At 41.9% G+C, this 144,179-nt stretch overlaps 2 protein-coding genes across 2 annotated transcripts in view; one reads left to right on the forward strand and one right to left on the reverse strand.

The window, feature by feature from the left end:
• Nucleotides 1-249: 249 nt before the first annotated feature.
• On the reverse strand, nucleotides 250-98,241 carry LOC109908679 (forkhead box protein J3). The gene is made up of 13 exons (XM_020507331.2): nucleotides 97,986-98,241; nucleotides 55,319-55,428; nucleotides 54,504-54,950; nucleotides 42,678-42,752; nucleotides 32,703-32,786; nucleotides 27,363-27,464; nucleotides 23,948-24,070; nucleotides 14,476-14,674; nucleotides 12,094-12,426; nucleotides 10,975-11,076; nucleotides 9,114-9,317; nucleotides 5,348-5,449; nucleotides 250-5,093 (listed from the first exon to the last, which is right to left on the reverse strand). The coding sequence occupies exons 3-13, from the start codon at nucleotides 54,852-54,854 to the stop codon at nucleotides 4,981-4,983; spliced, it is 1,788 nt and encodes a 595-aa protein (XP_020362920.1). The 5' UTR covers nucleotides 54,855-54,950; nucleotides 55,319-55,428; nucleotides 97,986-98,241; the 3' UTR covers nucleotides 250-4,980.
• A 45,861-nt stretch (nucleotides 98,242-144,102) lies between these two features.
• The window catches only part of LOC109907955 (sterile alpha motif domain-containing protein 11), a 91,595-nt gene continuing 91,518 nt past the window's right edge, over nucleotides 144,103-144,179 (forward strand). Inside the window, exon 1 of the mRNA XM_031794125.1 lies at nucleotides 144,103-144,179. This exon is cut by the window's right edge and continues 1,123 nt beyond it. The gene's annotated coding sequence lies outside the window, so the exon portion shown is untranslated.

Consider the following 144,179-nt stretch of genomic DNA (forward strand, 5'->3'; position numbering starts at 1 on the left):
AAACATGTTTTTTATGAAGTTGAACATGCTATTCATGACAATGTTAAAATGTACCAAGTTACACTTCCCAAAAGGCACCGAATTGATGGAACAACCCAGTTGTCAACATTTTGTCAGCTCAAGAGAGAAAGGGCAGGAGGAGCAGGAAGAAAATACAAGGGGAAACATTAATTTATGTAACTGTAGCACCCACGTATTTTGTGTAGCACATTTTTTATCACTTTCTACAAAGAACAACATGGAAGTGAATGAAGAAAAAAAAAGGTTCACTTGACATTTTAATAAACATTGAAACAATTATATCGGACTGCAGTACACGGAAGCGTCACACAAAAAGCCAATGCATTTGATCACATATGATATTTACAGTATATAGGTATATACATACTGTGTTTCTCTTGGAGGAATACTGAAATACTTTCCCTCTCTCTGTTTTCTCTCATTCATGAGTCCCATTGCTGAAGGGTAAAGAGATGACTGAAATGACATACAGTATTTACAGTAAGCACAATAACACAGACATACAATATACTGTATATGCTAATCATTCTTCTTCAATGAAATGCTGTCTGAAACCTTGCGACTCAACTGAGTAAGTGTATTCAAAGACACAAGAGCACTTTAGGGTCCCGTTTCAAAATCATCATCATCATTACAGTATATATTCGTTAAATACTGATTTACATTGTTGAATGTATACGATTTCAATTCTGTAATTGTAGGTATACTAACGGGATAGCGAGAGGGAAAAACACACTCGTACACAATGACAAATGTAAGTAACGCAGTTAATTTGATAAGTTTGTCTGTTCATTCCTTATTTATCCTGCATTATCTACCATTCTCTCTTTCCCTCACTGAGCTCTTTTTATGATTCAATTAAGGGGGAGGTTAGACCTTGAAGTCCAAACATTTGATTGATGCTACCATACCACATTGTCCAGCAATGTGCAAAAACTGCTTACCCTCTCCCACCCAATGACGAGGCACCTTGGAATCATTGTGTGTCCCCATCCAATGCCCATGACTGGATTTCACCTGTGTTTTGAGGGGTCAAGAGTGTTTTAAGAGTCAATGGCTGCATTACGATTCTCTACCCCACTGAATACAGATGTCAATTCAACGTCTTCCACGATGGTTCAAACCTAATTTCATCGAAATCATGTAGAAACAACATTGATTCAACCAGCGTGTTCCCAGTGGGTACCCTTCTCCAGCAATGTTCACTCAATCACTCCTCCTCGATTAAAAGCCTTGGATTGGTGCAAGCATGGCTGGAAGAGTTTCCACCATATTCCTCACACCAGTTGATTCCTTTTAAAGCTATTAGGGGCTAGTGCACGATTGCACACGTCGGTAGAAGGGTAGAGAATCGGAATGTAGCCAATCTGTAACCGACTCTAGCCCAGTGGTCATTTAGTGAACAGGATAACATGCCACTTTCTTTTTGCAAGAGACAGGCCAAATGAATCTAACCCTCAACTGAAGTCAAGTTCTAGTATTCTTATTCACCAGCCGAATTCACCTGGTACAAGAGACTTAAGTCCTAAATCCACAGCATTTCACTTAAATGTACAGTACCTTCAGAAAGTATTCACACCCCTTGACAATTCCCACATTCTGTTGTGATACAGCCTGAATGTAAAATGGATTTAATTGAGATTTTTGTGTTACTGGCCTACACACGATACCAAAGTGGAATTAGGTTTTCAAAAGCTGAAATGTCTTGAGTCAATATGTATTCAACCCCTTTGTTATGACAAGGCTAAATAAGTTCAGGAGTAAAAATGTGCTTAAGTCATATAATAAGTTGCATGGACTCATTGTGTGCAATAGTGTTTGACATGATTTTTGAATGACTACCACATCTCAATACCCACACATAGTTATCTGTAAGGTCCCTTAGTTAAGCAGTGAATCTCAAACAAAGCCCAGGAAGGTTTTCCCAATTCATCACAGAGGACACCTAATTGGTAGATGGGACATTTTTTTGAAAGCAGACAATGAATATCCCTTTGAGCATGGTGAAGTTTTTAATTATACTTTGGATGGTGCATCAATACACCCAGTCACTACAAAAATACAGGCGTCCTTCCTAACTCAGTTGCTGGAGAGGAAGGAAACCGCTCAGGGATTTCACCATGAGGCCAATGGTGACTTTAAAACCATTACAGAGTTTAATGGCTGTGATAATAGAAAACGGAGGATGGATCAATTACATTGTGCTTACTACACAATAATAATCTAAGTGAAGAGAAGGAAGCCTGTACAGATGAAAATATTCCAAAACATCCCATTTGCAACAAGGCACTAAAGTAATACTGCAAAAAAAATGTGGCAAAGCAATTCAGTTTTTGTCCTGAAAACAAAGTACTATATTTGGGGCAAATCCAATACAACACATTACTGAGTACCACTCTCCATATTTTCAAGCATAGTGGTGGCTGCATCATGTTATGGGTATGCTTGTAATTGTTAAGGACTGGGGAGTTTTGCCAGTTTAAAAATAAGAAACAGAATGGAGCTAAGCACAGGAAAATCTGGTTCAGTCTGCTTTCCACCAGACACTGGGAGATTAATTCACCTTTCAGGAGGACAATAACCTAAAACACAAGGTGAAATCTACACTGGAGTTTATTACCAAGAAGACAGTGAATTTGGCCCAGTTATAGTTTTGACTTAGATCTGCTTGAAAATCTATGGCAGTAACAATGATAGTGGGCAAATGTTGCACAATCCAGGTGTGGAAAGCTCTTAGAGACTTACCCAGAAAGACTCACAATCGCTGCCAAAGGTGAGTCTACAAAGTATTGACTCAGGGGTGTGAATACTAATGTAAATGAGATATTTCTGTATTTCATTTTCAATACATTTGCAAACAATTCTAAAAACATGTGTTCACTCTGTCATTGTCGGGTATTGTGTGTAGAATGGGTGAGAAAAAAAATCTATAGACTTCATTTTGAATTCAGGCTGTAACACAAAATGTGGAATACGTCAATGGGTGTGAACACTTTCTGAAGGCACTGTAGATTATAATGTGGTACATTAGGCGCATATTTCGACCACAGTGGTCGAAACACCCGCCAACAGGTACAGTAAACGAGACACAAACCCATGTGACCTTCCAGTAACGTACAAAAGGAAATAGGGGTTATTCGGAAATCAAAAAAGAGGAAACAGGGACCCTGAGGACTTGGTACCATGGACTTTCTAACAGGACAGTCCTGATGAACGCTAACACACACGTGCGCTATCACACATAGGCGCATGCACTCACACACGCACAGACACGCACGCACGCACGGACGCACACACACACTCAGAAAAAAACACAGAGATAGCGAGAACAAAATAACTGTAGACACCACAACAATACCAGATAGGGATTAACAGGAAATACATACATAACATTGGCCCAGCACCACCATTTTTTCATGATCACAGAGTTAAGAAAGTGGCGAAGTACTAAACACGAAACTTGTTACACTGGAAGATTTTTGTTCTCATCAAACCATTGAATGTTAAAGCAAGTTACATAGATTTCAAATAGAAATTTAAGTGTGCAATGCAAATACTATGAGAAATAATTTCAAAGGTCTCCCGAGTGGCTACACTAAAGACCCGGGTTCGATCCCAGGCTGTGTCGCAGCCGTCCGCGACCGGGAGACCCATGAGGAGGCGCACAACTGGCCCAGCGTTGTCCGGGTTAGGGGAGGGCTTGGCTGGCCCGGGATGTTCTTGTCCCATCGCACTCTTGCGACTCCTTGTGGTGGGCCGGGCACATGCACGCTGACTTCGATTGTCAGTTGTATGAGGTTTCCTCCGACACATTGGTGTGGCTGGCTTCCGGGTTAAGCGAGCAATGTGTCAAGAAGCAGTGCGGCTTGGCATGGTCATGTTTCGGAGGACGCATGGCTCTCAAACTTCGCCTCTCCCGAGTCCGTACGGGAGTTGCAGCGATGGGACAAGACTAACTACCAATTGGATATCACGAAATGGGGGGAAAAATAGGGGTAAAAAGTACAAAATATATTTTTTGAATTTTGAATTTCAAAAAAATTCAGCTGTGCTTGATTAAGACTTTTTTAACCAATAGAAACATCTCAAAAGTGCAAACCCCATTAATCTCGCACTCAAGGCGGGAAAGATTTCAAATAGCATTTGAACCCAGGTGTGGTATCATGTGATTTCTCCTCTGTCAACATACGGTCACTTCTCTTTGCAATATAAGCCTACACCAACAAGATGGCATCTGAGTCAGTCAAAGAGATAGGCCACCGTACCCCAATGTCATTCCCTTATTAGCGTGAGCATTCTTATCTAGTCTACCCCTATTGTAACATTCTTAACGACCTGTATTTCTTGGAAGTGGAGCAAATATAATTCTGTGGCTTTCTTATCACTTCTGCCAGATAGGGGAGTGGTGCTACGGGGAGGAAAAGTCACAATACTTTGTGGACTAATTGGCATGATGCCGGTTGTTTGTTCCGACGTATAATGGCACTATCTTTTTCATCCACGCCCAGTCCTTTCAGTTCAGTGGCAGGTGGACGTGTCTTGAAAAAAAGCTGTCGGAAAACACAAAACGCTACTTTCCACTCCGAGTCTTCAGTGGAAAGAAATGAGAATCGAAGCATGTATTAAACAAAATACTTCACCATTGCTTGTCACAATTTATGGCGACTTCTAAACCTGTTGGCACTTGGAACATTGAGACGAGACCGTTCCAAATGTCATTTTTTTCCTGACAAAATGACCATAACTTGTCCAGTGGTAAACGTTGACTAGTCTCCCTCTACATTTGATTGTCTTCAAAGTCACTCTACACTCTTGTAGAAAAAGACCAAAATCAGGTGATTGACACTCCTCTTCTGTAATGTCTCTCTTTCTCCAAAGGGCATGTGGCCGGTCCCAATCCTCTTCCACTCTTCTGATCCTCTTTCCCTATCCCTCTTTCTTCCTCTCCTTGGGGCAGTTCTAAACGATGGAGTCCCAGTCAAAGTCATCCTGGATGTCTTCGGTAGGCAGCCTCCTCATCTGGTAGTGCCCAGGCGGCATCATGTGCTGCTGGTTCATCTGGCCATGGTGCCCTGAAGATGGAGGTAAAAGTGTAAGGCAGCTGTACGCAGACATATAAACAGTACTATTATTTTAGCAGGATCCCCATTAGCTATTGCCAAGAATCTTCCTGGGGTCCAAAATGACATCAAACAAAACATTGTGCATTATACAAATGCACCATTATTACATTACAATACTACATGACATTACTAAGAATAATGTGTACACACACACACAGACACAGACACACACACACGAGGGGGCGAGTAGTTAGCATTAGTACCTGTCATCGTGGAGCCTGCGGTGCTCATGGGGGTCATGTGGGGGTAACCCGGGGGTCCCATCATTGAAGACATGTTCTGTCTGGAGTCCATATACGGATTACCTACAGGAGATGAAGACAACCAACAGGAAGCAACAGTCATTCAGTTACCTACACTAACTCGTTTGACTCATCACACACTGATGCTCCCATTTATCATCTGTCCTGTTACATACAGTATAGTGCCTTAAGAAAGTATTCAGACCCCTTTACATTTTGTTACGTTACAGCCTTATTCTAAAATTGATTCAATAAATAAAAAATCCTCAGCAATCTGCGCACAATACCCCATCATGACAAAGTGAAAACAGGATTTTAGAAATATTTACATAAGTATTCAGACCCTTGCTTTGAGACACGAAATAGAGCTCAAAAAAGTATTTAGTCAGCCACCAAGTTCTCCCACTTAAAAAGATGAGAGAGGCCTGTATGTTTCATCATAGGTACACTTCATGACAGACAAAATGAAGAAAAAAAACACCAGGAAATCACATTGTAGGATTTGTAATGAATTTATTTGCAAATTATGGTGGAAAATAAATATTTGGTCAATAACAAAAGTTCATCTCAATACTTTGTTATATACCCTTTGTTGGCAATGACAGTGGTCAAACGTTTTCTGTAAGTCTTCACAAGGTTTTCACACACTGTTGCTGATATTTTGGCCCATTCCTCCATGCAGATCTCCTCTAGAGCAGTGATGTTTTGGGGCTGTTGCTGGGCAACACGGACTTTCAACTCCCTCCAAAGATTTTCTATGGGGTTGAGATCTGGAGACTGGCTATGCCACTTCAGGACCTTGAAATGCTTCTTACGAAGCCACTCCTTCGTTGCTCGGGCGATGTGTTTGGGATCATTGTCATGCTGAAAGACCCAGCCACGTTTCATCTTCAATGCCCTTGCTGATGGAAGGAGGTTTTCACTCAAAATCTCACGATACATAGCCCCATTCATTCTTTCCTTTACACGGATCAGTCGTCCTGGTCCCTTTGCATAAAAACAGCCCCAAAGCATGATGTTTCCACCCCCATGCTTCACAGTAGGTATGGTGTTCTTTGGATGCAACTCAGCATTCTTTGTCCTCCAAACACGACGAGTTGAGTTTTTACCAAAAAGTTATATTTTGGTTTCATCTGACCATATGACATTCTCCCAATCTTCTTCTGGATCATCCAAATGCTCTCTAGCAAACTTCAGATGGGCCTGGCCATGTACTGGCTTAAGCAGGGGGACACGTCTGGCACTGCAGGATTTGAGTCCCTGAAGGCATAGTGTGTTACTGATGGTAGGCTTTGTTACTTTGGTCACAGCTCTCTGCAGGTCATTCACTAGGTCCCCCCGTGTGGTTCTGGAATTTTTTCTCACCGTTCTTGTGATGATTTTGACCCCACGGGGTGAGATCTTGCGTGGAGCCCCAGATCGAGGGAGATTATCAGTGGTCTTGTATGTCTTCCATTTCCTAATAATTGCTCCCACAGTTGATTTCTTCAAACCAAGCTGCTTACCTATTGCAGATTCAGTCTTCCTAGCCTGGTGCAGGTCTACAATTTTGTTTCTGGTGTCCTTTGACAGCTCTTTGGTCTTGGCCATAGTGGAGTTTGGAGTGTGACTGTTTGAGGTTGTGGACAGGTGTCTTTTATACTGATAACAAGTTCAAACAGGTAATAAATAAATGAAATAAATTCATTAAAAATCCTACAATGTGATTTTCTGGATTTCTTCTCCCATTTTGTCTGTCATAGTTGAAGTGTACCTATGATGAAAATTACAGGCCTCTCATCTTTTTAAGTGGGAGAACTTGCACAATTGGTGGCTGACTAAATACTTTTTTGCCCCACTGTATATAATGTCCCACAGTTGATAGTGCATGTCAGAGCAAAAACCAAGCCATGTGGTCGAAGGAATTGTGCTTAGAGCTCCGAGACGGGATTGTGTCGAGGCACAGATCTGGGGAAGGGTACCAAAAAATAATTCTGCAGCAATGAAGGTCCAAGAACACAGTGGCCTCCATCATTCTTAAATGGAAGAGGTTTGGAACCACCAAGACTCTTCCTAGAGCAGGCCGCCAGACCAAACTGAGCAATCGGCGAGAAGGGCCTTGGTTAGGGACGTGACCAAGAACCTGATGGTCACTCTGACAGAGCTTCAGAGTTCCTCTGTGGAGATGGGAAAACCATCCAGAAGGACAACCATCTCTGCAGCACTCCACCAATCAGGCCTTTATGGTAGAGTGGCCAGACAAAAGCCAACACCCCTCTCCTTAATAAAAGGCACATTACAGCCCACTTGGGAGTTTGCCAAAAGGCACCTAAAGGACTCTCAGACCATGAGAAACCAGATTATCTTGTCTGATGAAACCAAGATTGAACTATTTGGCATGAATGCCAAGCGTCACGTTTGGAGGAAACCTGGCACCATCCCTACAGTGAAGCATGGTGGTGGCAGCATCATGCTGTGGGGATGTTTTTCAGTGGCAGGGGACTGGGAGACTAGTCAGGATTGAGGCAAAGATGAATGGAGCAAAGGTAGCCTAGTGGTTAGAGAGTTGGACTAGTAACTGAAAGGTTGCAAGATTGAATCCCCGAGCTGAAAAGGTAAAAGTCTGTCGTTCTGCCCCTGAACAAGGCAGTTAACCCACTGTTCCTAAGCCGTCATTGAAAATAAGAATTTGTTGCCTAGTTAAATAAAGGTAAAATAAATCAAATTTAAAAAAGGCTGAGAGATCCTTGATGAAAACCTGTTCCAGAGGGCTCAGGACCTCTGGAGCAGAGATTCACCTTCCAACAGGAGAACGACCTTAAGCACACAGCCAAGACAACGCAGGAGTGGCTTTGGGACAAGTCTCTGAATGTCCTTGAGTGGCCCAGCCAGAGCCTGGAATTGAACCCGATCTAATATCTCTGGAGAGATCTGAAAATAGCTGTGCAGCAATGCTCGCCATCCAACCTGATAGAGCTTGAGAGGATCTGCAGAGAAGAATGGGAGAAACTCCCCAAATACAGGTGTGCCAAGCTTGTAACGTCATACCCAGGAAGAATCTATGCTGTAATTGCTGCCAAAGGTGCTTTAATAAAGTACTGAGTAAAGGGTAGGAATACTTATGTAAATGTGTTATCAGTTTTACATTTTTTATACATTTGCAAAAATGGTTTAAAAAAATGGTTTTTGCTTTGTCATTATGGCGTATTGTGTGTAGATTATTGATGGGGAATTAACTATTTCATACATTTTAGATTAAGGCTGTAATGTAACTGAATGTGGAAAAAGTCAAGGGTCTGAATACTTTCCGAAGGCACTGTATCTATCTTAATTACCTCGTACCCCTGCAGATCGACTCGGTACTGGTACCCTGTGTATATAGCCAAGTTATCGTTACTCATGGTGTATTTATTCCTTGTGTTATTATATTTTTCTTTTTTTCTCTCTGCATTGTTGGAAGCAAGCATTTCACTGTTAGTTGACACCTGTTATTTACAAAGCATGTGACAAATAACATTTGAATTGAACTCCACTGATCTATAGCCTACCTGATTAGATCAGTAAAGGAAGTTTCGCTTAAATCAATCAAACCCTTTCAGATCTATATGGGAGGCACGGTAGAGACTGCGCTTAGGCACAGACCTAGGATCAGGATTCCATCCATCCTCGAAGCCTAAGCATAACCATTGTTAACAACTGACTTTAGACCAGTATCTAGAGGGGCAACTCCATCCTACTGGCCACTGACCTGTGTTGATGTGCTGACTGGGCTTGCTGGTGTGCATGGGGCCGTGACAGGCAGACGGGAGTGGCTGTGGTTGCAATGGGCCTTGTGGTGGGATGACCCCAGTGCGGGTGAAGAACTGGTTGATGGAGGAGCACAGGTCTGCTATCTGGGCCGGGTCCAGGGACCAGTTGTTCAGCTCCGCCTGCCTCATGCTTTCCTTTAGTCCTGTCAGACACACACAGACGGGGTCATTTTAGTTTCACTAGTCCTAGGTGCCTTCCTCTTGTTCTAGTCTTTTTTTCCCTTACCTGCACTGGTCTGAAAACTGGTGTTGCAAAACTATGGTAACTTTCCCAGAAGATTTCAAGAAACAGGAGGGAAAAAGCAGGAAATTCAAACATACTCCAGCTGGAATTTCTGGAAAACCTGGGAATTTTGGGAAAGTTAACGTAATTTTGCAACCCTACTGAAAACACAAGATGGATGAAAGCAGTATGCTAATTAGGGTAGAAGGAGGATTGGGTTCCACCATTGCTGCTCGACTGTGAAGGAGGTCAAGTGCTGTGGGGGCGAGTTGCATCTAAACATTCAGCACTGTCATCAATCATAAATAGATGTGCAGCTTTGTGCAATGACCCTGATAAGAGTGCTCCACAGCCAGGGATAATTAGATTATTCACACTGAGGCAGTGGCCAAGCAGACCAGAGATTAGGGCTGCAGTTACCGCTGCAACCCTGTTCCCTACGTTGTCCACTACTTTTGACTAGGGGGCCTCTGGTCAAAAAGTAGTGCACTACATTGGTAATAGTGTGCCATTTCAGATGCATTCTAGGATAGGCCTTTTCTACCTCGGAAACTATCATTGACATTGGGCTACATCCATTTAACAGATGCTCTGTATCCAAAGTGACTTACAACCAACACATAGGGTCTAACATATTGTGATGTCACCTTTTCATACAAAACATTAAGAACACCTTCCTAATATTGAATTGCATCCTCCACAGGAATGCTGGCCTATGTTGACTCCAATGCTTCCCACAGTTGTTGTCAATTTGGCTGGATGTCCTTTGGGTGTTGGCCCATTCTTGATAGACACAAGAAACTGTTGATAGTTAAAAACCAAGAAACGTTGCAGCTGTTGACACAAACCGGTGAGCCTGGCACCTACTACCATACCCTGTTCAAAAGCATGTACATCTTTTGTCTTGCCCATTCACCCTCTGAATGGCACACATACACAATCCATGTCTCAAATATCTCAAGGCTTAAAAATCCTTCTTTAACCTGTCTCCTACGCTTCATCTACACTGATTGAAGTGGACTTAACAGGTGACATTAAGGGGTCATAGCTGTCACCTGGATTCACCTGGTCATTCTATGTCATGAAAGAGTTTTGTGTCAAAGGGAGACAAGAAAAATTATTTGACGGTAAGTGACATTTTTGTACATTTCAGTATAATTTCCAAATGAATAACCTGTGCATAATGATGAATACATAAAATGTATTTAAATTCAGTAATAAGGCTACAATAAGGAGTAGGAGATGATTGTGACAGAAGGTTTAATAATAGCATTATACACGTGATGTTACCACCATTTTTTACATTTAGGATATGCTAGTCGGTGGTTTTGGCGGCCTAGAGGTTAGAGGGGTGGGCTTGCTACCAGAAGGTTTCCGGTTCAAATCCTGGAAGAAAATTTGAGCCGACTACTAGAGTGTTGTTAGTGACAAATCTAAGAAAGATAACCTCACCTGCTGTTGTGCAAGGAACAACACTGTTGTGGCTCCCACTGCTCCAGCCTCTCCAACCTAATGTGTATGTGTGTGCGTGTAATCAATGGTTTGGTCCGTCTTAATAAAGCATTCCTTCTTCTTACCTTGGAATGGAGAGAGGTCCACGTCAGCCCAGTTGTAGCTGCCGGCGATGCGACAGCTCTCCTTCAGCCAGTCCAAGTTGGGGTACCAGTCGGCTGACAGACCTGCACAGACATACAGAAGTTTTCCCCCTAGACTTCTTCCTGGTGTAGCACCAGGGCCCCAAAACCAGTTAGGCATCTAATAATTCTATTGAAACAAGCCTAAACAAGAATTATTTTAGGTAGGGGGAGTGGGCAATAGAGCGAGGCAGGGTCAGTGCTAGGGAGGAAGGCACAACTAAGTAACGGTAGGAGAAATGTTGGTCTTGTTAGCCCGGGAACACGATTAGGGAAACGTTGACACAAGAGCACAGTGCTGCAATCAACAGAGTGACAGCCAAGCACCAACAGAAGTCATGTAGTTTGAGTAGGATGCAGTGACGCTTTTGACCACAAGATGTCATTTTTTTCACAGAGTAAATTCAAGTCACAGACGTTAGTGAAGAGGAATGATTTTCTGCCTTAAACCACAAACGGCAACACATTTGAAGCTGTGGATCAAAGAGGGGATTGCTTTCATTCATCCCAGGCGCTGTAGAGAGGGAAATAACCTAGATAATGCAGCGTCTATTTGTACAGGGCTTTTCTCTGAGCCTAGAGCCCAGTGCAGAGACACAGGAAAAACAAAGAGTAGCCCAGGCAAATGAGAGACCTCGGCGAGGTTCAGAAATGCCTGTCTCTATGAGTTTAAGTCTGCTTCACACGGTGTAACACGCTTTGAGGAGTAGTGGGAAAACAAACTACATAGCTAATACAATGCAATCCATGAGTCCTTGCTGAGCATGTAGGGAGTAGTATTTATGGATAGCAGCTGAACCCGAGTCCTGCCTTAAGCTTCAGACACACCACCACAACGAATGGCTAAAAGCAGCGGGTGGCCGTCCTATCGTTTGTTGTCGCCGCAGTGTGTTAAAGTGACCGCCTGCTGGGTGTCGCCGAGCGGTTGCTGTTTGTGCGGATTCAGCATGTGGAATCGTCGGGAAATTAACAGAAAATGACAGACGATATTCTAGTCAGAGGCACTCGGCCATCCATTGTTTAGGTGCGTTTTGTCTCAGACAGTACACTCGTGGGTCTTACCAGTGTTGGTGCAGGGCATCTGTGCTGGCTGGCCAGTATGGCTCTGGAGGTGCTGTGACTGCTGCTGCCCACTGTTGGGGTGCTGGCGGTGTTGAGGGTGCTGTGAGTGCTGCCTGTGCTGAGTGTGTTGATGAGGTTGGTGTTGGTTGTGTGTGGCGTGGGGAGAGAGGTGCTGCGAGTGGGGCGGGTGGTGATTATGGCGGTGACCGTGGTTGTGTGCGTGTTGGTGGTTGTGGGCGTTGATGCCCCTGCTGCTGCCCCGGCCAGGGGAGTGCTGGTAGGAGCACAACGTCCGTGGCTGCTGGCTCGATTCGCTGGGCATACCCATGAGACCTGCAGGGCCAACCACAGTCACAGACAGACAGACAGGACAGGAAAGGTTAGAAGCACTACACCTATGCCACTACAGTGCAGCATGCGACTGCTATTGATACAGAGATGTTTTCTCATTAAAAAAATACTCACGCAAACCTGGAGGGATTTCATTCTGATGGGTTTGATGAATTTGACTCTCTTGATGCATGTGTGTTATTTAAACTGATATCTGCCTTACTACATCAGGAATCCTCACTGAAGCTCCGAGGGTGCATTTCAATAGTCTAAAGTGGCTTCCTCTACTCTCCTTGTGTCATTCACCTTCATTTGCACTGGCAGGCTTTCATCAGTCTTTCACAACACAGATGAAGGAAAGGAGACGGGAGACGAGAAGCCACTTTAGTCTATTGAGATGCACCCTGACTGAGTCAGTCCATGTGGTTTAGACACGCTTTGGTTTTCTAGGGAGGGTGAGGAGCTTGGCTGCTTGGGTGACTCACAGCATTTCAGCCCCTCAAAGGCAATGACTACTGACGCCATTCCTTTGGTAGAAGCATTTAAAAAAAAAATATATATATTTTTTTTTATTTATTTAACTAGGCAAGTCAGTTAAGAACAAATTCTTATTTACAATGATGGCCTACCCCGGCCAAACCCAGACGACGCTGGGCCAATTGTGCACCACCCTATGAGACACCCAATCACGGCCAGATGTGATACAGCCTGGATTTGAACCAGGGACTGTAGTGACGCCTCTTGCACTGAGATGCAGTGCCTTAGAACGCTATGCCACTCAGGAGCCCCAAGCATGCAAGGCAGTGAGCTTCACTTTGCCTAGGCTGTGGGGGCCATAGAAATAGAATGGAACACATATTGTAGGATGGCATTTTCACAATGCAGGAGAGCACAGATTGGTGCAAAAAATACCCGTAAACATCACTATAATATGGCAGCGTGATTTAATGACATATAACAATGTACGTTATATGGAGGCGATTATTTAACTAGTCTAGAGTTCCCTAAACTGAGCAAGGCATAAATAGTCGCCTTCTTAAATGAACACACATTGAAAAAAAAAAATTGTGCAGTATTTTATGCACAGATGTGGGGGTTTTGCATGATGAGAACTTTGCCCATACTGTATGGTGGGAGTACAAAAAACTGCCAACTCATAAAAGAGGTGTTGGGACCTCATACACTGTGGGATTAAGTGCTATGGTTACAGTGCCACTCCAGCCATTGTACACCTGCTAAAAAGCAGCAATCATAGCCATGGACTTTCAATGCCCTAGGCTTTGTCATTGTTATTTATTCTCGTAGTGATGTATATTTCTTACGTTTTTATATTTCATTGTACACAATTCAGCTCGTTTGCTCCTCCTTGTACAATATTTTTTTAACAATAAAAAGAAACTGTCATTAAAGAATTGATTTCAAGCAACAGACCGACAGAGCGCATCCATGTCTGGGGTTAGAGAAGGTGGATGGTATAACAAGCAGGAAGAGGCCCTGTTGACCCAATAGGAAGCTACAGGAAGCAATTAGCGAGAAGCTTCACAATCTAATTAGCAAGTATCAAAGCTAGTCACACAGCCCTGCACTTTGCTCCAATCATGTGTGAATACAATGTTTAGTTTTTTCTGAGAATTCCCCTTGATTGCCTGGCTCGTTTGACTAAGTGACGCAAAGATTTTAGATCTTTAGCACAATTGATTATTTGTTTATGCGAGTTCAATAGAGGAATACAAAGAAATAATTGTATTACTGGTTAACGTAATTAACCATCCAAACTTTGGTGTAGGAGATCGCCATGATGTTGTGGTGTGTGCTTTTAGCTAACCAGTAAAATAATCAGTAGAAAAAGCATGTTTCATTCCCACTTGTGTTCCCCATGCAGCTCTTCCTCTGTTCTCTCATCAACCGGGTATGACGGTACATTGTTTTCTTTCAAATACTTCAGCTGTGTTCGATTTAGCTAGCCTGCTGCAAACCGCAGCGTATTTTGATAGAAAACAAAACATTATATGAACCCAGGTCTGCATCAGAGTGCTTCTGCCCATGACTCACCATGCTGGCTGAAGGACTGCTCAAAGACAGACTTGTAGAGGCTGCGGAAGGAGGCACTGAGGTCCTCGAAGTCGGAGAAGAGGAGCTGCTTGTCCCCCTCGGCCACGTTGTACTGGGGCTGGGGAGGAGGAGGAAGTGGAGGGGGAGGATGCAGCTTTAAACTCAGAGACTGGGAGGAGGGTTCTGAGTGACTACTGACCTACAGAGAGAGAGAGAGGCAAAGGGTATTTTCATTACTTTGGTTAAAAAGGCTGGATGCTAACTTGAGGTATCCACACTGTGCCTGTTTAAGGCATGGTAGTAAAAGGCATGGTAGTAAACATGTTTTCTTTTTCCCTGTCTTCTGCTGGTCATTCCCTTCTAACCCGAGAGCCCAGGCTGATTGTATCTATACTAAGCCAGCACCTCTTTCGGAGACCACGACAACCAACAACATTTTTTGCGTTACGAAAATTCTCATGTTAGGATTCTGCCCTAATTACCTTCAAGGCCATTTACTGAGGGAATAACACATAACACTACAGCGGTTTATACAATACAGTCATTCTACTTCTATAAAGTCCATCATATACAGTGCCTTCAGAAAGTATTCATACCCCTTGACTTTTTCCACATTTTGTTGAATTATAGTCTGGATTCAATAGTTTTTTTCTGTTGTTATTTTTTAAAATCACCCATATACAAACAATAACCCATAATGACAAGGTGAAAACATGTTTTTTGTAAATGTATTGAAAATGAAATACAGAAATAATTCATTTACATTATTCACACCCTTGAGTCAATACTTTGTAGAAGCACCTTTAGCAGTGATTACAGCTGTGAGTCTTGAGGTGAGTCTCTAAGAGCGTTCCACACCTGGATTGTGCAACATTTGCCCATTATTCTTGGCAAAATTGTTCAAGCTCTGTCAAATTGGTTGTGGATCATTGGCTAGACAACCATTTTCAGGTCTTGCCATAGATTTTTGATTTAAGTCAAAACTGTAACTAGGCCATTCAGGAACATTCACTGTCTTCTTGGTAAGCAACTCCAGTGTAGATTTGGCCTTGTTTCTCAAGTTATTGTCCTGCAGAAAGGTTCATTCATCTCTCAGTGTCTAGTGGAAACAGACTGAACCAGGTTTTCCTGTCAGATTTTTACTTGTGCTTAGCTTGATTCCATACATTTTTTATCCTGAAAAACTCCCCAGTCCTTAACGATTGCAAGCATACCCATAACATGATGCTGCCTCCACTATGCTTGAAAATATGGAGAGTGGTACTCAGTAATGTGTTGCATTGGATTTGCCCCAAACAGAACTTTATGTCCTAAATACAAAGTTTTAATTGCATTGCCATGTTCTTTGCAGACTAACTTTAGTGCCTTGTTGCAAACAGGATGCATGTTTTGGAATATTTTATTATATACAGGCTTCATTCTTTTCACTCTGTCAATTAAGTCAGTACTATGGAGTATCTACAACGTTGTTGATTCATCCTCAATGTTCTCCTTTCGCAGCCAACTCTGTAACTGTTTTAAAGTCACCATTGGCCTCATGGTGAAATACCTGAGTGGTTTCCTTCCTATCTGGCAACTGAGTTAGGAGCGACGCTTGTATCTTGATATTGATTGGGTGTAGTGATACACCAAACAAAGTGTATAACTTCACCATGATTAAAGGGATATTCAATGTCAGCTTTAAAAAAAAAAGGTTTTATCTACCAATAGGTGCCCTTCATTGCGAGGCATTGGAAAACCTCCCTGGTCTTTGTGGTTGAATCTGTGTTTGAAATTCACTGTTCGATAGAGGAACCTTGTAGATACTTGTATGTGTGGTGTACAGATATGAGGTAGTCATTTAAAAAATCATGTCAAACACTATTATTGCACACAGAATGAGCACATGCAACTTATTAAGTGACTTGTTAAGCACATTTTTACTCCTGAACGTATTTAGGCTTGCCATATCAAAGGGGTTGATTACTTATTGACTCAAGACATTTCAGCTTTTCATTTTTTATTAACATAATTCCACTGACATTCTGGGGTATTATGTGTAGGCCAGTAGGAGATCTAGATGTAATCCATTTTAAATTCAGGCTATAACACAACAAAATGTGGACAAAGTCAAGAGGTGTAAATACTTTCTGAAGGCCCTGCATGTATAATATTTTCACCCTTTCACCATCCTAATTGTGGCTCTGCCATGTGCATTGGCCTCAAATATACAATTAGAAGTCCAATCGGCATGGCACCTCCCTGAAGTTGATCCAACTGAAAACGACACATTCATCCCTGCCGACGTGGCCTTTCTATCCAGCGATCTTGGCAGTGCTGGCACTTGAGACTTCAGCAGGAGACGCCAGGAGTAATCACCTTCAATGAGGAGGCGTCACTTGGGTGGACTAACGAAGCAGAACTAACCCTGATCCCACATGACTGGCCGTAAATTAGGTCTGGGGATTACCCCTGGAACGAGGGATGAGAGGAAAACAGAGGATGGCCTCGAGAATAGATAGATTAATTTGATGAAATTGTGTTGACCTTTTGTATAATGCATGTGCAGGGGGGGGGGGGGTGATTGATAAACAAATGGCAAACAGTTCATCCTCATCTACCCCAAAAATATGTCCAACTATAGGTAACTAACAAAAAATGTAAATGAGGGATAAAAAGTATATAAACTCAGCAAAAAAAGAAATGGCCCCTTTTCAGGACCCTGTCTTTCAAAGTTAATTGGTAAAAATCCAAATAGCTTCACAGATCTTCATTGTAAAGGGTTTAAACACCGTTTCCCATGAACCATGAACCATAAACAATTAATGAACATGCATCTGTGGAATGGTCGTTAAGACACTAACAGCTTACAGACGGTAGGCAATTAAGGTCACAGTTATGAAAACTTCGGACACTAAAAGAGGCCTTTCTCTACTGACTCTGAAAACAAAAACAAATGGTGTCTGCTCCTCTGCATGAACGTGCCTTAGGCATGCTGCAAGGAGGCATGAGGACTGCAGATGTGACCAGGGCAATAAATTGCAATGTCCGTACTGTGAGAAGCCTAAGACAGAGCTACAGGGAGACAGGACGGACAGCTGATCGTCCTCGTAGTGGCAGACCACGTGTAACACCTGCACAGGATCGGTACATCCGAACATCACACCTGCGGGACAAGTACAGGATGGCAACAACAACTGCCCGGGTTACACCAGGAACGCACAATCCCTCCATCAGTGCTCAGACTGTCCGCAATAGGCTGAGAGATGCTGGACTGAGGGCTTGTAGGCCTGTTGTAAGGCAGGTCCTCACCAGACATCACCGGCAACAATGCCACCTATGGGCACAAACCCACCGTCGCTGGACCAGACAGGACTTGCAAAAAGTGCTCTTCACTGACGAGTCGTGGTTTTGTCTCACCAGGGGTGATGGTCGGATTCGCGTTTATCGTCAGATTCGCGCTTATCGTTGAACGAATGAGGGTTACACCGAGGCCTGTACTCTGGAGCGGGATCGATATGGAAGTGGAGGGTACGTCATGGTATGGGGCGGTGTGTCACAACATCATCGGACTGAGCTTGTTGTCATTGCAGGAAATCTCAATGCTGTGCGTTACAGGGAAGGCATCCTCCTCCCTCAAATGGTACCCTTCCTGCAGGCTCATCCTGACATGACCCACCAGCATGACAATGCCACCAGCCATGCTGCTCATTCTGTGCGTGATTTCCTGCAAGACAGGAATGTCAGTGTTCTTCCATGGCCAGTGAAGAGCCCGGATCTCAATTCCATTGAGCACGTCTGGGACCTGTTGGATCGGAGGGTGAGTGCTAGGGCCATTCCCCCCAGAAATGTCCGGGAACTTGCAGGTGCCTTGGTGGGGTAACATCTCACAGCAAGAACTGGCAAATCTGGTGCAGTCCATGAGGAGGAGATGCACTGCAGTACTTAATGCAGCTGGTGGCCACACCAGATACTGAATGTTACTTTTGATTTTGATCCCCCCTTTGTTCAGGGACACATTATTCCAATTCTGTTAGTCACATGTCTGTGGAACTTGTTTAGTTTATGTCTCAGTTGTTGAATCTTGTTATGTTCATACAAATATTTACACATGTTAAGTTTGCTGAAAATAAATGCAGTTGACAGTGAGAGGACGTTTCTTTTTTTGTTGAGTTTAGGTCCTCCTACGCAGGTTTGGTTCCGGAGTTAATTAAGCAATTAACATCCCATCATGCTTAGGGTCATTTATAAAAATGCTGGGCAGGCCATTATTTTGTCTACCATGGCTATGCCCCCATAAGATGACAATGGACACGAGTGGTCACTGAATGGTTTGATGAGCATGAAAACAATGTAAACCATATGTCACGGCTGTCTCAGTCACCAGATCTCAACCAAATTGAACACTTATTTGAGATTCTGGAGCGGCGCCTGAAAAAGCATTTTCTACCATCATAACAAAACACCAAATTATGGAATTTGTCATGGAAGAATGGTGTCACATCCTTCCAACAGAGTTCCAGACACTTGTAGAATCTATGCCAAAGTGCATTGAAGCTGTTCTGGCTCGTCGTTGCCAAACACCCAATTAAGACTTATGTTGGTGTTTCCTTTATTTTAGCAGATACCTTTCTATGTCCATTTTAGCACTTTCTTCCGATGATACTAAAGCATAGAATTCAGTTAGGACCACATTGTCTACTCACAGTCACAGAGGCCCGTATTGGTTCCCACACTGCACCCACATTTGACCCATAGCACATAGTGGACTAAGTCTTTGGGGTTCTTTGCTTTGGCCCGACACTACAGACCATGAAAAAGTAGACGCTACAACGCCACAGGAGTGCCTTGGTTTAAATAAACCATTTGTGGCAATCCTAGGTGCCCGGTAAGGATTAGGTTGAGAAAAGAGGTGGTTTCTAGTTTCCACTGGAGAACAAACCAAATGCCCTGTGATGAACAGTAAGACACAGGCTCTTACAAAGCAAATGTTCAGTTTTGTTTCTACTCTACCCCTTAATTCCCCAAAGAAACAACCCTTTAGGTACGAATTTAACCCTCGCCTCAGTAGTGTGTTCATGCACACCACCCTACTCCAGGTATTTCCACAGTGTTTGTGGTATACCTGGAATAGTTAAGGGGCTGTGTGTGAGTAGTGACTGTGTTACACAGCCGTGGCCTCAGACACAAACAATAACACAGCCTCACATTGTAGTATGATCTAAAATAAGGACACGCGACAACAAGGTTCTACTCCAGCATGTTTATTAACCTAACCCTCGCATGTCCTACATACAGTGGGGCAAAAAAGTATTTAAATCAGCCACCAATTGTGCAAGTTCTCCCACTTAAAAAGATTTTGTTCATAGGTATTTATTTGCAAATAAATTCATAAAAAAATCATACAATGTGATTTTCTGGATTTTCTTTCTCATTTAGTCTGTCATAGTTGAAGTGTACCTATGATGAAAATTACAGGCCTCTCATCTTTTTAAGTGGGAGAACTTGCACAATTGGTGGCTGACTAAATACTTTTTTGCCCCACTGTAGGTACGGATACCCCCAAGGGACTACATCTTCCCCTCTCCCATGAACAAGAACTCAACATGCATAACCACTGAAGCATAACTGAAATGCAATTTGGAAACCAGTATTATTCTCTAACATGCTACTTCCCATCCTGAAACAGTATGAAAGCATTAAATCACACAGTATGAACATTAACTTAGGTACAGTCTCTTTTTGCTGTATATGGTCCCCAACAGTATGTTTTCTCTTCACGTAACAGTCTTTCAGCCACTCTGGTGGCTTCACATTCCGTTTTGGGTGCGCTTGTGACTCTGTGAGCATTCTCTCTCCTTCACCCTCTTGTTGTGCATTTTCTGTGGCCTCAGTCTGTGTGGCTGGTAGATCTGGAAGAGCTGTGAGGTGTGTTTTGTTCCTTCGTACCTCTTCTGAGCCTGTGTCCACCACATAGGAGCGTGGGGCATCCGCTTTCCTCAGCACTATTGCTGGTGTCTTTGAGTTTGTAATCCACAACATATCCGCCCCTACCTTTTGCCATGGCCGTTTTGGCAGTTCCGTTGCCATCATTGGCTCCGGATGACAAGGTTGACATTTTGTACAGACCTCACACTGGGCCACTAGCTTGGCAATCTGGGTACTCAGACCAAGCCACCACACTGACTGTTGAGCCCTCAGTCTGCATTTGGTTATCCCCATGTGTCCATCATGCACTCTGTCTAGCATTTCTGGTTGTAGAGTCTCTGGGATAACTATCCGTTATCCATTCATGAGAAGGTCTCCTTTACAGTGGAAGTCACTTTGGTGCACCCAATAGGGCTTCAGCAGCTGAGGCAGTTCCTCCTGCCTGGGCCATCCCTTTTTGCACTGCTGCACTATCTGTTGGCAGATGTGGTCTCATTGTTGAGAGGCAAGTCGTCCAGTGCTTTTGTCCCTAGCAGAGCCAACAGTGGCTTGTGATCAGTCTCTGCTGTAAACTGCAGGCCAATAAGGTATTGGCTGAGCCTTTCACATGCCCATGTGAAAGCCAACGCCTCCTTCTCCAATTGAGCATATCTTTGCTCTGTCGGATAAGCTTCAGGAGATGTATGCTATTGGACACCACTCCATGTTGTCCTGCATCTGTGTGAGGACCGCCCCTAGCCCAAAGGATGATGCATCTGCTGATACTTTTGTCTTAGCGTGGGGACGGTACTGGGCCAGCACTCTCTGTGAGGCCAGATCTCCTTTGATTTTGTCAAACGCTACCTGTTGCATGTGACCCCATGACCAGTCATTCTCTTTGGCTAGTAAGACTCTCAGAGGTTTGGTTGTATCTGAGAACTGTGGGAGGAACTTACCCACATATGTGGCCATGCCTAAGAAGGTCCTGACTTCAGCCACATTCTGGGGTCTGGGCATATCTGTGATGGCGCTGATCTTCTCTGGGTCTCTATTCCAGCTGCACTGATTTTGTGTCCCAAGAACAAGACCTCTGATTGTGCAAAAGTGCATTTTTCATTGAGTGTCCGGCCAGTCTTCTGGAGTAGGGTCAGAACTGCTGTGAGCCTTACATCATGTTCTGCCCTGTCCCTTCCTCACACGAGCACATCGTCCACGTGGACTATGACACCACTCAGCCCCTCCAACAGCTGGGACATGCGTCTTTGGAAATGCTCAGGACCGGAAGCGATTCCAAATGGCAAAACATGAAAACAGTAACGGCCAAACGGTGTTATAGACGTTGTGAGCGCCCTACTCTCTGATGACAGCGGTATCTGCCAGAAACCTTTGTGAAGACTTGTGAGCCATCCAACTGAGCCAGTGACTACTCAACAGATGGTAAGATGTGTCTCTCCATGCAGAGTGCCTCATTCAATTTAGTCATGTCCACACAGATCCTTATTTCCCCCATTGGCTTTTGGCACCACTACCATCCCTGCACACCAGTCTGTGGGACTCTCTATTTTAGACACCGCTCCAATTTCTTCCATCCTCCCCAACTCTTCCTTTACTCTGGCCAATAAAGGGATAGGCACCCGGCAGGGGGTGGTAAGGGCATACAGGACAGCATCCTCTTTCAGGCAGATTTTGTAGTCACCTTCTATCCTTCCTAGACCAGAAAACACTTTTGGGAATTTCTTTTTGAAAACCTCACCTGGGTCCTTCAGTTCGCTCACTCTCTCAATGAGTTGCATTGCATCAATTGCTGGCAGCCCCAGCAACGGTCTGGCTAGAGAGTCAATGACGAAGACAGGCTGGATGGCACTTTTGTCTTTACTCTCCAGTTTAATCACCAAGTGCCCTACCACTGGTAAAATGTTATTACTGGGCCCATACAGTTTTTTGTTTGTAGAGAGCAAAGGGCCATCTCTGCTATAGCTATACAGCCTAGTTGGGATAGCTGTCACTGCTGCCCCAGTGTCTAGTTTAAATGACACAACCTCCACATTGAGTTTAATGTCTGAATGCCAGCCAGTATTGTTTCCCTTTACTTCTCCCAGAAAGATGCTGTCCTGCTGTACCTCCTCTGAAACCTCATGCATTTGCTTTAATCGACAGACAGCTGAAAAGTCTCCTCTCCTGTGACATTTCCTGCATTCCGCATCCTTTGCTGGGCAAACCTTCCATCTGTGGAAAGGGGATTTCCCACATTTGCGATTTCTCCACGTCTGTCTCTGTTCTGTGTTCCCCTCTGTTGTTTTAGCTCTGTATGAAAATGCATGTATTTCCCCACTCTTCGTTCTGCAATGAGCTGCTGTCGCGCAGTATCGTCTGCTGTCTTTTTACTGTCTCACTCTGCCTAACCTGGTTTACAACTTTGGACAAGGTAAGCTGGGAATCCAACTGTAACTTTTCAGAAAGTGATATATTTCTTATTCCGACTACAATCCGATCTCAGATCAGCTCTTCCCTGAGCGCGCCAAACTGACAATGGTCTGCTAGTTTGTGAACAGCTGTGATAAAACTGTCAGTGGTTTCACCCTGCTCCTGTTTGCGCATATTAAACCTAGCTCTTTCAAAACAGTCTTTAACGGCACTGTAGTTAAGTTTCTCTTCCTCGGTCAACGTTGAAGCATTTAATATATCCTCGGCTTCATCACCCATAGAGTAGATCAGTGTATTAACTTGAAATGCCTCATTTTTCACGTTTAAGCCTGATGCTACCCTGTACCTTTCAAAGCGCCTGATCCATTTCGGCCAGTTTTGAATGTCCATACAAAGACTAATGCGAAATCCGTCAGCACTTGCCACTGGCCTGTCCGTGTCTGCGCCAGAGCCCGTTGAACTTGGAGTCGCAAACCCTGAAATCCCGCCAGCTTCTTCCTCTTGCAACATGTTGCTTAGCAGTAAGTCCTTGCTCGTTAGCTAGCACAATAATGATATGCGCTGTTTTATCTCCAACACTGTTCCCTCCCTGCTTTGAAACAGCCTGAATGTATGATTTACTTGGTACGTCCTTCACGTTTATGTGAATTTTAAAACCACTTCTGACACCATGTAGTATGATCTAAAATAACCCCCAAGAGACATCCTACTACACACATGAGCAGCATTGCCCCAATAACCACTGAAGTAATGAGCCAGCAAACACTGTCTGGGAAAAGTCCACTCTGAACCAAGACTGAAGTCGTGTACAGCAGTAAAGGTCGACCAATAGCAACAATGGCAGATTCCCACTAAGACTTCTAATGACAAATAAAATAAATATAATTGTTCAAGCAAAGGTCACTCAAATCTATATAGATGTTCCCTACCTCTACCATTTGACACAAAACTTATTCTCTGCCCCAAATGGCACCCTATTACATATAGTGCATTACTCTTGACCAATCATATGGGTCCTGGTTAAAAGTAGCAATATAAAAGGGAATAAAGAGCCCCATGGGTCACAGTCTTAGTATAGCTGTCGTTCTCCTCAAGCCGTTGGACATGAAACGTCCTGTTGCGGCAGTGTTAGCGGTGTTATTAAGTGAGGTGCGTGACGTACCGGCGTGTAGCTGTGCACGATGCTGTTGAGGTTGACTGAGGCCAGGCTCTGGTCAGAGAGGCTGTTATTGAGGCTGCTCCTGGGGCTGTCGCTGTCCTCCTGCTCCGTCTTGTACAACACTACCTGGAACAAAGATGGTGGTTGTTAATATCCCCAACTGGAACAAAGATGGCCAATGTTTATATCACTTGCTGGAATAACAGACCTGCCATGTTTGAAGAATTGTTATGAGTACCAATTCAGCGTGGCGGGGGCACCCACACTGCTCAAATCAAAGGCAAATGCACTTTTTTGGCCTAATATTGATGTTGGCAGAAGACTTATGGGTACGTGGTAATTTTCTGCTCTTCAGTAGCTAACTAGAAATACATTTAAATGTACAAATCAGGGTTCTCCCTAGGATTTTCTGACAAAGTGGTGCTGGTCTAAGGCTGGGTAGGGGGAGTTACGGAAGGGGTCAGTCAACTCCCCCCTCAGGAGGTTGGAGCATTTTGCATTTGAAAAACCTGTAAATGCCATTTCTAAAAACCTAGAGTCTAAAAGGTACTTTGGGATTTATCTACTTCCCAGAGTCAGATGAACACATGGATACCATTTGTATGTCTCTGTGTACAGCATGAAGGAAGATAGAATTGGCTCGCAAAACTACCTCTAACTAGCGTTAGCACAATGACTGGGAGTCTATGGGTATCTGCGAAGTCTATGGGTATCTGCTAGCATGCTATTTCCAGTCATTGCACTAAAGCTAGTTAGCAATATCTCTAGCGCTAGTTAGCAACTTCTTTCACACTACATGCAGAGACATGAACATGGTATCCATGAGTTCATCTGACTCTGGGGAAGTCCCTAAGTATCCATTGAAATTATAGCAAACAATGTAGCCAACACAGAAGTATTCTGTTTGATTCTACATTAAATTGAGGTGGTCTCTATGAAACTTTCAAATGTTAAACTTAGGGGTAATGATTATTCTAATTAATAGGTGTCTTAATGTGGATAGTCTAGTGAAAAAGTAAACTGTCTTCATTTTGTTTGGGGAGACAATTCTGACTAATTCAATTACTGGATGCACTGGATGTAGTAGTCTAGTTTACAGTAGGCTATTTGGAATCCCACAGGATAGCTCCCTGACTATATGAGCTTGTTTCAGATCTCCATCCCTGACATAATGCATCAAGTTAGGTCTGACTACTAGGCTACCATTTATTCAACATGCCTTGTTGCCAACTATTATCACATCATTAGCAGCCTACTGTTAGACATTTAGATACAGATCGTGAACTGATTAACCCTTAAAAGCCTTTGGGAAGGGGTTCTACGAAGCTAACATATGGGATTATTTTAAGATGGTCATACCATGGATCATTTAGGTATTTGATTTAGAATTTTAGGACCCCTGTAGGTATAATTCATTGATCAAATATTGAATTTGACCTTTACTGCTATAGCCCATAGAAATGCATTGAATAACACAATCATAAATGGCAAAACAGACATTCAAAAATGAAACAATAAGGAATAAGGTTTTGAAGTGTCGTTCCTATATCTAGAAGATAAGAAGGCTAATAAATTATCCCCACAAAAATTGACATATTTAATCCCATTTTTTTGCTGGCACAAAACTACTTCCATACTTCCCTTCACATTTTAAACCGGTACCGGATTACCTTGAGACGAGTTCCGTGACGCTTGTATCTGTCGTAGAACACCATCGTGTTCGTGAGTCTCCCCTTTCCATTGTGGGGTCATATTAGTTTGTTGCCCAAACGGTTTGATGCTCCAGACAGAAGTTGGCACATCAGTGGAAACAACTTCAAACGAGTCCCGTAGGGCTTGTGGGGTTCGTGGAACAAACAGAGAAAACCAACGTGTAGGCCAAACAGTTCGCCCGCTACAAATGTTTTCCTGAGAAGAGCAATTTTAGGGATGTCTCTTGGACTGACAACGCAGGTGCGGAAGGCCGACACTAGCGACATAGATTGCGACGCAGCCCATATACAGTGGGGCAAAAAGGTATTTAGTCAGCCACCAATTGTGCAAGTTCTCCCACTTAAAAAGATGAGAGAGGCCTGTAATTTTCATCGTAGGTACACTTCAACTATGACAGACAAAATGAGAAAAAAAATCCAGAAAATCACATTGTAGGATTTTTAATGAATTTATTTGCAAATTATGGTGGAAAATAAATATTTGGTCAACTACAAACAAGCAAGATTTCTGGCTCTCACAGACCTGTAACTTCTTCTTTAAGAGGCTCCTCTGTCCTCCACTCGTTACCTGTATTAATGGCACCTGTTTGAACTTGTTATCAGTATAAAAGACACCTGTCCACAACCTCAAACAGTCACACTCCAAACTCCACTATGGCCAAGACCAAAGAGCTGTCAAAGGACACCAGAAACAAAATTGTAGACCTGCACCAGGCTGGGAAGACTGAATCTGCAATAGGTAAGCAGCTTGGTTTGAAGAAATCAACTGTGGGAGCAATTATTAGGAAATGGAAGACATACAAGACCACTGATAATCTCCCTCGATCTGGGGCTCCACGCAAGATCTCACCCCGTGGGGTCAAAATGATCACAAGAACGGTGAGCAACAATCCCAGAACCACACGGGGGGACCTAGTGAATGACCTGCAGAGAGCTGGGACCAAAGTAACAAAGCCTACCATCAGTAACACACTACGCCGCCAGGTACTCAAATCCTGTATATATTAAAAAAAAACATATATCTCTAGCACAAACAGACAGCTTTTAATGGGGATTTTTCAAATGTTAATTAGATCGTCAATCGACCCTAGGGGGTTAATTAACATAGGCCTACTACTGTAATAGTTTATCATAACTTTCTGTGAAGGATGGTATTAGCGTAACATCTCTGTATGCCTTGTCTGTTTCCATTTACGCAACGCCGCACGTTTCCCTGCTCGTCAATGCACTCGCGCCTACTACCGCTGTGGAGATCAAAGCATGTGCGGGCAACAAAGTGTTCTTGCTTAGTTGACTAAACGCTGTAGCTAACTACCTTCGTCGTAATAACGACGTAGCTAAGGAGCTAACTACAAAATAACACGTAGTTATGTGCTTTACTAACACATACAATTTGGGAAAATGTATTTGGCAAACAGCTCGTTCTCCATTTTTCCCTACCCCTTTTCCTCATCGTTGGTATCAAAGGAAAAAGTGGAGCGCTACCAGAAGAGGAAAATAGTAGGCTATTACGACTATAGAGATTCTCTCCTCGCCCACAATGTGCCAACTGGAAACCTATTTTTTGTACTAATAGTTTTTCGTACTAATACGTTGACTTCAAATTGTGTGCGGGTTGGCAGGTCGGTAATAAAGATGGGCGCCATTAATATCACTACCTTGAACAAAGGTGTATGGGTTTGCATGTCATTACGACAGACAACTACCTTGTTAGTCACAGTGTTGATTGCCAGAGTGGGAGAGGCATCTCCGTACATGATACAGTCCATTCGCAGGGACTCCGATTCCAGGCTGTAGGGGGTGGAGGCCTGGAGAACAGGACAGAGTAATATAAGGGAGGGATGGGAGAGGGCTGTCTCTTGGTCTCTCTCTACAGCAGTGGTGGAAAAAGTACCCAATTGTCATACTTGAGTAAAAGTAAAGATAACTTAATCGAAAATTACTCAAGTGAAAGTCAACCAGTAAAATACCATTTGAGTAAAAGTATTTGGTTTTAAATATCAAATGTAATTGCTAAAATATACTTAAATATCAAAAGTAAAAGTATAAATCATTTAAAATTCCTTACATAAAGTAAACAAGACAGCACTATTTTCTTGTTTTTTTAGCCAGGGGAACACTCAAACACTCAGACATAATTTACAAACAAAGCATGTGTGTTTAGTGAGTCTGCCAGATCAGAGGCAGTAAGGATGACCAGGGATGTTCTCTTGATAAGTGTGAATTTGACAATTTTCCTGTCCTGCTAAGCATTCAAAATATAACAAGTACTTTTGGTTGTCAGGGAAATGTATGGAATAAAAAGTACATTATTTTCTTTAGGAATGTATCGAAGTAAAACTTGTCAAAAAAATAAATAGTAAAGTACAGATAACCCCAAAAACTGTAAAGTACTTAAGTATTTTTACTTAAGTACTTTACAACACTGCTCCACAGAACATTGATGGGATAGATAGCATATAATATTGAGCGAAAGCATTTGCCAAGAATGTTTTCATTAATCAGTAAACCATAACATAATATTAATAATTATTACAGACACAAAATGTATCTTTCACCATTTTGTCTACCCTCACTTGCCTGGCTCCCAAAACTGCTTACTGAAAGAGGATTGGTTTGCAACAATGCAACTTTAATTTATGATAAACTCCAAAAGAGGGGAGAGAGTTGCAAAATCCATGACAGAGGTCTGTGTATTTGGGAAGAATGGCTTGATTCAAGAGTGTATGAGGAGAGATGAATTAGTCCTCCTGTATGCCTACAAGAAAGAATAGTTGGTGCCTCGGCCCTAACAACATTTTACTTGCTATTTGACCACGTTATATACCACAGAAGAACAGTTAGATGGACTACTCACCTTACAGACAAACAATGGCTATGATATGTGCATCAAAAACAGAAATACCTTATTACACAAGTATTCAGACACTTTGTTATGAGACTCGAAATTGAGCTCAGGTGCATCCTGTTTCCATTGATCATCCTTGAGATGTTTCTACAACTTGATTGGAGTCCACCTGTGGTACATTCAATTGATTGGACATGATTTGGGAAGGCACACACCTGTCTATACAAGGTCCCACAGTTGACAGTGCATGTCAGAGCAAAAAAAAAGTCATGCGGTCGAAGGAATTGTTCGAAGAGCTCCATGACAGGATAGTGTCAAGGCACAGATCTGGGGAAGAGTAGCCTAAAAATGTTGCAGCATTGAAGGTCCCCAAGAACACAGTGGCCTCCATCATTCTAAAATGGAAGAACTTTGGAACCACCAAGACTCTTCCTAGAGCTGGCCACCTTGCCAAATTGAGCAATGGGGGAGAAGGTCCTTGGTCAGGGAGGTGACCAAGAAGCCGATGGTCACTCTGACAGAGCTCCAGAGTTCCTCTGTGGAGATTGGACAACCTTCCAGAAGGACTACCATCTCTGCAGCACTCTACCAATCAGGCCTTTATGGTAGTGGCCAGATGGAAGCCACTCCTCAGTAAAAGGCACATGACAACCCATTTGGAGTTTACCAAAAGCCACCTTAAGACTCTCAGACCATGAGAATGAAGATTCTCTGGTCTGATGAAACCAAGAGTGAACTCTTTGGCCTGAATGCCACTGGCACCATCCCTACGGTGAAGCATGTGAGACCTGAGAGACCAGTCAGGTTGAGGGAAAAAAATAACAGAGCAAAATACAGAGAGATCTTTTATGAAAATCTGCTTCAGAGCACTCAGGACTTCAGACTGGGGCGACGGTTCACCTTCCAACAGGTCAACAGCCCCAAGCACACAGCCAAGACAACGCAGGATTGGCTCGGGACAAGTCTGAATGTCCTTGAGTCGTCCATCCAGGGCCCGGACCTGAACTGGATCGAACATTTCTGGAGAGACCTATAAATAGCTGTGCAGCGACGCTCCCCATCTAACCTGACAGAGATTGAGAGGATTTGCAGAGAAAATTGGGATAAAATCCCCAAACACAGATGTGCCAAGCTTGTAGCATCATACCCAAGAAGACTCAAGGCTGTAATTGCTGCCAAAGGTGCTCCAACAAAGTACTGAGTAAAGGGTCTGAATACTTATGTAAATGTAATATTACATTTTTTTGTTTGCAAAAATGTCTACAAATCTGTTTTTTGTTTTGTCATTATGGGGTATTGTGTGTAGATTGAGGGGAAAAAATAATTTTTAATCCATTTTAGAATAAGGATGTAATGTAACAAAATGTGGAAAAAGACATGGGGTCTGAATACTTTACAAATGCACTATACTGCATTGAAAACCACATACTAAAATGCTTTGTCTGTTGCCAATAGATCTAGAGAAATAATATGGAACACACACTCTTTTGACAGTGAAAGACGGCTATATTTCTGTGAGCCAATCTGACAACTCTTGCAAATCTGCCAGCAATGCAACCGAAGCGTACTAAAAGGGTCATAGGGCTTACGCGTAATAAAAAATGACTAGGTTCTGAATTAATGTTTGTGATTTTTAAAAAAACAGAAGAAAATATGTTTAACGGAAGCCTAGGGCCTTGTGTGTTAATTAACTGGAAAAGAAGCCTAGAATACTCTACCTCTTTTCTCTCCACTCCCTCTCGCTCTTCCTCTCTCTCTTGTTCTCTTCCTTCCTGCTCTTTCCCCTTTCCATTCTCTCTCCCTCTCATTCACTATTTTGCTTTCTTTCCCCCTTCCTGTCGCTCTCACCCTCTCCCTTCCGTTCTTCCCCTCCCTCTCTCTTCTGCTTGCCCTCCCCTCTTCTCATTGGGCTGTGATGATTGTGCACTTTGGTGCTCTATGCCTGCTTTGTTTCCGTGGTGATGGGTAGGGCAGTGGTAGATGCGAAGGGGGAGAGTAGGCTTGCTGCTGCTCAGGGCTCAGTGAGCTGCAGCGCCGTGTTCATTCAGGCTCTCAGGTCACTGAATGCCAGTGGTATAGTGATAATTCTATAGGGGCAGAAGAGACGTGATTTTTCACAGCATGATATCACCATCTCAAAGTAGATAGGTGATAACTGTTGGCCGAAATGAGACAGGATCATGAGACGTTTTACATTAAGCATAGAATGCAAAACTCAATGTCCATACACGGTAGCCTAGAATTTGTTTAGGAATTTGTTAAATTTATATTGATCTGACGAGGAACAATTGATTATCGTCTCTTATATACACTGAACAAAAATATAAATGCAAAATGTAAAGTATTGGTCCCATGTTTCATGAGCTGAAATAAAATAGCTTCTTGATATAAAATAGCTTCTTGACACCTGTCAGGTGGATGGATTATCTTGGCAAATGAGAAATGCTCACTAACAGCGATGTAAACAAATGTGCGCACAACCATTTGAGAGAAATAAGCTTTTTGTGCATATGGAACATTTCTGGGATATTTTATTTCAGCTCATGAAACATGGGACCAACACTTTACATGTTGCGTTTATAGTTTTGTTGAGTATACAGTACCAGTCAAAAGTTTGGACACAACTACTCATTCCAGAGTGTTTATTTTTACTATTTTCTACATTCTAGAATAATAGTGAAGATGTCAAAACTATGGAATAACACATATGGAATCATATAGCAACCAAAAAAAAGTGTTAAATAAATATATTATATATATATATATAAAATATATTTTATATTTGAGATTGTTCAAAGTAGAAACCTTTTGCCTTGATGACCACTTTGCACACTCTTGGCATTCTCAACCAGCTTTGAGGTATTCACCTGGAATACATTTCAATTAACAGGTGTGCCTTGTTAAAAGGTAATTTGTGGAATTTCTTTCCTTCTTAATGTATTTGAGCCAATCAGTTGTGTAGGGGTGGTATACAGAAGATAGCCCTATTTGGTAAAAAAACACATAATGGCAAGAAGAGCTGAAATAAGCAAAGAGAAACAACAGTCCATCATTACTTTAAGACATGGAAGTCAGTTAAAACTTTGAAAGTTTCTTCAAGTGCTGTCGCGAAAACCATCAAACACTATGATGGAACTGGCTCTCATGAGGACTGCCACAGGAATGGAAGACCCAGAGTTACCTCTGCTACAGAGGATACGTTCATTAGAATGAACTACACCTCAGATTGCAGCCCAAATAAATGGTTCAGAGTTCAAGTAACAGACACATCTCAACATCAACTGTTCAGAGGAGACTTCATGAATAAAGTCTTCATGGTCGAATTGCTGCAAAGAAACCACTACTAAAGGATGCCAATAATGAGAAGAGAGTTGCTTGGGCCAAGAAACACGAGCAATGGACATTAGACTGGTGGAAATCTGTATTTTTTTTTATGATGGTGTGGGGTGCTTTTCTGATGACACTGTTGGATATTTATTTAGAATTCAATGCACACTTAACCAGCATGGCTACCACAGCATTCTGCAGTGGTACGCCATCCCATCTGGTTTGCGCTTAGTGGGGTGTTTTCAACAGGACAATGACCCAACACCCCTCTAGGCTGTGTAAGGGCTATTTGACCAAGATGGAGAGTGATGGATTGCTGCATCAGATGACCTGGCCTCCACAATCAACTGATCTCAACCAAATATAGATGGTTTCGGATGAGTTGGACCGCAGAGTGAAGGAAAAGCAGCCAACAAGTGCTCAACATATGTGGGAACTCCTTCAAGACTGCTGGAAGAGCATTCCAGGTGAAGCTGGTTGAGAGAATGCCAAGAATGTGCAAAGCGGTCATCAAGGCAAAGGCTGACTACTTTGAATAATTTGTTTTAACACTTTTTTGTTTACTACATGATTCCATGTGTTATTCATAGTTTTGATGTCTTCACTATTATTCTACGGTGTAGAAAATAGTAAAAAAATATATTAAAAAATAACCTTGAATGAGTTGGTGTGTCCAAACATTTGACTGGTAGTGTATATATGCTACATTTGTGCAAGCCGCAGATGACCGTTAACAGGAGCAGTGTAAATTGTATGTCAGCCCATGTGAGGAAAATTCAGCGGTGTCGGAAGCTGTTGCTTTCGTCCTGACTCCTGATGACCGGTCTTTTGGGATCACCTGGTCCACTCTAATTTGAAATCCAGTACTCACCATTTCTCCAGAGCGCGGCCTCTTCTTTGGTCTGGTGGGCAGTGTGTCCTCTTTAGGGTTGGTGTCTATAGCCCAGTAGGACCCCTGGAAACCAAAACAAACAAGATATTAACACTACCCACTGGGTAGAAACTGGTTGAATCAATGTTGTATTTACATGGAAAATACATTGGATTTGAAAAAAAGTCATCAAATGTTGTTTTGAGGGTGAAATCGGCGACAGGGTTTCATGTGAATATTATAAAATCTGCATAAAAATAATATTTTCCCATCAGAGATGTTTTTCCATCAAATTGATTGGTTGTGGATAATAGGCTTTGTGTGATGATGTAGTGCACCTAAATATAACTTTTGTGGTTAAATTCATGTATCGAATAATGAATACAAGTTAAATAGGTTTGCAGCCATTTTCAACTCTACTGATGGTTTTGTCACAAATAAATGTGTGCGTTACATAGCGAATGTGCCCACTCTGGTCTTGGCATGTGCACTCTAGCCAACAGCTGGCAGATACTGTATACAATGCGGGTAGGCTAGCCTACATGATGACATTATTATGGATTATTTTTGTCAAATGGCAGCCAAGAATCGATCATCATGTCACCAGAATAAGACCATCAATATTTATTGGAAAGAGCCTCAAGCTCATCACTGTGCGCTTTCACCACCATGTGAAGTTCATCATTTATTTAATCTGTAGAGTAAATAACTGCATGCTTTCCAAGTCATCACATTGTCGCGGGACCACACAACATATATCATCGTGTGACTCCAAGTTTACTTTTACATGATGGTTATTATATCAATATTTGCATAAATGCATTTCCACCGCCATCTCTCACATAATGAATTTAACCAACACAAAAACGATCCCACCTTGTCTAGTGTATTTTGTTAGTCGATATTTGGTAAATTTACAGACAAATTTTCCATCAGGCCTCTAGTTACATTTTTTATGTACTTTACGCACATAAAAAGGTTGGACCTGTTTACAGTAACCAAATTTCAATGTTTTCTACCTTTATATTACTCCAACTACCCCAATTCATGTTCTTAAGTAAAAAAAAATATATATATAAAAATAGATGACACCATTAAAACCAATTAGGGTTCCGAACATTAAAGCCAATTATCTCAGAATCATCTTTTTGCTGATAGAACCTTATAGTCCAAGCACTCGATATGTTGAATTTGTACCTATAAAATGTCAGATCTTCAATGTTATATCCAGCACAGAAAAAAAACTATAGGCTGGGCAGCACCTCCTACTGGAGCAGTGATCTACGTACAGCTACCCTTTGGTATCTTATCCAGGGTTTTTACCAAGCCCAGCCCTGCTTAGCTTTGATATTTGTCATTGACTATTACCAACCTGCTATCGTGAAAATTACTGTTGCGAGATCTCCACTTAGAAAACTAAATAGATTCACTATCAAAGTCACACCAAAGGATAGGTTTCGTTCTGCCCCTGAACAAGGCAGTTAACCCACTGTTCCCCGGTAGGCTGTCATTGTAAATAAGAATTTGTTCTTAACTGACTTGCCTAGTTAAATAAAGGTGAAATTTAAAAAATCACTTGTACAGTGCCTTCAAAAAGTATTCACATACCTTTTCCAAATGTTGTTGTGTTAGTCTGAATTCAAAATGGATTAAATTGAGATTTTGTATCACACAATATCCCATAAAGTCAAAGTGGATTTTTATTTTTTTAAATTCAAAATCCATTTTGAATTCAGGCTGTAACACGACACCTTCACTTTTTCCACATTTTGTAACGTTAAAGCCTTATTCTAAAAAAAAAAAATCCCTCAATCTACACACTATACCCCATAATGAAAAGCAAACGTTTTTTTTTTACATAATAGCAAATGTATAAAAATGTTAAAAACAGAATTACCTTATTTACATAAGTATTCAGCCTTTGCTATGTGACTTGAAATTGAGCTCAGGTGCATCCTGTTTCCATTGAAAGGCACACACCTGTCTATATAAGTTGACAGTGCATGTCAACCAAGCCATAAGGTCGAAGGAATTGTCAGTAGAGCTCCGAGACAGGATTGTGTCGAGGCACAGATCTGGGGAAGAGTATCCGAAAAATGTCTGCAGCATTGAAGGTCACCAAGAACAGTGGCCTCCATCATTCTTAAATGGAAGAGGTTTGGAACCGCCAAGACTCTTCCTAGAGCTGGCCGCCCCGGCCAAACTGAGTAATCGGGGGAGACAGAGCTCCAGAGTTCCTCTGGGGAGATGGGAGAACCTTCCAGAAGGACAACCATCTCCATCAATCAGGCCTTTATGGTAGAGTGGCCAGACGAAAGCCACTCCTCAGTGAAAGGTACATGACAGCCCGCTTGGAGTTTGCCAAAAGGCACCTAAAGGACTCTCAGACCATGAGAAACAGGACTTCAGACTGCGGCGAAAGTTCACCTTCCTACAGGTCAATAACCCTAAGCACACAGCCAAGACAACGCAGGAGTGGCTTTGGGACATGTCTCAATGTCCTTGAGTGGCCCAGCCAGAGCACGGACTTGAATCAGATCGAACATTTCTGGAGAGACCTGAAAATAGCTGTGCGGCAACACTCCCCATCCAACCTGACAGATCTTGAGAGGATCTGCAGAGAAGAATGGGAAAAACTCCCCAAATACAGGTTTGCCAAGCTTGTAGTGTCATACCCAAGAAGAATCGCTGCCAAAGGTGCTTCAACAAAGTACTGAGTAAAAGGTCTGAACACTTAAATCCATTTTTTTAAATACATTTTTACAAATGTACACCTGTTTTTGCTTTGTCATGTAGATTTGTGTCTTGATTGATAAAACATTTTCTTATCCATTTTAGAATAAGGCTGTAACGTAACAAAATGTGGAAAGGGGTCTGAATAGTTTCCAAATGCACTGTATACTCAGTCTCTCTGTGCATATCTGAGCTAAGGTTAACGCAATAATTGAATGCTAAGACAATGATTGCAAGATATTATCTCCTTGTTTCTTAGCCTCTTAATACTTGCATAACGGTAAACCTAGACATGTGCATCTCATAGTATTCCGAGGGGTGATGCGAGGCTCGTAACCTTGGCTATGCGCACTGGATACGGTTATGGGCCTATCGCATTCACATAGTAATGGAGTCAGATTGATAAATGTAGTTTATTATTAAAATATTCAACATCATTTTTACACATCTACATAATGGAGACCCCTCATCCTCAGTTGATGTGGATTTCCGCCAACCTACATAATGGTTAGATCATTTCCACCAAACAAAATTGTGACATCCAGTTGATGGTGATCTTCTATATTACACTACAATAGTTTCTAGTCTAGTGGATAAACCGTATGGTTCAAGAGAAAATAGCCTAATTAATTACAAAAGCATCTCATCAACAAAGGCATTATTTTCAATTAAAGCTTTATTGAAAAAAGCATCTCATCAACAATGGCATGATTTACAATTAAAGCTAGAGTCCTTAATTGAAACAATAACAAAGCAGGCAACCCGCCTCTGTTTTGGTAAAAAGCTGAGATGGGCCTGGAGAAATGTAATCATTCTCAAATTCATACACAGAGCTACGGATGCAGGGACTGACCATGCTGTACATTAAAAAAATCTAAATGATGGTTTTAACCATGTTTTGAGGCTATAGAGTGTTTGTTTACATTTACATGGTTTACAAAGTTTGGAGGAAAACAAACCTCTGTTTTGGGTTTTGATGGGGTTGAACTGAGCTCATTTATAAGTTATCACTTAAGCAAAATCTGGTAACTTGATAAAGCACTCTAACTTCAATGACATCTTATTTTGACATTGCGTTGTTTTTAGCTGTATAGATAATGTACACTGCTCAAAAAAATAAAGGGAAAACTTAAACAACACAATGTAATTCCAAGTCAATCACACTTCTGTCAAATCAAACTGTCCACTTAGGAAGCAACACTGATTGACAATACATTTCACATGCTGTTGTGCAAATGGAATAGACAACAGGTGGAAATAGGCAATTAGCAAGACACCCCTAATAAAGGAGTGGATCTGCAGGTGGTGACCACAGACCACTTCTCAGTTCCTATGCTTCCTGGCTGATGTCTTGGTCACTTTTGAATGCTGGCGGTGCTTTCACTCTAGTGGTAGCATGAGACGGAGTCTACAACCCACACAAGTGGCTCAGGTAGTTCAGCTCATCCAGGATGGCACAACAATACGAGCTGTGGCAAGAAGCTTTGCTGTGTCTGTCAGAGTAGTGTCCAGAGCATGGAGGCGCTACCAGGAGACAGGCCAGTACATCAGGAGATGTGGAGGAGGCCGTAGGAGGGCAACAACCCAGCAGCAGGACCGCTACCTCCGCCTTTGTGCAAGGAGGAGCACAGCCAGAGCCCTGCAAAATGAGGCCACAAATGTGCATTTGTCTGCTCAAACGGTCAGAAACAGACTCCATGAGGGTGGTATGAGGGCCCGACATCCACAGGTGGGGGTTGTGCTTACAGCCCAACACCGTGCAGGACGTGTGGCATTTGCCAGAGAACACCAAGATTGGCAAATTCGCCACTGGCACCCTGTGCTCTTCACAGATGAAAGCAGGTTCACACTGAGCACATGTGACAGACGTGACAGAGTCTGGAGACGCTGTGGAGAACGTTCTGCTGCCTGCAACATCCTCCAGCATGACCGGTTTGGAGGTGGGTCAGTCATGGTGTGGGGTGGCATTTCTTTGGGGGGCCGCACAGCCCTCCATGTGCTCGCCAGAGGTAGCCTGACTGCCATTAGGTACCGAGATGAGATCCTCAGACCCCTTGTGAGACCATATGCTGGTGCGGTTGGCCCTGGGTTCCTCCTAATGCAAGACAATGCTAGACCTCATGTGGCTGGAGTGTGTCAGCAGTTCCTGCAAGAGGAAGGCATTGATGCTATGGACTGGCCCACCCGTTCCCCAGACCTGAATCCAATTAAGCACATCTGGGACATCATCTCTCGCTCCATCCACCAACGCAACGTTGCACCACAGACTGTCCAGGAGTTGGCGGATGCTTTAGTCCAGGTCTGGGAGGAGATCCATCAGGAGACCATCCGCCACCTCATCAGGAGCATGCCCAGGCGTTGTAGGGAGGTCATACAGGCACGTGGAGGCCACACACACTACGGAGCCTCATTTTGACTTGTTTTAAGGACATTACATCAAAGTTGGATCAGCCTGTAGTGTGGTCTTCCACTTTAATTTTGAGTGTGACTCCAAATCCAGACCTCCATGGGTTGATAAATTTGATTTCCATTGATCATTTTTGTGTGATTTTGTTGTCAGCACATTTAACTATGTAAAGAAAAAAGTATTTAATAAGAATATTTCATTCATTCAGATCTAGGATGTTATTTTAGTGTTCCCTTTATTTTTTTGAGCAGTGTATTTTTGATGTTTTTAGTGTTTTGAACACTTTGAGAAAAAAAAAATGGTGCACTAAAATTACAAAAAGTTGAGTTAACTGATTAACTCTGACAGCCCTAATAGGAACACACATGGATTATCCGCTCTCAGTCTCATAACCCAAAACAAGTTGATCATGTGAATACATACATGATTTAGCTATATTTATGTCTCTAAGGTGGCCAATCACAGTAACAAGAGAGATGTATTGCTACCTTTGTTTTACACAGTGGTTACCCCCCGAGTTTAGGCTCTGGCCAGGTCCAAGTAGAGCTAAATCAGGTGAAAACCTCTATGTGTCAAACTACAGGCCTCGGCCGAGGATTCCAGTTGAATTATTAAGTTGATTCATTTTTCAAACAGTTCATATCCCTATGGCGGAGCTCAACACTCCTTGGTCAAAACAATATTGGTAAAACCGAAAAAGAAGGGTAGCCTGGAATCCAAATTGAACATATCATTTTTGTTTCACCATTGTTACACTTCACTGATTCAGTCTGGCCATGCATTCATTGTAACAATTTTTGCCTATATGTTTAATGAGGGGCATTATGCAAAATGTGTCAGCAATTGCACCACCTTCAACCAACCAGATGACCAAGACTTTAGGCATAATTAATAAATCAGCAATTGACCACGTGGGATTTGGGGTTAAATCGGAGGTAGAGTTTATTTTTTGCAATATTATTACATTCACTCGACACAGATACAGTACACTTAATAATATTGCAAAATTATGTTCACGTAAAAAAGGGTTTCATCAATTGTTTGTTTTTACATTAAGTCTAATCAACAATTTTCAACCTCATTGGTAAGCAATTTGATATGAAACACACTGAAACACAGACTCTGCTTTCTCATACCAAAACAGGTGGCTATATAAGTTAAAATTGGAACCATGAAAAACTGTCATTTGGACAGCTCATGAATTTAAAAAAATAAATAATATTACTCTGCACATTTTAAGTCATGCCCCACTCTGTCCTTGACAGTGTTTTAATGAGTTTTAGGAGGGCATGTCATTTTTTGAATGGTTTTCCACGGTTGCCCCGGTGCCATGCCCAGTTGATAATCACCCCAAAGGTGCCGTGCACATTTGATAATCACCCCGATAATTGCCTCAACTGAACCTAAACTATACCAAAACTAATTTCACACATATAACAGATGAAATAAATTAAGGAAAGTATGATGGGGGAGAAAGAGGGGGAAAAGGGGGGAAAGTGGGTGAGTTGATGAGCGAGGGGAGGTGAACGACGCATAATTGGGTAATCACCAATTGTGAATGAAGAACAGGGTGACCCATTATATTGTATTGATCTATTCTAATTATAATCTCAAAATGGTAAACCCTATATCAGTCGACCGAATCCAAGCAGTCCTATCTGTCTACTCTGCCCATCTCGGAGTACAACAGTGAGAACGTGCGTAATTTACAATGGCAAGAAGATCAAGATGATTGGATGCACATACTGTGTTAGCGATGCTACAAAATCTGAATGAAAACAATTCAAATGGTTGGAAAGAAATTAATCATGACATCTATGATGATTATTCTTCTGATTCTGAGCCTCAGCCTGAATCTACAGTGCCTTCAGAAAGTATTCATACCCCTTGACTTATTCCACATTTTGTTGTGTTACAGCCTGAATTCAAAATGGATTAAATACCAGTGGTGGAAAAAGTACCCATACTTGAGTAAAAGTAAAGATACCTTAATAGAAAATGACTCAAGTAAACATCACCCAGTAAAATATTACTTGAGTAAAAGTCTAAAAGTATTTGGTTAAATATACTTAAGTATCAAAAGTAAAAGTATGAATAATTTCTAATTACTAATATTAAAGCAGACACGTTTTATTTATTTTTATTTCCAGATAGCCAGGGGCACACTACAAAACTCAGACATCATTTACAAACGAAGCATTTGTGTTTCGTGAGTCCGCCAGATCAGAGGCAGTAGGGATGACCAGGGATATCTTCTTGATAAGTGCTTGAATTGGAAAATGTATGGAGTAAAAAGTACAAAAAAAGCTGTCAAAAAAAGCTGTCAAAAACATGAACAGTAAAGTACAGATACCCCAAATAACTACTTAAGTAGTACTTTAAAGTAGTTTTACTTAAGTACTTTACACCACTGTTAAATATCCCATAATGACAAAGTGAAACCACATTTTTAGAAATGTATTCACACCCCTGAGTCAATACTTTGTAGAAGCACCTTTGACAGCGATTACAGCTGTGAGTCTTCTTGGGCATGTCTGTACTGTGTCAGCTTTGCACATCTGGATTTGAAAATGTTCTCCCATTCTTTCTTGCATATTTTCTCAAGCTCTGTAAAGTTAGATGGGGAGAGGCAGTGAACAGCAATATTCAAGTCTTTCTACAGATTTTCAATGGGTTTCAAGTCTGGGCTTTGTCTAGGCCACTCATGGACTTTCACATTCTTGTTTTAAAGCTTTCCAGCATTACTTTGGCTGTATGCTTGGAGTCATTGTTCTGTTGGAAAGTAAATCTCTGCACCAGTCTAAGCTCGTTTGCACTCTGAAATAGGTTCTCATCAAGATTTTTCTGAATTTGTCTCCATTCACTGTTCCCTCTATACTTACCAGTCTCCCAGTCCCTGCCGCTGTAAAGCATCCCCATAGCATGATGCTGCCACATGCTTCACAATAGGGATGTGTTAGGCGGGTGATGAGCCTGGTTTTCTACAGACATAACACTTTGCATTCAGACCAAGGAGTTATATTTTTCTCATCAGAACACAAAATATTTTGTGAGTTTTTCACGTGACCTTTTGTCAACTCCAGGCGTGCTGTCATGTGATTTTTTTTCTCAGGAGTGCCTTCTGTCTGGCCGCTCTCCCATAAAGCCCAGATTGATGAAGTGCTGTAGAGACTGTTGTCCTTCTGGCAGGTTCTCCCATCTCAGCCAAGGAACTCTGTAGTTCTATCAGTGGTCATTGGGGTCTAGGTCACCTCCCTGACCAAGGTCTTTCTTGCCCATTTGCTCAGTTTGGTCGGACTGCCAGCTTTAGGCAGAGTCTGGGTAGTTACATATTTTTTTTAATTTCCCAATGATGGAGACCACTGTGCTCTTGGAAACTTTCTACATAGTAGAAATTGTTTTAAACTCTTCCCCAGATATATGACCTATGAACAGTTCCTTGGACTTCATGGTATAGTTTCTCCTCTGACATGCGCTGTGGGACCTTATGGAAAGGTGTATCTTTCTAAATCATGTCCAAACAATTGGACACAAGTGGACTCCAATGAAGTTGTCGTGACATCAAGGAAAATCAAAGGAAATTGGATGCACCTGAGCTCAATTTGTAGTGTCATAGGAAAGGGGTGTGAATACTTATGTAAATGTGATATTTCTTTATGTAATTTTCAATAAATATGCCAAAATTCTAAAAACCTGTTTTCACTTTGTCATTATGTGTAGATGGGTGAGCATTTTTTTTAATTTTAATCCATTTTGAATTCAGACTGGAAAGAAACAAAATGTGGAATAAGTCAAGGAGTATGAATGTTTTTTACATTTATTTCACCTTTATTTAACCAGGTAGGCCAGTTGAGAACAAGTTCTCATTTACAGCTGCAACCTGGCCAAGATAAAGCAAAAGCAGTGTGACACAAACAACAACACAGAGTTACACGTGGGATAAACAAACGCACAGTCAATAACACAATAGAAACATCTATATACAGTGTGTGCAAATGAGGTGAAAATACTTTCTGAAGGCACTGTACAGCCCCGAGACCTTAGCGCAACAAAGTCAGAATGGTGCGCACTGTGCAGGTGCCAGCGTCACCACCAAATGAAACGGTGAGATGGGGACGAGGAAGGCATGGCACTGTTTAGATAGAACAAGCCGGTGACAATGCTGCGGCCGATTATCAGCACAAAATCCTATCACTGAGAGAGCAGACCCAAAGCAAAAAACAACATCAGCGACGTACTCACCAGCTGTGACATGGACATGCTCCATCTGATGCCATTACGTGAAGATGCACACCAGGTGCGCACGAGCTGACAGTAATGGACTATTTTTGAGTACTGTCATATTCACACTTATTGTATGTTCATTATGCCACCATTATTGATTGTGTGCTGATTTTCACTGTTTAACAAGCACACTCGGCGCTTGATTTTTAGGCTACTGGGGTTTTCATCATTTGACAGCGTGTCTAGGTGGTTAGTTTTTATTTATTTTGTCTTTATAAAAATAAGCTGTTCCCGCATTCCTACACATATGCTTTCTGTTTCAGAGTTGTAACAAAGGCACTCCATAAAATTCAACACTTGAATTATTCTTATTTTTTTTACATAAACTAATGAAAATTCTATTGTTATTTGAAATATATTTTTCATATTCTAAATGTTACCTTCATCAACCCAAACAAACAATCATTTTTGTGTAGCATATATATCTATATATATATTTATTAATTACACTGTCAGAATGACTGCTCTTTAGCTTGAAGGGGGGTCCCTCAAGGCCAAGCGGTTCTCGTGTTAAATATGTATTCAGACTATAATGGTCAGGAAATACTTACTTTCCCAGGGTCGTCTTTAGAGCGAGGCACTTTGAGAAAACACTTGTTCAGGGACAGATTATGCCGTATTGAGTTCTGGGAGAAAAGAGAGAGAAGAGGGGAGATAGACATGTTTTCATTAACACAATCATGACAGCATAGAAAATAATACATTTTCCAATACATAAAAAGTAGAGGACCAGTAGATTTTCACTTGGTCTGCATGAGTAAGATTAAATATTATACTTTTGCGCAAACTACCAGACAACCACACCCTCCCAGGCACCTGTTAGTAAGAAGAAGATAGTCAGTACCTGCATTATCTATTAATTCACCATGCTCTATTGTTTTACAGTTCAAGAAAAGTTGAATGGCCGGTTTGACGGATGCAGAGTATGCCTCCATTTAAAACTGCATTTAAGTCGAAGACTCGGCTTAATCTGGGTCTGGAAAAAACTATCCAGAACTGTATTAGGTGGTTAATTATGCAATGGAGACATTTGTGATTTAGCAGTCTTAAACAAAAGTAATTCCATGGCTAGCAGCCCTAAGTAATTGTATAGTGGAAATCCATTGAGATAAGAGCCTCTATCAGTCTGTCTGACTGTAGCTCCTCTACCTATACTATACAGTAAAGCTCCAGTACACCTGGCCTGACATGAACTGTGTTCCCCCTCAGGGCTCCTCCACTCATCTGGAGCTCCTAATTAATACCACTGGGGAGCGGAGAAGAGAGTCCTCCTCTCTCCATTTCTCTATCCCTCTCTCTCTCTATCCCTTACTATCTATCCCTTTCCCCCCTCTCTATCCCCTTTTCTCTCTCTATCCATACCCTTCTCTCAATATCCCTTTCTTCAAAAGGATCTCTTCATTTGCTCCTCACCCTCTCCATCCTCTCTCCTACTTTTCAATCTATCTCATAGCCCATGGTCAGAATATGGCAGAGGAAAATACAGCAAGCTAATGCAAAGAGTCATTACCTGACAAATACATGAATAATTAATTTATGCCCATGGCATCCTGCTGCACTATTTTTTCAAAGAGGTCAAACCATAAACCAAAACACAGAACAGTTGCAGGCAGATGCCACACACACACACACACACACACACACACACAGAGAGAGGCAGATATCCCTGTATAAAAACCACCAGGCCTCTCACTCACAAGACCACGTCTTTGTCTAGTACTCCCAGTGGTGCTACCATGGGTCCCCCAGAAGAGAGATGTAGACGGCTGAAGACTGAGAACATCGCTCCACAATGACGACTCTTTACCAGTTACTATAGTAAGCCCTGCCAGCTGTATATGGCCATAAACCAACGGAGAGCCGTTACCACGGCGAGAGATAGTGCCTTTCTCACTGAATGGGCTGAATTTGTCATAGCTCGATGCGATGGCATTGACAATAATGCACTGAGTGGTTGCGACGTGAACGGAGCTAATGCGATTCGCTCCCGCGTCCGCCCACTTGTTTGATGGCGTTGGATGATTAACAAGCTTATTGGGCACAGCTGGGGCTTTACTGCTGCCCAGCGCTAAATTAATCTCATTGGAAGGCGGCATACGGTGGAAAGGAGGTTGTCAAATTTGACTTCCTACTTCCTTGTTCTTAGACGATTTGGGGGATTTGAAATTAGACGGTTTACGTTGCCTTAAGGAGGCAGGCATTTTTATATAATCATTGTGGCTATTATTAGTAAGCGCTCTGCTTTAGTAATATCGCACAGGCTTACGCTGAATAAGCATGACATGAGCCAAAATCTGGGGTTTCAGAAATGCATAGAAAAAGAGAATGAGAGAGATAGAGGTTGTGTGTTCAGATCACTAGAGGATATAGGCCGGAAGGTGACATAACCGTGCTGGAGATATTAGCTCAGAGTGCAATCTGTGAGAGTGCTGTTGGGGATGGAGAGCGTTTAACATGAGTATGAGCACTGGATATATAGGTCAGAGAGTGTGATGTGTTGGCTATGGTGAAGATAAAGGGTCTAGATGAGATAGTGAGATTATAGGGAGATGTAGCCTAGCAAATACAGGGGATAAAGGTCAGACTGAAATAGTCAGTGAGATGGTGGTTAATGTTGAGGAAGATATAGGACAGGGTAAGACATATGGATAATGTTGAGGAAGATATGGGACAGGGTAAGAAATATAGATAATGTTGAGGAAGATATAGGACAGAGTAAGACACATGGATAATGTTGAGGAAGATCTAGGACAGGGTAAGACACGTGGATAATGTTGAGGAAGATCTAGGACAGGGTAAGACACATGGATCATGTTGAGGAAGATCTAGGACAGGGTAAGACATATGGATCATGTTGAGGAAGATCTAGGACAGGGTAAGACATATGGATCATGTTGAGGAAGATATAGGACAGGGTAAGACATAAGGATGTTGAGGAAGATATGGGACAGCGTAATGGTTAATGTTGAAGTAGATATATGCCAGAGTAACATGTGTGGATAATGTTAAAGCTATGGGTGCAACAGAAATTACTTGAGGTCAGAAGGTGAGGTCTGCTGAGAAAGAGGGGACTGGGGGTGGTGTGATAGGGTGTGTACAGTATAGGGAACTGCTGGGCTCTCACACAGACGGCCCTAGTCAGAAGCAATACTGAGGAGTGTTTGTTGTTCCACTAACTCTCCTGGAGTTTCAGCATGTTTGTCCTGGGGCTCCTAGGGGTCGCTGCAACACTGTCACAGGGCGAGAGAGCGAGAGGATGAAACAGAGTGAGATTGAGAGAAACAGAGCGAGAGAAACAAAGAGAGAGCGAGAGAGATGGTAAACAAATGGTTACGAGAGAGGATGAGGACACAGGCAGAGAGATAAGGATAGTGTTGGAAGAGAGAAGGGTAGGGAGTCTGGGGACGGGGAGATGCATTGTCACATCTAAATATCTCACGGGATCTAGAGACAACACCGGGACACCTTAACTACAGGTCTAAGCAGAGACAGTGATCGACACATCCTGTATGAGGAGGGGGTTGAATACGACTCACTGCTTCAAATGCAACCAAATACATTATCATTCCATTTGATGGAGCACCACCCCACCCTCTTAGTGCAGAATGGGAAGTCTGCTGTAACTGGAGCCCACTGTGTGAGTGATGGGCACAAAGAGATTTCAGGAGACTGAGCTGCCAGAGCTGCCAGTGTCCCTGGGGACCTGGCGAGGATCCGTGCGCACGCTGCATACATCTATATACAGACAAAACAGACACTATAGTGCAGCAAAGCATGTGCCGTTTTTCTGTGGAAATCTTTCAGTTTGTTGGTTTAATTTGAACGTATCTGCAGGATTAACCTGACTTGGATTTGTAGGAAATTGATCCCAACGTTGGTTTTTCCAAGATAGTAGAAACTAGAAATTGAATAGGGAAAGGGGCCAGTGGTAGGCCATGGCGACCCTAATGGTTGCTATAAATCCAACTATTTACAGACTGGATTACTATAGAAAAATCTAAGTTTCCTATTTTTGTGTAGCATAAGATCAAAACCAATCAATGTTAATGCAAAAACACAGACATTGAAAAAAAAATAAAAAATCTGCCTGCAAAGGAGCATGCAGGGAAATATAATAATGAAGCTCCTCCCACATCTGTGGATAACTCTATAGATTTAACTCCCTGTCTCTGGTTACTTTTAATGGAGTTAAACGTCCTCCATCCCAATGAACTCCAGTTATCAACACTGACTTGAGGGAGCATATCACTCTCGAGCGTTAAGATAACTCCCAGTAGAGTCAATTCAACCCAATTGTTTTTAACACTGGTTTCAACTATACTTGATTTACTAAGTACGTACAGAGAGCTGAGGCCCGCCGCTCTTTAACTGTAACAACAGTTTTCCTGCTATTGCATTTTGAAATGCTGCCAATCAGAACACATTTTTTGTGTTCCCTCATCAAGGCTCCCTCATCAAAGCTCGAAACAAGTACAGGGGCAGCGAAACAGGTACGGGGGCAGCGAAACAGGTACGGGGGCAGCGAAACAGGTACGGGGACAGCGAAACAGGTACGGGGACAGCGAAACAGGTACAGGGACAGCGAAACAGGTACAGGGGCAGCGAAACCGGTACAGGGGCAGCGAGGCAGGGGCAGCGAAACAGGTACAGGGGCAGCGAAACAGGTACGGGGGCAGCGAAACAGGTACGGGGGCAGCGAAACAGGTACGGGGGCAGCGAAACAGGTACGGGGGCAGCGAAACAGGTACAGGGACAGCAAAACAGTGGCAGAGCAAACACTAGTTTGATTGCAGGAATTTACTGTTTGACCAAATCATAGTTTTAGCCAACCCAAAAACATAATTTTCCAGGTGTTCTTTAAAGAAAATACAAAGACGTTAAGGACAGTGAACTTATTAGAACATGTATAACATCTTCTTAAGATATGATAAGACAAAATGCTTAAGTGATTTGTATTTTCCTTCAACTTTCTCAAGAGGCAATGACACAGCGTTTGTCTACCACTTTGTGTAGTCGTTAGCAATGATGCGAATGACAACCATTTTCTGGTAGATGGAAAGGCTTTCCCAAAAACTCCTCAATTAAATGTTAACTACAAAAGTAGTCTCTCTACCTGTCAGAATGATATTATAATTTGCATCAATCCAGTGGGGATTTGTTAAGCAAAGCACCTGTGTTCTACTTAAAGTCTCTTGCTGGTACACACTTGAATTAAAGGTTATCTACACCCAAACATTTCCCCCAAAATTCCTAGACCTCAAAAGTGGTCTCCTGATGTGGTTTAGGCAATGGTTGTGGACTGTGCACATCAAATGTAGTTGTTCTTCAATTTTTTTTTAAAGTGTAATTTTGAGAGCGAAATCCTGTACTACTGGGAAGTATCTGAAACCTGGAAAAACTAAATGGAGTAAACTGAATTTTTAAAGAAAGAAAATACAGAATTGGTCAAAAAATACAACAGATTTTATTGGGCCCTAAATATGGAATGCCTAAATAGTATATTTTCATTAACTCCTTGTCTCTTTTCCCAAGTGAATTTGTCTATCCAGTCGTCTCACCTACCAGTGGTTGTACATACATGTTTTAATGAATCAGATCCTACTGCATAAACTCCTCTGTGCTGCATCGAGTATTTCAACACCCTAACGTCACATCCAGACAAACATATCCTCCCTACCTCCTAACAAAATGAGGACCCAACTTACTGATGCCACTGTCATCGGAATAATATTACATTTAATGCAATATAATTACATTAAAAACCCTTATTCACCTTGCAATGCAGAGGGTCGTTAACATTGCACAGGTATGACATACTGCATACTCTATCAACTATGCCAAATCCCAGATGCAGCCTTGTAATTGTTGCATTCCAGACCCTTTTGAAATCAACACCACCCCTATTATTAGACAGATCAGAGAATAACAACCCTAGGTGAATAATGAAGGAAATATGACATTGGACGTATGCCTATCCTCCTGTGAATAGAACCAGGGAAATACCTCACACATTTAATTACAACATAAATACAGACTGATAATACTGATTAGTATGAAATATTTGGGAATGAAATCTGGGCACAGAGGAGCTGACTTAACAAACAGTGCTTTTAAGGCCGCTGTTCAACAAGAGTTACGGTGGTCATAACAGCCGCAATGATAATACGTTGTGCTGCATGTCTGTCAAGCACATAAACGTAACATATGTAAATCAGCAGCCAACACAAATTCATCCTCATCCACAATAAAACAAAAATGTTTCAAATAAAAATCTTATCTGAGTTCTAATAATGTGTGCAAATGTTTCTACTATACAGGAGACCATGTGTAGTAGTCTGTAATAGCCAAGAAAGGTTGACAGTGGAGCCTAAGGAACAGGTGCGTGGAGACACACATCTGGCTGGCAGACAGGACATGCGTAACATGTTAACAGGGGATGCTGGGATGCATGCAAGAGGCTACAGCTATGTCTGCGTTGCCAGGCAACAGAGAGTAAACAAGACGAAAGAGAAAAACACAATAAAATATCCATATAGACTATATTTATATATATGCATATTATATATAATATGCATATATATAAATATGCATATTATATATATATATATATATATATATATATATATATATAATATGCATATATATAAATATGCATATTATATATATATATATATATATATATATATATATATATATATATATATATATATATATATATATATATATATATATATATATATATATATATATATATATATATATATATATATATATATATATATATATGCATTTTAGACACTCCGTCACACACACACACACACAAGATCAATCAACGACAACGTTTTTACTGTACTGTCCTGACCCAAAAAGTAGTCCCATGAGCGCAAAAATCACTGATGCATTCATCCTCATTATTCTAAGACCAACCGTTGAAAAATAAAATCCTGAAAAAAAAATCCATGAGCCTTGCTCATTTTATAGCATTGGGTGTGACATTGAAAGGCCAAAGGCCATCACAGAGCAGCCTTTTGCACTGTCACATTAGGGGCGCTAATTCAGAGCCAATTATCTGGATTATCTGGCTGTAAGGGCAGGCAGCAGGACTGGTAGCAGGACCACAAGGGCGGTCACAGCAGCATTACATCTAGATTTACATAAGGATAGGCAAACTTGTGTTGTTACAGTTTCAATTCCAACTTAAGGTTAGTATTGGAAGCATTTTCGTTTTCAGCCTTGTCCCTTCAACAGGGTTTCATGCCCGCTGATAATAATGGTAAGAGAAACACTAATATTGACTAGTGAGAAGAGAGGAAATGCCTGTGGTGAATTCCACTGGCACTGATTACGTGTTCTCGTGAAGAGGGCCTAGGCTGTGTGGGGTGGAAGGACACGGCGATGTGAAAGGGCTGCAAGGGCAGAGTACAGGGCATGAGAAAGTAGAGCCAGGCACTATGGAATCCAAAGGAGGACGGGGTTGAGAGAAAAAACACGAGAGAAATCGGGTGGCGAAGACTGCGCCCCAATATGTTATCTAGAAGGAATATGAGGCATTCTGCACGGGAGCTACAAGTCCAGTTCATATGATGCCACCTAATGACAACTGAATAGAAACAAATAGAAAAAATAAAAGAACACGGATTGAAACATTGCATAGTCAAATCCGATTTCTCGGTTTTCTACCAGGATGCAACATCGATCATATACTTTTCAACTGATGAGTATATGTGCACATCACAAAAGGTTTCAAACAGAAAATACCAGACAACAGTTTATGAATCAAAGCCACAGTTCCAAAAGTCTATAAAAGCTCTATAAAACACAGTACATATGTAGGTATGCATGTAAAACACATTATTTCATAGCTCAATGTGACATAAAACACACATTTATATTAGGCCTACTGCTTATAAAGCAGAGCACCCCTTTCCATAACAGCTGGTATCAGAATAGCAGTTGGGATGTCAAATTAGAGGTTGACACGGGAGTGAAAATATACTCCTGTCCCATCTTGTCTTGTAAAAAATAATAATAATAATCCCTGTACAGTCCTGATCCCGCAACAGTTCTATAACCCCGGAAATGTTCCTGTCCCACCCCGATAAAAATCCCTCGGTACCCATTTTTACAAGCGGAAATCAGAAATAACTTCCTCCATTAACTGCTGTTTGTTTGTCCCTGTCATCACTAGTTACCACAGTCACAAAGTCATAAACCCCACCTAACCTTAATCACACTGCCTAACTCTAACCTAAAATGTCATTTTTAGTGTTCATGCATTTTTACAATACAGGCAATTTAGACTTTGTGGCTGTGCCATCTAGTGGAAATCGTCTGTCTCCCGCTTGGGTTGTGAGTAGCCATAGCAACTGCTTCGTTTGGCTGCTGCTCAGCACTCACGAGACCATTGCCTGCACACACAGCTAATATCAACCACATTACGAGATTTGGGCAATGAAGGCAGCCCTTCCTCTTACCCAGAGTTGGATGAACTCATGCATATGGGCATGTGTAATGGTGGGTCTCCGTGTGCATATAAGTTAAAGTAGTGACTGGCTACAACTGGATCGAGGCATGAGAGTGAGTTGACGGAAGGGGGGAAATTAGCATTTATTTTCTTCTTCTTATTTTTTCTTAACTAAACTACACTGAGTTTACAAAACATGCGGAACACCTTCCTAATACTGAGCTACACCCCTTTTGCCCTCAGAACTGCCTCATCAGACCAGGCAATGTTTTTCCAATTCTCCAGTGTCCAGTGTTTTCATTCCTTAGCCCACTGCAACTGCAGTTCCTTGTTTTTTGCTGAAAGAAGTGGAACTTAAGTTGGTTTCCATTCGAGTCAAGGTACAACGAGTTGTGCATTCTTTTATGGGTCTTTGGGCAGCAATATTCTACTGAACTGTCAGTTGACTAACTTGCTCTGCACAATGTGTCAGCCTCTTTGTCCTTTTTCATCAATGACCCATTTTGACCACTGGCCTGCCGTTGGCTGGATGTTCTTTGAGTGGCGGACCATTCTTCATACACATGGGAAACTGTTGAGTGTGAAAAACCCAGCAGTGTTGCAGTTCTTGACACACTCAAAGCGATGCACCTGGCACCTACTACCATACCCTGTTTATAGGCACTTAAAACCTTTTGTCTTGCCCATTCACCCTCTGAATGGCACACGCACACAATCCATGTCTCAATTGTCTCAAGACTTAAAAATACTTATTTAACCTGTCTCCTCCCCTTCATCGACACTGATTGAAGTGGATTTAACAAGTGACATCAATAAGGAATCCTGTCCTGTTCGGAACTAACTAGAAATTCTCTTTTCCTTTTGTAGAACACCACTTTAAACCAGAGCCCTATGTATATGAGAAATGCTGTTATCGACCAAAGAGAGTGAGAGGTTTACGTCGGCCCCCGTCAAACGTAGTGCACTATAAAGAGAATAGGGTGCCATTTGGGATGCATCCCATGTCCTGCTCCCTCATACCATGTGGACGTGTTATGACCTTGACGAGTTATCTGATTACACTCAGTGTATCATCTGTGGCTAATGCGCTTGTGTTCAAAATGGGAGAGGAGTTAGCGTTGGCCTGGTTTCAACCTGGCCTCTCTGCTGCCTGTGCATCCACATTATCATACAGAGCAGACGCGTGCGTGTGCTGGGTAGTAAACTCACCACTACCCATCTCCTCTGGCTGAGCAGCCCTACTGTAATCTGTAGACTGCACACGTATGCCTACCTGAGTGGGAGTCTCTCTTACTCACACACACACTCACTGTGTGTGTGTGTGTGTGTACTGTGTGTGTGTACTGTGTGTGTGTACTGTGTGTGTGGACAGTGTGTGTGCGCGTAAGTGTCTGTGTGAGTGTGCGTGTGTGTTGTACAGGCTATTTTACTTGAGCATCAACAGTATATTCTCCAAATCAAGGAATCCAGACACTGCTTGGGCTCCATGTCTTTCTCCCACTGTTTGCAGCTGACAGTAATCACCTTGACTGTAATGAATTCGTTCACGTTCCCTTTGATGCAGATCACCGTTTCAACCACAACATCTCTGCACTGGGCCAGGTACATCCGGGATTAAATGTTTACAGCTTGAGGCTGAGCCATGTATGCAGTGGGCCTATTAGTCCTCAACAGTCCTCGTGCCAGATTATTCTGTGCATCTCCTCATCTGGAGTATTCCTAGGATGTCTGGTTTGGTCTTGAGGAAATTAAAGGCTAAATCCTCAGGATGGTTCTTACGTTTAGGGTGGAAATATGGGTAGCCTTTTTACACATGTAAGTACACCTGTGATTCATCTAGCTTGTCAATGCAAGGACAATTATAATACCCAAGAGGGCCAATGTACTGAAAGTGTTTTTCTAACTAAAATTCAATTTAAAAAATCGAATTGTATTTGTCACATGACATTTGATCAATAGATTCAGTTTAGTACTGATGTCTGTATTAACGTCCCTAATACTAGGGCTGTCCCTGAATCCCAATTTTGAGGTTTGAATCAGATTTGCCATTTAAAAACAAATACGGTATCATTCAAATCCACAATTTACAAATGTCAGCTAAGTAGCTATGGTTGCTAACGTTAGCTAGCATTCGTCACTGTATCTGCACCAAAACTCAGTTATTTCTCATAGAATAGGAATAGAATAGAATATTTGGGGTCAACCCTACTTATTACTGTTGTGTGGAAGACATACCACTCTTGGTACTTAAATAAATACTTATAAGCACATCAGAGAAAGCTTACAGATCTTAAACATCTGCAGTACTACACGTATTAATGAGGACATTATGCCTATCCTATTTAAGACTGAGTTATATTGCCCATATGACGGGGTAACCGCCTGAACAGAGAGAAACCATTGACAATTCAAGAAAAAAACTAATCACAATGCCTGAAAGGTCTAGAAAATCTATTTTTCTTGGTTTTCTGTGAGCAAATGAAAGAAGAAATCTACAGAACATATCTCATGACCATGCCAACAAGCTTGGAACCCTACCAAAACAAACAGACTTTTATCGCAAACCATTTTGAGCTGCTGGCATGCAATTTAGCTCAGGAAGATTAAATCCTGAGAATAAACATAGGTTTGTGAACGGAGCACGGAGAGGGAAGATATTTTCACTCACTGAGAAAAAAATAGATTAAATGGAGATTGTTGCGGATTCGTTCCAAATGCCATCCTATGCCCTATATGGTGTGCTACTTCTGACCAGGGCCGGTAGGGAATAGGGTGCCATTTGGGACACATCTACTTGGGACATTGTAGCCAGGCAGCCTCCTCAGAAAAAGCACAGCCTCTGTCATGTGATTAATAATGGAAGGTATTCCCTAGACTAAACCAAAAGATTCCAGATGATTCCACTCACCACTCAAGTAAAAGAAGCATGTCATATTGCCTAGATTCATACAATGCCATTTAAATTAAAGCTGCAATCTATATATAATACATTTAAAGTAAAAACATTTTTAATTAATGTACAAATCGCAGATTGCACCATTAAAGATTTGTTAATGAAACCTGAATGGAACATGCACTCGGTCACTCACTGCTGTACTCCTCCACAAAGCTTTTCCACATTCTGCTGTTGGATCTGACAATTGTCGCAATGACTGACCATCACCAGTAATATTTCCTCATACATCCGAGACAAGTTGTAAAGTCAAGACCAGCGCAGCAATTAAATGTGAATCAAACAAAATGTCAAAACTGGTTCAGACTTAATCCATGTATTTTTTTATCACATTGAAATCTCTATTTAAGCAGTAAGGCCCGAGGATTTATGGTATATGGCCTAGGGCTGTTCTTATGCACGACAAAATGCAGAGTGCCTGGATACAGCCCTTAGCCGTGGTACTGTATATTGGCCATATACCAGAAACCCCAGAGGTGCTATTATAAACTGGTTAACAAAGGAATTAGAACAGTATAACATTCATTTTTTGTCATGCTCGTGTAATATTGTCTGATATTCCACACCTTTCAGCCAATCAGCATCTAGGACCCAAACTACCCAGATTATAATATACATTATACTGAATTTAGAAGGTGATAAACGGTGGACTATGTCAGACCAAGTCTGCTAACTGAACTTGTAAGATCCTGTCCTCACAACAAGACCCGTTACTGCAACAGGTATAAACGTACCCGATGGGATAGTTTACCAAAAATCTAAGTTAATCAGACATTCGTATCCCTCAAAAGTGGGTTACATAGATCCCACATCATGCAGTCAGAAAAATATGCAGACCTCAATCCCAAACTAATAGGAAAGATGAGCACCACCTAATTCCATTAGAATAACAAACTGAATCTGAAGTGAACCATCCCGTTAATACACACCAAATGCCATTCTTCCATATCCACCTCCTACCTTCCAGCCACTGCCTGCCTCCCGGTAGTAGGGGAAGTTGTCACAGATCCACTGGTAGATCTCGCTGAGGGTCATCCTCTTGTGCGGCGAGCCGTTAATAGCGAAGGTGATAAGGCTGGCGTAGCTGTAGGGTGGTTTGCCATCCCTATGCTGGGCCACCTCCTCCTGGTCCAGCATGTTTCCCTGGTCCAGTGGGGCATTCTTCTTTCCCAGCCCGTGGCCATGATGTCCGTGGGGGTACCCGTGAGTGTGGTGTTGGTGCCCGGCATTGGACTTCTGGATGGCCGCCCGCATGGTAAGCTGGGGAAGCCAGTCCATGGAGGTCAGGCTGCTCCCTAGTTCAGAGGTCATGATGGTGGTGAGGGGTTGGGGGACTCAGGGGCAGGGTGGGGAGATGCTCTCCTTTCGCTCACTGGATTGCTGTTGCACAGCTACACCGGCTGAATTCTAGAAGAAAAGTAGTGTGTTTGCTCAACAACAGAAAAACTAGGAAGAAATGAACAAATATGAAAAGGTATGCACTGCAGCTGACTGGACTACGGATGAATAGAAGTGTCAGGAGATGATAGTGTAGGTGTGTGATCAGATATGGTCAGGAGAGGGATTTGGTGCTCTTGATTCTTTTCATGAAATGGTCCAGATTTCAGAACAGCAAATACTGTGTCTGTCATAGCCTCCCTCAATATCAAACATATATTTGACATAGAAAGTGTTTCCTCTAAGTTTCAACTTCACTTAAAGCTGTACATTTAACCATAAAGAAACAAAGGCATCCGCAAACAAAGTAATTTGAGTTAATTTGACCAAATTCTTACTGTTTTAGTTTCTTTACATCTCTTCTCTGGCCCAAGCATCTGTGGAATGTACTGAACCGAAAGGTAGAGTAGTCCTTCTATGGTGCATGTTCATACGCTCCTCATTGAGGCTGTAACACAGAAAGCACACACAAAAGGGGAGTTTGTCAAGTCCTGGCTGACAACACTCATTAGTGACAACAACAAAAAAGACTATCGCAAAGCCACCCACCACAACAGCAACACTGTCGGAGTTCTGTCTATATGGCTTGCTTCTGTCATTCTCCCTCCAATAAAGTAGAAACGGCAACTCGATCTGCGTAGTGACTAAAAGCTTGGGAATTTTTTTCACAACTGCCTGCCAAATGGGGGAACAGCACGGGAGGAATTCCAACTCCCCAGAGGAACCCGAAAACCCAGAATCTCCACTGTTCTCTGTCGACGTGCCCCACTCTGCTGTCAAGTCCAGGCCCACCTCTCAGTTTCAGACCTGAAGGTAGTAGAGCTTCTGCCACAGACAACCACAGTGCTTCAGAAGAGAAGGCTCTACTTTTAATTTGTTTTCAGCTATTTCTATAAGACTCAGATCCACACAGTACCATAATCCGCAAAGGTATGTAGAAGAACACAAACAGGGCTAAATGTTGCTGTACACAAATAACACTTCATATATTAATAAAATCTAAAATATCTATTTCAGAGTATAGGATCATTTCAGTGTGGACCTGCTCAAACCCTGAAAATACAATTTCCAGGCTAAAACCTGGTCAGTAGTAGAGCTAAGCCTCCAAAGGATACCTGTACATCTCTGAGCCCATTCAACCTTCAAGTGTCCTTAAACAGAGACAAACACACCAGCCCACGCAATCACACACACACACACACACACACACACACACACACACACACACACACAGTATCATTTCCTGAAACTTCTAAGGCAGTCTACCAGGAATACAAAACTCTCGGTTTCTGCAGATCCCCCTCGAGAGCAACATACAAGAGAGGAAAACTAAGACAATACTCTGCCCGCAAACCAGTTTAATTACAAGTTGAAAAAACTAAAATGTTTAACGCATATTCATCTAGCCAAACATGCTGAGAAAATGCTGGGTGAGCTTTTGTACCGCCACCCCCGTCTCTTCCTGAAGGCCCTTGACAGTGGCACTGTGAGAGAAAGCAGAGCCAGACCCCCAATCCCAGGAAGCCATCTTAATTAGTCCACCTTTCTGCTGCAGGGGGATGGGGAAGGGAAAAAAACAACACAAGTTATTATTTTTCCCTCATTAAGCGTAGGCTTTAGCTGCAAATCAGGCTGCCACAAGCCCCGACCTGCTGTGCTGCTGCTGCTGCTGCTGTTGTTGTTGCAGTTTAGAGCGTGGGCTTGACTGTTGTGATGGCATAGCGTTAGCATAGCGAGGCGCTAGGATGAGTAATACGCTAGAACAGAGAGGGGGCATGACACTGCTTCTGGGAAAAAGGGGACCGAACACCCAAAGACAGTGATTACCCAGTCAACGAGTCCCACAGTGACTGCCCTAACCCATATACCTGGAAGCGCTCTGCCTATTGTATCTGAAGCAAGTGTGCCGTTACAGTTCATTTGTTTTCCTTCAAGTCTGCAGAGGCACGCCTTACTGAGCTTTCCAGAGTAAAACAGTTAAATAGGCTAGCTATTTTGAAGCATTGAGTTCCGTAGCACAGGCTCAATTGGTACACAGGGTTCAGAGCTAGTCTCTGATTTGTGGTTGTGTGTTAATACCATCACTGAGGTATTTAGCTTCTGTAACCACGGCTCAGCCATGATGAAGCAAGCTCCTAAATCAAATATCTGAATGTAACCTCAACTTGTACCACAGCCATCCATAGAATAATTGCCTGTCATGAGAGTTACTTGACACATAGTAATTATAGGCAAAAACAGGAAGACTTTTGGGAACCCTGATACCTTGGATAGAAGGGGCTTATGCCAAGTCTGCAAATGGATTCATTAAAGGGGCAATCAGGTGGGTAGACAAGCGGTTAAGAGCACTGTGCCAGTAACTGAAAGGGCGCTGGTTTGAATCCCTGAGCCGACAACATGAAAAATCTGTCCATGTCCCCATGAGCAAGGCACTTAACCCTAATTGCGCCTGTAAGTCGCTCTGGATATGAGCGTCTGCTAAAATGACTAAAATGTAAACAAACATCTAATAAAACACATTAATATTTAATGTCAAATATCGAATAACAGCCTCCAATGAATTTCACATCAGAGGGATTCTCTCGTTCTCCTTGCAGCTGGGCTGTAAGTAAGAAACCTTTCAAATGCATAATAGTGTGGTGACAGCAACGACACCAATACAATCACAAGCATAGCCACAGGAAGTAGGGGTGCTGAGGGTGCTGAAGCACCCCCTGAAAAATCTGAACAAAAGAAACATGTTCTCACAAAAGTAGTGCCCTGGGTATTTACCAGCCTTGTATTAGCTGACTGTTATAGCCGACTGTAGCGCGGGCAAAAAAATAGTTTTGCCGCCCGCCTTCGACAACAAATTCTCAGCAAAAATTAAATAAATTCACACGGCTATAATCACAGGACTCACATCTAAAGACCCCCTTTGAAAAGATACACAAATGATTGCCAGTCTAGAAGCCTATACAGTTGAAGTTGGAAGTGTACATACACCTTAGCCAAATACATGTAAATACAATTCCTGACATTTAATCCTGGTAATAATTTTCTGTATTAGTAGGTCAGTTAGGATCACCACTTTATTTTAAGAATGTGAAATGTCTGAATAATAGTAGAGAGAATGATTTATTTTAGCTTTTATTTCCTTCATCACAATCCCAGTGGGTCAGAAGTTTAAGTACACTCAATTAGAATTTGGTAGCATTGCCTTTAAATTGTTTAACGTTTCAGGTAGCCTTCCACAAGCTTTCCACAATAAGTTGGGTGAATTTTGGCTCATTCGTCCTGACAGAGCTGGTGTAACTGAGTCAGGTTTGTCGGCCTCCTTGCTCGCACACGCTTTTTCAGTTCTGCCCACAAATTGTCTATAGGATTGAGGGCTTTGTGATGGCCTCTCCAATACCTTGACTTTGTTGTCCTTAAGCCATTCTTCCACAACATTGGAAGTATGCTGGGGTCATTGTCCATTTGGAACACACAATTGTGACCAAGCTTTAACTTCCTGACTGATGTCTTGAGATGTTGCTTCAATATATCTACAAAATGTTCCCTCTCATGATGACATCTATTTTGTGAAGTGCACCAGTTCCTCCTGCAGCAAAGCACCCCCACAACATGATGCGACCACCCCCGATCTTCACGGTTGGGATGGTGTTCTTCAGCTTGCAAGCCTACCCCTTTTTCCTCCAAACATAACGATGGCCATTATGGCCAAACAGTTATTTTTTTTGTTTCATCAGACCAGAGGACATTTCTCCAAAAAGTCTGATCTTTGTCCCCATGTGCAGTTGCAAACCGTAGTTTGGCTTTTTTATGGTGGTTTTGGAGCAGTGGATTCTTCATTGCCGAGCGGCCTTTCAGGTTATGTCGATATATGACACGTTTTACTGTGGATATAGATACTTTTGTACCGGTTTCCTGCAGCATCTTCACAAGGTACTTTGCTGTTGTTCTGGGATTGATTTGCACTTTTTGCACCAAAGTACATTCATCACTAGGGGGCAGAACGTGTCTCCTTCCTGAGCGGTATGACGGCTGCGTGGTCCCATGGTGTTTATACTTGCGTACTATTGTTTGTACAGATGAACGTGGTAGCTTCAGGAATTTGGAAATTGCTCCCAAGGATGAACCAGCCTTGTGGAGGTCTACAATTGTTTTTCTGAGGTCTTGGCTGATTTCTTTTGATTTTCCCATGATGTCAAGCAAAGAGGCACTGAGTTTGAAGGTAGGCCTTGAAATACATACACAGGTACACCTCCAATTGACTAAATGATGTCAATTAGCCTATCAGAAGCTTCTAAAGCCATGAATAATTTTCTGGAATTTTCCAAGCTGTTTAAAGGCCCAGTCAACTTAGTGTATATAAACTTCTGACCTACTGGAATTGTGATACAGTGAATTATAAGTTAAATAATCTCTCTGTAAACAATTGTTGGAAAAACTACTTGTGTCATGCACAAAGTAGATGTCCTAACGGACTTGCCCAAACTATAGATTGTTCACAAGAAATGCGTGAAGTGTATGTAATAAGTGTATGTAATCTTCCGACTTCAACTGTATTCAGAGCCATATCCCTGTAATGCTTGGAGAAGATCTTATGTCAAGTGTTATTGAAGTGTTGTGGTTGCAGGTTCACTTAGCACATCTAAAGCCTTTTCTTTTGGGGGGGGGGGGGGTGTTGCTATAGACCACCAAGTGCTAACAGTCAGTATCTAATTAATATGTGTGAAATGCTTGATAGTGTATGTGATGTAAATAGAGAGGTCTACTTTCATGGGGAACGGAATATTGCCTGGTTTTCATCAAGCAGTCCGCTCAAGAGGAAGCTTCTTACTGTAACCAGCGGCTGTTTTTTTAATGTTGTTTTATTTAACCTTTATTTAACCAGGTAGGCCAGTTGAGAACAAGTTCTCATTTACAGATGCGACCTGGCCAAGATAATGCAAAGCAATGCGACAAAAACAACAGAGTAACACATGGGATAAACAAACACAATCAATAACGCAATAGAAAAATCTGTGTACAGAGTGTGCAAATTAAGTAAGGAGGTAAGGCAATAAATACGCCATAGTGGCAAAGTAATTACAATTTAGCAATTAACACTGGAGTGATAGATGTGCAGATGAGGATGTGCAAGTAGAAATACTGGTGTGCAAAAGAGCAGAAAAACAAAAACAAATATGGGGATGAGGTAGGTAGTTGGTTGGATGGGCTAATAACAGATGGGCTGTGTACAGCTGCAGCGATTGGTAAGCTGCTCTGACAGCTCATGCTTAAAGTTAGTGAGGGAGATATAAGTCTCCAACTTCAGTGATTTTTGCAATTCGTTCCAGTCATTGGCAGCAGAGAACTGGAAGGAAAGGTGGCCAAAGGAGGTGTTGGCTTTGGGGGTGACCAGTGAAATATATCTGCTGGAGCGCGTGCTACGGGTGAGTGTTGCTATGGTGACCAGTGAGCTGAGATAACTTTACCTAGCAAAGACTTATAGATGAACTGGAGCCAGTGGGTTTGGCGATGAATATGTAGCGAGTACCAGCCAAAAAGAGAGTATTTAGGTCACAGTGGTGGGTAGTATATGGGGCTTTGGTGACAAAACAGATGCACTGTGATAGACTGCCTCCAATTTGCTGAGGCTATTTTGTAAATGACATCGCCGAAGTCAAGGATCGGTAGGATAGTCAGTTTTACGAGGGTATGTTTGGCAGCATGAGTGAAGGAGGCTTTGTCGCGAAATAGGAAGCCGATTCTTGATTTCATTTTGGATTGGAGATGCTTAATGTGAGTCTGGAAGGAGAGTTTACAATCTAACCAGACACCTAGGTATTTGTAGTTGTCCACATATTCTAAGTCAGAACCGTCCAGAGTAGTGATGCTAGACGGGCAGACGGGTAGCGATCGGTTGAAGAGCATGCATTTAGTTTTACTTGCATTTAAGAGCAGTTGGAGAGTTGTATGGCATTGAAGCTCGTCTGGAGGTTTGTTAACACAGTGTCCAAAGAAGGGCAAGATGTACATAGAATGGTGTCGTCTGCGTAGAGGTGGATCAAAGAATCACCCGCAGCAAGATCAACGTCATTGATATATACAGAGAAAAGAGTCGGCCCGAGAATTGAACCCTGTGTCAGCCCCATAGAGACTGCCAGAGGTCCGGACAACAGGCCCTCCGATTTGACACGCTGAACTCTATCTGAGAAGTAGTTAGTGAACCAGGCGAGGCAGTCATTGGAGAAACCAAGGCTGTTGAGTCTGCCGATAAGAATACGGTGATTGACAGAGTCGAAAGCCTTGGCCAGGTCGATGAAGACGGCTGCACAGTACGGTCTTTTATTGATGGAGGTTATGATATCATTTAGGACCTTGAGTGTGACTGAGGTGGACCCGTGACCAGCTCGGAAACCGGATTGCATAGCGGAGAAGGTACGGTGGGATTCGAAATGGTCGGTGATCTGTTTGTTAACTTGGCTTTCGAAGACTTTAGAAAGGCAGGGCAGGATGGATATAGGTCTGTAACAGTTTGGGTCTAGAGTGTCTCCTCCTTTGAAGAGGGGGGTGACCGTGGCCGCTTTCCAATCTTTGGGAATCTCAGACGATATGAAAGAGAGGTTAAACAGACTAGTAATGGTGGCGGATAATTTTAGGAAGAGAGGGTCCAGATTGTCTAGACAAGCTGATTTGTGGGGATCCAGATTTTGCTGCGGGAGGTGCAGAGCTGTTGGCCGGGGTTGGGGTAGCCAGGTGGAAAGCATGGCCAGCCGTAGAGATTATGCTTATTGAAATTCTCGATTATCGTGGATTTATCGGTGGTGACAGTGTTTCCTAGCCTCAGCACAGTGGGCAGCTGGGAGGAGGTGCTCTTGTTCTCCATGGACTTTACAGTGTCCCAAAACTTTTGGGAATTAATGCTGCAGGATGCAAATTTCTGTTTGAAAAAAGCTAGCCTTAGCTTTCTTAACTGACTGTGTATATTGGTTCCTGACTTCCCTGAAAAGTTGCATTTCGCAGGGTCTATTCGAAGCTAGTGCAGTATGCCACAGGATGTTTTTGTGCTGGTCAAGGGCAGTCAAGTCTGGAGTGAACCAAGGGCTATATCTGTTCTTAGTTCTACATTTTTTGAAAGGGGCATGCTTATTTAAGATGTTGAGGAAAGCACTTTTAAAGAACAACCAGGCATCAATATCCTTCCAGGATACCCAGGCCAGGTCGATTAGAAAGGCCTGCTCGCAGAATTGTTTTAGGGAGCATTTGACAGTGTTGAGGGGTGGTCGTTTGACCGCGGACCCATAACGGACGCCGGCAATAAGGCAGTGTATTTAGAGGGCAAGTTGGTCAGGATGATATCTATGAGGGTGGCCATGTTTACGGATTTGGGGTTGTTCCTGGTAGGTTCCTTGATCATTTGTGTGAGATGGAGGGCATCTATCTTAGATTGTAGGATGGCCGGGGTGTTAAGCATATCCCAGTTTAGGTCACCTAACAGTACGAACTCTGACGATAGACAGGGGGCAATAAATTCACATATGGCGTCCAAGGCACAGCTGGGAGCTGAGGGGGGGGTCTATAACAAGCGGCAACAGAAGTCAACAAATGAGAGTGCCTGGGGACACACAGGGCCTGGGCTAACCTCTACATCACCAGAGGAGGAGTAGGCTGAGGGTACGGCTAAAGGCTATAAGAACTGGTCGTCTAGTGCATTGTGAACAGAGAATAAAAGGAGCAGATTTTTGGGAGTGGTAGGATAGATTCAGGGCATAATGTACAGACAAGGGTATGGTAGGGTGCGTGTACAGTGGAGGTAAACCTAGGCATTGAGTGATGATGAGAGATGTTGCATCTCTGGAGGCGCAAGAGATGTAATAACCTGTAATCTGGTTGAGATTATTAATCAACCTACCAGGGTGTTTACAAACACTAAAGGAATAAGATCATCCACATGTATCTATCACATTTTTACTTATACTGTAGAACTTTGTTCTAAAGCTGTATCCGTAACCATTGGACGCAGTGATCACAATAGTGGCTATATCCATGAAAGCCAAAGTTCCAACAGCTGGGCCTAAAATAGTGTATAAGAGATCATACAAAAGATTTTGCTGTGACTCTTATGTTGATGATTTAAAACATATTTGTTGTTCTGATGTGATTAATGAGGAGCATCCAGACGCTGCACTTGATGAATTTATGAAATTGCTTCTTCCAATCTTTGATAAACATGCACCTGTTAAGAAACTGACTGTTAGAACTGTTTAGGCTCCAAGAATTGTTGAGGAATTTACAAACTGTATGGTTGAAAGAGATGGAAGGAGTGGCTAATAAGTCTGGCTGCACAGCTGACTGGCTTACTTATTGCAAATTGAGAAATTGTGACTAAACTCAACAAAAAGAAGACACTGTATTATGAAGCTAAGATCAATGATATAAAGATTGATGGGAACAAACTTGAGTACTTTAAAGGAAATTATGGGCAGAAAGACAAATTCGACTCCATATTTCATTTGAATCAGATAGTTTTGTGAGGAATAAGCTATTTGATGTTGTCACGCCCTGACCATAGAGAGCCTTTTTATTCTCTATTTTGGTTAGGTCGGGTGTGACTAGGGTGGGTAATCTAGGTTGTTTTATTTCTATGTTGGCCTGGTATGGTTCCCAATCAGAGGCAGCTGTTTATCGTTGTCTCTGATTGGGGATCATATTTAGGCAGCCATTTCCCCACTTTTGTGGGATCTTGTTTTTGTGTTGTTGCCTGTTTATTTGTGAGTTTCACAAATAAAAAGATGTGGAACCCATATCACGCTGCGCCTTGGTCCGAATGTTATTTTGACGATCGTGACAGATTTAGCCAATTATTTTTATGATTATTTCATTGGTAAAGTGGGCAAACTTAGGCAGGAAATGCCAACAATGAACAGTGAGCAATTGTATTCATGCATTTAAAAAAATAATGAAAGAAAAGCATTGCAAGCTTGAATTTTGTAAAGTTAGTGTGGGAGAGGTGGAAAATGTTTTGATATCAATCAATAATGACAACCCTCCTGGTATTGACAACTTAGATGACAAACTACTGAGGATGGTAGCTGACTCTATAGCCACTCCTATCTGTCATATTTTTAATCTGAGCCTAGAGGAAAGTCCTTGTCCTCAGGACTGGAGGGAAGCCAAATTAATTCCGCGACCCAAGAGTGGTAAAGCGGCCTTTACTGATTCTAACAGCAGACCTATACGCTTGCTGCCAGCTCTAAGTAAACTGTTGGAAAAAAATGTGTTTGACCAAATACAATGATATTTCTTGGTAAACAAATTAACAGCCAACTTTAAGCATGCTTATAGAGAAGGGCACTCAACATGTACTGCACTGACACAAATGACTGATGATTGGTTGAAAGAAATTGATAATAAGAAGATTGTGGGAGCTGTACTGTTATATTTCAGTGCAGCCTTTGATATTATTGACCATAACCATTTGTTGAAAAAAAACTTGTGTTATGGCTTTTAAACCTTTGACATATCGTGGATTCAGAGCTATCTAATAGAACTCAAAGGGGTTTCTTTAATTGAAGCTTCTCTAATGTCAAACATGTAAAGTGTGGTGTACCGCATGGCAGCTTTCTATGCCCTCTACTCTTTTCTATTTTTTACCAATGACCTGTCACTGGCATTAAACAAAGCATGTGTGTCCATGTATGCTGATGATTCAACCAGATACGCATCAGCAACCACAGCTAATGAAGTCACTGAAACCCTTTAACAAAGAGTTGCAGTCTGTTTTGGAATGGGTGGCCAGTAATAAACTGGTCCTGAACATCTCTAAACCTAAGAGGATTGTATTTGGTATAAATCATTCCTTAAGTTCTAGACATCAGCTGAATCTGGTAATGAATGGTGTGGTTGTTGAACAAGTTGAGGATACTAAATTACTTGGCGTTACTTTAGATTGTAAACTTCCATGGTCAAAACATATAGATTAAATGGTTGTAAAGATGGGGAGAGGTCTGGCTATAATAAAGAGATGTTTTTCTTTTTTGACACCACACTCCAAAAAAGAAAGTTATATAGGCTCTAGTTTTCTCTAGTTTTGTGGTCCAGTGCTGCAAGGAAATACCTAGTTAAGCTGCAGCTGGCCCAGGACAGAGCGGCATGTTTTGCTCTTAATTGTAATCAGAGGGCTGATATAAATACTATGCATACCAGTCTCTCTTGGCTAAGAGTTGAGGAGACTGACTGCATCACTTCTTCTTTTTATCAGAAACATTAATGTGTTGAAAATCCCAAATTGTTTGCATAGTCAACATACACACAGTTCTGACACACACACTTATCCCACCAGACATGCCACCAGGGGTCTTTTCATTATTATTATTATTATATATTATAATATTATATAGAGCCCTAATTGCATGGAACCTCCTTCCATCTCATATTGCTCAAATAAACAGCAAACCTGGTTTCAAAAAACAGTTAAAGCAACACCTCGCGGCACAACGCCTCTCCCCTATTTGACCGAGATAGTTTGTGTGCATGAATTGATATGTAGGCTACGTCAATCAAAATCAAATGTATTTATAAAGCTCTTCGTACATCAGCTGATGTCACAAAGTGCTGTACAGAAACCCAGCCTAAAACCCCAAACAACAAGCAATGCAGGTGTAGAAGCATGGTGGCTAGGAAAAACTTCCTAGAAAGGCCAGAAACTAGGAAGAAACCTAGAGAGGAACCAGGCTGAGGGGTGGCCAGTCCTCTTCTGGCTGTGCCGGGTGGAGATTATAACAGAACATGGCCAAGATGTTCAAATGTTCATAGATGAACTGCAGGGTCAAATACTTATAATCACAGTGGTTGTCGAGGGTGCAACAGGTCAGCACCTCAAGAGTAAATGTCAGTTGGCTTTTCATAGCTGATCATTCATTGTATCTCTACCGCTCCTGCTGTCTCTAGAGACTTGAAAACAGCAGGCCTGGGACAGGTAGCACGTCCTGTGAACAGGTCAGGGTTCCATACGTGTGCCTTTATTCTTTTTAATGTATTCTGTCCTTGAGCTGTTCTTGTCAATTGATGTGATGTATTATGTCATTCTGTATTATGTTTCATGTTTTGTGTGAACCCCAGGATGAGTAGCTGCTGCTTTTGCAACAGCAAATGGGGATCCTAATAAAATACCCCAAAATACCAAAACTGAAACACTCTGGGCAGAGAGAAAGAGGGGTGATCCCAAAGAGGATTAGATTAGCAGGACTTTGGTAAATGCATTGATTCCTATTATTCCTTATTATCCTGACGTTCAATATTATATAATTTGCCTGAAACTAAAACAGATATGCATATTTTGGTGAACGAGATTAGGGCCCGTAATATGTTCCTTCCCCCGTTCAAAATAAAGTGACAAAAGCCTGTCTGCCACACAGGTCTGGTGCCTTCAAGAGGGAATAGTGAGCAATAGGTCCCTTTCAATTTTATTTGCAACTTTTAGCCTCTTCCTAAAAAACATGAGCAGTAACAGAATGATGAAAAAAAAAAAAAAAATTCAGTGACTTTAAACATGATTTGAACATATTTCAAAAAGCCCTGAAATTAGCACAACCCTGTGAACTGGTTATGAGACTCACAACTGGGCATATTGTCCATTTTTAGAAGAGTTTGGGCCTGTGTGTTATTGTCATTGTATTCGCCCATTAGACTTTTGTGGCTGGGATGCACTCACTCAGATGATTGCATCGCTAACAGCCCCCCGCTGCTCGCCAGGCTTTTAGACCGAGAGTGGCTTTACACTTTACACCGAGAGTGGCTTTACGCATTTTAATAGGGATTCTGAATGGAGTGAGAGAGAAGCAGGAATCCAAATATTTTCTATCGGAAGAAGGCGAAGTAATGACAACCCCCGAGTGTGATGAGCTGACGGGGTTTCCGAGGAGGACTGTGTTGTGTGGCTATGCTAATGTTTCAAAAGGAGCCTGTCGGCACGCCAAGAACTGTCACGTCTGGGAGTACTGGGCATTGGAAAGAGGGAGAAAAAAAAAAGGTCCAAAAAGGCAAATCCATGTTCATAATTACTTTCCGCCTCGATGCCAGACGACATTCCATCTGAAAAAAGTTCAATTATAAGATACTGAAGCAAAGCCGATGCCTTTTTTTGCGGGTTCTTGCTCATCTTTCAATAAAATTGAGTTAAGCCCCATGTTTAACTCCTGGAGAAGAGAGCTTGATAATTACTTCTCTAAGATCTGTGGGCGTGGTTGGCTGTCATTCCACATTGATATATCATTCACTTCAGCTATCTGATCTGGTTGGATTTATTGTTAACGCTCATTTTACTCAGTCTCAAGGCTATTCATGGGGAACACTTAAGCTATGGGTTTTCCTTACATCCGGGATTCATATTCAGTATCATACATTTTTACTATGGCTCTTTGCTAAACATCATTTTGTCTTGTGTCAAACTTTATTTTGCAGGGAGCAAACAGTTTTCAAAATATACAGTAGCTATCTTCTGCAGGGACAAGGGTGCATACAGTATAATTCATGATCCACCTATATTTATCTGACGATATTCATCGTTACTCATTGCCACTTCATTCTTAAGTTCTGCATGCAATGCATAGGCATAGTCTTTATAATATAGCCTTTGTTGTATCAAATTGTATTGTCATTTGTACAGGTTAGGCAATCATATTCACTCATCATGGGGCTATGACATTTTTATGTTGATCTAGCATGGCTCTAGCGCATGTTTGCAGTCTAGGCTTTAGGTTTGGTTTCAGGTCTGTAACCCACAGGCCTACTATTTCCTCTTAACATGTTGTGCCGTTTCTTCTCCACTCGCTATCGCTCTCTCCTCTCTACTAATTCTAGTAGAATGTATGGAAAGGCATATAACACCGGCACGTCTTTCATGGTTGTGCCCTGCCGGCCGTGAGAACTCCCGTCCACTGCTCTACAGGCTGATTGTACACAACATTAAGAACAGGCTCTTTCAATGACAGCTTTCACCTGGATTCACCTGGTCAGTCCCTTATTGATGTCACTTGTTAAATCCACTTCAGTCAGTGTAGACGAAGGGGAGGAGACAGGTTAAAGATTCATTTTTAAGCCTTGAGACATGGATTGTGTATGTGTGCCATTCAGAGGGAGAATGGTCAAGACAAAAGATTTCAGTGTCTTTGAACGGGGTATGATAGTAGGTGCCAGGCACACCAGTTTGGGTTTTTCTTTACATTCAACAGTTTCCTGTGTGTATTAAGAATGGTACAACACCCCCAAAAATTCAGCCAACTTGACAACTGTGGGAAGCATTGGAGTCAACATCCCTGTGGAGCACTTTCGACACCTTGTAGAGTCCCTGTCGTGTTGGAACTAAACTATTCATTCAATGCATACAATTATTTTGCTATAATGAATAATAGGTCTAATGAATATCAATTGACACAATATTATGGCCATAGATGAGCAAAGTAACCCTGATATGTATCAAATTACATTTTACATGTAATTGTACAATTATTTTCTCCGATATGGTTTTGCATAAGGAAAATTGAAGGTATTTTTCTATTATTTAATATGGTGTTTAATTTTTGCTAGAAATTGAATATAGAATAGAATACATTCTATTTTCTATTGTATGTGTAAATAAATAAATAAATAAATAAATGGCCAGTGTTTATTCTTTGACTTTAACTAATATGATTATTTTTTTTGCTGTTGCCAGCATACCACACTGTATCCCACTGCTGGCTTAACTCTGAAGCTAAGCAGCGTTGGTCCTGGTCAGTCCCTGGATGGGAGACGAGATGCTGCTGGAAGTGGTTTCAGAAGGCACTAGGATGCACTCTTTCCTCTGGTAAAAAAAATATATGTATCCCAATATGCAGGGCAGTGATTGGGGACAATGCCATGTGTAGGGTGCCGTCTTTCAGATGGGATGTTAAAACAGGTCACTAAAGATCCCTTAGCACTTATTGTAAGAGTTAGGGGTGTTAACGGTGTCTTGCTAAATTCCCAATCAGGCCCTCATACCATCATGGTCACCTAATCATCCCATGCTTCAAAATGGCTTATTCATCCCCCTCCTCTTCCCTGTAATTTTTATTTATTTATTATTTATTTATTTGACCTTTATTTACCTTGGCAAGTCACTTTAGAACAAATTCTTAATTTCAATGACGGCCTAGGAACAGTGGGTTAACTGCCTGTTCAGGGACAGAACGACAGATTTGTCAGCTCGGGGGTTTGAACTTGCAACCTTCCGGTTACTAGTCCAACCACTAGGCTACCCTGCCACCCCAATTATTATACAGGCTGTTGCTGTACATGAGAATGTGATCAGTCAACTTACCCGTTTAGTTTTTTTTGCCGCGGTATCAAGTATTGTTTTGGTATTGCGTATTGTTTTGGTATTGCGTATTGTTTTGGTATTGCGTATTGTTTTGGTATTGTGTATTGTGATAATAAACCTGGTAACGGTATCAAAGTCAAAAATCTGGTATCGTGACAACACTACTCGATTCTGGTAAGTTACCATTTTTCTCTAAATTGTTTGGGAAGGGCCCGTAAGTATGCATTTCACTGTTTGTCTACACAAATAACATCAGCAAAGACTTGGGAGATTTTCATGTGTTTCTAATAGGTACTAACTCAGGGGGTGAATACTTATCTAATCAAGGTATATTAGTGTTTTATTTTTCATTAATCTTCCACTTTGACAGAGTATTTTGTGTAGATCATTGACAGCATGTGAGGACTGGAAATAGTTTGTGCAAAAAGGGTCATTGTAGATAACCGAGTAGCTACCCAGACTAACTATTTACATTTTAGTCATTTAGCAGACGCTCTTATCCAGAGTAACTTAGAGTAGCGAGGGAATACATTTTCATACTGGTTCCCTGTGGGAATCGAACCCACAACCCTGGTGTTGCAAGCGCCATGCTCTACCAACAGAGCCATACAGGACTACGATGATCAAAGTCAGCCGCTGTTGTTGGGAAGTCAAAACTGTCCAACTTCTTGGAGCAGCTTGCAATTGTCATCAGTCTCATTACATTGTCCTCAAGAAAGAGCAATCTTGAGGCAGTCGTTATGCTGTTTTGGAGAAAGAATCCTCTGTCAGCGGGCACACTGTAAACGGGGATAATCAACAATCCTCACCAATTTTGCCCAGTAGGGGCACACTTAGCTGAAGTCCTTTATGATGACCTCAAGTCCTTTGCGTGAGTAAAAATGGAAACACACACACCCAAAACTAATTTCCAAGCAGCGTGAGGATTTATAAGCGTATTAAGTATATTTGCCTTTGAAGTTGGAGCACATCAACTGGTATTTTCATCAATTAATAAAAATGATTATTTTGCAATGGTTTTATTTTTCTCCCAGACAATTTGGCCGGCAACAATTATATGTATTATAGATATATATATTTATTTTATTTTTTAATCGGCCAAAAGTCGTCATATACCGGCTATCTGTTCAGGTGGTATGCGAATTAAGGTGGGTCCAAGGTGTCTAGGATGATGGTGTTGATGTGAGCGATGACTAGCCTTTCAAAGCATTTCATTGCTACAGATGTGAGTGCTACGGGGCGACAATCATTTAGACAAGTTACCTTGGTGTTCTTGGGCACAGAGACTATGGTGGTATGCTTGAAACATGTAAGTATTACAGACTGGGTCAATGAGAGGTTGAAAATGTCAGTGAAGACATCAGTGAACATCAGTGAACGGCTGATGAAGACATCAGTGAACGGCTACGGAGAGGGAGATCACACAGTCGTCCGGAACAGCTGGCGTTCTCATGCATGGTTCAGTGTTGCTTGCCTCGAAGCGAGCATAGAAGGCATTTAGCTCTTCTGGTAGGTTCGAGTCACTGGGAAGTTCGCGGCTGGGTTTCCCTTTGTAATCCGTGATAGTTTGTCCTGCCACAGTGTGTCAGAGCGGGCGGAGTAGGATTCAATTTTAGTCCTGTATTGACGCTTTGCCTGTTTGATGAATCGTCGAAGGTCGTAGCAGTATTTCTTAGAAGTGTCGGATTAGTGGCCCTCTCATTGAAAGCGGCAGCTCTAGTCTTTAGCTCAGTGTGGATGTAGTGTTGAATGGTATACCAATATATCAGAACTTTTTCGATACTAGAACACCAAAAACCGTTTGGTATTACCATTGTTTTTACTTTCAGTACTTTTGTTAAATATGTCTCATGAATCAAATCTGCATCAGCGCAGCTAATGCCGCCCATATAGCACATACCTGCTCCACTTAGCCTGCATTGGGAGTCTGGGCTGCTTCATGTTAGCTCCACACTCACGCTGCACAGAAGTTAATACACTTGAATGTTGTGACACGGCATGTGGAATTGTTGAAACTGTTAATTACTGTTTGCAAAACAATGTCCACGCAGGCTAGAACACTTTACAATGCAAGAAGATACAGGTAGCTTCCAGCTTTGCAGGCTAACTTTGCTTGCCTTCTTTCTGCTAAAGACACCATCAATTCACTACCCCAGTACTAATGTTTGTGATAATATGTAAACCATTATGCTAAATATGCTTATTTTAAAGCTGATTGCCACCAAAACTTTATTAATTCACTTAATTATCAGCCATTCTCTCATGTCTCTACCAAAGATGATCCATTCTATTGCCTCAGCAAACTGACTTCATTACTGGTTAAAAGATAAAATAAGCTATCTGTATTCCCTTGAAATCGGTGAAAACAAGATCAATAACTCAATGCATGCACACACTCCTATTGAATATGCATTCCCCTGTATTGTGAACAGGCCTAGGCTGCATCATGATTTAGCCAGTTTATCAATATTAATTTATTTAACTAGGCAAGTCAGTTAAGAACAAATTCTTATTTACAATGACGGCCTACGAAAAGGCCTCCTGCGGGGATGGGGGCCTGGGATAAAAAATAAATACAATATAAATATAGGACAAAACACACATCATGACAAGGAGAGAGAGATTCAATAGAGATTTAACATTCAAATAAATTATTAACATGGTCACTCACTTATGTAGTTAGACTGTCAAAAACAAAGTCAAATTGCTTGTATGATTGTATAATTCATTCATTAATGCATACATGGCTGTCTTTGGAAAAATGTTGATGTAGAAACTTCTAATGTAATGATATTGAACTCAAAACATGCCCATATTGAACAGAGCAATAGCTGAGTTTCTGTTTGGATCAAGTGCCATTCTATGACTTTGGCTAATAGGCTTTCTTTTTTTGCCATGGTATCATTTTGGTATTGAGTATTGTAATGGTATCCAGTAAACCTGGTATCGATGTCAAAATTCTGGTATCAGTACAACACTATGTAGATGTTGCCTGTAATCCATGGCTTCTGGTTGGGATATGTACGTAAGGTGGCTTTGTTGATGCACTTATTAATGAAGCCAGTGACTGATTTGTTGAATTCCTCAATGTTATCGGATGAATCCCGGAACATATTCCAGTCTGTGTTAGCGAAACAGTCCTGTAGCTTAACATTCGCTTCATCGGACCACTTCCGTATTGTGCACATCACTGGTACTTCCTGTTTGAGTTTTTGCTTGTAAGCAGGAATCGGGAGCATAGAGCTATTGTCAGATTTTCCAAATGCAGGTTGAGGGAGAGCTTTGTATGCGTTTCTGTGTGTGGACTAAAGGTGATCTAGAATTTTGTTGCCTCTAGTGGCACAGGTGACAGGTAGTAAAAATGCGGTAAAACAGACTTCACCACATTAAAATCACCGGCCACGAGAGGTGCCACACCTGGGTGTGAATTTTCTTGTTTACTTATGGCCCTATACAGCTCGTTGAGTGCAGTCTTAGCGCAAGCATCTGTCTTTGGTGGTAAATAGACAGCTCCAAAAAAATAAATACTGACAAAAATGTAAACGCAACATGTAAAGTGTTGGTTTCATAAGCTGAAATGAAAGATCCCATAAATATTCCATAAGCACAAAAAACGTATTTCTCTAAAATGTTGAGCACAAATTTGTTTACATCCCTGTTAGTGAGCATTTCTCCTTTGCCAAGATAATCCATCCACCTGGCAGGTGTAGCATATAAAAAAGCTGATTAAACAGAATTATCATTACACAGGTGCAACTTGTGCCAGGGACAACAAAAGGAAACTCTATAATGTGCAGTTTTTTCACACAAGTCAATCCACAGATGTATCATATTTTGAGGGAGCATACAATTGGCATCAGAGCGGTTGCCAGATCATTTAATGTTAATTTCTCTACCATAAGCCCCTCCAACGTAATTTTTGAGAATTTTGCAGTGCATCCAACTGACCTCACAACCACATGTAACCATGCCAGCCCAGGACCTCCACATGCTGCTTCTTCACCTGCAGGATTGTTTGATACCATCCACCCGGACAGCAGATGAAATTGTGGGTTTGCACAACCAAAGAATTTCTGCACAAACTGTCAGAAACCATCTCAGGGAAGTTCATCTATGTGCTCGTCGTCCTTACCAGGGTCTTGTCCTGACTGCAGTTCAGCGTTGTAACCGAATTCATCTTCGATGGCCACTGGCACACTGGAGAAGTGTGCAGTTCATGGTTGAATCCTGTTTTCAACTGTACTGGGCAGACATGGCATCATGTTGGCGAGCGGTTTGCTGATGTCAATATCGTGAACAGAGTGCCCCATGGTGGCCGTGGGGTCATGGTGTGGGCAGGCATAAGCTACGGACAAGGAACACAATTGAATGCACAGAGATACCGTGACGAAATCCTGAGGCCCATTGTCGTCCCATTCATCCGCCACAATCACATCATGTTTCAGCATGATAATGCATGGCCCCATGTCGCAAGGATCTGTACACAATTCCTGAAAATGTCCCAGCTCTTCCATGACCTGCATACTTACCAGACATGTCACCCATTGAGCATGTTTGGGATGCTCTGGATTGACGTGTATGACAGTGTGTTCCAGGTACCGCCAATATCCAGCAACTTCGAACAGCCATTGAAGTGGAGTGGAACAACATTCCACAGGCCAATCAACAGCCTGATCAACTCTTTGTGAAGGAGATGTGGTCGCACTGCATGAGGTAAATGGTGGTCACACCAGATACGGACTGGTTTTCTGATCCACACCCTTACCTTTTTAAAGTATCTGTGACCAACAGAGGCATATCTGTATTCCCAGTCATGTGAAATCCATAGATTAGGGCTTAATGTATTTATTTCAGTTGACTAAGGAGAGTGCTCAGTAAAATCGTAGAAATATTTGCATGTTGTGTTTATATTTTTGTTCAGTGTTGATATAAACTCTCTCGACAAATAGTATGGTCTGCAGCTTATCAGGAAGTATTCCTAACTCAGGCGAGCAAAAACTCAACACTTTCTTATATTAGAGATCGCACACCAGCTGTTGTTAACAAAGAGACACACCCTCCCCCCTCATCTTACTCGAGACTGCCAACCAGTCTTGACGATGCATGGAAAAGCCATCCAGATGTACAGTACCAGTCAAAAGTTTGGACACATCTACTCATTCCAGGGTTTTTCATTATTTTTACTATTTTCTACATTGTAGAATAATAGTGAAGACATCAAAACTATTACCTCTATGGGATCGGTGTCCCCCCCAGGACGGTTGAGCTAACGTGCGCTAATGTAATTAGCATGACGTTGTAAACAACAAAAACATTTCTCAGGACATAGACATGTCTTATATGCGCAGAAAGCTTAAATTCTTGTTAATCTAACTGCATTTACAGTAGCTAGTTATGTACTTGAAAAATGTATCAATTGACCAATTCGTCACATTTGGGCAGACTTGATTCAACATTTTGAACAGTAATACGGTTCATTGGATCAATCATGGTTCATTGGATCAGTCTAAAACTTTGCACATACCCTGCTGCCATCTAGTGGCCATAATCTAAATTGCGCCTAGACTCAATGGTATAATGGCATTTCAAAGATTATGGAAAAAAAATCTAATAGAAAACGCGTGTTTTTTTCATTCTATTATCTTTTACCAGATCTAATGTGTTATATTCTCCTACATTAATTTAAGATTTCCACAAACTTCTAAGTGTTTCCTTTCAAATGGTATGAAGAATATGCATATCCTTGCTTCAGTTCCTGAGCTATAGATTTGGGTATGTAATTTTAGCCGGAAGAAAATAAAAATTTGATCCTTAAGTTAAATAATACATATGGAATCATGTAGTAACCAAAAAAGTGTCTAATCAAAATTAGATTTGAGATTCTTCAAAGTAACCACCCTTTACCTTTATGACAGACTACTGGCACACTATTGGTATTCTCTCAACCAGTTTCACCTGGAACACTATTCCTCCAGTCTTGAAGGAGTTCTCACATATGCTGAACACTTGTTGACTGCTTTTTTTTTTCACTCTACGGCACAACTCATCCCAAACCATCTCAATTGGGTTGAGGTAGGGTGAATTTGTTTGTTAAACACTTTTTTTTGGTTACTACATGGTTCCATATGTTGTATTTCATAGTGTTGATGTCTTCACTATTATTCCACAATGTGGAAAATAGTCACAATTAAACATTTGACTGGTACTGTATATTATCCATGTCCTTGTTCAGCCACGACTCTGTGAAACAGAATGTTACACCCTCTTTAGGTCCCGTTGATGGAATAGTCTTGAACGGAGCTCCTCCAGTTTGTTCTCTAGTGACTGTACATTCGCTAACCAAACAGAGTGTAGAGGTGGTTTATTTGCACTCCAACGTAGTCTCGTTAGGATGCCAGCTCATCTGCCACTTTTGTGCCCTTGCTTCCTCTTTCGAGTCCGGGGATTAGGGCTTTGTCCGGAGTAAGCAGAACGTCCAGAGCTGCCGACTCGTTGAAGTAGAAATTGTCATCCAAATAGAGGTTAGTGATCACTGTTCGGTAATTGGAAATTGTGGCTGAGACATTATGTACCAAAAAAGTTAGGATCAGCGTAAGAAACCCAACAAAAAACCCGGTAAAGCGGCTTCTATCCACTGCAGGGCCATCTTCTCACAAGTATTTAAGAACTGTCAAAAACTTAGTGTTAATGACAATATTTTCATGTTGCACATCTTGTAGTTCTCTCATTAAATGCTTTCAATATTTGTATATGAATTTCTACAATTAATAGTTCAGCCCGCCTTTTCCTGTAGTCCACGATCAGCTCCTTTGTCTTGCTTACATTGAGGGAGAGGTTGTTGTCCTGGTACCACACTGCCAGGTCTCTGACCTCCTTGCTATAGGCTGTCTCATTGTTGTCGGTGATCAGGCCTACCACTGTTGTGTCAACAGCAAACTGAATGATGGTGTTGTAGCTGTGTTTGGCCACGCAGTCGTGGGTGAACAGGGAGTACAGGAGGGGACTAAGTACACACCCCTGGGTGGCCCCAGTGTTGTGGATCAGTGGCAGACGTGTTGTTGCCTACCCTTACCACCTGGGGGCAGCCCGTCAAGAAGTCCAGGATCCAGTTGCAGTGGGAGGTGTTTAGTCCCAGGGTCCTTAGCTTAGTGATGAGCTTTGTGGGCACTATGGTGTTGAACACTGAGCTGTTGTCAATGAACTGCAATCTCACATAGGTGTTCCTTTTGTCCAGGTGGGAAAGGGAAGTATGGAGTGTGATTGAGTTTGCGTCACCTGTGGATCTGTGAGTCTAGGGTATCTGGGAGGATGCTGTTGATGTAAGCCATGACCAGCCTTTCAAAGCACTTCATGGCTACCGATGTGAGTGCTACGGGGCGGTAATCATTTTGTCAGGTTACAGGGAGTCAGGGAGAGGTTGAAAATGTCAGTGAAGTCACTTGGTCCGCGCATGCTTCGAGTACACGTCCTGATTATCCGTCTGGCCCGCGGCTTTGTGAATGTTGACCTGCTTAAAAGGTCTTGCTCACATAGGCTACCGAGAGAGCTATCACACAGTTGTCCAGAACAGCTGGTGCTCTCATGCATGCTTCAGTGTAGCTCGTCTGGTTGGCTCGCATCTGGGTTTCTCTTTGTAATCCGTAATAGTTTTCAAGCCCTGCTACATTAGACGAGTGTCAGAGCCGGTGTAGTAGTATTCAATCTTAATCGTGTATTGACGTTTTGCTTGTTTGATGGTTCGTCTGAGGGCATAGCGGGACTTCATATAAGCGTCCGGATTAGTGCCCCACTCATTGAAAGAGGCAGCTCTAGCCTTTAGCTCGATGCGGATGTTGCCTGTAATCCATGGCTTCTGGTTGGGATATGTACACATGGTCACCGTGGGGACAACGTCATCGATGCACTTATTGATGAAGCCGATGACTGAGGTGGTATACTCCTCAATGCCATTGGATGAATCCTGGAATAAATTCCAGTCTGTGCTAGCAAAACAGTCCTGTAGCGTAGCGTCCGCATCGTCTAACCACTCCCGTATTGAGCGAGTCACGGGTACATCCTGCTTTAGTTTTTGCTTGTAAGCAGGAATCAGGAGGAGAATTATGGTCAGATTTGCCAAATGGAGGATGGGGGAGAGCTTTGTATGCATCTCTGTGTGTAGTAAATGTGGTCTAGAGTTTTTTTTCCCTCTGGTTGCACATGTGACATGCTGGTAGAATTTAGGTCAAACTGGTTTAAGTTTGCCTACATTAAAGTCCCCGGCCACTAGGAGTGCAGCTTCTGGATGAGCATTTTCTAGTTTAATTAAGGCCCTATTCAGTTGGTTGAGTGTAGTCTTAGTGCCAGCATCGGTTTGTGCTGGTAAATAGACGGCCATGAATAATATAGATGACAACTTTCTTGGTAGATAGAGTATCTTATGATAAGCTGTAGATCACACTACCTCAGGCAAGCAATACCTCAAGACTTCTTTAATATTAGACATCGCACTCCAGCTGTTATTGACAAATAGACACACACCCCCTCTGTTTTGTCGGTGCATGGAAAATCGTGCCTGCTTTATATTATCCGTGTCGTGAAACATAAGATATTACAGTTAATGTCCCGTCGTTTTTTTTATGTCCCATTGGCAATCATTTTCCAATGATTACACGTTGGCCAACAGAATGGATGGCAGTGGGGATTTACTCGCTCGCCTACAAATTCTCAGAATACAGCCGACCTCTGCCCCCATTTTCTCCATCTTTTCTTGAAGCAAATGATGGAGATTTGGGACTGTTCCCGGGAAAGAAGTAAATCATTTGCGTCGGACTCGTTAAAGGAAAAAGCTTCTTCCAGTTCGAGGTGAGTAATCACTGTTCTGATGTCCATAAGTTATTTTCAGTCATAAGAGACGGTAGGAAAAACTTTATGTACAAAATAAGTTTCGAAATAAGTTACAAACAACGCAAAAAAACGAATAAAAAAGCACAGTTGGTTAGGGAACATATAAAACGTCAGCCATCCTCTCCGGCGCCATTCTCTGTTTGTATATATTTTTGCGACATTTATTATTTCAGCTGGAAAGTTTTGAATAGAAAACTCGACGGTCGAAAGCCTTTTCAGCATCAACAGCCATTATTGATAAGTCTACATCTTGTTAACAGCATATTGTACTATACTAAAACATGGTCTTGTATTTGTTTGTAAGTGTCTATTTTTAATAAGTGTCTATAAAAATAATATGTATCAAGTCTGGTAATACTTTTGCCATTCTGTTGATTATGAGTTTTGTTATTATTTTATTGGTCGCAATTTATTAAATGTATGGGTCTACAATCTACAGGGGACTCCAGATTTTCCTGGTTTTAATATACCTGAAATCTAACTGTTTGATACATGCCACATAGACAAAAATGTGCTGTCTTAGGTGTCTCACAGTACAGACATTGCAATATATTGCCCTGGCCACATCTGCAGTCCTCATACCTCCTTGCAGCATGCCTGAGGCATGTTCACGCAGATGAGCAGGGACCCTGGGCATCATTCTTTCTGTGTTTTTCAGTCAGTAGAAAGGCCTCTTTTAATGTCCCAAGTTTTCATAACTGTGACCTTAATTGCATACCGTCTGCAAGCTGTTAGTGTCTTAACGACCGTTCCACAGGTGCATGTTCCTTCATTGTTCCACACGCATGTTCATTAAAAGCATGGGAAACCCTTTTACAATGAAGATCTGTGAAGTTATTTGGATTTTTACGAATTATCTTTGAAAGACAGAGTCCTGAAAAAGGGCCATTTCTTTTTTTGCTGAGTTTATAGTACACCCAGTGTGATTAAAAGATTGTCAAATGAACAAATTATTGTCTTTTGTTGATTTTAAATAACATTCCAACCTCGTTTAGCATGATGTATTCAATGATGACATAATTCTACTATTTGTATTAATTTGCATCACTGTCAATGACATACTTTTATTTCAAAGGCTAACCACTAAGTCCACTATTGTGGCTAATCCTTATTGTGGCTAGCTTCACATAGATGGGTCCGACCACCATTAATTAAATAAGAACTGTCTTATAAATTAGGGTTCTTTTTTATTATGACACCTATCTATACAGTTAGCTAGCTAACTATAGCTACTGAAACAGATTGTTGTTTTGCTATGTTTTTGGGGAAGAACATTGTTTGCATCCATGAGCTAGCTAGCTTTCTTTTAAGACCAACACTGTAGGTGCGCGAGACAACTTTACCAGCATCATAGCATACGTATCAATGAATCGTTGTGACATATGAAATATGAGTGAGTGTAATCAATGTGTAATAACTACGTAAAACATTTATGAACACATTAAATTATTATGTGACATGCAGTCATATTAAGGTCCTGATTGGTCACAAGCTTATTGACATATCAAATAGTGTTATTTGAAGTGTATCCTTTTTGACACACAAAGACACAAACAGCATTTCATAGAAATCCTGGTGGAGAATGAAACGACTGAACAAATGAACAAAACAGCACAGCGAGTAAGTGAAATAAATAGGTTTTGATGGTGTTTTACAGGAAATGGGGACATACGTAAATGCTAACAAAATAACTTTTGGGTCAATGTGGAGTGTGTGTGTGTGTGTGTGTGTGTGTAACCTTTAACTAGGCAAGTCTTATGAACAAATTCTTATTTACAATAACGGCCTTCCCTGGCCAAACCCGGACGACGCTGGGCCAATTGTGCGCTGCACTATGGGACTCCCAATCACGGGAGGATGTGATACAGCCTGGATTCTAACCATGGACTGTAGTGACCCCTCTTGCACTGAGTTTCAGTGCCTGTGTTTTAACCATTGAACTGTACTAGAATGCTTAAAATGTAATATTGGTTATCGGTATTGGTTTTCTTGGCAAGGCAAATATTGGATATCGGTATTCGACAAAAATGTAATATCAATGCATCACTAGTTGTGGATGATACAAACCTTAGAATGTCTTAGAAATCAAAACATATGTGGTTGAGAGAATGCCAAGAGTGTGCAAAACTGTCATCAAGGCAAAGGGTGGAGATTTCGAAGAATTTCTAAATATATTTTGATTTGTTTAACACTTTTTTTGGTTACTGCATGATTCCAAATGTGTTATTTCAAGATTTTTATGTATTCACTATTATTCTACAATGTCGAAAATAGTGAAAATAAAGAAAAAGCCTGGAATGAGTAGGTGTGTCCAAACTGTTGACTGGTACTGTACACTGATGTCCAAAATGATTGGCACTTGATAAAGATCAGCAAAAAATACTAAAACAAATACTACAAATGTTGAGCTATATTGTATGCGCAATAAATACAATTGCTCAGAAAGAGATTTTGTTTAATTACTGTAAAAAAACTACAAAAGATTAGCACCTCTGTTTAAATACTCCAGCACCCTCCCCTTGCGAGGATAATGAGCCTTTCTCTAAAATGTTTTATGAGATTGCAAAAACACATTGGGAAGGATCTTACACCATTCCTCCATACAGAATCTTTCCAGATCCTTGATATCCTTCGTCTACGCTTATGGACTGCCCTCTCCAATTAAAACCACAAGTTTTTAATGGGGTTCAAGTCCGGAGAACGAGATGGCCATTGCAAAATGTAGATTTTGTGGTAAATTAACCATTTATTTGGGTATTTTTATGTGTGCTCGGTGTTATTGTCTCGCTGGAAGAATCATATGCAGTCAAGTTTCAACCTACTGGCAAAGGCAACCAGGTTTTTGGCTAAAATGTCCTGGTACTTGGTAAAGTTCATGATGCCGTTGACCTTAACAAGGGCCTCAAGACCAGTGGAAGCAAAATAGCCCCATAACATCAAATATTCACCACCATATTTTACAGTAAATATGAGGTACGTTTCTGCATATGCTTCAGTTTTTCGACACCAAACCCACCACTCGTATGTGTGGCAAAAGAGTTCTATTTTCATGTCATCTGACCATAGCACAGGTTCCAATACAAGTGCCAACGCTGTTTAGCTAAATCCAGGCAGTGCTATTGTCTCAACCAGTAGTTTAAGACACACTGGGCCCTTTGAGAACTTAGAATCAAATATCTAGCCCCACAGATAAACAGTAACGCCTAAAAACATACCACGATAGAAGAGGTTGCAACCCATCGACTTACCACCTATAACAAGGAAAAAAGCTATCGCAACTTGAAATCCTGAGAACGGAAAAGTTAAAAAGGCGTCTTTTACCATAAATAAAATATGGGAGTGTAGCATTTGGGCATACTCCCCCTATGAGAGGTCCCAGGAGAGGGAAGGACGCTCTTTATGAACCTAGGTTCAGCAAAGTAAAGGCTACAGCCCTGCGTCACCATGGAAATCAACTGCATTCCCACATCCACCAATATTCAGAAGTCCTCTTTAAAAATTAATTGATTTACAGCAAAAATAGATTAAAAACGCCCAACTGCGCCAACCTAAAAGTTTGGCTTCTGGATAGCATTAATAATGGAACAGCCCCAAAAACCTAGAGGCATTCGCTTGAAGGAACGGCTTTGGTTTTGTTGCACTTTATAATGGGGAGTCATTTACATGTTTTAGAAGTATTACATCTTTTTGATGGTTGTTTATAATTACATTGTTTTACATGCAAATAGGCTGACAATTGTTCCTCATTAAAAAACAACCAGTACAATGCAATAGTACACTACTGTCAACCCAAGGTTTTACACAGAGTTCAGAAGTGGAGCTTCTGTGTTCTTCTCACTAGTTGCATAGGGTGTTGGCAGCACAAAGTTTGCAAATGCCAGTTCAGTTCTCCTTAACCAGTTCTACACTAGACATTTCAAACTAATGAGTCCCACTTATCTGAAGTCTTTCTCTAAATTTGAAATGACAAAATAAATCATTAAAAAGGTCTTTCTAACACAGCCGTCTCCAACAGGCCGATCGCGAGCTACTGGCCTACAAATATGTAGCTCGCCAAACAATTCTGAAAGTACACACAGTTAATGTTTTCCACCACAAACTGTCAGAAACAAATCTCATAAACAAAGTATTAGACACTGCAAGCTCCCAGCTACTAACTAATCAACGCAACATTGACATTATCCCACCCGGTTTAGCCACTATTGGCTTAAAAAGCCAAACTTAACACAATATCTGCCAATTAATTTCCAGCAAAATTGCCCATCTGTCTGTCTATGTGGTGCACAAGTTTGTATATCGCTCTGTGTGTAGCCAGCTGATGTGATAACAGCCTTGTGGGTTGACAGACATCCTTTCCCCAAAACCTTCTTAATTAAATGTTAACTGCAATGTAGGCTTACCTGGCAGAAGTATATTATAAGTATATAATTTGTATATATTATTTGTAAACTTTGCCATGAAATGAGCACAGCAGTAGGCCTGCATAACCATTGTTAGACTGGCCCATGCCTCACTTGCCAGATGCACAATTAAAGGGGAATTACACTAAAAAAGGTCTTCTGATGTAATTAAAGCATTTACTGTACATGGACTCAGAACATCCTACTTCATTGTAATTATTTTATCTATGAACAATTGTCATTTTGAGAGTGAAAAAGAAAACAAATCTAAAACCAGGAACATTTTAAACTGGGAAAACATAATAATTTGGGAAAATAAAAAACAATTTGAGAAAGAAATGATTTTATAGGACCCCCTAAGAGTTGTTTATTAACCGTTATTTTACCAGGTATATTGACAGAAAACATAGTGCACTACTTTCTCTTGTATACTAAAGACCTGGGGATGAGTTTAAGGGAGAGGAGAAGAGAAGAATGTGCCTATTTGAAAGAGTAGCTCTCATGCTAGAAAAGGTCGGAGACCCCACGGTTGAAAAGCGCTTCATCAATTTGGATTCTGGTGATGTGCAACAGTTTGTTAGGGCCCTGACCACAATCACAGCATGGATTTTCAGATCCATCTAGAAGTCCTTGGTCTCAACTGCAGCACCCACAGAACAATAATATCAATGTACACACTGCTAGTAATATAATTTCCTCTTCATCATTTTAATCATTTAGCAGACGCTCTCATGCAGAGAGACTTACAGGAGCAATTAGGGTTAAATGCCAAGAATGTGCAAAGCTGTCATCAAGGCAAAGGGTGGCTGCTTTGAAGAATCTCAAAAATATATTTTGATTTGTTTATCACTTTTTTGGTTACTACATGATTCCATATGTGTTACTTCATAGTTTTGATAGGTACAGCACTTTAGGCATGGATGGATTGTGAAAAGGTCCACGATAAGAGTACATGTTGGGAATAGCCCAAGCAGAATGGAGACTTGAAAGCACATTGAGCTTGTTCTGGAGTCAATTTACCTACAGGGGTCTGTTACTTCAACTAATGGCAGGTCATTTGAATAATCGTTTTAACAAGGGGGAGCATTTAGTAATGCTTTCAGGGATAAAGGACTGGAATTCCAAATGATCAAATTGGTATGCAAAGGTGGGAACATTCCCTCGTATTAATGTGGTTGGAGAAACGATTGCACAATTTCATAGTCATGTCGTCTGATACGGAGCTGTAATTTAAAATGTATAATTTGCAGACATCTATTATCCTATGCAAATAATATAGTCAGTATTACAGCATTACAGTTGACCAAGAGCTGCAGCTTATCAGGATATCTTACTTGTTTCAATGCATGGCACTGTAATCAAAGAACTAAACTCGAACTAAGCATATACACAAGGTAACTGCCAATATAAAGGAAACGCCAACATTAAGTGTCGTGATAGGGCGTTGGGCCACAACGAGCCACTAAAACAGCTTCATTGTGCCTTGGCGTAGATTCTACTAGTGTATGGAACTCTATTGGAGGGACGCAACACCATTCTTCCAATAGAAATTCATTCATTTGGCGTTTTGTTGAAGGTGATGGAAGACGCTGTCTCAGGCGCTGCTCCAGAATCTTCCATTAGTGTTCAATTGGGTTGAGATCTGGTGACAGAGACACACACACACTAGAGCTGGGCGATATGGCCAAAATATCATATGATATTTTTCACAGTGTTTTGTTTTTTTATAATAAAAGTTCTAAACATGTTTTATGAGTACTTAATGAGCCTAGGGTGGTAACATATCAATTACAAGTGATTTAAATAGGGTGTTCTCCATTTGGATTGTTTTATACTGTTCAGTCCAACTTCAACCAAAAAAGTACTTTAATCAATTTCTTCATTTCCTGCATTCATTTTTTTATAATCTCCACTAGTGGACACTCATTGACCATACATAAACTCCTCGCTTGGTGAGCAAAAATAAAAAAGTTAAAATGGCATAGGGCTGCATGATATGGGCAAAACAGCGAGGCCTAATAATTGTGGACTGTTGGAATCATGGAAATAGAATGATTATTCTAATTCTATAGTTGGAATATAGTGGGCAGCACATTGAACACACTGTAGTTTGATATGTCAACAAATTTAAAAAGCCAGGGAGGAATTCATGGGACAATGTAGGAACCAAAGTGTTGCTGGTCAGTGTTTCCCAGAGGACCCTAATTAGATGTTACATTACATGTTTTCTCTTACTTTATCACAGATTATCCATTATATTGAACAGATACTCAAGTGACCGCTCTAACAATGAAAATAAATGTCTTAAAAAATGGAAGACAGTCAGGAGGAGGCAAGATCAGCTGGGACCATTCTAGCCAATGAGAAAGCAGATATGAGTGTAAACAACAAGCACAATACTGATGTTTTTTTTCTCCAAAGTTGCCAGAATGTCACATGTTCTACCTTTATCAGTACACCCATAACAACCTAAGCACTAGGAAACCTCTGTTCGATCAAATAAGCCACACATAGCAAATAAGACATTACATTTTTTGTTCAAATTCAACACTCATTGACCATACATAAACTCCTCGGTTGGTGAGCAAAAAAAAAAAAAAGTAAACATGGTACCTGCTGGAGAAAAAAAGAAAAGATATTGGGCCCAGGTATTCCTCTTGCTTCGCTTCTTCCCCCCTGACTTCATATAGCTAGCCAATGCTAGCTAACATATTCATGCTTTTCCTATTCCTCTCGGATTTGATAGATAGTGTTGCAGAAACATGCGGATGTAGGCGTATACCAGCACTGGTACCAGGCCCTTCTCCCCCGATTGCTCAGTTTGGCCAGGCGGCCAGCTCTATGAAGTCTTGGTGGTTCCAAACTTCTTCCATTTAAGAATGATGGAGGCCACAGTATTCTTCGTGACCTTGAACGCTGCAGAAATGTTTTGGTACCCTTCCCCAGATCTGTGCCTTGACACAATCCTGTCTCAGAGCTCTAAGGACAATTCCTACGACCTCATGGCTTGGTTTTTGCTCTGACATGCACTATCATATGTGGGACCTTATTGAGACAGGTGTGCGCCTTTCCAAATCATGTCCAATCAATTGAATTTACCACAGGTGGACTCCAATCAAGTTGTAGAAACATCTCAAGGATGATCAATGGAAACAGGATACACCTGAGCTCAATTTCGATTCTCATAGCAAAGAGTCTGAATACTTATGTAAATAAGGTATTTTCTATTTCTGTTTAATACATTTGCAAACATTTCTAAAAACCTGTTTTCGCTTTGTCATTATGGGATATCGTGTGTAGATTGATGAGGCAAATATAATAAGGCTGTGACGTAACAAAATGTGGAAAAGGTGAAGGGGTCGGAATACTTTCCGAATGCACTGTAAATGTCACAACAAGTTGTTCCACAGAAAAGGAGCAATAGGCGAGGGAAAAGGTGCTTGTGCATTGATAAGCACACCGTTAACAATAAAGTCAGAAAATAAAGACGCCACTTCTAAAAGCCTATCTCACACCATAGCCTGCTGAATTTTCAAGATAACTTTTCTTTCATTTTGATTTCAGCACAAATGAAAATGTGGCACTAACTCGCCCGTGGATTGATGTTTCAGCGTACGATTAGCCATGTGCGACATGGACGCGGAGTTACAAGCCTGCTAGAGTTAGCGGATGAGCAATATGCACTGTCGTAGTACGGATGAAGCCTGACCTGGAATGTGAAGCTAACTGAAACTAGCTAACTGAAGCTGGCTAGCTTTATAAAAGCCTGAGTAGATCTAGCTTGCTTTGTAGTATACCACTCTGGTATAGCCATCAGCGATGCATGTAGACACGAGGAACTTAGCATAGAGAAGTGTTGGATACGATCTCCGGTTTGGTGGGGATAGTGTAACAAATCTGCTGTTCATAAGACTGATAATTGAAGCAATGGTTACAGGCGCTGCCTTTGAACCTGTGTTTGAGCCCCAGTCAGGGGCTCAAAGCTCTATACTATCAATGGGATTATAGAAAGTAAATAATAAATTATAGTTCATTAATAATTTTCCCAACGCCTAGCAAAACAAAAAGGAACTTGCCATTTCAATTCATAGACCTGCAAAGGGGGAAATTCCATGGTAACGGAATTACACAGACTGATTTTTCATTTTAAAAATGTAAACCGTACAAAAACCACTGATATTAAAAGTTTAACAAACCATACAACACTATGAAAAATGACTACTTTGAACACTTTACACAGTAAAAAATATATACATTTATTTACTGGAAAAACAGTGCAGATGCAAACATTGTATCTGCACAGTTCTTCCTGTAAATGTGTTTTTGTCAAATGTTCAGTGGAAATTGTTAAAGTTGTATGGTTTGTTAAACTTCAAAATCAATGTTTTTTGTTTAGCATACATTTTAAACTGAAAAATATAAGTCTCAGCACAATTCCGTTACTGTGGATTTACCCAAAGACAAAACATAATTTCCAATTTCACTTAATAAAAGTAGGTTGATTCTGCATCCCTAATTTCTTGGTGATGCATTTGCTGACATTGACAGTGATTATAATGACCTCTGAGAATAAAATAGAAATCAGAAAACATTATGAAGGTTCCTTTTTAGAAAGTTTAATGGGAATCTGCATAACATATTTTAATGAGGCATTTAAGGGTCTATGAGTGATCTATTGAGAATGTCTACAATGGCAATCAGCAGAGAGAGAGTGGCAGCTGTTCTGCAATTAAAACGCCAAATTACCCTCAATCAACACTATTTAAGACCGAATGTAAATCTCAGCACAAATAATGATGAGAAAAATCTGTTCAGACAGCTCTCATCTTGATAGGAATTTGGGACGCATCCAAATCAGGAACCAGGCATCTTTCAACCTCTCACTTAAAGTTCTGTTAAGATTAAGCATGACATTCTTTCAGACGACCTATGTTCAATGATATATCATGTGGGTCTCCACAGTACTGTAGCTGGGGCTGCAGTGTGTTGTGATAGGAGTCATTCCCAACTCCTCTATGGCAAACTGGATTTTCTCAGATTTAAATACATGCATCAACACCAAATGCATGCAAGTTTTTTTTTTAAACATACAAAACCCCAACAAGGCTCGTTTTTTGACCCATAGACCAAATGCACTTCTAAAGAAATAGCCTAATGCAATAGGATTTCAGTAGTAGGGTCTGTATTCAAAAGGCAGACATACACGCCATGGACTGAATATGCTATTGGTCATTGTTCAAACAAAAACTTGCCAATATAGGCTATTGTCGGCTACAGATGTTAGCTTGTCGTGGACTTGAGTAGGCTACCAGTGAATAGCCTACACTTCACAATTGCATCATCATTCTTGTATTTCACGTAACTTCCTTGTGCTTAGTTTAAGATGCTTTCAAAATGACTAAATCATAATGTGGACCTAGGCCTATGTCACATTCAACCATGGAGTTCGTACGTGGCAAAATTGTAACAAAAAAAAAACAACCAGCCTCACTCCTGCTGTCTTCCGAGATAAATCCACTGTCGGAAATACCATTAGGTAGAGGAGTCAATTGCCTCAGGCATCAATCACATCAACAAGGGTCCTCATAAACTGAGCATAAAAATTTTAAAAATAATAACATAAAAATAATTTTCCGCTTGAGGCCTCCCATGCTCCGCTCGACGCATAAAAAAATATTTAAAAAATAAATAAAATCATCAAAATGTGTCTGTTTAAGCTAGAGATATTGTTTTGCATGGGCTGTGTCTCAATCCAGCGCATCCGCCGATGCCGACCTTCCGCGTCTGCAATCAAAGGTGTCTGAGCTACATCGATATGTCAGGCCAGGAGACATCTCGAAAATCGGTCTACTCACGAAAACGTCTGATACGGTTTGGCCTAAAACTTAATATGACTCCTCTATGGAAAGACTCTGTTCTCCATTTTGCTCTACGACCCCCACAACTGTCATGGGACTCGTCTGAAGGTAACCCGGAAGAAGGCATTTCCATGTCAATGGTATACAAATAATTCCACAGTAAAAAAATAAAAAATCCTGCATTTTCTTACATCTCATATACAGGACAGACACTTCAGAACACTTAATTTCACTTAAATACATTTTTCCATTAATTAATATGTTATTCAAAGTGTTTCTATGGTCTAATAGCAGAAAGGAAAAATTCAATATTTCATCAAATATATATATACTGTATATGGAAGTTTACATACACCTTAGCCAAATACATTTAAACTCAGTTTTTCACAATTCCTGATATTTAATCCTAGTAAAAATTCCCTGTCTTAGGTCAGTTAGGATCACCACTTTATTTTCAGAATGTGACATGTCAGAATAATAGTAGAGAAGAATTTATTTAAGCTTTTATTTCTTTCATCACATACCCAGTGGGTCAGAAGTTTACATACACTCAATTAGTATTTGGTAGCATTGCTTTTAAATTGATTCATTTGGGTCAAACATTTCAGATAGCCTACCACAAGCTTACCACAATAAGTTGGGTGAATTTTGGTCCATTCCTCCTGACAGAGCTGGTGTAACTGAGTCAGGTTTGTAGGCCTCCTTGCTCGCACACGCTTTTTCAGTTCTGCCCACAAATGTTCTATGGGATTGAGGTCAGGGCTTTGTTAAGCCATTTTGCCACAACTTTGGAAGTATGCTTGGGTTCATTGTCCATCTGGAAGACCGATTTGCGACCAAGCTTTAACTTCCTGAGTGATGTCTTGAGATGTTGCTTCAATATATATCCACATAATTTTCCTACCTCATGATGCCATCTATTTTGTGAAGTGCACCAGTCCCTCCTGCAGCAAAGCACCCCCACAACACGATGCTGCCACCAAGTGCTTCACGGTTGGGATGGTGTTCTTCGGCTTGCAAGCCTTCCCCTTTTTCCTCCAAACATAACGATAGTCATTATGGCCAAATAGTTCCATTTCTGTTTCATCAGACCAGAGGACATTTCTACAAAAAGTACAATCTATGTACCCATGTGCAGTTGCAAACCGTAGTCTAGCTTTTTTATGGCAGTTTTGGAGCAGTGGCTTCTTCCTTGCTGAGAGGCCTTTCAGGTTATGTCGATATAAGACTCATTTTACTATGGATAAAAATACTTTTCTACCGATTTCCTCCAGCATCTTCACAACGTCCTTTCTTGTTGTTCTGAGATTGATTTGCACTTTTTGCACCAAAGTACGTTCATCTCTAGGAGACAGAGCGCGTCTTCTTCCTGAGCGGTATGACGGCAGCGTGGTCCCATGGTGTTTATACTTGCGTGCTATTGTTTGTACAGAGGAAATAAGCAAACAGGAAACCACTCACACAGAAGTGGCGCTCCTAGTGGCCGGAGACTAATGCAGGGAAACTTAAATCAGTTCTACCAAATTTCCATCAACATGTTAAATGTGCAACCCAAGGGGGAAAAAATCTAGATCACCTGTACTCCACACACAGAGACGCGTACAAAGCTCTCCCTCGCCGTCCATTTGTTAAAGCCGACCACAACGCTATCCTCCTGATTCCTGCTTACAAGCTAAAATTAAAGCAGGAAGCACCAGTGACTCGGACTATAAAAAAAGTGATCAGATGAAGCAGGTGCTAAACTACAGGACTGTTTTGCTATCACAGACTGGAACATATTCCGGGATTCTTCCGATGGCATTGAGGAGTACACCACATCAGTCACTGACTTTATCAATAAGTGCATCGAGGACGTCCCCCCCACAGTGACTGTACGTACATACCCCAACCAGAAGCCATGGATTACAGGCAACATTCGCACTGAGCTAAAGGGTAGAGCTGCCGCTTTCAAGGTGCGGGACTATAACCGGGAAGCTTACAGGAAATCCTGAACCAACAAACAGGCAAAGCGTCAATACAGGGCTAAGATTGAATCATACTACACTGGCTCCGACGCTCGTCTTATGTGGCAGGGCTTGCAACTATTACAGACTACAAAGGGAAGCACAGCCACGAGCTGCCCAGTGACACGTGGCTGTGCCACCAGAGATTCTGGGTTCGAGCCCAGGCTCTGTCGCAGCCGGCCGCGACTGGGAACTCCCGGCACAATTGACACAGCGTCGTCTGGGTTAGCAGGGATATCCTTGTCTCATTGCGCAATAGCAACTCCTGTCGTGGGCCGTGTGCAGTGCACGCTGACCAGGTCGCCAGGTGTACGGTGTTTCCTCCGACACATTGGTGCGGCTGGCTTCTGGTTTAGGATGTGCGTTGTGTCAAGAAGCAGTGCAGCTAGGTTGGGTTGTGTTTCGGAGGACGCATGGCTCTCGACCTTCTTCGCCTCTCCCGAGTCCGTATGGGAGTTACAGCGATGAGACAAGACTAAAGACTACCAATTGGATACCACGAAATTGGGGAGAAAAAAGGGGTAAAAAAAAGACCTGGCCGGGTGGTGCAACAACCTATCCCTCAGAGTAACCAAGACTAAGGAGATGATTGTGGACTACAGGAAAAGGAAGACCAAGCACGCCCCCATTATCATCGGTGGGGCTGTAGTGGAGCAGGTGAGAGCTTCAAGTTCCTTGGTGTCCACATCAACAACAAACTAAAATGGTCCAAACGCACCAAGACAGTTGTGAAGAGGGCACGACAAAGCCTATTCCCCCTCAGGAAAATAAAAAGATTTGGCATGGGTCCTGAGATCCTCAAAAGGTTCTACAACATCGAGAGCATCCTGACTGGTTGCATCACTGCCTGGTACGGCAATTGCTCGGACTCTGACCGCAAGGCACTACAGAGGGTAGTGCGTACGACCCAGTACATCACTGGGGCTAAGCTGCTTGCCATCCAGGACCTCTATACCAGGCGGTGTCAGAGGAAGGCCCTAAAAATTGTTAAAGACCCCAGCCACCCCAGTCATAGACTGTTCTCTCTACGTCCGCATGGCAAGCGGTACCGGAGTGCCAAGTCTAGGACAAGAAGGCTTCTCAACAGTTTTTACCCCAAGCCATAAGACTCCTGAACAGGTAATCAAATGGCTACACGGACTATTTGCATTGTGTGCCCCCCCATCCCTCTTTTTACGCTGCTACTACTCTCTGTTTATAATATATGCATGGTCACTTTAACTATACATTCATGTACATACTACCTCAATTGGACTGACCAACCAGTGCTCCCGCACATTGGCTAACCAGGCTATCTGCACTGTGTCCCACCCACCACCCGCCAACCCCTCTTTTACGCTACAGCTACTCTCTGGTGATCATATATGTGTAACAGTATAACTTTAGACCGTCCCCTCGCCCATACCCGGGCGCGAACCAGGGACCCTCTGCACACATCATCAACAGTCACCCACGAAGCATCGTTACCCATCGCTTCACAAAAGCCGCGGCCCTTGCAGAGCAAGGGGAACTACTACTTCAAGGTCTAGCGCGCACCGCTAACTAAGCTAGCCGTTTCACATCCGTTACATATGCATAGTCACTTTAAACATATCTACACGTACATATTACCTCAATCAGCCTGACTAACCAGTGTCTGTATGTAGCCTCAATACTTTTATTGCCTACTGTATATATCCTGTCTTTTTACTGTTGTTTTACTTCTTTACCTACCCATTGTTCACCTAATACCTTTTTTGCACTATTGGTTAGAGCCTGTAAGTAAGCAGTTCACTGTAAGGTCTACTACACCTGTTGTATTCGGCACACGTGACAAATAAACTTTGATTTGAATGTGGTACCTTCAGGCGTTTGGAAATTGCTCCCAAGGATGAACCAGACTTGTGGAGGTCTACAATTTTCTTCTGAGCTCTTGGCTGATTTCTTTTGATGTTCCCATGATGTCAAGCACAGAGGTACTAAGTTTGAAGGTAGGCCTTGAAATACATCATCAGGTACACCTCCAATTGACTCAAATTATGTCAATTAGCCTATCAGAAGCTTCTAAAGCCATCACATCATTTTCTGGAATTTTCCAAGCTGTTTAAAGGCACAGTCAACTTAGTGTATGTAAACTTCTGACCCACTGGAATTGTGATACAGTGAATTATAATCTGTCTGTAATCTGTCTGTAAACAACCAAATGACTTGTGTCATGCACAAAGTAGATGTCCTAACCAACTTGCCAAAACTATAGTTTGTTAAGAAGAAATTTGTGGAGTGGTTGAAAAATTTGTTTTAATGCCTACAACCTAAGTTTATGTAAACTTCCGACTTCAACTGTACGTACAGGGGTCCTACAATTCCAAATCAAATACACTACATGACCAAAAGTATGTAATAGGCATTAAGGAGTTGGTCCCCCCTTTGCTGCTATAACAGCTTCCACTCTTCTGGGAAGGCTTTCCACTAGATGTTGAAACATTGCTGCGGGGACTTGCTTCCATTCAGCCCAAGAGCATTAGTGAGGTCGGGCACTGATGTTGGGTGATTAGGCCTGGCTCGCATTCGGCGTTCCAATTCATCCTAAAGGTGTTCTGTGGGGTTGAGAGCAGGGCTCTATGCAGGCCATTCAAGTTCTTCCACACTGATCTTGACAAACCATCTCAAACTGTTGCCATAAAGTTGGAAGCACAGAATAGAGGTCGACCGATTATGATTTTTCAACGCCGATACCGATACCGATTATTGGAGGGCCCAAAAACCCTGATACCGATTAATCGGCCAATTTATTTATATGTAATGACAATTACAACAATGAACACTTATTTTAACTTAACATAATCCATCAATAAAAATCTATTTAGCCTCAAATAAATAATGAAACATGTTCAATTTGGTTTAAATAATGCAAAAACAAAGCGTTGGAAAAGAAAGTAAAAGTGCAATATGTGCCATGTAAAAAAGCTAATGTTTAAGTTCCTTGCTCAGAACATGAGAACATATGAAAGCTGGTGGTTCCTTTTAACATGAGACTTCATTATTCCAAGGTAAGAGGTTTTAGGTTGTAGTTAATATAGTATTTATACGACTATTTCTCTCTATACCATTTGTATTCCATGTACCTTTGACTATTGGATTTTCTCATAGGCACTTTAGTATTGCCAGTGTAACAGTATAGCTTCCGTCCCTCTCCTCGCTCCGAATGAATGCTTACGAGCCTGCTGCTGCCTACCATCGCTCAGTCAGACTGCTCTATCAAATATAAAATCATAGACTTAATTATAACATAATAACACACAGAAATACGAGCCTTTGGTCATTAATATGGTCGAATCCGGAAACTATCATTTCGAAAACAAAACATTTATTATTATCGCATATACCCTGACTCTGCGTGCAATGAACGCAAGAGAAGTGACACAATTTCACCTGGTTAATATTACCTGCTACCCTGGATTTCTTTTAGCTAAATATGCAGGTTTAAAAATATATACTTCTGTGTATTGATTTTAAGAAAGGCATTGGTGTTTATGGTTAGGTACACGTCGGAGCAACGACAGTCCTTTTTCCGCACCGCATCGATTATATGCAACGCAGGACACGCTAGATAAACTAGTAATATCATCAACCATGTGTAGTTAACTAGTGATTAAGATTGATTGACTGTTTTTTATAAGATAAGTTTAATGCTAGCTAGCAACTTACCGTAGCTTCTTACTGAATTCGCATAACAGGCAGTCTCCTCGTGGAGTGCAATGTAAAGCAGGTGGTTAGAGCGTTGAACTAGTTAACTGTAAGGTTGCAAGATTGAATCCCCGAGCTGACATGGTAAAAATCTGTCATTCTGCCCCTGAACAAGGCAGTTAACCCACCGTTCCTAGGCCGTCATTGAAAAATAGAATGTGTTCTTACCTGACTTTCCTAGTTAAAAAAGGTGTAAAATATATATATATATATATATATTTTTTTTTTTTTTTTCGATTAATCGGTCGACCTTTAGCACAAAATCATCTAGAATTTCATTGTTTGATTCGTCCACAGGACTGCTAGATGGTGAAGCATGATTCATCACTCCAAAGAACGCATTTCCACTGCTGCAGAGTCCATACACCACTCCGGCCAACTCTTGGCATTGCGCATGATGATCTCAGGGTTGTGTGCGGCTGCTCGGCCATAGAAACCCATTTCATGAAGCTCTCAATGAACAGTTCTTGTGCTGACGTTACTTCTAGAGGCAGGTTGGAACTCGATACTAAGTGTTGCACCCGAGGACAGACGATTTTTACGCGCTACACACTTCAGCACTTGGCGGTCCAGTTCTGTGAGCTTGTGTGACCTACCACTTTGCTGCTGAGCCGTTGTTTATCCTAGACATTTCCACTTCACAATAAGTAGTCTCCTGTTGCCATACCTCCAAAATCACATTGCTGTCATGCCTTCCTTGGAGGTCTGGAGAATTTGATATTGCAAAAATCGTTTTTTCAAAAACCCTCCCCCCACATGTCCTTTGGTAATCCGTGATATACGTGATATGTTCGGCAATGTTTTCAGACTGGAAAGGAGACATTTTGCAGAGAGTTGTTTGCTAGTTTCAACATAGCAGAAAATTCTGTTTTGTCAGAAGTGTGCTCTATGCACAAAATCAACATACAGTGCTTTCAGAAAGTATTCATACAACCTCGTGTTACAGTCTGAATTCAATTTTTTTTCACCCATCTACACACAATGTCCCATAATGACAAAGTGAAAACATGTTTTTAGAAATGTTTTTCAAATGTATTGAAAATGAAATAAAGAAATCTCTCATTTACATAAGTATTCAATACATGCTATAATCACCTTTGGCAGCGATTACAGCTGTGATTATTTCTGGGTAAGTCTAAGAGCTTTCCACACCTGGATTGCACAATATTTGCACATTATTATTTTAAAAATTCTTCAAGCTCTGTCAAGTTGGTTGTTGATCATTGCTAGACAGCCATAGATTTTCAAGCCAATTTAAGTCAAACTGTATCTAGGTCACACAGGAACATTCAATGTCATCTTGGTAAGCAACTCCAGTGTTTATTTGGCCTTGTGTTTTAGGTTATTGTTCTGCTGAAAGGTGAATTTGTCTACCAGTGTCTGTTGGAAAGCAGACTGAACCAGGTTTTCCTCTTGGAGTTTTCCTGTGCTTAGCCCTATTCCGTTTATTTTTATCCAAATAAAAAACTCACTAGTCCTTGCCGATGACAAGCATACACATAACATGATGCAGCCACCACCATGCTTGAAAATATGAAGAGTGATGTGTTGTGTTGGATTTGCCCTAAACATAACGCTTTGTATTCAGGACAAAAAATTAATTTCTTTACTACATTCTTTGCAGTTTTACTTTAGTGCCTTATTTCAAACAGGATGCATGTTTTGGAATATGTTTTATTCTGTACAGGCTTCCTTCTTTTCACTCTGTCATTTAGGTTAGTATTGTGTAGTAACTACAATGTTGTTGATCAATCCTCAGTTTTCTCCTATCACAGCCATTAAACTCTAACTGTTTTAAAGTCATCACTGGCCTCATGGTGAAATCCTTCAGCGTTTACCTCCCTCCCGGCAACTCAGTTAGGAAGGGCGCCTGTATCGTTGTAGTGACTGGGTTTACTGACATAACATCCAAAGTGTAATTAATAACTTCACCATGTTCAAAGAGATATTCAATATCTGCTTCTTTTTTTACCTATCTAACTATAGGTGCCCTTCTTTGCGAGGCATCGGGAAACCTCACTGGTCTTTGTGGTTGAATCTGTGTTTGAAATTTACTGCTCGACTGAGGGACCTTACTGATAATTGTATGTTTGGGGTACAGAGATGAGGTAGTCATTCAAAAATCATGTTAAACACTTATTGCACACAGAATGAGTCCATGAAACGTATTATGTGACTTCTTAAGGAAATCTTTACTCCTGAACTTATTTACGCTTGCCATAAAAAAGGGGATTAATACTTTTCATTTTTTATAAATTTTCTAAACTTTCTGAGAACACAATTCAACTTTGACAGTATAGGATATTGTGTGTAGGCCAGTGACCAGGATATTTTAGTCAAAAACATGGTTGCATCTGCCAAAAGGCTGAAATAGCAAGACAATAACCCCAATTACACATCAAAATCCACATAGAAAATGGTTTAATTGGCCACAAAATCAAAATTTTGTCATGGCCTTCTCAGTCTCCGGACTTGTCTGATTAATCACGCTGTCATACACAACTTATTGGTATATACAGCCTGACACATTGGAGTGCAACATTTTGTACATTTTCCTTACAAGCAAGAATGTTTAATACAATTACATAGAAATTTACTCTGCTGCTTGTCTGTGCAGTTTTTCTTTCAGCCGCTCAACATTTGAGAGAAAATATCCACAGGAAAGTACTATTTACCAGACTTTTTAGAGTGCCGGTAGGTTTGCCACTGCCAGCTGAATGCGAGCAACGTTTGGTCTATGGTTTGGTTATGCTCAGTTATTGTTTATGATTTACATATTGTGCAAGTGTTTACACCACAAAGCAGGCGTCAGTAGATTGAAAATACAAACCGGAAATACAACCCGACAGAACCGTATACCTACCGGCTCTCTAAAAAGTCGGGTAAACAATACTTTTCTGTGGATATTTTGTCTTAAATTTTGAGCGTCTGAAGGACGAACCACACAGACCTTTTTTTTGGAGTAAGTTTAAATGTATTTTCATTAAATATTCTGGCTTGTAAGGAACATTTACACCCCAATGTGTCTGCCTGTATATACCAATTAATTACAGCCAGATTATTCCTACAATCTACGGGCTTGAAACCCATTGAAATACCGTGGTTTGAATCAAAGAGGGCAGTCCATAAGCGCAGATGAAGGATGTCAAGGATCTGGAAAGATTCTGTATCTAGGAATTGTCTAAAATCCCTCCCCATGTGTTTTCCAACTCTTAAAACATGGTGAGGTATTGAAAGGTATTGAAAACAAGATGAGGTATTGAAATGTATTGAAAACAGGGGTGTCAATCATTTCACCCCTACCTTTTTGAGAGAAAAAGAGAAGTATAAAATAATAATTTCCCATTTTTTTGCAAACAAAATAGCTCAGCATTTGAATTATAGTTATTTATTTTATGCAGTCAATTTCTGATGATTTTTTATTTTGGACCCTACCATATGTCACCACTTCAGAAGTTCAGGCATGTCTAAAAAGTAGCCTATAGTGCATGCATTGATGCATACATGTCAGAATGTTTGCGCAACAGTTTCGATCAATTTCCAAATTCAATGTCAAAGTCATTCTGCTCCTTGCAAGGCAATTAAACAACACAATCAATCAGATAAGCACGACCCAGGATCACCCTGGAAAAAAAACTTGTGGAAGTTTAATTCAAAGCTATCCTCAAATAACATGGGCTGTCTATATGCATGACAGGGAGAGAAAACCTGTCAAGGCCTGTACGCAACGCAACCCCAAAGCTCAATTAAAATTATTTGCCTATGTGAGATATTTTCTCACCGGCCTTGCTTACAGACATTCCCCAATTCTTCAGTTTACTTACCCGGGTGGATGGTTATGAACCGGTTAAAATTTTACAGAGGTTCAGCGGTTCCAGCGCTGCACTTGAACATTTCCTCCGAGCACTGAGCTTCTTCACCTTCTAGGGCTGTCACTGAAGTTGCATGCCCCATGCAATACTCGTGTCACATTGACCGGTTCTGTGGTCAATTGTGTGCCATGAATTGGAGACTTCCTCATCCCGCTATTCGCGTTTGCTTCTCCAACAACAGGATCCCGCCGCGTCTCCTGACTCCGTTCTCTTGCTAAACCACCGGAACTACTTCCAATGCCAGCCGGAGCACGTTGAAGACAAATCCATGCACCACAGTCTGGCAACATATTTAAAATCTACATAACTAGTTCCCGTGTTACATATTTAATAAACTTTTCGTAGGTAATTAGTTATCGCCAACAACGACTTGCTAATAATAATAATAAACTGTTATTTTTTCTTCTTCTACGAATCTAATTTACATATATAGCCACAGGACATGTTAAATTAGACAGATTCTAAAAATGATGCATGGATCAAACTAGTCATCATTACAATGTTGATTTGCTTTCAGGCATGTCTTCAGTTTGTGTTTAAAATTGTCATAGTTAGAAAAGCCTATTATTTATGTAGGCAGAGTGTTTCAGTAGTTGGTGGCACAATGAATGAAGGAAGGAAGGAAGCAAGAAATTAAGCAAGAAGGGAAAGGAGAAAGGAAATAAGGAAGGAAGGAAGGGGAAAAAGGAAGGAAATAAGACATAATTTGCATACACATCACTTCCGATAGCCTACATCACAGGACATACAGTATATCACAAGATACGATCAGACAGGGAGACATATATATACAGTAGATGGTGAGTTATGGTTTATAGTCCTTCAGTGATTAGGAAACTGATGCTGGTTGGTGAGAATGAATTGTGTGTCAGATTTATCCAACAAGAGTCCCCTCTGGTGGCTGCTCTTGTTATCCTGCTATCCCTCTCCCTTTGGTAAAGGAGCTGGCTCAGTGGTGGAGGGGCAAGGCGATCGAGATTCTATGATTTATGATGCTATATGTCTTTCTTTGAGCAAGGTCATGTTAAGTCATATTTATAGATAGTTTATAAATCTGTGAAGCATTTTAATATCATTTTAATACATTGCCATACATTGAGTTTATATATGGCTACACTGGCAATCATAACAGAATCCTACCCTGTGTATGATCAGGATGATGGGGGGACTCCAATCCCGGCCTGGGGACCCCCTGTGGCGTGACTGAGAGCAGGTATTCAGCCTGATGAAGACCTTCAGGTCAAAACGTGGCATAGTGGGTTCAGGGGTTTCCCTATGTGAGGGACATTGTGGTTCCACCATTTCACCACCTGCCTTCACCTTCTCACTCCCACCTTCGGTTACAGAGAGAAGGTTCAGTCCTCTGTGCAGCTTCACTCCTCCTCCATCCTCCTGGCTTTGATGCCTCCTCTGCTCCTGTGTAATTCTCTGTGGCCCTTAGAGACCAAACCTCAAGTTCCGTAAACCACAATGGGCCTACCTCTGGAAGCTGACAGGTATGTGAAGATGTAAATGGTGGACAGTTTGATATCGACCTTGACAGATGGTTGGTTCTGAGCACCAGTTCAGGCTGTCAGTCAGGCCAGTTCAGGCTGTCAGTCAGTCAGTCAGGCGGTCAGTCAGTCAGTCAGGCTGTGTGTGTGTAGACATGTTTAACTATACTTGTGGAGACCAGAAATCCCTACAAGAATAGTAAACAAACCAATTTTGTTCATCCCCACAAGGTCAAATGCTATTTCTAGGTGGTTTAGGGTTAGGGTTAGGAGCTAGGGTTAGTTTTAGGGTTAGGAGCAGGGTTAGGTTTAAGGTTATTTTTTTGGGTTAATGTTAGGGTTAGGGTAAGAAATAGGGTTAGGTTTAGTGGTTTTGAATGGGACTGAATTGTGTGTCCCCACAAGGTTAGTTATACAAGTCTCTCTGTGTGTGTGTGTGTGTGTGTGTGTGTGTGTGTGTGTGTGTGTGTGTGTGTGTGTGTGTGTGTGTGTGTGTGTGTGTGTGTGTGTGTGTGTGTGTGTGTGTGTGTGTGGGTGGGTGTGTATGTGTGTATGTGTGTATGTGTGTGTGTGTGTCTTTGGAGATTGTCAGAGCACATTTAAAATGAGGCGACTGACTCAGATTGTCTGTGATATATGCAGACTTCAACATTAACTGAAATAACTGCCATAGAGATACTTGCTTGTCCTGCCTTACCATCTTGGGCCTGTAGATGTCAGTAACAGACCTATGTAATTACAGCGTAATACCATTTCAAATCAAATCAAATTGTATCTGTTACATGCGCCTAATACAACAGGTTACCTTACCGTGAAATGCTTACTTACAAGCCCTTAACCAACAATGCAGATTTAAGAAAAATAAATACAAAGATTTACTAAAATAAACTAAAGTAAAAAATAAAAGAGCAACAATAAAATAACTATAATGAGGCTATATACAGGGGGTACCGTTACCGAGTCAATGTGCAGGGGTACAGGTTAGTCGAGGTAATTGAGGTAATATGTACATGTAGTTAGGGGTGAAGGGACTATGTATAGATAATAGATAATAAACAGTGAGTAGCTGCAGAATGAAAAGGGGGGGGGGGGTCAATGCAAATAATTCACAAATAGTCGGTTCTTGCATGTGTGGTGTATAACTACGGATACTGTATAAGAATAACTGTGTTCCTGGTTGTTCATGCCAAGCAATTAAGTTAAGCTCCCTAGAATATCCATCTTCATTTTCTTTATTTTCATGCCATCCATTATAACAGGGGTATTCAACTCTCATCATGAGGTCCGGAGTCTGCTGGTTTTCTGTTCTACCTGATAATTAATTGCACCCACCTGGTGTCCCAGGTTTAAATCCATAGCTGATTAAAGGGGGAACTATTTTTTTTAAACACAGTGGAACTGGCTTTGAGGTCAAGAGTTGAGTTTTAGGGGCACTGTAACTGTCACACCATGATCTGGTTCACCTGTCCTTGTGATTTTTTCCACCCCCTCCAGGTGTCGCTTATTATCTCCGGTGTATATATCCCTGTGTTTCCTGTCTCTCTGTGCCAGTTCATCTTGTTTGCCAAGTCAACCAGCGTTTTCCCTTGCTCCTATTTTTCCCAGTCTCTGTTTGTTTTTAGTGCTCCTGGTTTCGACCTTTGCCTGTCCTGACTCCGAACCCACTTGCCTGACCACTCTGCCTGTTCTGACTACCAGCCTGCCTATCCCCTTGTACTGTTTTTGGACTCTGATCTGGTTTCTTACCCCTGCCTGGCCTGACCTCGAGACTGCCTATCGTCTGGTACTGTTTGGACCTGGTTTGTGAACTCTCGCCTGTCCCCAACCTGCCTTTGCCTACTCCCTTTGTTATAATACATATTGGAGTTCTACCATCTGCCTCCTGTGTCTGCATTTGGGTCTCGCCTTGTGCCCTTATAATAAGATAATTTGCAAAGAGTATATGTCTTTCTGCTTACATGTCTGTATACAGTAATGAGGTTCATTCCTGGGGCTTTGACTACAGGCTTAAAGCTAGCCTGTGTACCATTCTGTTTCGCTAACATGCCACTCCATGTAGTTGTGAAATAAACTGGTACCCAGACCAGGTAACAGTTAGTATCAGGAAAACAGGGATATTCAGTCAAGGAGACAGCCAAGCAATCTTACTCATTCAGGATTGGGCAATCTTGACCTGTGACTTACCCATGGCTGATTATAAACATAGTTAATTGTTACTGCACATCAACGTTTCAACTGTGAGTCAAAGTTCTCAGTATTACTGGGAGAGAGATGTATTATGGCAACCCCAAACTTTTTTCCTAAAAGAGTAAATTGCTTAATAATTTACTTGTTAGCTTAGATTTTCTTGATTCATGAACATTTTCAGCGAACCATACTGGAATAACATTAGGCAAACACGACCATAGAAAATGAATAGTATCTGTTGTCTTTTAATTCTCTTTGTTTTAACACCCCACATACAAAATGCATTATAAGTTTATTAAACATGGATCTTTGCCACCTTATTTTTTAGAGGTCAGGTCCGCTCTGCCTGAGTGTATAACAATCTAAATATTTTCTGTAGACTTTTAACAGAGCTTTGTTCAATACGTTACTGAGAGGGATCAAATAGGGAGGAAATAGAGGGTGTCTTGGTGGTGTGCATGGTTGCAGTGCAGCACCTCTCCTTTCGGTCTCTCCCTGCTCTGCTCTCTAAACTGAGAGCCCCTTGAGAGGGTTTTGTGCATGCGGGAACAGCCAGGTGTTTTTTTGTTGTTGTTGACATAATAGTGTGTGTTAGCAGGAAGGATAAACCGAAGTCACGATATGCCTGGCTCATATTGATATCATATTGAATGTTAAATATTGTTGCCAACAACATTATTAACCTTTTAGTGCAGTGGGCTAAATCGGGGTCACACAGAGTGCATCATGGTAGTCTTCAACAAATCTACTTTAAAACAAAAGTACAGTATACACCTCACACACATGGTTATGGGCTGAAAGTACCGAAGACACCTGTACCATGCCAGATATATTCAAGTTTGAGTGTGCATCCCAATATTACACTTCATAGACTGAAATATAACAAAACCGTTTGACATAGAAACACCAGATCTTCGGCGGGTTTAAAGTAAATGATAATTATTTATTAATTATACAAGTATGAAAACCGTTTGACATAGGAACACCAGATATTCGGCAGGTTTGGCAGACTCACTAAACACAAATACTGTGTTTGTAAATTATGTCTGAGTGTTGGATTGTGCCAATGGCTGTCCATAAAATAATAGAAAACAAGAGAATCACGCTGTCTGGTTTGCTTGAAGTAAGACTAGCATTTACATTGGACTTTTACACAAGTATGACAATTGAGTACTTTTTCCACCACTGTACTTAAGTACATTTAAAACCAGATACTTTTAGACTTTTACTCAAGTAGTATTTTACTGGGTGGCTCTCACTTTTACTTGAGTCATTTTGTATTAAAGGGATACTTCAGGATTTTGGAAATGAGGCCCTTAATCTACTTCCTCAGACAAACTCGTGGATACCATTTAGATAAAGGGCCTCTGCCAAAATCCCAAAGTTTCTTTACTTTTACTAAAGTTTGACAATTGAGTACTTTTTCCACCACTGATTATATGTCAGTACATGTGACAAATTGCAACATCTTATTTAGAGATGTGTTGCTTTTCACAGTCTCTTGTTCAGATTTCTTTCATTTTACTCAACTGGCTTAAAGTTCTTCCTCAGAGGAATCTTCATGGCTCCTATCAGCTTGACTCTTGATATTTGTATTTCTTATTTCCCTTTTTTGTGTCAACATTTCTAAAACGTGGATGCAAACTGATTTGTCTATCTTGCGTAGCCAGCCTCCCCAATTCTCGTCTCGTACACTCGACTATTGGAAGTCTGGCGAACATCCGATTTGGATTTCGAGTTTGAATGGGAACGGTGGCATTCATTTGGATTTGATTGTCTCTGAGTAGAAATAATGTTTACCCTCAGAGGCATTGGGCGCTCAAGTGGTAAGGCTCAAGCAACCGACTGTAGACGAAAGTCGAGGAGTGATGTCGGGGGAGGTACAACTGCGACAGAAGAAAGTCAGACACTAATTTGGTTTTCTAACATCAAGGCACAGATCAACATGGCAGTGTTGCCATTGTTAATAAAAAACATTTTTCTCTCTGTCTCCAACCCCCATATCACACAAGTTGAAATAATATCTGTGTCAATTGTACAATCAATTAGTGAGAGAGAGAGACTCAAATATCGCATATCCTATCCATAATTTTAGTATCTTATGCATGCAAGTCAGATTTGGTTGTTGTTCCTTTTTCTAAAAATATGCTTGCTCAGCTCCTCGACAGCTGCTACCGGAGCACCATAAGTGAATCCCACAATTTGTCCAACTAATAATAGTTTAGATTGGGCATCCTTATACCCCTGCGCTTCAGCTTTTGCAAATTCTTACTCTAATTTTGCACTAAATTAATTTACAGCTTGGTTTCTTGCTTCTGTCTTAGTCTTCCTCTCAAGAGAAGCTTTCTCTTTTTCACGTATTTCTTTTTTGTCACACCCTGATCTGTTTCACCTGTCTTTGTGCGTGTCACCACCCCCCTCCAGGTGTCGCCCATCTTCCCCATTATCCCTTGTGTATTTATACCTGTGTTCTCTGTTTGTCTGTTGCCAGTTCCTTTTGTTTCGTGAAACCTACCAGCGTTTGTTCCCCTGCTCCTGTCTGTTCTTGCGCCTGTTTTCTAGTCCTTCCCGGTTTTGACTGTTCTGCCTGAACCTGAGCCTGCCTGCTGTTCAATAACTTGCCCCACCTCACTGGATTATTGACCCCTGCCTGCCCTGCCCCTGAGACTGCCTGCCGTTCTGGACCTTTTGCACCCTACCTTGACCTGTCGTTTGCCTGCCTCTGTACTAGAAATAAACTTTTGTTTCTTTCGACACTGTCTGCATCTGGGTCATAACTGAAATCTGATATTTTTTGATTCTCTTCATATTTGCATTTTCTTCCTCTTGTTTGACCTTCAACTCTTCCTTCTCTTGTTCTCTCTTCCTCCCTTTCCTTCAGTATTCTCTCTTCCTCCCTTTCCTGAGTGATTTTGTAATTGTTGTTAAATTAATGGTATCTATTCCCACACTTCTGAGTTATTTACCTTATGTGGCGTTCCGCTTTTTCAACAAATGTTTGTATGCTGTTGCTCTTTCCTTCCAGGTGAGATGACCTGGAAGGAAAGAGCAACAGCATACAAACATTTGTTGAAAAAGCGGAATAGTACAACAGTATTACAACATGCTCTTGATTATCTTAACAGCTGTTCTCTCCTCTTGAGTGAAGCATGCTCCCACAGTTAGGACCAGGAGGAAGATGTGGGGCCTGTGTTAGCCATAGAGATCTCTTTCCTGAACTCCACATTGTCAATGTCTGTGTCAAACAGCCCTGGAATGTTAATCACAGTAATGTGTCTCCCATTGACTTAAGACATCCCCTTATGACACACACTGGTGACTCATCCATCACCGACATCCACCGTAAACACCTCTCTTCCCAGGATGGTGTTTCCTGTGGCACCCTTCCCAACTTCTCCAGCAGCACAATCATGAGACTGTCCATACTCTCCACCGATCCCTCTAATGACAAAGGAAGATGCCACGTTTAATACATTTACTGTAGCCTACATAATATCTGCTGATATTAAGATACTTTAGGTAGATATATTTGCCTATTATACCGTGTACAACCATGACAAATGCAGTAAGTAGAAAAGAAAGCTTGTCAGGTGCTCAACTGAGGGGCTTGAAAATGAACAAATCTAACTATTTGCAGCCAAAAACAGTTTAGATCCAAAATGCCTCTCTCTGTATCAATTTTCTCACAATATTGCCTCCTCTGGAGGAGAGAGAAACTTCAATTTTTCCCCAGAATTTCAAAGTGGAGGCTGAGCCATGGTTGGCACCTGTGGTTGGAATCTAAATTATTTTCCAGAACCCTTTTTTTTCTCCCAGTGTTCTAAGCAGAAAATTAACTGGTTAAAACCCCAACAAAGTAACGGTTCATATCGTTCTTTTTAGTTATTTTTTAATCTGTGAAATCAACATAGTTTTTACAAAAAAGCAAATTAATTTACTCGACCCATTAGCACAGCTAAATAAGCTCGCTATGGAACACGTACGCTAGTTGTTTAAATGTTTGATTGGTCTGATTTGGCACAGGCACGAGATTTCACCAGTAGGGAGAGAGGAGAAAGGGGTGGACATGGAGGGGGCTTGGCTTGAAGCAGTGAACTGGATTGTGTTTAGGCTATTACTATACTGAACTTAAATATAAACGCAACATGTGACATTTAACATGTGATTTCAAGGAAATCAGACATGTAATACATGAATTAGGCCCTAATCTCTGGATTTACATTTTTATTTATTTAACTAGGCAAGTCAGTTAAGGCCAAACCCTCCCCTAACCCGGACAACGCTTGGTCAATTGTACGCGGCCCTATGGGACTCCCGATCACGGCCGGTTATGATACAACCAGGGTCTGTAGTGACGCCACCAGCACTGAGATGCAGTGCCTTAGACCGCTGTGCCACTCGGGAGCCATAAATGACTGGGAACACAAATAACTAGGCGCACAAATATGCATCTGTTAAAAACAGGGTAGGGGCTTGGATCAGAAAACCAGTCAGTATCTGGTGTGACCACCTTTTGCCTCATGCAGCGAGACACATTTCCTTTGCATAGAGTTGATCAGATAGTTGATTGTGGCCTGTTGAATGTTGTTCCGTTCCTCTTCAATGGCTGTGCAAAGTTACTGGATATTGGCAGGAACTGGAAGACGCTGTCTTACTCGTCGATCCAAAGCATCCCAAACATACTCAATGGGGGACGTCTGGTGAGTTTGCAGGCCATGGATGAACTGGGCCATTTTCAGCTTCCAGGAATTGTGCGAAGGTCCTTGCTACATGGGGCCGTGCATTATCATATGACAATGGGCCTTAGGACCTAGTCACGGTATCTCTGTGCATTCAAATTGACATCGATAAAATGCAATTGTGTTCGTTGTCCGTAGCTTATGCCTGCCCATATCATAACCCCACCGCCACCATGGGGCACTCTGTTCACAACGTTGACATAAGCAAACTGCTCGCCCACATGACGCCATACATGTGGTCTGCAGTTGTGAGGCCGGATGGACGTACTGCCAAATTCTCTAAAATGATATTGGAGGAGGCTTAATAGTAAAGAAATTAACATTACATTCTCTGGTGGACATTCCTGCAGTCAGCTCCCTCAAAACACTATCTCAAAACTTGAGCCATCTGTGGAATTGTGTTGTGGGACAAAACTACACATTTTAGATTGACCTTATATTGCCCCCAGCACAAGGTGCACCTGTGTAATGATCAGCTTCTTGATATGCCACACCTGTCAGGTGGATGGATGATCTTGGCAAAGGGGAAATGCTCACTAACAGGAATGTAAACAAATTTGACACAACGTTTAAGAGAAATTATATAGAACATTTCTGGGATCTTTTATTTCAGATCATGAAACATGGGACCTAGACTTCACATGTTGCGTTTCTATTTTTGGTCAGTGTACAACTTCACTGAATTACAGAATTACATGCTAGACATCATAGTTTATTTTGCAGCGAAAAATAACATTACTAAATGGTTCTCAAGAGTTGAAAACAACAGATCCGTTCCCGAACACTTCTCAGTTTGTAAATAATTGTTATTTTAGTTTGTAAATATGCAGTAGGTTGTGTAGATAAATAGAAAATAAATCCCATTTAATCCCTTTTTAGAATTAAATATAAGGCAACAATATGTGACAACTGTGCACAGGATGTGAAGACTTTCATTATGCAGTGTAGGAGTTATACTGGTTGATAATTCACTCATTGTTAGGGGGAAATATTAAGCTGCCAAGCCTCTGGACCCCTCATTCAATAATAATCATTTATTTCATTGTTATAATAACAATTTTAAATGTATATGGTTGCAATGGGAGGAGTATTACCTTGTTGTGCAAAGGCTTGTTGTGCAATTACACTGAAAGCCTTAGCCGAACAATGTTATTTTCCTGCTTAGTTGTTTTCTCTCCATATTATATATATCTACGATAAGGGTTAAGAGAAATCATACCCCTTCCCCTGTCCCCAGTCCCCCCTGTCTCGTGTGTTTCTGTAACTTTCTCACTCATCCTTATTCACGATTCATTCAGGATTATCCAAACATAATATTCCTATTTACCGTAGAAGTGACAGCAAATGCTGTTTGTAGTGCTAGAAATATGGGAACAATAGTACACTTTTGACTACTTTAATACATATACATGTATAAGTGAATAATTTTGGCCCCCTAAAATGGGGGACCATGTACAAAAAGTGTTGTCATTTCTACACGGTTCACCCGAAACGAATGAAAATACCCTCAAATTAAAGCTAACAGTCTGCACTTTAAATACATAGTCATTGTATTATTTCAAAATCCAAAGTGCTGGAGTACTGAGCCAGAACAACAAAATGTTTGTCACTGTCCCAATATTTTGAGCTCACTGTAGCTTTAAAAAACAAATAAAACAACACGCCTCTCCCTTATCTAACACAGTTAAAAGTCCTACAATGTGATTTTCTGGATTTTTTTTCTCATTTTGTCTGTCATAGTTGAAGTGTACCTATGATGTAAATTACAGGCCTCTCTCATCTTTTTAAGTGGGAGAACTTGCACAATTGGTGGCTGACTAAATACTTTTTTGCCCCACTGTATATATATGTGTGTAAATCTGTAATGTCTATGTTCATGTTTTAAAATGTATGTATATTGTAGTCTTTTTGTCTGTATTGTTTTTTTCGTCACGTGTCGGCCACCAGGAAGAATAGCTGTCGCCAATAAAATCTATAAATCTGATACATCCTTTAAAATGAATGACATATACCCATTGATTCTTGATTAGTATAACTTATAAAAACATCATGACTTAGTCAAAACTGCAACTAGGCAACTCAGGAACATTAAATGTTTACTTGGTAAGCAACTGTTCTGCTGAACAACCTGGTCTCAGAGCATTTTGTGTTATTCTGTACTTGAATCCGTGACACTCCACTTAGTGTGATATGTTACTTTTCGAAAGGCATGAATTCATTTGTGGCATGAATGAATTAATCACCCATTTCGTATGATATGATACAAAGTACATATTGTATTTTAATGTTATGAATTTGCAAAAAGTACAATATGTTACATATGTTATGAATATGCACAACATATAGTATGTTATGAAATCTAGCTAGGTGGGTAGGTGTCTAACGTTAGCTAGCTGGCTAACGTTAGCTAGGCTAGGGGTTAGGAAGTTTAGAAGTTAGGTTAAATGGTTAAGGTTAGGGGAAGGGTTAGCTAAAAGGGTTAAGGTTTGGGTTAGGGTTAGCTAACATGCTAAGTAGTTGCAAAAGTAGCTAAATTGTTGTAAGTAGTTGAAAACTTGTTAATTAGCTAAAATGCTAAAGTTGTCCTTCATGAGATTTGAACTTGCAACCTTTCAGTTCCTAGACGTTCACGTTATACACCCCCCACCCCAACTAACCACACCAAACATAACATATCATACTAATTTGAGTGTTGTGGATTTACATGTACTAAGTTACGTCTAGTCTATGAGGCACTGCGGCCATAACAAGATAAAAATTGGTGATGCTCAACCATATATATATATGTATATTCTACTATTCTACCATCACCCTTCCTAAATAACCCTTGGGGAACCCTCTTTTCATAGTGTTTACATGTAGGCAAATGTACATGTCCATACAGCCTCATACGCTAAGATATTATTAGGCCCTAGCAGTGTTTTTGTGAAAGAGGCTAAAGAAAGTCGTATTATTAGCGCCATATGAAATTCATTCTTAATCTTCTTTTTTAAGGTGATGACTGCACTTTCCTTCCTTGACATGAACAATACCCAAAGAAAGCAGAAAGTATCTTGTATTTCCACAAGAGGGCAGCATCCTCAAAGTTATGGACCCAGCTTGGGAAACCCTGCTTCAGACTAATCTCCCACTTGTTCACATACAAATGTCCCTTCCCAGTAAATTACCTTTAGTTATAGGTCTTAGATTTGAACTGTATTATAACAAGACGTCACATCAGTATATACATTTCCTTGTGTCGTTAGCTTGCCATGCATGTTTCAAATGTGACAAATATAAATTATATCAGAAAAGCTGAAATTAGTTTGATGAGTGTGGGCGCTGTCATAATAGGTACTGCTCAGCGAGTACACTGTATGTGTACAATGTACAGTATACTACAGATGATAAGAAAGCTATTGCCACCAGCCGTTCAGTATTTCAGATGACCTCCAGAGTCAGTTGGCAGGCCAAATGGTTTCTTTCTTTCACTGGCATTTTGTAAGGTAGCCATTCATTTGACCAGTTAACTCTAATGTACTGTACATCATTTTCACTGATTAGGTTGAATGGGTACTAAAGCTGTGTGTGTGTGTTCGCACGCGTGTGTGTCTATGTGCTTGTGTGTGTGTGTGTGTGTGTGTGTGTTTGTGTGTGTGTGTGTGTGTGTGTGTGTGTGTCTGACTGTGTGTGTTTGCTTCTGTGTGCATGTGTGTGTGTGTGTGCGTTTAGGTTTGTGTGTGTGTTATATAGGCCTCAGCAGATCACCACCACCTTCTTCACAGCACGTTGTTTTCCTCTCGTCTCTCCGCCTGTGTGGAAGTTGTGTGGGCACCCTCTGGATTGCCTCACTGCCGGAGCATGCCGGACCCTGTTATCCGGCTATCCATCTGTGTTATTGATTTTTTTTTTTCTCCCTCTTTGTAGAGTTTCGTCTTTCCTCCACTCTCCGCTCTTTTCAGAGGAGTGATGGAGAGAGAGAGAGAGAGAGAGAGAGAGAGAGGATGGCTAAGCATGGGGGTAGGGCAGAGATCTGAGAGCTTGTGGAAGGGGTGGTTGGGGAATGGAGAAGTGGTGGGGGTTCTGAGGATAGGGGAGGTTAGGGGTTGAGGGGTGTGGGGCGCGTGCAGCCTGGACTGTTCATGAGCGGAGAGCGAGAGAAGAAGAGAGAGAGAAGAAGAGAGAGAGAGGTGCTCTTGAAGTGTTGGAGCTTTTTTTCTCTCTCCACTCTCTCAGGGGAGCAACCCTCCTCCTCCCTCCACTCCTCCCTCCTCCTCTCCTCCTGCTCTGAGGCGCCTCTGGTGCACACGCTCCACTCGACAACCACCCCCCATCCCCTCCTCCTCCTACACTCCTCCCTCCTCTTCTCCTCCTCTGCCTGCCTGCCGTCTCCAGTCCCAGGGGGTCCCAGCAGCGCTGCTGGTGCAGCTGTGATTTGCGGGAGATTTGCGGGAGATTTGTCTAAGTGAGAAGCAATTAGTGTGCTGGGGCCTGCTAATGTATAAATGCTCTGGCCTACCCCACACCCCCCAGCCCCGCCATTTGGCAATCGCCAGGGCAGGGCACCGCCCATTCCCTCCCTCCCTCTCTCCCCTCCATCTTTTTCATCTGCAGCAGTCAGTGAGCTCACACTCGCCTTCAGCTGACCCCATGCTCGCTGATTCTATTAGCCAGATAATTAGCCCGCTGTAGGTGTGTACAAAACTATTGGACCATCTCTGAATCTGAGAACAGCTTCTTTTTTTTGTATCGTCATGATGATTTGGCCAGTGATACTGCTTCTTGAAAGTCCAATATATTGAAAAATTGACTGCTGAAACGTTTTTTTTGTCAATTATTTTGGGGTGAATTTGACCTTTTATTGCGATGACTGTGTCACGCCTTGGTCTTAGTATTTTGTGTTTTCTTTAATTATTTGGTCAGGCCAGGGTGTGACATGGGTTATTGTGGTGTGTTTTTGTCTTAGGGGTTTTGTGGGGTGTCTACGTAGTCTATGGCTGCCTGAGGCGGTTCTCAATCAGAGTCACGTGATTATTGTTGTCTCTGATTGGGAACCATATTTAGGCAGCCATATTCTGTGAGTGTTTTCGTGGGTGATTGTTCCTGTCTTTGTGTTTGCACCAGATTGGGCTGTTTCGGTTTTCATTATTTCATTTCGTTAGTTTTGTAGTTTCGGCATGTATAGGTTTTCCTTCATTAAAATATATCATGAATCATCATCACGCTGCATTTTGGTCCGATCCTTGTTCTACCTCTTCGTCAGAGGAGGAGATAGAAGAGAGCCGTTACAGACTGTAATATGTGGTTGTTTTAGTTGAATGCACTGACTGGATGAGAGTGTCTACTAGGTTACTAAAATGCCAAATGTTTTGTCAAAAAAACTTGACTGCTGACATGGAAAACATTTTGGGACTGTATTAACAGTAGACTAATGAAAAAAATACCCAAAAATAGTTTGAGTGGACGCTCCCTTTAAGAAAAGACAAGTGTGAGTGCAAGAAAGACAAGTTCATCAGTATTTAGTTTTATTAAATGTTTCTGTTCTGCGTGCTCTGAACTTCAGAGGAATTCTTGATGTTTCCTATCACCAATCTCCCATCTACACCCTACGCCTGTTTCCACTGTCAGGTATCAGAAGGCATCAATGGCCATGAAAATAGTTGGTGAGTGAGTGGCAGCACAGTTTCACACACATGCGCATGCGCACACGCGAGCACGCAGGCACGCGCTCGCACACGCAGAGTGAGTCGCCATGGAACAGTGGTGGGCGAGAGGATTCCCTTTGAAACCTGTGGTGTAGATATGTGTGAGGGCGAGGGAGTTCCGTATGATGCAATTTTCAGTTCATCTACTACACCGATGTCAACTTTGCCCTTTTCTGATCACTCGCCTTTTACTCTGGTAGAGCTGAGCTAAAAGACGCCTGAGTGAGATGTGGGTGGTGGTGCTGGTTAATTAACCTTTTACTGCAGTGGGCTAAATCAGGGTCAGACAAGGTATTTCTTGGTAGTTTAAAAAAAAATCTGCTTTGAAACAAAAGTATACATCTCACACAAATAGTTATGGGCTTAAGAAAAGAAGACACCTGTACCATCTCAGATATAGAGTTGAAATGTTTAAAGAAAATCTGCCCTCTTTAAAAGACAGGCGGATTTGTAAGCAGAGAGTATAGACTATTCAAGCAGGCCTGAGTTAAGGAGCGAGAGGGATGCCTAGAAGACTAGCTCCATCATTTTAACCTTTACAAACTACCAGCATGAGGAAATTGGAGGTCGTTTTTTTAAGTTGGGGTCAATTCCATTGGACTTCAGCCGATTGTCGGAACCAAACTGAAATTCCAACTTCCAATTTTCTCAACGCTCTGTGAAAGAAAATTTGAAATAGTAATTGTAATTTCTGTTTAGTTCCTAATTTGAAATGGGATTGAGTCCATCCCTGGTATTCACTGAGTCATATCCCTTAGATTGGGTCAATGATTTTGAGCAAATGTCAAACCAAACGCAATGCATCATCACCACTTGTACATTTTACATTGGCACATCCAATATTTTGTAAATGTTTCTGCCCAGTGACGTAGTGGTAAAAATATATGTGGGTTTACACTGACCGCCTTTCACTGTGAAGAAAATAATGGTCCCATTTTCCCATAAATAAGGTGCGCACACGGCAATTACTTTGTTTATGTGTGTTGAAGTGTGTTTACCCTCCACTGCACCACTGCTCTTTCCATTGGACCTGGTTTATACAGTAGAATCTTCTTCACTCCTACATGAAACAATTCTATAGTAAACTGCAGTATACAGTAGAATACTATACTACATACTGTACTGTAGTATTCCCGAGATTATTTGTACTACTTACTATATTATGTTGTAGTATACTGTAGAATCCACAAAAAAACACTGTAGTAAATACTACAGTAATGTCCACAAAAGCACCACAGTCCCGAAAAAACACTACACTTTTTAAACAATAGTGAATACTACAGTATTTAATTTGCATATACCCTGCCCATTCCCCTCCCCCATATCGCAATTTAACGCCACGCATCAGAGAGAAACCCACATAACAAGTATAGACCAGACGTAAGTATCCATTCAGACCCCAGTCCTACCTCCCTACTTACCTACTGGTTGCTATTAGTATTTCTCCATTGTGTTTCCTGAAAGAGAAATCCTACACTTCTATGTCAAAGATTATAAAACAAAAACACTGCAGTAAACACTCAAGTAATGTCTGCAAAAACACTGCATTAAATACTACAGTATACTAGAATCTGTAAAAACACTACAGTAAATAATACAGTACAGTACAGTCCGCAAAAACAATACAGTAAATACTACAATTCGCAAAAGCACGACAGTAAATACTACAGTAGACTACAATGTGGGGTGTCTTGGTTATTTCCATTCACCGTGGATATGTACTGTATGTGTTTGACATGATATCTGCCACATGCCACATCTATGAACACATGCTAGGCTGTTCCCATATGCTTGGGCTCCACAGATCTATAATTCAGTGGTGGCAGATGTCCCCCATGCATCATTCATGAGTGCCATTCCATTCCACGCTGAGCGGGAGAGCCATCGCACCCTCGCCGCGGTTAGAGGGTCCCCTCTTTGCTGACCCTCGAGTGCACCTCACCTCAATGAGACGACCCAACAACAACCTCCACCAGGATGATCTGTTCCATAGAAGCGGCCATGACACAATGAGTGATGACAACTGAGCAGGTTTGGGGAACACATTGTGGCACAGATGTGTGGTATATTGGGCAGACCAGTCTGTAAGTGTGGCAAAAATAAGGAGAGCAGCAGCTTATAAAACATTACATAACAATGCAATTGAAACAGAATCATGGAAACACCACTAATTGCAGCTATCAACTGCCCTAATTCATTTTCAGGCAAGTAAAGCAAGAAGCAGGTTCACTCAATACAGATCTCAAGTAAATCGCAAAACCTAAGAGAGTGTGAGAGCACTGTATTGGAAAACTGTAAATTATACAGAAATATGGGGTATTATCAACAGTAAAATACTCTGAAATGTTTTACTGTAGCATACTGTAAACAATGATGCATTGTGGGAAAATGTTGTGGGTAGGGTAAGAATTGCTGTATTTTGAATGGTACTGTGATTCCACCCCACAGAATACAGTACCTTATCGTATCTTTGGAGCGCCAAAAAAACATTTGACCACAGTGGTTGAATGGTATTACTGTTTCTGGCTCATTAACATATTTTGAGGCGTGCTTTGTAAGAGGCTGTATTTGTTGCACCTGTGACTGAGAATGCTGTACTAATTTAACTCTTACAGTGCCTTGCGAAAGTATTCGGCCCCCTTGAACTTTGCGACCTTTTGCCACATTTCAGGCTTCAAACATAAAGATATAAAACTGTATTTTTTTGTGAAGAATCAACAACAAGTGGGACACAATCATGTAGTGATATTTCAAACTTTTTTAACAAATCAAAAACTGAAAAATTGGGCGTGCAAAATTATTCAGCCCCTTTACTTTCAGTGCAGCAAACTCTCTCCAGAAGTTCAGTGAGGATCTCTGAATGATCCAATGTTGACCTAAATGACTAATGATGATAAATACAATCCACCTGTGTGTAATCAAGTCTCCGTATAAATGCATCTGCACTGTGATAGTCTCAGAGGTCCGTTAAAAGCGCAGAGAGCATCATGAAGAACAAGGAACACACCAGGCAGGTCCGAGATACTGTTGTGAAGAAGTTTAAAGCCGGATTTGGATACAAAAATATTTACCAAGCTTTAAACATCCCAAGGAGCACTGTGCAAGCGATAATATTGAAATGGAAGGAGTATCAGACCACTGCAAATCTACCAAGACCTGGCCGTCCCTCTAAACTTTCAGCTCATACAAGGAGAAGACTGATCAGAGATGCAGCCAAGAGGACCATGATCACTCTGGATGAACTGCAGAGATCTACAGCTGAGGTGGGAGACTCTGTCCATAGGACAACAATCAGTTGTATATTGCACAAATCTGGCCTTTATGGAAGAGTGGCAAGAAGAAAGCCATTTCTTAAAGATATCCATAAAAAGTGTTGTTTAAAGTTTGCCACAAGCCACCTGGGAGACACACCAAACATGTGGAAGAAGGTGCTCTGGTCAGATGAAACCAAAATTGAACTTTTTGGCAACAATGCAAAACGTTATGTTTGGCGTAAAAGCAACACAGCTCATCACCCTGAACACACCCCATCCCCACTGTCAAACATGGTGGTGGCAGCATCATGGTTTGGGCCTGATTTTCTTCAGCAGGGACAGGGAAGATGGTTAAAATTGATGGGAAGATGGATGGAGCCAAATACAGGACCATTCTGGAAGAAAACCTGATGGAGTCTGCAAAAGACCTGAGACTGGGACGGAGATTTGTCTTCCAACAAGACAATGATCCAAAACATAAAGCAAAATCTACAATGGAATGGTTCAAAAATAAACATATCCAGGTGTTAGAATGGCCAAGTCAAAGTCCAGACCTGAATCCAATCGAGAATCTGTGGAAAGAACTGAAAACTGCTGTTCACAAATGCTCTCCATCCAACCTCACTGAGCTCGAGCTGTTTTGCAAGGAGGAATGGGAAAAAATGTCAGTCTCTCGATGTGCAAAACTGATAGAGACATACCCCAAGCGACTTACAGCTGTAATTGCAGCAAAAGGTGGTGCTACAAAGTATTAACTTAAGGGGGCTGAATAATTTTGCACGCCCAATTTTTCAGTTTTTGATTTGTTAAAAAAGTTTGAAATATCCAATAAATGTCGTTCCACTTCATGATTGTGTCCCACTTGTTGTTGATTCTTCACAAAAAAATACAGTTTTATATCTTTATGTTTGAAGCCTGAAATGTGGCAAAAGGTCGCAAAGTTCAAGGGGGCCAAATACTTTCGCAAGGCACTGTATATGGTCATAGTGCCCCGTCAATTTACATAGGTGACAGATTGGAGTGGCAGCTAAAACCTTAAACGCTTGAGCATTTTGCTGTGTTGTTTTGCTCTGTTTTGCTCTGTAGTGGCTTCCTGTTTGCAAGCCTTTATTAAGGCCTCTGGAAGTGCAAGTGATATAAAACAAACAAACCAAATATTCATTAATATACTGTAATGTGTAAACACTTTACCTAACAGCCAACCTGCTTGCACCAATCTCTTGTAATTACAGTAAAATACTGTGAAGTACAAACCCCTCCCCTTCATTCATTCATTTGTTTCCGATTACGGTAGCATTTACACTTTTACAGTATAATACAGTCAGTTTTACTGTGTCATTACACTGTACTTGCTTTGATACAGTAGGTGTACTGTAATATGAAATACAGAATTTTACTTGCCACCGAGCTGTCTATAAGCTACTGTCAAATTCACAGTAAACCCTTTACATTGAGTGTATAGTGATTGAGAGGGAGGGGGTGTACTCGGGTGCTTAAATCATACCTGTACCTGGAGTGGATGGCATGGTGTAGTGCTACTCTGAATGCTGCTGCCTGGGGGATGACGCAGGCAGACGCTGTAGATCAAGCCGCTGCCAAGCCGCCTCACCGCTCGCAAAATGGCAACCCGACAGTAGAGAGGAGACAAGGTCTCTGCCGCTGACCGCAGTAACAGGAGATCACAGGAGAAATACGCGCTGCCCCCCAGTTAGGAGAGGATGGTATTCATGCTGCCACATGCTACGGCTGGGATCAAGATGACATGAACTCCTCGCACACCTACAGTACTGTGTGGCCTAGGGAGGACCCTCATCCCATACTGGAGAGAGACCCTCACAAGACTGTTAGTGCCATGCGTCATTTGTGTGTCCTCTGTGTGTACAGTTTGGGTCACACATGATTTGGATTGTCCAGATAGTCCCTCTGTAGATGCTCTGCGCCGTTACTGTTTACTTTTTTTTACTAATGACCTTCCACTGACCTTAAATATAGTCTTGAATAAATCATTCAAATCCAGTCAGAAAACATTTACACAAGAAGCAATCTAATATCACACAGTCAAACTCTCAGTCGTTTAGTAAGTTCACCATTCTGCGGTGTACGCCGATGACAACGGTGCACACGTCGGCTACGGCAGTAAAATAACTAACTAACACCCTTAACACAGTCCGTTTTAGAATAGGTAACTAGCAATAGGCTGGTGCTAAATGAAAAGTCGCGTTTTTTTGGGACAAATCCTTCGCTCAACCCTAAACCTCATCTAGATCTATTATTGAATAATGTGGCAACTGAGCAAGTTGAGGAGACTAAACTGTAACCCTAGATCGCAAGCTGTCATGGTCAAAACTGTATTCAATGGTCTCTAGAATTGGAAGAGGTCTGTCCATGGTAAGCTGTTGGTCTGCTTTCTTGACATCTCAGTCGACCAGACAGGTCCTACAGGCCCTAGTTTTGTCACACATGGACTAATGCCCAGTTGTGTGGTCATGTGCAGCAAAGAAGGACATAGGTAAGTTGCAGTCGGTCCAAAAGGGAGCAGCGCGTATTTCAAGAAGATGTACACAGAGGGTGAATGTAAGTAACATGCATGTCAATCTCTCCTGGCTCAAAGTTGAGGAGAGATTGACTGCATCTCTATTGGTCTTTGTGCGAGGTGTTGATGTGTTGAAGGAACTGAACTGTCTGTTCAAACAGTTGGAACACACAGTTCGGACACTCATCTGTACCGCACAAGATATGCAACCAGAGGTCTCTTCACAGTCCTCAGATCCAGAACAGAGGCTGAGAAACACACAGTATTAAATAGAGCCATGACTGCATGGAACTCTGCCACCCAGGGTAACTCAAACTAGCAATAAAACCAGATTCAAAAACCAGACAAAAGAACACATTACGGCACGACAGGGACTGTGAAGAGACACAGTACATTTGTATGTATTTTGTATTGTATTTTGCATTGTGTTATGTATTGTATTATGTAGCGATGTGATATGTATAATTGTGATACAACTTTGATATGGGGTTGTCTCAAATGGCTGTCTTGGGATGAATGTATTAGCTGTGGGCCACTCTGGGATGGGGGCACCTGCTGAATGGCTAAATTGTGATGTAAATGTAGAGCTATGTATATTATGCATTTTATGTATTTTATTTGTTGTGTTTTGATTCCTGTTTGGACCCCAGGAAGAGTAACCACTGCCTCAGCAACAACTAATTGGGGATCCTAATAAATACTAAATACTATATACGATAAGGGTTAAAAACAAATCTACTTTGAAACAAAAGTATAATCGTGTAGTAACCAAAAAATATATATATTATATATTATATATATATATAATATATTTTAGATTTTAGATTATTCAAAGTAGCCACCCTTTGCCTTGATAACAGTTTTGCACACTCTTGGCATTCTCTCAACCAGCTTCATGAGGTGCTGGAATGCTTTTCCAACAGTCTTCAAGGAGTTCCCACATATGCTGAGCTCTTGATGGGTACTTTTCCTTCACTCTGCGGTCCAACTTGTCCCAAACCATCTCAATTGGGTTGAGGTCTGGTGATTGTGGAGGTTAGGTCACCTGATGCAGCACTCCATCACTCTCCTTCTTGGTCAGATAGCCCTTACACAGCCTGGGGGTGTGTTTTGGGTCATTGTCCTGTTGAAAAACAAATGATAGTCCCACTAAGCGTCAACCAGATGGTATGGCGTATCGCTGCAGAATGTTGTGGTAGCCATGCTGGTTAAGTGGGCCTAGCAGTATTCTAAATAATTCACCGACAGGGTCACCAGCAAAGCACCCACACACCATCACTCCTCCTCAATGCTTCATTGTGGGAACCACACATACAGAGATCATCTGTTCACCTACTCTGTGTCTCACAAAGACACGGCGGTTGGAACCAAAAATCTAAAATTTGGACTCATTGGACCGAAGGACAGATTTCCACCAGTCTAATGTCCATTGCTCGTGTTTCTTGGCACAAGCAAGTCTCTTCTTCTTATTGGTGTAAGAACCACTAACATTTAGTGATTCCTTTAGTAGTGGTTTCTTTGCAGCAATTCGACCATGAAGGCCTGATTCATGCAGTCTCCTCTGAACAGTTGATGTTGAGATGTGTCTGTTACTTGAAATCCGTGAACCATTTATTTGGGCTGCAATCTGAGGTGCAGTTAACTCTAATGAACTTATCCTCTGCAGCAGCGATAACTCTGGGTCTTCCTTTCCTGTGGCGGTCCTCATGAGAGCCAGTTTCATCATAGCGTTGGATGGTTCTTGCGACTGCACTTGAAGAAACATTCTAAGTACTTGACATTTTCCGCATTGATTGACCTTCATGTCTTAAAGTAAAGTAGTCATTAAAGTAACGACTGTCATTTCTCTTTGCTTATTTGAGCTGTTCTTGCCATAATATGGACTTGTTCTTTTACTATATAGGGTTATCTTCTGTATACCACCCCCACCTTGTCACAACACAACTGATTGGCTCAAATGCATTAAGAAGGAAAGAAATTCCACAAATTAACAAAAGCACATTGAAACAAACGAAGTTGGGTAAGATGGCATGTCATGGAGACATACTGTAACATGCGCAGTATGAGCTACTCCAGGAAGTGACGTTGCAGGCTATCTCAATGCTGCCCCCTCTCATTGAGTAACTCCAGTTGAAGGCCGACCGGGGTGCAGCAGGCTGCCATTAGCAACTCAACTATCCTTTGAACTTCTTCTGTGTACGATTTTAAAATAATCTGTTCAAGATTATATTGTGGTATATGAGAAGCAATTATTGGTACCTTGTCTGTCTTCTTATAATTGTTTTTACATGAAGACTGACCATGAAAATTGCCATTTTCCCAGTCATTATAATGGGGATCCTGTTTTCTGCAAACAATGCCTGCAGTATGGTGGTCGGCCTTGAACCTCCGTGGCTTCAATGAGAGGGGGCAGTCATTCTTCCTGTTTATTTTTACTCCCAAATCAAATAAACAACATAGATTGTGTATCTCACTGGAAATGTATATAGATAAACATTTCGTGGTTGCAGATCCAATTGGCTCTCACTCAAACTTCAACCAAATGCTTTCACTCTATTCCTGCAGGTCCATTTCCAGTTCTGTAATTCCTATGACTGTTCCATACAAGACCTGACCCTCATACCATGTATCTAACTCCGCAGTAAACTGAGAACAGGCCTTAATCGGCACTACGGGATGGCTGAGGGACGGGAGGACCCATGTTTTGTCACAAATGGCCCGAAAAATGCTAATATCGGTACCATGACTTGAAATGGATTTGTGCCACAAATACTAAAACGCTGGGTTATTGACAGGTTAGAACCCGAGGGCACCTGCAGGATATTATGCTGGAGGGCGGTTACTGCCGCCTGCCTGGGAGAGAGGGATGGTGGGAGCGAGGGATGGAGGGGGAGAGGGAGGAAGGGAGTAGATGGGGCATGGAGAGAGTGGAGAGGGAGAAATGGTAGGAATGTTTTTTTTTTATTAGACAGAGAGAGGGATAATTCAAGTGGGAAGAAGAGACCAGGATGGAAAGAGAGAGACAAACAAGAGTGCATATAGGATTAAAAAGTGCCATCAGTTAGCTCCAGCGATAAAGCGTCAGCTAGCTCCACCGTCGTAGTCACATGTCTTAGTCACCCACATGCATCCTGTGCGGCGGGCAGGTGCAGCTGTGAGTCATTCACCCTGGTAAAGGTAGAGTGGGTCAGGAGGTGATTGTCCACACCGAGGACCCTTTCATTTATCATTAGATAGCACTGACCTCACCGTGACCCTCACACAGATCAATACACTCTCCTTAAACCTTCATTTGTCCTCGTTTGTCCTCGTTTGTCGTCTTCTGATTCAATTGCAAACCTAAACATGTATTTTCAGCTCAGATTGGATTGGTTAGAACCATTTACCCCACTCAATATCCTTTAAATCTCTAGGCAATTATTGGAATATTGGAATTTGAGTGGGATGATTGAATCCTTAACCTCTTACGCTTGTGGGAATTGGCCTATATGGATAGGGCTAAATTGAAATGTTTCTTACAGAAGAAATATGGAAAAGCAAATGCATAACTATGACAGCAATTAAAAGGGATCCGTTTGGAGATTATGGGAAAATTATTAGACTAAAGGTGAGGACACAACAATTCACCTAACACATGACTGAATCCAAACATTACACTGTTGATTTTATGTGCATTTTACATTTACTGTACCTTTCGCTGCATTTGTTGATAACGAAATCTGAAAATCCTTTGGATACATTAACATGACAATAATATTATTGGATCATTTGGATAGGTGCAACATGAGACAAAACAAATGACAAGTGTTTGAGTGAGAGGTCTAACAGGTGTTTCCAAGTGGCCACACACCTCTCCAAAGTTTGCACAGTTCCTACGTAATATCAATCCATTTTTATGAGTCAAACAAGAGTTTTCAACTATAAGGTGTTTTTCTTTTGTGCCGTTGAGGAATTAGAGCAAGCACACCTGCAGTTGTTTTGAACATAGCCCTGCATCCCAGCCATCACACAATCACTGTTGTTGTTCATGCAATCCAAAAACAGCCCATTATAAATCGCAATTTGGGTCAGGTGGGCATAATTTGAAAGCTTGTTCCATGACTAGATAAATGACAGAATGTGATCTTACAGTATGAAGTGTCACAAGGCAATTCAGATAAGCAGAAGGTCATTTTGGTGCGCATAAAATGGAGCCATGAGTGCATTCAGAAGTGCGGCCTGCGGAACATTTTCTTCACAATACTACAAACAGGCTCATTCTGTTCAGGACAACCCAGGGTACAACGCCATGTCATCTTGTAAATGTACATCAAACATAGTGATCATAAACGTTGACAATGTATATTACATGCGTTTTATGGTATGGCAATGTGAAGTGCACATTTGGACTCCCCTGTGTTTGGCTTGCTTGTTTGACATCAAGCGGTATTTATTGTGATCCTCAGTGTCTCATCTTTCAAAATACATAGAGTCCTCGTAATTTACAGCATTCCTCTCACTCAGACAGCAGAAAAGGTGCAAAAGTTGGCCAATTAGCAGGAAGGATCCGGGGGCAACTCCTTGTCGTGCGCGGTGCTCAAGTTCAGAACGACTGTCAGTTAAAACCCATACAGAGCTGTGAAGTAGAGACCCTGAGCTCTGACGTCATGTATAGCCACTGTGTTCCAATTTAGGCACGTATCAATGTGTCAATCTTCCATTTTCAACCCGTATATGGGTACGACAGGTCCAATGCAGACGTTTTTATCTCAATATCAAACTATTTTGGGGTACCCTTATTTTGATTGTTTTCAATTAATATGGTCAAAAAGAAACAAAAATAGCTTATTAGCAAAAAAGCAATTTCTCAAGCAAGAATTTTGCTAGGACTCTCTGGTAATGGTCTGAGTGAGGGGCACAATTGCAGGAGCCTAATTGGAGAGTAACGGGAGTGATATGTAACCTGGAAACTAGTTATTGGCAGAAATGTTTGAAACGCTCTTCGTTATTGGTCTACTAACTTATTCCTCCTGGTGATGTTGCCAGACAGACCAAAACTCCATCCTTGTAAAACAAGCTGAAGTTTCAGATGGCCTTTTCAAACAGCTCTTACACTAAAAGGGCATTATCATGATTATCAAAATGTCACAGTATTATTCCAACCTCATAGTGTGGAAATAGATGTAAAACACAGGAATCACATTTTTGACTGCACTGACCCTTTACCAACCAAGCAATGTTTCAGGAGTCAAGTTCAGAGGCTACACTACATTAGAATGAGAATTTATGACACAAGTTTATGACACAAGGATTTCGGTATGCAATATGACACTGATACGTTTCTGTTTACGTTTTTGTCTTTTCAGTGTATGGAGTATGAACTTTCCAACTGAATTCAAGAACATCCTCTCTTTTGAGAAGTAGCCTACAACAGTGCCCTTACTTTTGTGGTTACTGAAATTCGTGTTATTTAGAAAAGAAAATCTGTCTAAATGGTGTCCCTCCAACGCAGGAAATCCCTTCTAAGGCCTATACCATCTCTCCACCTCCGCTTCTTTGCTTTATCAGTTCTCAGACTTGGGTCTCTCCCCCTCATTTCTCGCTTCCGTTACCCACAAGCCCCGGCGTGGCCCACACAGTACACAGGGTTTCCCTGTAGAGCATGGCTGTGTGTGGGTTCAACCCTCACCTCCGTTACACATTCCACCACTACTCTCTGGGTTCACACTTTTCCACTCCTCCATCTCACATAAAGACTATGATGCAGGACCTATCTGCTTAACACTGATCTGCAAACTGATTATTTGGGTCTGGTTTCACAGACACAGATTAAGCCTAGTCCTGGACAACAACAAAAAAGCCTATGGAGAGTCATGCTTCATGACATTAGTACTGTTCTATGTAGTATGACTTATCAGTATCATCGTTACCGGGAATAGAGTGACTGGAACTGATAATGTGTTCAGTTTCTCAGTGGTTGATCAAGATCATACTCAAAGTGCAGAATGACACTGATAATGTGCTCAGTTTCTCAGTGGTTGATCAAGATCATACTCAAAGTGCAGAATGACACTGTATGGTGCATCTCCTGTTATCTCTAGTTGTACTTCCAGATACGTTTCCTGTGATGGCGTTATCATGGGTTTTACTCGTACTCTGGAACAGTGTTTTGAAAGTGTTAAAGTGGTCTCCAAAGCCAAAGACCTCAGCTTATGTCGGAGGGTTTATAAATAGCTATTCGTGAACCGGGGCCCGGTTTGGCACAGGAAACACGTCACGGTGTTAACTCTAACCAGATGTCTGGGGCTGCCGCTGCCGGGGTATTCTCGCAATGGAACATGCACTTCAAAAAAGGGAAACTTCTCTCTCTTGCTCTCTTTCTTTCTGTCTTGCTCTTTTGCAGTCTCTCTCTCTGTGAAAGGCTACAGCTTGAGCACTAGGCAGTTAAGAGATTGCAGACAATCTATTGAGAAAGAGAGCTAAACCCACATGAAACAATACTACAATTTACTACAGAATACTACAGTCCTTACTATAGAATTTTGCAGTAAAGTGTAGTATACTGCAGAATTATATTACACATTGTAGTATCCCAAGATCCTGTGTAGTACTTGCTATAAAATGTTTTATTTTACTATACACATTCACCGGCCAGTTTATTAGTTACCACCTTCTAGTACTGGGTCGGACCCCACTTCAAGGCATTCTAGAAGTTGTCAGAAACGTTCCACATGGATATTGGTCCATGCTGACGCATTGGCATCACACAGTTGCTGCAAAATGGACAGTGTTACGTTCGCGCTGCCAACATCCCATTCATCTCATCCCGAAGATGCTCTATTGGGTTGAGGTCTGGGGACTGACCAGGCCTCTCAAGTAAACTGAACTCGCTGTCATGTTCCAGGCAATGTTTTTCCACTCCTCAGTTGTCCAGTGTTGATGACTGCGTGCCCACTGGAGCCGTTTCCTCTTGTTTTTAGCTGATAGGAGTGGAACCCGGTTTGCTGCAATAGCCCATCCATGGTAAGGATCGAGGAGTTGTGCGTTCTGAGATGCCGTTCTGCACATCACTGTTGTACTGTGCCGTTATTTGTCTATTTGTGACCCACCTGTTTACTTGCCTGATTCTTGACATTCTCCTTCAACCTCTCTCATCAACAAACTGTTTTCACCCACACGACTGCCGATGACTGGATGTTTTTGGTTTGTCGCAGCATTCTCTGTAAACTCTAGACAGTGTCATGCATTAAAACCCCAAAAGGGCGTTCGTTTCCAGCGCGCCTGGCACCGAGGATCATACCACGCTCAAAGTTGCTTAGGTCACTTGTTTTGACCATTCAATCGAACAGTAACTGAATGCCTCGATGCCTGTCTGCCACGGCCATGTGACTCACTGTCAATTTTCATGAACAGGTTGGTGTACCTAAGAAACTGTCCAGTTAGTGTATATATAAAAAACACTGTAATGTCTGAAAAAAAACTATAGTATTTGATTTGAATATACCTTGAAATATCATTTCAGACCCCAGTCCTACCTACCGAGTGGTTGTGGAAAATCTGTTCTTTTAGTATTTCACCAGTAGGTGTCCACTTCTATGTCAAATATAACAAAACAAAAACACTACAGTAAATACTACACTATACTATGGTCTGCAAAAACACAACAGTAAATTGTACAGTATACTACAATCCGCAAAAACACTACTGTGAATACTATAGTATTTATACCATAGTATACTATAGTATTTTTTCATGCGGGAAGAAAGTTTGATGGTAAGGTAGGTAGAGAGAGCGAGAGAGAGAGAGAAAGAGCGAGAATGTGAGAGAGAGAGAGAGAGAGAGGGAGCGAGAGAGAGAGAGAGAGAGAGAGCGAAAGATACCTCTACTCCCTGGTACCTCTACATGACCGTTCAGCAGGGAGTCTGGAGTGTCTCTGTAGTGGGGGGTGGAGTTGGCCTGCTTTTCCATGCCCGTGAGCATTGCCTGGCCTCTTTCGCTTTGGCCTCTCACTTTCTCTCCCTCTCTCTCTCTCTCTCTCTCTCTCTCTCTCTCTCTCTCTCTCTCTCTCTCTCTCACACACACACACACACGCACGCACACACACACACACACGTTCATATGTGTGTGTGTGTATGAATGCACTCACATGTGTGTGAACGCACTCACATGCATGTGTACTACATGATTCTAAATGTGTTATTTCATAGTTTTGATGTCTTCACTATTATTCTGCAATGTAGAAAATAGTAAAAATAAAGAAAAACCCCTGAATGAGTAGGTGTGTCCAAACTTTTGACTGGTACTGTATGTGAGTGCGCACTGACACACGTGCATACACATGCATGTGAGTGCGTTCATACACACACACACACACACACACACACACACACACACACACACACACACACACACACACACACACACACACACACACACACACACACACACACACACACACACACGCGCACACACACACACACACACCCTCCTCTCTGACCCAGCCTGCATCCTGTCCCTGGCTGATCTATGGGCTGCCCTGCCCTGCGGAGTGTGTGTGTCGCTTGTCCCTCCAAATCGATATCTGTCTCGTATCCATGAGTCGTGCCTGATCTTTGTCCGACCTTGCGCAGCACTAGTTCCTGGAGCTCCTCTTCTGAGCAGAAATAAAGTGTGACGCCAACATGGCATAGAGCTTTACCTCAAACTAATCAACTCTGGGTGAAAAACCCTGACATTAAAGTGCTTATCTGATAGCCGAGGCTGCTTAGCTGATGACGCTGTAATATTTAGGAAACGAGTTCACAGGAAGCACTTTGTCAGAGACAGGAATTACTTATTGTGAGGTATACAGGTCAAAGCCTCAGAAAACGGGATACAATTTGACTCCAGAGTCAGTCACTATGAGGTCACAGTGTTGTTTTTGCTGTCGACTGCAAAATAAAGATTTAGGAATCATAAAGATAAGCCATCCTCGTCTTTTGTTGATTTTTTACACATTCTCCTCAGTGCTAAGTTCACGTGTGTACGAATGACCTGATTGTTTTCCAGGCTGAGGAAGCCAAAGCTTTCCTGTAAGAGTGTGTGTGGGAGATCAACCCAGAGCCTACTCTGAGGTTGCTGGGTAGAGGTTGAGTTCAGTGTTGCGTGGTGGTGATGGCGGGGATATAATGGCTCCCTCCCTGCTCCGTGGCTGAGGGCTTGGGGTGCTAGTGCAGCCGCCGCCGCAGCTAATTGAACCCTTGCAGTAAGGTAAGGGAGGAGGCTGTCAGAGAAGGAGGGAGGGAGGGAGGGAGGGAGGGAGGGAGGGAGGGAGGGAGGGAGGGAGGGAGGGAGGGAGGGAGGGAGGGAGGGAGGGAGGGAGGGTGAAGTGCCCCTGGGGGTTTGAGTCCCTGCCTGCCTTCCCTCCTTTCTCCCCTGTCTAAATAGCTCTGCCACCGCTGCAGGGCTTCCTGTGCCTTATCTGCTGATAATTGGGCACTGGAGCTCCACAGCCCGCTTATGAAATATAGATTGGCTGCCGGAGAGGGAGGGGGTGCGGTGGAGCAGAGAAGCCTGTGGTCTTCTCCTCCGACTGTGTGGAGTCCTCTGGGCTTCACGTTGGAAGCGTTGTGTCATTTTGAGGCATGGTAGCTTTCACAACTGGTTTATCTATCACATCCATAGTCATTGCAAAAGAGAGAATGTCCAAAAATCTGAACTGTCCAAAAATCTGTCATATAAACAATGCACTATTTTATTATACTGTTGGTCCCATCTGCTGAATACAGAAGTAAAAACTGAAAATACTGCCTGGAAACCTAGTCAATTTCTCAACACTATAACAGTACACTGTTGAATTGTTGATTCTAGGTCCTATGCATTTGGTAGTGAAATGTATATCTCTGGATATCTGTGGCTTGTCTTCCTCCACAAATTTGTAAACCTTGTCCCAAAATATCCAATGAAATATTTGTCTATCCTATTTAGGATATGTTTCCTTTCACTCTTCTCTTCTAGCTGATTTCCAGTCCACACACAGGTCTGTTCACATCCCAATTAGCTATCGAGAGATTGATTTAATGAATAAGTACCTGGCTATGTGTGGTGTGAGCCAGAACCAGACAAATCTCAATATATTGGCATAAAAAAGTCATCATTTTTACATGCCAAACAGCACCCCATTCCTTAGGTCAGGGCTGTTCATCCGAATTCAGGGACTAATTCACGAAGTGTCCCAGGCAAAAAACAGAAGTGTTTCGGCCCTCCAGGACTGGAATTGAACAGCCATCCTTGCCCTAGGTAGTGCACCACTTTTGACAATAACCCATAGGGCTGAACCGGCCAATAGGGGGCATGGGGACGGTGGGGTTGTTTGCACTAGTTTTTTGAAGTGGAGAGAAAAATTATGCATATAGGACCTGCACTTGACAGAATCAGATACTATCAGGTGAAATTATTGCCATGTAAACAGCCAATGCAATTTGAATATTCATAATTTAATAATCAATATTTTTTAAAATTCTTTGTAAACAGGTACGTGTTAAATCATAATTCATAGACCACATTTGGCTACTATCATGTGAAAATCAAAGTATTAGGTCAATCTCAAGCTAAACCAAAAGCACATAGTAACAGTGGACCTCTTTGTTATGAGGCATAGTGTATGTTCAGTATGCAACCTGTCCTCGGCCATGTTACGTTTTATGCCATGGCACAACCTCTGATATCCCTCGAAAAGAAAGACATCACACTTTGACTGAACACATCATCACAAACAAGGCACAACCGTAACTCACCTGTTACATGTTCCCCCCTCTTTTCTCCTTCCCTCCTTTTATTGACGTCACAAATGCTAGGCCCCACATCGCTCTTAGCGTGCTCCTTAAGGAATAGCCCTCCCATTTTGCACAAAACCAATGTTGTACACTACTTTTAACCAGGGTCCATAGGGCTCTGGTCAAAGGTAGTGCACTATATAGGAAATAGGGTGCCATTTGAGACAAATCACTGTTTCATTTCCCAACAACCATCGGTGGACTTTTTTTGGTCAATACCAATTGCAATTCCCGGCACTGGGCGGGAGACAAATTCATTTCAATTACAATTAGCATGGCAGCTGGGCAGGCTGATTTATGGCGTTGTTTTCTTTACAGTGCATTCCCTTGAGCATGAATCACCCCTACGCCGCCCCGTGTGATCCACACTTCATCTACCTGCCAAGGCAGCGGCCTCACCGAGCGTTTCTGTAGCGCTTCCCCGACCTCTCCCCCTTGACCACAGGGAGCACCAGCTTCCTTAACTCACACCAGACATATTGTATACCGACTGGGAATTAGCAGGGCTAATGTCTGGTTCTGTGTAACAGTTTAGCAGCGTACAGCCATGTGTTTCTATCCCCATTAGTAGGCTATTGGTACTAATTTGGATGTTAGGAACGGAAGCCGGTTGTCAATACTGTTTGGAGAAATTCTTCAGTGAAATGTGGGAGCTGAATATGTGTTACTTTCTCATGTGTTTTAATAACAGTGAGTTGGGATTGATATATTCTTTAAAAGTGGGGATAGTGTTCCATAGGATTTGAGTTCTATTCAATCTGGATCAAGAAGTGGTTCACACAAACCACTTCTTGACCACAGGGAACACACACACACACTGCAATGAAATCCCATTCCCGTCACTTGACCAACTCCCATGGTACGTAAATGCTGAATAAAAATGTTCATCACGTATTCATTATCCCTGGTCACGTGAGCTCATAAAGAAGCTTTAGTTTTCTATTCTGTCATGGCAACACAACAGCAAAATGTTACCCTTAATTCAACATTTGGTTACCATCAGTCAGGGACAAACTGTGCCTGTTTTCGATTGTCTGGAAATGTTTGGGACAGTTCCCCCTCATGTTCTCTCTCCTCCTCCTCTTCGGACGGTGACTCACTCTGCTGCAGACTTTTTCCAGAGGGACGTTTTTAAAGACAAGTCCCTGATGGCCACACTGCGTCATGTTTATAGGGCCGGCCAGGGCTCGGTCGGTCCCCATGAGTCTGGCAGCTGTGGCCCTCCTCCCCTTCCTCCTCCTCCTCCTCCTCCCTGTCTCGATGCTGCCGCCACATCTCTGTGCTGCCATGTGGGGTTGAAAGAGCTGACCCCCGCGACAGAGCCTCTATGGTTACACGAAAGGCGATGATTCAGGGCGGCAAATAAAAAGGCAGTGGGCCGCTCCGCTTTGGGCAGACTAAACATCTGTTTGGACAGCGTCTTGACTGTAGTTTCTCCTTGAGGTGCTGCGTGTTTGTTTATATCCTACCCCAATCCAGAATCAGCTTAACAGGAAGTGAAGATATATGTCATTTAGATGAGGCTTTTATCCAACGCCACTCACAGAAGTGCATGCATATATTTTTGTATAAATGGTCCCAGCAGGAACTGAACCCACAACCCTTCGAGTTACAAGCACCATGCTCTACCAATTGAGACACACAAGACCTGAAGAGGGCTGAACCACTTAGAGGTAATTTATAATAAAATAATACCTGGACTCACAGAATATCTAGTCATTCTAAACAAAGAGCAGGATACATGACCACCATGTTAATTCAACACCATGGGATTTGAGTTATATTTTATATAACCCTTTCAATTGTGCTTCACCCTAGTTCCCTGTGGTTGCTCCTTGGCTTTTTGTTAAACGCTGATGAAGACAGCTTAGCTAATTACTGTAATGAATCTATTGCATCGGAGCAATAGACTTTCTAAGTGTAAGTCTTAAATGGCACCCTATTCCCTATATAGTGCACTACTTTTGACCAGGACCCATAGGGTGTCATTTGGGATCCAAGTGTTTTGTTCTGCAGGCCTGCAGAAGTGTACTTTTTCTGTCTTCTCCAGAAGAACGTTCCTTGGTTGGTTTATATCTGGCTTCTGTGTGACCTGACCAATCCAGTTCCCCCTGTTTAGCACTTTGCTGTGGAGTGAGGAGGATCAGTCTGTCTCTGCGTACCAAATGGCACACTTTTCCCTTCATAGTGCACTACCTTTGACTAGAACCCTGTGGTCCCTGGTCAAAAGAAGTTCACTAAATAGGGAATAAGGTGCCATTTGGGACAGACTGCCTGTGTCTTTTAATACAGGAAGGCAGAGCTAGGAATTCCCAAACAAGAGTCAGGAAACTGTCTGCAGAGGCAGGGAAGAGAGATGGATTATGCTGTCTCTCCAGCTTTTGGAGTATTTATGAGGAGGATCTTTGACGGTGAATTTCCCTCTCGGGAAGTAACACTATTATACACAGTATAGTATGAAGCTACCCAAGGTACCTCAGAGGAACATCTGTGTGTAAACAGTATGTTTTTAGGTAACACTTTACTATACAGGGTACACATTAGACAATCATAACACCTTTATGAAACCAGTCATAATACATTTCTGGTTGTTCCAGTATCATTTTTTATAATTTTTTATTCAGGAGATCCTATTGAGATCTGTGATCTCTTTTTCGAATGATAACTGAGTACAGAACATAAACATGAAACAGTAAGAGAGTACAAAATACATTATAAAATTAAATTGCATAATAAAAAACAATAATGATGACCATTAACAGTGATACCACACATGTGTGATTGTCTGACTAAAGACTGAGTTAGCGCGCTGAGATTAGGAGTGAATTATAGCTTTAAGGCAAGGTGACTCATCGTGAGAGCTTAGTTTAGTAAGCTACCACACTACACCTCACCTATCTTAAGCCACTTCTCGTCAACAAGCAAACCTCAACAACTGGTAGACGTACTGTGTGATCAGAATCAGGGCACCAATCGTCAACATGAGGATATTGTACATGTTAGCATGTCACTCTAATAGCCATTAGGCGTTTTCACAACACACATCCTGATGAATGTTAACCATATAATGCCAGGTGGTAGTTCTGATTCTAGACTGGTCCTGAGAACTTCATGTCTTAAAATCCCTTTAAATCAGGCACTCCATCATTCGTTCCTTTGTTTAAAGAGAAAATAGTATTGACAGTAATAAAAGGTATGAATCTGAACGTGTTGTATTCATTGATTTTGTGTGTTAATTGATTTATAACTCTCGAACACACACACACACACACATGCTTGCGTGCACACACACACAAACACAGACACTGTACACACATGCGCTCGTGCGCAGACAACACACACATGCACGCACACACACGCGCACACGCGCACACACACGCACACACACACACATAAACAGTAAGCTACCCCGAGAGTGAGTGCTGTATTGGGTTTTCTCCAGGAAGTGCGGCTCCTCCAAAGCTCTGGTCAGATGAAAGGCGAAGAGCCATATCGATTGGGCAGTCGGGGGACGGGGAGGGTATGGGGGTTGTGGGGAAGGCGAGCAGCGCCTGCAGTGAGCCTGATGCAGGGCTGCAATCCAGCCAAGGAGGCGGAGGTGGGGATGCGGGCAGTGGGGGGTATGGGGGTAGTGAGCTGTCGTTGAGCCCCCGTGGCTCACCCGTAACCCCCCAGCCCCCGTTGCACACTCCTCCACAATGTGCAGTCTACTGTTGTTGATGAGGACTGTCAGAGCCGTGCATCATGGCTCAGGGGCAGGGATAGTGCTGACCCCAAGGCTGCCTCGCATCCATATTGCACACCGCATATACACACACACATACACACATCCACACACACACATCTCGACACAGTGCACACACAAGATCCAATTATGCTGTAATAATCCTCTATAAAAAATGTATTGAATCATTGAATTAACGCACCAAAACGTTAAGATCTATACTACAGCGAAAATTCTACAAATACAAATTTGAATAAAATTTCATTCTCATATGCACATTTCATAAATGGGAGAAAAATATATTCCAGTGTGGTGGATTGGTGTCACTGATTATTTTGGCAAGTCATGATTTGGATGAGGTGGTGGTATGGTATGACTGGGCTGATTGTATACTAGACTTTTCAGAAGGGGATGGGCTGGGCTTTGAACTTGTCTGCTACTCGTTAGTCTAATTTAAAAACGTTTGATCCCAGCACCAAATTAAGTAGCTGGCTAGAGCTGAAATTATCATTAGATAGCATACATTAAAGGTTTTAGAATGATGAATTTCTCATACCACACATGTTGCTTCAATGGTCTGGAAATTATACAGCTCAAAACGCCAATATGGCCTTAACTAGCAGTGACTAAAGTTAGCCAAAGTTTGTAGTGTCTGTTTCAAGAAAACCGAACCATGGATTACGGTTTCTCTACAGAACTACTTTCAGGGTGAGGAACCATCGAATATTAAGTTGTAAAATACTGAACTTCCTCCTTAAACTGACCATTATGACAGTGACCATGCTAAATGTACTTTTACATACAGGATTGGGCATATCAGAAGTCATTTGTGCATTGTTATGGTTTATGGAGGCCAAATTCAGCCCAAAAATATGGAAAAATGTGTTTTTCATAGAACTCTCTCAAGGGATTGAATGTTGTTTGCACAAATTCAGCAGACTACTCATGTCATAAAAAATATGTAGTTTTCACATTGAAACCAACCGTGTTTTCATTTTAATGCCTACAGGAATATTCAAAGGCTTTTATTACTTGCTGTGGAATAAAAATGATTCCAAGCACTACAAACAAGCAACTATGCTTCCATCTCTAATCCTCTAGCATCGTGATGAAAACAACAGTTATGATGTGTAATTAAAACCATTAAAAACACAGAAGGTATTATTTTACCAATGCTTTCCAAACTCCTTGAGCCCCTAAACTACTTTTCGTGTGGAGTCGGTGTGGGGCGTGACCGCTGAGCTGTGACGCCCCGGGGGATAGATCGGCCAGGGCGGCTCTCTAATTGAAACGTGTCGGCGACTCATCGACGTCTTGGCTCCGGTTTCAGGGCTATTTCAAACCGCAGTGCTGATTGCTGGTTTCAAATCGCACGGAACAAAACTCAATATCGGCAGGGAGATCAGGAAATGTATTCTTTGCAAGCAGATATTACCTCTTTACAAAGCCGATTTGATGTTTGTTGTAGGTTGGAGGGACTCAGGTGTGAACAGTACATTTAATTGGTCTTTCTTCAACACTTCAAGACAAACTTTGTGACACTAGCAGCATATGCATTGAACAACATTAAAGGTGTTGTCTTATTTAAAGACACACTTGTTAAAGGGATAGTTCAATTATTTTACGTATTTAGATATGTACAGTACCAGTTAAAAGATTGGGCACACCTACTCATTCAAGGGTTTTTCTTTATTTGTACTCTTTTCTACATTGTAGAATAATAGTGAAGACCTCAACACTATGAAAGAACACATATGGAATCATGTAGTAACCAAAAAAGTGTTAAACAAATCAAAATATATTTTATATTTGAGATTCTTCAGTTGCCACACTTTGTCTTAATGACTGCTTTGCATGCTCTTGGCATTCTCTCAAATCAAATCATATATTATTGGTCACATACACATGTTTAGCACACATGTACACATGTTTAGCGTGTGTAGGGTCGAGCTTCATGAGGTAGTCACCTGGAATGATTTTCCAACAGTCTCAAAGGAGTTCCCACATATGCTGAGCTGTTAGCTGCTTTTCCTTCACTCTGCGGTCCAACTCGTCCCAAACCATCTAATTTGGGTTGAGGTCAGGAAATTGACAAAGCACACCCACACCATCACTCCTCATCAATGCTTCATTGTGGGAACCACACATGTGGAGATAATCCGTTCACCTACTCTGCGTCTCACAAAGACACAGCGGTTGGAACCAAAAATCTCACATTTGGACTCCACCAGTCTAATGTCCATTGCTCATGTTTCTTGGCCCAAGCAAAGTCTCTTCTTATTATTGGTGTCCTTTAGTAGTGGTTTCTTTGCAGCAATGCGACCATGAAGGCCTGATTCATGCAGTCTCCTCTGAACAGTTGATGTTGAGATGTGTCTGTTACTTGAACTCTGTGAAGCATTTGGGCTGCAATCTGAGGTGCAGTTAATTGCCGATTTCAGAGGCTGGTAACTCTAATGAACTTATCCTCTGCAGCAGCGATAACTCTGGGTCTTCCTTTCCTGTGGCGGTCCTCATGAGAGCCAGTTTCATCATAGCGTTGGATGGTTCTTGCGACTGCACTTGAAGAAACTTTCAAAGTACTTGAAATTTTGACTGACCTTCATCTCTTAAAGCAATGATTGATTGTTGTTTCTCTTTGCTTATTTGAGCTGTTCCTGCCATAATATGGAATTGGTATTTTACCAAATAGGGCTATATTCTGTATACCACCCTTACCTTGTCACAACACAACTGATTGGCTCAAACGCATTAAGAAGGAAAGAAATTCCACAAATGTACTTTTAACAAGGCACACCTGTTAATTGAAATGCATTCCAGGTGACCACCTCATGAAGCTGGTTGAGAGAATGCCAAGACTGTGCAAGGCTGTCATCAAGGCAAAGAGTGGCTACTTTGAAGAATCTCACATTTAAAATATATTTTGATCTGTTTAACACTTTTTTGGTGACTACATGATTCCATATGTGTTATTTCATAGTTTTGATGTCTTCACTATTATTCTACAATGTAGAAAATAGTACAAATAAAGAAAAACACTTGAATGAGTAGGTGTGTCCAAACTTGACTGGTACTGTATTTCTGAACTATATCTTTAATTCCTGTTTCAATCCTGTTTCAATCTTATATCCAAATGGAGGACAAGACTGACAGTCCATAAAAACAAAAATCTAACATATTTTGAAGCTGTTGTTTGTTTACAGCCAGGGCTAGCCTATAACATTTTAGTAAGGCAAGAAAATGCCTAACATTATGTTGATTCTTGGTTGGGGGCCAACCAACATTGACTTTAAAGACTAATACTTTCCACACATATTTGCTAGAAGAAGCCCAAGGATGTCTATTTCCTTGTTGATTGGCTATCATGGCAACCATTCATAGGCTATTTGAAACAAGTGAGACAATGCATGTTTGCTTGTCATAACCTTATTTTGGTTTTATTGGTTGTTGAATAGTCCTAAGGACCGACCATTTTAATGAGGGTTATAATATAATTTAATTTCAAATCTGTAAATGGAATCTCTTGAATGATAGCCTAGTATTATCTGGGGTTGGCTGATGGCGCTGCTACCTTTCAAATAAGGTGAACCCTTTGAAAAATGGATTGCGGAAGAGATAAGAAATAATTTATGTTCCTATCACTGCCTCGCACAAATATGGAGGGGAATAACAGGAGGCTGCTGAGGGGAGGACGGCTCATAAAAATGACCGGAAAGAAGCGAATGGAATGGCATCAAACACATAGTTGTATTTGATAACATTCCACTAATTCCGCTCCAGCCGTTACCACGAGCCAGTCCTCCTTAATTAAGGTGCCACCAACCTCCTGTGTGGGGAATATTGTGCCAATAAATCCCAGAAGCTTAGAGAGGCAAGCTATATTTTATTGCACAAACGATTAACAGAGCTTCCATTGAGATGAAAAGGGAACACATTGTGTTTTATACCAATAGGGGCTGGTTGGAGGACACATGGGGCCATGGTGATTTGTGCATGATAAAGACTGGAAAGGTCAAATCTTCGAATCATAGAACAAACTATTGACATTTTGACCATTGATTAGAATATCTACAAAGATGTCACTTAACCTCCTTACATGTTTATTTTCCTCTAAGCTTCCTTGTTTAATTCTATGGTTGCTTTTCATACGATACATTTGGTGTGTGTGTTCTTGCATGCTTTTGAGTGAGTGTGTACAGAATGTGTGTTCTTGCAGGCATGCTTGAGTGTGTGTGCGTGCGCAGGGCCAGACTACCGTATTTGGGGCCCCACGGCACCATACTCCAGGGGGCCCCGTCATGGCAAATAGTTTAGAATTGCAGGAAATTAGCTAAAAAATTGGGCAGAGGGAAACTGATTTTGCCATGGTGCAGAGAGTAACGTGTAGTTTTATAATACTATTTCTTCACATTTTGTCATAGGTGAAGAGAAAAATGTGCACTTTTAGAGTAAATTTCCTGCCATTCTAAACATTTTGCCATGAGGCTGAGAGAAAATGTTGCAGTTTTAAAGCTAATTTCCTGCTATCATATGCTATCTGACATTTTCAACCTCTCCCTGACCCAGTCTGTAATACCTACATATTTCAAGCAGACCATGGGGGGGGGCAGTTAGCCTAGTGGTTAGAGCGTTGGGCAAGTAACTGGAAGGTTGCTGGATCGAATCCTTCAAGCTGATAAAGGTAAAAATCTGTTGTTCTGCCCCTGAGCAAGACCTGAGTTAACCCACTGTTCCCCGGGTGCCGAAGATGTGTATGTCGATTAAGGCAGCCCCACCTCTCTGATTCAGAGGGGTTGGGTTAAATGTGGGAAATACATTTCAGTTGGTAAACTGACTAGGTATCCCCCTTTCCGTAGTCCCTGTGCCCAAGAACACCACAGTAACCTGTGACTATCGCCCCTTAGCACTTACATGAATGCTTTGAAAGGCTGGTCATGGCTCACATCCACACCATCATCTCAGACACCATGGACCTACTCCAATTACACAGATCCACAGATGACGCAATCTCTATTGCACCCAACTCTGCCCTATCCCACCTGGACAAGAGGAACACCTATGTGAGAATGCTGTTCATTGACTACAGCTCAGTGTTCAACACCATAGTGTGCTCCAAGCTCATCACTAAGCTAAGGACCCTGGGACTGAACACCTCCCTCTGAACTGGATCCTGGATTTACTGAGAGGCCACCCCCAGGTGGTGAGGGTAGGGAACAACACATCCTCCACCTTGACCCTCAACATGGGGTCCCCTCGGTTGTGCGTTATTCGTCCCCTCCTGTTCTCCCTATTCACCCACGACTGCATGGCTGCTCACGACTCCAACACCATCATTAAGTGACTGTAGTAGGCCTGGTCACCGACGACAATGAGAGAGCCTATGGGGAGGAGGTCAGACAGTATGGTGCAAGGAGGTCAACCTCTTAATGTTGGCAGGACAAAGGAGCTGATTGTGGATTACACGCAACGGAGGGCAGAGCACGCCCCCATTAACATCGACAGGGCTGTAGTGGAGCGGGTGGGGAGCTTCAAGTTCCTCGGTGTCCACATCACTAGGGATCTATTATGGTCCACTCCACACACGTCAATACAGTCTTGAAGAGGGCACGACAACGCGTCTTCCCCCTCAGGAGGCTGAAAATATTTGCCTCAAAAGGTTATACAGTTGCACCACTGAGAGCATCTTGACTGGCTGCATCGCCGCTTAGTATGGCAACTGCTTGGCATCCAACCGCAAGGTGCTACAGAGGGTAGTGCGTACGGCCCAGTCCATCACTGGGTGCTGAGCTCCTTGCCATCCAGAACCTCTATACCAGTCTGTGTCAGAGGAAGGCCCTAAAAATGGTCAAAGATGCCAGCCACCCAAGTCATAGAATGTTTTCTCTGCTACCGCACAGGAAGTGGTACTGATGCACCAAGTCTGGAACCAACAGGATCCTGAACAGCTTCTAACTCCAAGCCATAAGACTGCTAAATAGTTTGTTAAATAGTTACGAAATATATACTTGGACTACATACATTTACCCTTTTTGCACTGACCTTTTATTGACTCATCACATACACTGCTGCTACTGTTTATTATCTATCCTGTTGCCTCATCACTTTATTCCTAGTTATATGTACATTTCTTAGTACTGGTACCCCAGTAGCCAAGCTATTTTTCCTCATTGTGTATTTATTATTATTTGTATTGTTATGTGCTTTTACTTTTCTATTATTTCTCTATTTTCTTTCTCTCTGCGTTGTTGGGAAGGGCTGTAAAAGTAAGCATTTCACTGTTAGTCTACACCTGTCGTGTATGAAGCATGTGACAATTAAAATTGAATTTGATTTGTGTTTGTGGATGGTGTATGTGTGTTCATACAGGCATGCTTGAGTGTGTGTTCTTGCAGGAGGAAGGGGGGTTCCACTGGAAAAAGGTTGGGTGTCCTTGCCTCTGTTTGCGTTGACAGCTACAGACGCTGGTCTAAAATGAGTATCCTCCTGGGCTGCTTGCCTGCCTGGCCGTCCAGAAAGGAAATAAATCCATTTGGAAGAGCAGCCGTGTGGGATCACACAGACAGCATCCTGACCCTTTAGATCCTGCGAGAGAGACGAAAGGCGCCGGCACGACAGCAAAAACTCTATGAGCCTCTGCGGGTCCTGTTACAGCGTCCCCTCGCTGTGCTGAAATATTGGAAGTCAAAGAGCTCTCTTGGTGCCACTGTCAGTTTAATCTGAAACCACATTTTGGATGTCTTTGGAAGAGCGAATCAGTGAGCTTTCAGGCGAAGGCGGTAAAAATGTATGTTTTTTAAGGACAACCAGGAAACACACACAGAAAACATTCTACCTATTTTTGTACTAATAGTTTACCTTGTGGGAACACTTATGACATTTCCTATTTGAACCAGGACAAGAACCTATCAAGCTCAAATTGGTGCTAAAGTCTGGGGCCACATTTCTTTGGTGGGGGCAATAAGATAAGAGGCTTATAAAATTGTGCAAGCAAGAAATTCAAAACAGTTCTCTAAATAGTTAATTACTGACGCCGTGTCTCAGACAGTGTCTGGCTATCGATTGGGGAGAGAGATGGAGGGAGAGACGCCGCTTTTTCCAATAGGGGTAGGCCTATATTGCAGCTCATGTCTGAAAGGCTGGCTCTAAGCACTAGGGGTGGGCTCTCACTCTGTGATGGTTTTCCAGTGAGTATTTGTCAGGTCAGGCTGTGCACCGCCCGGGGGTCTCCGCTCCTCTCCCCGGGTTATTTATTGCCTCTCTCCCCCGCCGGCAGCGCAGCGGCTCTGGGGCCGCTGCCAACAACCACGCAGAGGCAGGGGCGTCATTAGGGGGGATCTGTATGGCCGACGTGGAGTGAATAAACAAAACGCCATTCGCTGAATATTTTATTGAGAAAACACAGAATTTGATTGTAATTTCTATTTGAACAAAAATATAATTGAAACCCATTTTTGTTCTGTGAAAAAAAGAGGGTGTCCTAGCACATGCTATCAAAGGTGATGATTTAATTATGTCCACACGTGGATGAAAGAGAAAGAACAAGAGGGTGGTGGTGGTCGAACAATAACGAAATCATACGCCCAATAACAGCCAACCCTCTTCAGAGAACTGCTGGAGGCCGAGATGTTGCCATGTCAGTCGGAGTTTGGGGGAACCCCTCCATGGTGGGTGTCTGGGTGCAGTAATGCAATGGAGACAATGAGTCACAGGCTGGGAGTGGGTGTGAGGGGGCATGGGTATCCCCGATATGACAGTGATGACAGGGTTCCCCAGGGCTCTCCTAAAGGTCCGCCCCAGCACCCTTATCGACACCGGAGCCCACATTTCCACAGAGGTGTTTCTGAGGTGACGGGGGCGAAAAGAGAGGATTCAAATAAAACGTTCACCTACTAAGTCGCCTTCCTAGAAACAGTTGTTCATTCTACCTTGAAGGTCCGTTGCTTATGCAAGGTTTTGTTCCTGCCTGTTACTATAATACCCTGTTTGATTAGATGTAGCCTACATTTAGAGACACTGGAGAAATTAGCCTACCACACCATTTTGTAATATTGCTATGAACCAAGGCATGATATCTACAGTCTTTTACATATCTGATATCATCATCACGGTCATCTATGGTTCAGACTAGTTTAAAAAGCACTTTTGATTTAGGCCGGGATTCAATCCGATCGTGCTTTGTAGACTATTGAGGCCTACTTGTTAAAGGCAATGCTCCCAGATTCGCAGAGACCGCGTTCACGGAAAGGCTGCATGTATTTCAAGTTTCAACGTTTATTCGCCACATGCACAAGATACAACAGGTGTAAAACAGCACAGTGAAATTCTTACATTGAGAGGTCTTTCCCAAAAATGCTGTGATTGTGAGTGGGTAGAGACCCGTGGAAGGGCATAGAGTCCATGTGGATAGTCTGTAGGAGAGGGAGAGCAGTAGTTGTTAGTCATTTAACAGTGTTATGACCAGGGGATAGAAGCTGTTTAATCTGAGCCTTGATGCACCGGTACCGCCTGTTGGACTGGAATATGGCGAACAGTCCATGTGAATTAGGTTGGCTCAACCAGAAGATACCTTTAAATGTCAAGAGCGCAATAACGCAATATCTACCGCTGATCAGATTGAATCCCGGGTTTATAACTTGACCCACCGCTAACAGAAGACATACACAACATGACCAAAAGTATGTGGACACCTGCTCGTCAAACATCTCATTCCAAAATCATGGGCATTAACTTAGAGTTGGTCCCTCCTTTGCTGCTATCACAGCCTCCACTCTTCTGGGAAGGCTTTCCGCTAGATATTAGAACATTGCTGCGGGGACTTACTCCCATTCTGCCACAAGAGCATTAGTGAGACGGGCGATTAGGCCTTGCTCACAGTCGGCGTTCCAATTCATCCCAAAGGTGTTTGATGGGGTTGAGTTCATAGCTCTGCGCAGGCCAGTCAAGTTCTTCCACAACAATCTCGACAACCCATTTCTGTGTGGACCTCGCTTTGGCACAGGGGCATTGTCATGCTGAAACAGGAAAGGGCCTTCCCCAAACTGTTGCCAAAAAAGTTGGAAGCACAGAATTGTCTAGAATGTCATTGCATGCTGTAGCGTTAAGATTTCCCTTCACTGGAACTAAGGGGCTTAGCCCGAACCATGAAAAACAGCCCCAGACCATTATTCCTCCTCCACCAAACTTTACTGTTGGCACTATGCATTCGGGCAGCGTTCTCCTGGCATCCGCCAAATCCAGATTTGTCTGTCGACTGCCAGATGGTGAAGCGTAATTCATCACTCCAGAGAATGCGTTTCCACTGCTCCAGAGTCCAATGACAGCGAGCTTTACACCACTCCAGATGAAGCTTGGCATTGCGCATGTTAACCTTAGGCTTGTGTGCTGCTGCCTGGCCATGGAAACTCATTTCATTAAGCTCCTGAACGTACAGACGTTGCTTCCACAGGCAGTTTGGAACTCGCTAGTGAGTGTTGTAACCGAGGACAGACAATTTTTTTTAAACACGCTACTCAGTTCAGCACTCGATGGTCCTGTTCTGTGAACTTTTGTGACCTACCACTTCATGGCTCAGCCTTGTTGCGCCTAGACATTTCCACTTCACAATAACAGCACTTACAGTTGACTGGGGCAGCTCTAGCAGGGCAGAAATTTGACAAACGGACTCGTTGGAAAGGTGGCATCCTATGACGGTGCCACGTTGGAAGTCACTGAACTCTTCAGTAAGGCCATTCTACTGCGAATGTTTGTCTATGCAGATTGCATGGCTGTGTGCTCAATTTTAATACACGTGTCAGCAATGGGTGTGGCTGAAATAGCCGAATCCACTCATTTGAAGGAGTGTCCACATACGTTTGTATATATAGTGTATATCCTTTAATGTCAGTAAACAAGGTGATGGTTCATAAAGTATTGCAGAAGTGATGGTGAGAATGGTCTCCCTCTACCATGTCATGTAAGCGCCCATGCTGCTCATTCCCTCATTCACCCTATTGTGTTGTGTTGGTTGAAATGATTGAATCAGGGACCAGAGAATTTCAGTGTGAGAAGGAGATATCTGCGTGTGTGTGTGTGTGTGTGTGTGTGTGTGTGTGTGTGTGTGTGTGTGTGTGTGTGTGTGTGTGTGTGTGTGTGTGTGTGTGTGTGTGTGTGTGTGTGTGTGTGTGTGTGTGTGTGTGTGTGTGTGTGTGTGTGTGTGTGTGTGTGTGTGTGTTTGTATACAGTATATGGGTATGTATGTGTGCATGCATGTTTTTGCTTATAGGTGTATAACACAAGCAGTAGGGCTATCCAGCAATGCTTTATCTATGGCCCTCTGCGCTCGGGCCCCTTTGCAGTGCATAGCTCCTTCCTGTGCGTGACAGGGGGCATTCGGTGTGATTTATATGCGTCTGACACACAGGACTCTGGGCCCAACCTCTGCTGTGGAATGGCTATTCCATGTGGTGGTGTGGAGGATGGAGAAACCTGGGTGGTGATAAGTTGACGGGTCAGGGCCTGGAGTGCTGATCCGGGATCAGTTTTGCCTTTCAGATCCTAATGAATAGGAATATATGTATCAATAAGAATATATGTATCAGGGGGACCTGATTCTAGATCAGCTTTGAGTACCGTTCCTGATGTGACTTTCTACTCTGATTTTTTTCCATGTCCATTGGATCATGCCCTTGCCCTCTTCAATGTAAGATATTACCACTATGGGACTATGTGAAGGCGAACAGCACGTACAGTTCTTTCTATCCATTATCTAATTGCACTCACACCTTTGTTCGTTTCAAAACAACCTGTGTGGGATTAGATTTGTATGTGATTGGTATTTTTAGGTCATATAAGTTTGGTAAGGTCAAACACACAACATTTAGTCTGGTGTGTTTGATTTGAAGTCTCACAAATGCAGTCAGGTTTTGAGAAATTGCTGATATTTTGACTGAACAAATGTGAATAAAATCTTCTATTCTTTTAATATCCCTTCCAGATATTTAAAATGACCATGGTTTTTCTCGAAGGAGAGTGACCATTACAGTAGTGGGAAGATGATTACAAAGAGTACAAGACAAATATTGACTTCAAGCACTGAGGGCACAACAGAGAACACCCACCACATTCTGAACCTCAGAGGTTGTGAAGGGTAGAACTATGAGCAAATACAAATGAAAGAGAATGAACATATATGTGCTCAAAGCTGTTGTTGAATTGAATGGAATATAATCTATAGGCCTGTACGCGTTTGCTTGTTGTTGCGAGACAATGGGGTCTACTTCTATGTTAGTGTAGCCTATCAAAAAATGTATCCCTACCTTGGTAGGTCTAACCATCAACTGACATTGAATTGTATTGTTTCAATATGTATTGTTGTTGTAGGCTATATGGACCTGCTGATATATGAACATGAATATTATAATAATTTAAGAATAGGGAATTATTATAATCCGTAGGCTACGGTATATGTCAGGAATATGTGACTGTGTTTAGGCTATATTTTGCGCAATAATGACGTCCGTCGCGCACCCCCCTTCAAGTTTTCGCGCTCGCAAAACCTCGGCTGTTTAAATGGGCCAAGTTGAGAAGCGGCGGAGAGTGCAAATCTTGTTTGGTCTGGGTCTGTGAACTTCACCGTGACTTTAACGATATAGCCTACACAGGGTTAAAACACAACTATTTCAAACGTCCCATCAGTTGAATTTGTTCCACGCAAATACTTTGAAATATCTTGAAAAATAGGGAAGATTGCAATGCACAGAT

Source organism: Oncorhynchus kisutch, linkage group LG17, assembly GCF_002021735.2.
Source record: "Oncorhynchus kisutch isolate 150728-3 linkage group LG17, Okis_V2, whole genome shotgun sequence".
NCBI classification, from domain to species: Eukaryota; Metazoa; Chordata; class Actinopteri; order Salmoniformes; family Salmonidae; genus Oncorhynchus; species Oncorhynchus kisutch.

Excerpts from the sequence above, each read along its gene's own strand:
- LOC109908679 (XM_020507331.2), bottom strand. The coding sequence starts at position 54,854 with ATGACCTCTGAACTAGGGAGCAGCCTGACCTCCATGGACTGGCTTCCC. Across the intron at positions 32,787-42,677 it reads CTAAAGACGACCCTGGGAAA|GGGTCCTACTGGGCTATAGA; the intron begins GTAAGTATTTCC and ends TTTGGTTTCCAG. Across the intron at positions 14,675-23,947 it reads TCGTGCACAGCTACACGCCG|GTCAGTAGTCACTCAGAACC; the intron begins GTACGTCACGCA and ends CTCTCTCTGTAG.